The following is a 104921-nucleotide window of genomic DNA, read 5'->3' as shown; positions in this document are numbered from 1 at the left end:
GTGACGTAGAGAACCATTTTACTGAATCTACTACCACCAAAACCACCATTTTGATTGTAGAAACCGGTAGGTCAGTAATAAAATCCATGGACAAGTGTGTCCATGGCCTACTAGGGATAGGTAGCAGAAGAGTACCAGACGGACGGGTATGCGAAACCTTAGAACGCACTCAAATACTACAAGCAGCTACGTGTTCAATCACATCCCAATGCAACCCCGGCCACCAAAAACGACGAGAGAGGAGGTCTGCGGTAGCCTTACCACCTGGATGCCCAGCAAGCACAGAGTTATGATGTTCCTTAATTACTTTGTGGCACAGATTAGATGGTACAAATAACCTTCCTGAAGGCCATTAGACAGGGGCGTCCCTCTGAGCCTCCAACACCTCACCCTCTAGTTCAGGATACAGTGCCGAAAAGACTACCCTTTTCTGTAAAATTGGAGCAGGGTTCTCATGGTCACCACCACCAGGGAAGCTCCGGGACAAAGCATCAGCCTTCATGTTTTTGAACCCTGGATGGAAAGTGACAACAAAATTGAACCTAGTACAAAACAGGGACCATCTGGCTTGCCTAGGGTTGAGACGTTTAACTGACTGGAGATATGACAGGTTCTTATGGTCAGTAATAACAGTAATAGGATGGACAGCCCCCTCCAACCTATGTCGCCATTCTTCGAACGCCATTTTGATCGCCAAAAGTTCCCTATTACCCATGTCATAATTTCTCTCAGCCGAAGATAATTTTTTAGAAAAGAAGGTGCATGGACGCCATTTACCAGGGGATGGACCTTGAGACAACACAGCCCAAACCCCGACATCCGACACATCTGAAGGCGCATGGACGCCATTTACCAGGGGACTGACCCTGAGACAACACAGCCCCAACCCCGACATCCAACTTCCACAATAAAGGGTTGAGAAACATCAAGTTGACTGAGTATAGGTGCAGTGGCAAAATGATTCTTTAAGGAAGGAAAAGCCTGGAGGGAAGCATCCGACCATTTTGAAAAATCAGACACCTTCTTAGTCATGTCAGGAAGAGGTTTCACAATAACAGAGTAATTTTGGATGAATTTCCGGTAAAAATTAGTAAAGCCCAGAAAACGTTGTAGAGCCTTCTGGTTTTAGGGACGTTCCCAATCAAGAACTGCACAGATCTTCTCCGGATTCATCCGAAAACCCGAAGATGACAACTAGCCTAAAAACTGCACCTCCTGAACAGCGAAAACAGTTTATATTCCTGGTAAACAACTACACAAAGTCATTCACATTCAGGTCCGGACCAGGCAAGCATTTTCTGCACCTGCACCTCCTGAACAGCGAAAACACTTTTTTCCAGTTTGGCATAAAGTTTGTTATCCCTTGATATCTGGAGCACCTGCTTAACATGCCCCCAATGAGTCTTTAAATCAGGTGAGTAAGCCAAAATATCATCCAGATAGACCATCACAATCCTGCCCACCAAATGATGGAAAAACCAGACTCTCGAAATGTCCTTCCGGGGTATTGAACGCTGTTTTCCATTCGTCCCCTTCTCTGATTCTAACCTTATTTTAGGCTCCCCTTAAATCCAACTTGGAGAATACCTTAGCTCCTACAATCTGGCAGAACAAATCAGGAATCAGAGGAAGAGGGTATGGCTCATGGATGGTAATTTGATTTAATTCCCGGAAATCTAAACAGGAACGTAGACCACCATCTTTTTTCTTCACAAAGAAGAACTTCAGAAGATGAGGGTCTGATATGTCCCTTCTCCAGACTTTCCGCAATGAAATCCTTCATGGCTTGTCTCTCAGGACCAGAAAGATTATACAGTCTGGACTTCGGTAGTTTAGCTCCAGGGGTTAGGTTAATAGGACAGTCATAAGCACGATGAGGAGGCAAATCCTAACACCCCCTCTCAGAAAAAACGTCTTTAAAACCAAACAGAAAAGCAGGTAATATTTCCGTTGAGACAGTAGCAAGTGAAATATCTAAACAGTTCTCATGGCAGTAATGTCCCCATTCAATAATCTTCCCGGTTTGCCAATCCACCAACGGATTATGTTTAACAAGCCAAGGTATACCCAAGACAATCGGTGTTGGAAGATTGCCCAGGACATAGCAAGGGATTATTTCACAATGAACTGACCCCACCCTCAGTTTTACATTATGTACAACCTGAGTAAATGCTTTTTGTGCAAGTGGCGCCGAGTCCATGGCAAAGATGGAAACAGGTTCAGCTAAAGCACAGCAAGCAAGACCATGAGTTTTCACAAACTCAGTATCAACCATGCTGACTCCGGCTCCACTGTCAAACACAGACATTTTCTTGGTTTTGCTCTCTAGCATCACCTCTGCTGACAGGAAAAAGTGGGAACTGCAGGTTGGTAACAAATGCACCCCTTGTTTATCCAACTCTAGACCAGCAAGAGTTAATCGAGACTCATTTTGTTTAGGAATTGAAGGACAGGTCCCAACAAAATGTCCCTTTTTCCCACAAAAAAAACCTGCGAGAGGTAGAGAGATGTATGATGTAGAGACACCCCCTAACTGCATGGGTTCCTCCACCTCCCCCAGCACTGGCTCAACCCCAGACTGCTCTCCCGGCAGAGGAACACAACACCAACAAGAAGGCCCCGGAGAAGGTGTGTTACGGATCCGGGTGGTGGAACCTCTGTGCTGCGGTGCAAGGAGGGACCAGAGGGGCGTAACTAGGTATCAACTCGGACCGACCAAGGTCGTACGGCGGCTCAATCGACTCCGTGACCAGGGAGGGACCAAGCAGAGGGACCAGGTGCTACTATGGGGACCGACCTTGTATGAGAGCAGGTGACTCCCACGGGTCAGAAGGCAGGGACTGACCGGTACAGCAGATGAGCACGGCAGGCAGGCTGGCGGGTGATCCGGGCAAGCTGGCTGGCAGGCACGGCAGGTAACAGAAAAGCGGTCAGCGACCACCCAAATGATCGTACAACCGGCAGAAACAGGGAGATCCATAATAAAGTCCATAGCAATGTGTTGCCACGGGGCAGCAGGTACTGGAAGAGGCAGGAGACAGCCGGCAGGAAGATGTCTGGGAACCTTGTTGCGGGCACAGGACGAACAGGCCGTGACAAAGTCTACCACATCCTGGCCACCAGTAATGCCGGGTAATGAGCAGGAAGGTCTTCTTCTGGCCAGCATGGCCGGCTAGTTTGGATGAATGACCCCAGTGAAGAACCTTCTTACGATCCGGGACCGCTACAAACGTCTTACCGGGTGGGAGACGAGACAGATCCAAGGGGGCCACATTCATCACTTTGGAGGGATCGATGATATGCATAGGCTCCTCCTCTTGATCGGAAGACAGGAAGGATTGGGACAAGGCATCTGCTTTAACGTTCTTGTCCGCCGGGCGGTAATGTAGGGTAAAGTTAAAGCGGGCGTAGAACAAAGACCACCGGGCCTGACGCGGATTGAGTCTTTGGGCGTTCGGAAGATAAGCCAAGTTTTTGTGGTCAGTATAGATGACCACCGGGTGCAGAGTCCCCTCGAGCAGGTAACGCCACTCCTTCAGCGCCAATTTGATGGCTAGTAGTTCTCGGTCTCCTATGGAGTAGTTGCGCTCAGACGATGAGAAGAGCTTGGAGAAGAAGCCGCAGGTTGCCATTCTCCCGGATGGAGATTTCTGGGTGAGCACCGCTCGGCTCCGGAAGAGGAAGCATCAACCTCCAGAAAGAATTGTTTGCTGTTATCCGGACGGTGCAGCACAGGGGCAGAAGAGAAGGCTTGTTTTAAAGAGAGGAAGGCCTCCTCCACTTCGGACGGCCATTCCTTAGGATTTGCTCCCTTTAGGGTGAGCGCAGAGATGGGAGCAGTCCGGGAAGAGAAATGTGGGATGAAGAGATAATAATAGTTGGCGAAGCCCAGGAATCGCTGAATCGCCTTCAACCCCTCCGGACGGGGCCACTTTAAGACGGCAGAGACCTTCTCGGGGTCCATCCGTAGACCTGTCTTAGTCCGGCTGGCGGGCTGAACTTGTAGTCCGGCTGGCGGGCTGGACTTGTAGTCTGGCGGGCGGGATGGACTTGTAGTCTGGCTAGCAGCGGGACCTGAGGGCTGAAGCAAAGTATCACAGACAAAGCTACAACCTTGCACGGGCACCTCCATATTGGAGGAGGTACTGTACCTTTTATAGGGGAAGTCCTCCGGCCATTGGCCAGGGACTTTTTAGGCACAGGGCCAGGGAAGCTGGGTGCACCAGCAGCAGCTGCAGGGAGGCCAGAAGACGCCGGAGCAGGACCGTGGCGGTAAGGGGGACGGCGTCTCTGCCGGGCAGAAGGCAGAGACGCCGATGCTACAAGGTGGTCTCACCCGTCTACCCCAAAGGCGTCTATCAAGACGTATGGCCAACGACATGGCAGCCTCCAAGGACTGAGGGGTTTTATATACTGCCAAGGCATCTTTCAACCTTTCAGTAAGCCCCTCACAAAATTGACTTCAAAGGGCTGAGTCATTCCATTTGGAATCCATTGCCCATCTACGGAATTCCAAACTGTACGTCTCCACAGACCGATTCCCCTGCTGAAGGCAACTTAGCCTAGAATCAGCCAAGGCGACTCGGTCAGCGTCATCATAGATGAGAGCCAGAGCCCCGGAAAATCTCACCACAGACTGGAGACAAACCGAGTCCTGTGGTAAAGAAAACGCCCACAGTAGAGAGATCACAATTGCTCCTCATTTCCGGAGGAATAATGCCAAAGTTTAAAATACAGTTTGCATGCCTCCTTGAATACAAAAAACTTGACCCTACCTCCTGAAAAATTGTCCAGGAGGGCAACCTTGGGTTCAGGCTGGACAGGCCTACCTGTAGAGACCCCCACATTGGCGACCTATAGCCGCCTATGCCGCTGTTGAACCTAACAACGGAGGTCTTTTACCTCCAGAGACAGGCTGTGCAGCCGCTCTGTGAGCTCTGCAACTGAACCCATACCAAAGGAGAAAGTGAAAAAAAAAGTCAATGCCCAAAAACACACAGAGAAAAGAACAGTGTCAGTTTTTTTTTGTTTGTTTGTTTTTTCTCCTTTTCAAAATGTGCTAGGCCAGCGATAATGTCAGGCAAGGTGTGGGAAAGGGAGCCCAGACTCTAGGGAAAGTACCTTGCCCTGTCATTCCCTGTGCTTTTGCTCAGGCTAGGGAAGGGAGGAGATGAGCACTAGTCGATCTCCACTAAACACTATAGACAACACGGAAGGACAAACAGGGGGAAATTGCTTATCTTTAGATGACTCCAGCCAAATGCGTATGACGCGCCCCCTGGGCCGTGGGGTACCCGGAGTCGGGCCTGTAGATGCTGAGGGTTGTAGTCACCGTGGCGGTGACCCGGTCCGTGACCCAGGTGGTCAATCCAAGGGTAGTAGATGTATATAGGGGTTTTATAATGTCCGACTAGGCCACCTGTGGAATGCGGTCAATAGGAACCGCCGCTGCAGAACAGTCCTCTGAAGCTGGTGGTATAGCAGCTAAGGTAGTGTAACTCCCCACAGGAAGAGTGTAGCTCCAGGGCAGCGAGTGTAGATGATGGTGGTTATGGTGCAGGTAGTCAGTAATGACACGGAGTCAGATAGTGCAGTCCCAGGGTCTTTACTCGTGGCAATTATACAGGCCCCAACGGGAGTACTGGCTAGTAATAAGGGTCCGGTCGGTCTGGGAGTAAGCATAGAGTCCCCCTGGCCAGGTGGAGTTGTAGGCCTGCCGTTCTTACTATACTCTTTGGCTATCCTGATTATAGCTGTGTTGTAGCCCACGTCCCTGAGTGTAACGTGCTGTGCTCACCCGTATGGCTGGCAACTCGGGCCTTGTGGATTCCTCGCTCCTCTGTGGCGGTACTGGTCCCTTTGTGCTGCTGAGCCTCCGGACTTCTGATGGGGCCAGGAGACCTGCAATCCCCTGCCCTGCGGTATCTGCTGCTGGGTTTACAATCCCCACAGCCTCGGACTCCGGTGTCTGGTACTCTGTGTATACTGGCCAGGACAAGCAATCTCCAGCTCCAGTCCCTGGCTCCTTGCTCCTTCGTGTCCACAATTCGACTCCTCACACTAGACTAAACTAACCCCGCCTCCAGATCCAGTTGCAAAGGGGAGGGGTTCCCCTTGCTGGCTCCAGGAAAGTGTTGCATGTATAGTGTTCCTGACCAGGAAACCCCTGCTTGTCTCCAGACATGGCATTACCTCTTTTAAGGGAGCCAATACCACTGTGGCAACCAGACCCTCTGGGGTGCCACATTCCCCCCTAGTTAATTTCAGTACTCCGGGACTGAACATATTTTACAAGGAATGCAACAGGTAACAAATACAATAGCAATAACAAGGTACATTAGAATATTTACAAGCATAATAGTCTTTTACAGGTTACAGTATGATCTGCAACCAGGTGTCCATTCCACGGACCAAGATGTAATTTGAGGGACCCGTCCAAAACCCTCCACGGAGGCCCTGGGGTGGCTGCAGGGCATTGATGATCCAAGTGCTGGACCACGTCTTTGGCCACCTCCAACGGGTTTTTGTTCAGTGGTCTGTCACAAGGGGGCACTTTTACAAGTGCAACTATGTACAAGGGAGAGTTCTTGGTTATTCACTGTCCATAACCTAAAAGTCTTTGGGCCCTTTTCGGGTAACCGGAAAAAAACAGGTTAAATGCACACATATAAAACATTTAAATACGTTTATACTTTAAATTTCTGAAATTTTAAATTCTCCAAAGGGCAGGGGGCTGACCTTTTGTAGCTCTGGTAGATCTACGTAATACACTATCTGTCAGTGCTCTACCCTGGTCCCTTGTGTCTACCCCTGGTGTGGTGGGTTCAGTGTGAACAGCATCACTAGTATTTTGAGGTGACACTGGTAGGTTGGGCAACTTCTTACGGATTCTTTGGCTTACCGCGGGTACGACAGGTTGACTATTAGCAGAATGTTGATTCTCCTGGTCTGCTGATGAGGAAACTTCTGCCGCTGGGGCCAATTGTTCTTCCATCTCTTCTGGGACTTCTGTAGCTTCCTGAGGGGCTGGTTGGAGAAAGGTGAGGACTGGCACAACAATTGCATTGTTCACTTGTGTCCATGACCGGGGAAATTCTCAGAGTACTGTTCTGACCATTTCTTCCACTTCCTTTGTAGGTTGAGGGCTATCTTGGTCTTCTTTAGGGTGTTTCAGTTGCTCGGGACATCTCTTCAAGTGGTCTCTTGAAACTGTTGCTGATGTTTCTCCTCCATCCTTACTAATGAGGCACACCTTGGTGTTATCATGACTCGAGGGTAGGATGGTGTACGGCTCTTCCTCCCACTGGTCATCCAATTTGTGGAGTCGCCTCTTCCTCTTAAGGACTTGCTCTCCAGGTGACAGGGGAACAGCAGGTGCATGTTGATTGTAAGCCTTCTCTTGCCTTTGTCTTTCTTGAGACAGACTTCTTTCAACACTCTCTTGCACTTTGCGGCATTGTTGCTGCTGCTCAGTGTCCCAGTCTGCATCTGGTGAGGCAGTCTCTGGTGTTAGGACTCCCATGTCCAGGTCGATGGGCAGCTTACCAGGTCTTGCTCTCATCAGGTAAGCAGGTGTGCAGTTGGTGGAATTCACTGGGATGTGGTTGTATAAGTCCACCAGGTCTGGCAACTTCTCTGGCCACAGGGTGCGTTCTTCCAGGGGCAACGTCTTCAACAGGTCTATCACCACCTGGTTCATCTTCTCACACAACCCGTTGGTCTGGGGGTCATAAGGCGTTGTCCTGATTTTCTTGCAGTCGTACAGGTTCCAGAAATCCTGGAACACCTCCGCTTCGAAGGCTGGACCTTGGTCAGTTAGCACACGGTCTGGGTAACCATGCGGGCTGCAGAAGTGCTGCTGGAAAGCTCTGGCTGCTGTCTGAGCCGTCTGGTCCTTTACTGGCACTACTACCAGGAACCGGGAGTAGTGGTCTACGATGGTGAGAGCGTAGACATAGCCTGACCTGCTTGGGGCTAGCTTCACGTGGTCCAAGGCTACCAGTTCAAGTGGCTGTTTGGTGATGATGGGCTGCAGGGGAGCCCTCTGGCTGTCACGGTCTTTTCTTCTCAGGTTGCATGGTACGCATTGTCGACACCACCTCTCGATTGCTTTCCTCATGCCAGCCCAGTAGCAGGACTTCCAACTTCTTCCAGCCAAAGTGTCCTGCTCCATCGTGGTACGCTTCCAAGACCGTTGACGCATCCCGCCTCGTTGAGGACCTGGCATCGCTTGCTTCTGACGTCAGCACTCGCTGGGGCTCTTTCCAGGACCTGGCGCTGCGTCAGTGCTTGAGGCGGGGCTTGGGCTTCGCACGCTTCCAGCGGTTACGCCCCTCTTCTTCCCACACGGCGATCCGGAAATGGCGGCCAATGGCGGGAAACAGCGGTAATTGGCGGGAAAACTTCATCACGGTATGCGACACAGTACGTGAAGGCGCACAGTACCCGATGGTAACGGGCACGTAATCCTGCCGACTACGCCAAAAGTTGACGTGCCCCCTGGGCCGTGGGGTACCCGGAGGCGGGCCTGTAGATGCTGGGGGTTGTAGTCACTGTGGCGGTTACACGGTCCATGACCCAGGTGGTCAATCCAAGGGTAGTAGATGTATATAGGGGTTTTATAATGTCCGACTAGGCCACCTGTGGAATGCGGTCAATAGGAACCGCCGCTGCAGAACAGTCCTCTGAAGCTGGTGGTATAGCAGCTAAGGTAGTGTAACTCCCCACAGGAAGAGTGTAGCTCCAGGGCAGCGAGTGTAGATGATGGTGGTTATGGTGCAGGTAGTCAGTAATGACACGAAGTCAGATAGTGCAGTCCCAGGGTCTTTACTCGTGGCAATTATACAGGCCCCAACGGGAGTACTGGCTAGTAATAAGGGTCCGGTCGGTCTGGGAGCAAGCATAGAGTCCCCCTGGCCAGGTGGAGTTGTAGGCCTGCCGTTCTTACTATACTCTTTGGCTATCCTGATTATAGCTGTGTTGTAGCCCACGTCCCTGAGTGTAACGTGCTGTGCTCACCCGTATGGCTGGCAACTCAGGCCTTGTGGATTCCTCGCTGCTCTGTGGCGGTACTGGTCCCTTTGTGCTGCTGAGCCTCCGGGCTTCTGATGGGGCCAGGAGACCTGCAATCTCCTGCCCTGCGGTATCTGCTGCTGGGTTTACAGCCTCGGACTCCGGTGTCCGGTACTCTGTGTATCTAGGCCAGGACGAGCTATCTCCAGCTCCAGTCCCTGGCTCCTTGCTCCTTCGTGTCCACAACTCGACTCCTCACACTAGACTAAACTAACCCCGCCTCCAGATCCAGTTGCCAAGGGGAGGGGTTCCCCTTGCTGGCCTGGAGCAAGGAAAGTGTTGCATGTATAGTGTTCCTGTGGTGCCCAGCTGCGCTTGATACCACAGATCCTAGAAGTGTACGTTAATGGAATCCTCCACAAGAGGCCCCCATAAACATTCACACATCTCCACCTTCCACCTCAGACCAGCAGAGGGAGCCCGTTAGGGATATAAATGTGGAAGGTGGAGCTAGGCAGTTAGTTCCTATAAAGAGTTCCTGCAGTAGAGAAGCCTGAAAGAGGTCTGTCTGCAGTGGAGCTCAGTCTAGTTTAGAGAACTCAGTTGTAGCTCAGTAAGTGAGCCCAAGGTGTGCCGACGCCTGTAAGAGCGGTGAAGAGCGGTAAACTGCCGTTAGTGTGAGTAGCCTAGTGAGGGCCCGAGTGTGGCCGAAGGCGAGTGGAAAGTGAGTAGCAGTGGGGGCAGAGGAGCTTACCCAGCTCACCCCGAAACATATACCGGACACCGGGTCCAAGCTTACCGGGATCTCTACGACCCAGTAAGGCATAACCGGAATCCCTAGAGAACTACAGGTCCCAGGTTCACCAGAGAGCTGATACGTAACATCGCCAGGAGACATATAAGCTGGGAGCGTGCACTCCAAGAGAAGGCCCTACCACAACGTCAGCCGGTGCAGGACAGAGATAAAGTTAGGCCTAGCTTCAGGCAGGTCAGAAACTTACTACGCAAAGGCAAGAAACAGGAGGCCCTGATATGCACCCTTCACCCTACAGTGCTCCGGGATGTGTTTGAATTACCACCAGTAAAAGGTGTCAAAGCAAAGCAAAAGGTGGCTACTTTGAAGAACCTAGAATATAAGACATATTTTCAGTTGTTTCACACTTTTTTGTTAACCGGTTCCCGACCGCCCACTGTAGATAAACGTCCGCGCTGCCTGGGCTCTGTGCAGCGCCGACGTTTAAAAATGGTGGGTGGTCTCGCAGTGCTCAGGACCCCCAGGGTCCTGCAAGCACTGCGATTCCGGTGCAGAGCGTTAGCTCTGACAGGGTACATCATCGGGACCTGATTAGATCAGGTCCCAGTGATGTTAACCCTTTGCTGTCTTCAATATGCTGTGTTCTATAGTGATCGCGGCATATAGGAGACAGCAGGAAGAGAGGGGGTCGTCTTACTTACCTCCGAAGACCTCCGTTTCGTTTGAGGACCTGGGGTTGCTATGGCAGCTGGAGGTCACATGACCGCCTCCAGCTCTGCCATATATGGTGTCCTTCCTGTCTGGCTTCAGCCTGTATGTAGCTGATGCCAGACAGGAAACTGACTGAAACAGTCAGTGAAGATCTCATGTAATGTAATATATGTCTATTACATTACATGAGATCAGTGATCAGAAAAATAAAAATTAATGTCCCATACAGGGACTAAGTAAAAATGTAAAAAAAAGTAAAAAAAAAGTTTTTAAACTATTAAAAAAAAAATCACAAAATAAATAAAAATAAATAAATAAAATATTAAACCAATAAATCCGTATATTATTACAAAACCAAAAAAAGTACACATATTTGGTATCGCCGCGTCCGAAACAACCCGAGCTATAAAACTGTCACACTAATTAACTCCTTCTGTGCACAACGTAATAAAAATAAATAAAAAACGGAGCAAAAAAATATGCTTTTTCATCATATCGCCAAACAAAAAGTGGAAAAAAATGCGATCAAAAAGCAGAATAGAAATAAAAATGGTACCACTGAAAACTTCATCTTGTTCCGCAAAAAAAAGCCGCCATACAGCTCCATCAGCCGAAAAATAAAAAAGTTATAGCCCTCAGAATAAAGCAATGCAAAAAAAACATTTTTTTTTCTATAAAATTGTTTTATTGTGTAAAAGCGCCAAAAAATAAAAAAAATACAGTAAGTGTAGTATCACTGTAAACGTACTGACCCGAAGAATAACGCTGCCTGATCACTTTTACCACACGCAGAACGGCATAAAAAAAACCTCAAAAAACAATTCCTGAAGTGTTTGTTTTTGTTAACTTTACCTCCCAAAAAACGGAATAGAAAGCGATCAAAAAATGTCACGTACCCAAAAATGGTTCCAATAAAAATGTCAACTCGTCCTGCAAAAAACAAGCCGTCACATGACTCCATCGGCCGAAATATGGAAAAATTATAGCTCTCAAAATATGGTGATGCAAAAACTAGATTTTGCAAAAAAAGCGTATTTTAGTGTGTGACAGCTGTCAGTCATAAAAACCCGATATAAATCTGGTATCTCTGTAATCGCACCGACCCGAAGAATAAAGTAATCTAATCAGTTATATCACACTAGGAACGGCATAAAAAATAAATAAAACAAATATTATTCACCTGCTACTGATTTGTTTATTATGTCTCCCAAAGATCCCAGTAAGGCTCTGCTCACATTTATCCTGTGCTCTGCGCTGAGCACTTACACCAGAGTTTCCGTGTAAATCTCTGAAATACGTGATTCAGCCAGAACCCATGATGGAAGATTACCTGTAATGAGGCAGATATAGGCCACTGTGGACGCCGTCTAGCCTGGGATCCCACGGTGTCATTTGTTTTAGGCGTGCATAAAAGTGCGGTTGGCCACAGTTTTGTGCACTTCTGAAAAAAAGGACACCACTAAACAGAGGCCAGACGGAGTCCAGAGTAACTCTGCTGCCTCATTATAGTGAATGGATCCTGCAGGGGTTTCATCTGAATTACATCACTTGGAAATTTAGATGGAAACCCCGATGTAAGTGTTCAGCCTAGAGCGCCGGATAAATGTTACGTAAAATGTTCCCAATAAAAGCTTCAACTCAGTCCTCAAAAAAAGCTAGTCCCCACTCAGGTCCGTCATCTGTTAAAAATATAAGGGACTTCCAAGTTACTGGTAGCAGAAAGGCTCTGGAAAAGCGAAATGGTCCTTGCCCCCCAAAAGAAATTCAGAAAATTTTGTGCTCCCAAATCCAAATGCCTATTCTACAATAATTTGTTCTCCAATTGTCAAATAGCACTCCTTCCCCCTCAAATCTCACCGTATGGCTAAGTGGTACGATACAGCCACATATGGGGTATTAACACTTTTAGAAGAAATTGTGTGACACATTTCGGCACCATTTTTACCCATTGCCCTGTGTGAAAATGTAAAATCTGAGGGTAAAACATTTTTTTGTGGTAAAAATATAATTATGCTTTTTTCACTGCCCAATGGTATAAATTTAAAAATTAAAAAATGCTCACTACTTCCCTAGATGAATTCCTTGAGAGGTGTAGTTTACAAAATGGGGTCACTTGTGGGGGTTTCTGCTGTTTTGGCATGTCAGCGACTCTTCAAATGTGACATGGTGTCTGCTGCCTATCCCAGCCAACATAGCGCTCCTTTCTCTTCCGAACCCTGCCGTACACCAAAGCAGTGGTTTTCCCCCACATATGGGGTATCGGCGTACTCAGGAGAAATTGTACAACAAATTTCATGGTGCAATTTATCCTGTTACCCTTATGATAATGCAAAATTAGGGAATGAAAAACATTTTTTATGGGAAAAATGTGAAAATTTTATTTTTACGGCTCAATATTATAAACTTCTGTGAAGCAGCTGGGGGTGCAAGGTGCTCACCACACATCTAGATAAGTTCCCTAAGGGGTCTAGTTTCCAAAATGGTGGCACTTTTGGGGGGTTACCACTGTTTAGGCACATTAGGGGCTCCCCAAATGTGACATGGCGTCCGCTAATTATTCAAACAAATTTTACATTCAAAAAGTCAAATGGCGCTCCTTCCCTTTCAAACCCTGCCATGTGCCCAAACAGTAATTTGCCTCCACATATGGGGTATCGGCGTGTTCAGGAGAAATTGCACAACAAATTTCATGGTGCAATTTATCCTGTTACCCTTATGATAATACAAAATTAGGGAATGAAAAACATTTTTTGAGGGAAAAATGTGAAAATTTTATTTTTACGGCTCAATATTATAAACTTCTGTGAAGCAGCTGGGGGTGCAAGGTGCTCACCACACATCTAGATAAGTTCCCTAAGGGGTCTAGTTTCCAAAATGGTGGCACTTGTGGGGGGTTACCACTGTTTAGGCACATTAGGGGCTCCCCAAATGTGACATGGCGTCCGCTAATTATTCAAACAAATTTTACATTCAAAAAGTCAAATGGCGCTCCTTCCCTTTCAAACCCTGCCATGTGCCCAAACAGTAATTTGCCTCCACATATGGGGTATCAGCGTGTTCAGGAGAAATTGCATAACAAATTTCATGGTGCAATTTATCCTATTACCCTTATAATAATGCAAAATTAAGGGATGAAAAACGGTTTTGTGGGAAAAATGTGAAAATTTTATTTTTACAGCTCAATATTATAAACTTCTGTGAAGCACCTTGGGGTTCAAGGTGCTCACCACACATCTAGATAAGTTTCCTAAGGGGTCTAGTTTCCAAAATGGTGTCACTTGTGGGGGGTTTCCACTGTTTAGGCACATCAGGAGCTCTCCAAACGCAACATAGCGTCTGCTAATTATTCAGACAAATTTTACATTCAAAAAGTCTAATGGCGCTCCTTCCCTTCCGAACCCTGCCGTGCGCCCAAACAGCGGTTTTCCCCCACATATGGGGTATCAGCACGCTCAAGAGAATTGCACAAAAAAATTTGGGGTCCATTTTTTCATGTTACCCCTGTGAAAATAAAAAAAATTGGGTCTAAAGTAACATTTTTGTGAAAAAAGTTAAATGTTAATTTTTTTCTTCCACATTCCAAAAATTCCTGTGAAGCACCTGAAGGGTTAATAAAGTTCTTGAATGTGGTTTTGAGCACCTTGAGGGGTGCAGTTTTTAGACTGGTGTCACTTTTGGGTATTTTCTGTCATAAAGACCCCTCAAAGTGACTTCAAATATGATGTGGTCCCTAAAAAAATGTTTTTGTAAATTTTGTTGGAAAAATGAGAAATCGCTGGTCAACTTTTAACCCTTATAGCTCCCTAACAAAAAAAATTTTGGTTCCAAAATTGTGCTGATGTAAAGTAGACATGTGGGAAATGTTATTTATTAACTATTTTGTGTGACATATCTCTCTGATTTAAGGGCATGAAAATTCAAAGTTTGAAAATTGCAAAATTTTCAAAATTTTCGCCAAATTTCCAATTTTTTCACAAATAAACGCAAGTGATATCGAAGAAATTTACCACAATCATGAAGTACAATATGTCACGAAAAAACAATCTCTGAATCAGGGGAATACGTTGAAGCGTTCCAGAGTAATTACTTCATAAAGTGACAGTGGTCAGAATTGAAAAAATTGGCCCGGTCACGAAGGCAAAAACAGGCTCTGGCGCGAAGTGGTTAAGTATATAATTCCACATGTGTTAATTCATAGTTTTGATGCCTTCAGTGTGAATGTACAATTTTCATTGTCAAGAAAATACAGAAGAATCTTTAAATGAGAAGGTGTGTCCAAACTTTTGGTCTGTACTGTATAAGGCTCCTTGAACATTGCGTTCTTGTCCACGTTCAGTGGTTTCATCTGGGCTTGAGTCTGAACTCCCTACAAAACGGGATTCGAGTGTATGCGTCGACGGGGGCATAGACGGGGACATATTTGGGCGTACAACAAGCCTACTGCAGGCGGACACTCAGACGCAGTATAGAAAATATATGAAGTGACCCCCGCTCTCCCCCATACAATACAGTAAAAATGTCTGTGTTGCTCATAGCAACCAATCACAGTGCAGCTCTCATTTCTTTTAGTGCTCCTAAAAAATGAAAGCTGCTCTGTGATTGGTTGCTATGGGCCACACAGCCATTTTTACTGCTAGAGAGTCTGATAAACCTCCCCTGCTGTCTTCACTGTCTACCATAATTATCCAGCGTCCACAATCTTCCACCATTAGATTATTATCACCCTGAGGTTTCCTTCAATGTTTGCTGTGGTAACCCCTTCTCTCTCCATGACGCCCACAACAGTCATGGAGAGAATGCAGGCTCAGGAGCTGTGTTATACAGCCGTCACCTGTCTTCAATAGCAACGATCTGAGCAGCATTTAAGCAATCCTCCATGGCACCCGTTTGTCCCCCGGCAACACGATAGTGGGGTGCTATGGGTTGCTATGACAGCTGTGGGCCTTCTGAAGGCCCCCATTGTTGCCATCTGGGTGCTCCAGAGAAGCTCTGCCACACGCTGGGCTTCATAGACTATATACTAAAATACTGTAAAATATTGTGCGAGTGATCAAATGATCGCAGCTGAGAAGAAAAATTTAAAGTGTAAAAATATTAAAGTAAAAACAAACATAAAAATTTACATCCCCCCATCCCTTTTGCCCAACTAAAAAATAACCATATTTGGTATCCGCAAAAGTCCAATCTATGATTATATATGAAACTATTTCGCACATAAGATAAATACTGTAAAAAAAAAAATTAAATGCCAGAATTGTAATTTTTTGGTCACCACAGCTCCTCCAAAAAAATTGCATGGAAAAGTGATCAAAATGCTGTATGTACAACAAAATGGTAGCAATAAAAACCAAGCTCTCCCACCGCTACATGGAAGGAAAAGAACAACGCGTCAGGTCCACAAATTTTTTTTTACTTATTTACTATACGAAGTTCCGATTTTTTTAGCCTCTACGATAATAATAATAATAATAAAAAACTATACAAGTGTGGTATCGTTGTTGTCGTACTGATCTGGAGAATCATGACACTGGGTCATTTTTATTGTACAATGAATGTTGTAAAAACAAAACCCAAAACTAATAACACAAATGCATTTTCACTATGTCTATTTGACGCGCCCAAGGGATGGGGACTCGGCGCCCGGGCCTTGTTGTTGGTTTTGGGGATGCCGCGGTGGCCGGCTCCCGGGCCCGTACCCTGGGGTCACTCTTAAAAAGGAAGAAATTTGGGAAAGGTGTATGGGATAGGAAGAGTTCGTGACGCCACCCGTGGTGTCTGGTGAGGATCACCAGCGCTGCTACAGTCCTCTGAGGCCGGTGATCAGGCAGCTTAGTTGGTGCGGCTCCCCACAGGTGGAGTGGGGCCTCAGGGCAGCGTAGGAGAAGGGATGCAGGATAGAGGGGACCCAGCTGGGTAGGAAGAAGAATAGGCACACTCACAACAGTTCACTTCAGTACCTTTACTGGTGGTGTTTCAGGCACGATCCAGGGCACTGTAGGGTGAAGGGTGCATTTCAGGACTCTCCCCAGTGAGTGGGTGTGGGGCCTCCTGTTTCTTGCCTTTTCCTGATAAGTTTATGACCTGCCTGGAGCTAGGCCTAACTTGGTCTCTGTCTTGCACCTGCTGACCTGGTGGTAGGGCCTTCTGTTGGAGATCACCCTCCCTGGTCTCTTGGGCCTCAGTGACTCCTGACCCTGGTATACCAGTCAGCTTTTGGTGTTCCTGGGACATGTAGTTCGCCAGGGGTTCCGGTTGTTTCTGCTGGTCCTAGAGATCCTTGCAGACGCGGACCCAGTGTCCGGTATATGGTCTTGGGGTGAGCTGACTAAGCTCCTCTGCCCCCTATGTAGCTCGCTTACTCCACTTGCCTTCGGCCGCGCTCGGGGCCCTCGCTAGGCTTCACACGGGCAGTAGGCCTCGCTACTCTTCACCGCTCTTACAGCGTCGGCACGCCTTGGGCTCACTAACCTGAGCTCCCTGAGTCTGGGCTGGACTGCCAACCTCTCTGGCTGCAGCAGACTTTAGACTGCTTACTCCAGGCTGTAGATTCCAGACTTAGACTGTAACTGAACTCCTTACAGACTTCAGACCAGACTGAACTTAAATGCAATTGAACCGAACCATATGGAAGGATACCGTATTAATTACACAGGGTACTCCTACTGAGATGCATAACCTATAGAGATATATGGAGTATAGTCCCCAATAAAAATGTATAGAACAATATTGAATAGTATTTAAAAGGACAAATTTTATTCAGTATAAATATTAAAAGCAATATACTCTTAACAATTTAGTAGGTCACCGGGGATGGAAAACACAAATACAATGCGACAATTCTATATAGGAGTGCACATGAGATCATCTGATAACATTGAAATAGGGGTTGCACTCTGATATAAATGCAACCAGCCACATAAAGGGAACATACATAAATAGTCTACCCAAATGGCAGTATATATAATCAGAAAAGCCCAAGAGATGGCATGGAATCTACAGGTATACAGATTCAGTAACTGTACCAGCCATTCTCATAGATATGTGAGACAGTCATAGTGGTGTCTTCAGCAAATAAGGTGGCTCACCCATGTGCAATGTATACTCCAATGTCGCGTTGGGCTTTTCTGATTATATATACTGCCATTTGGGTAGACTATTTATGTATGTTCCCTTTATGTGGCTGGTTGCATTTATATCAGAGTGCAACCCCTATTTCAGTGTTATCAGATGATCTCATGTGCACTCCTATATAGAATTGTCGCATTGTATTTGTGTTTTCCATCCCCGGTGACCTACTAAATTGTTAAGAGTATATTGTTTTTAATATTTATACTGAATAAAATTTGTCCTTTTAAATACTATTCAATATTGTTCTATACATTTTTATTGGGGACTATACTCCATATATCTTCAGACCAGACTGAACTGCCTAGCTCCACCTTCCCTTTTTATATCCCTAATGGGCTCCCTCTGCTGGTCTGAGGTGGAAGGTGGAGGTGTGTGAATGCTATGAGGGCCTCTTGTGGAGGAATCCGTCCATGCACCCCTCTGGGATCTGTGGCACTAATGCGCAGCAGGGCGCCACATATTCACATAGAATTTTTTCCCATTTTTCAGTATATTATACAGTAGCATAAGGTATTAGAGCTAAAAAACACCTGCGCTAGCTAGTGTGTCATGACCCAAAAAAACCCATCAAAGCAGCAAATGGCGACAACACCCCTGATATGTTGAAATAAGAACTAGATATTAGCATAAATGAATGTTTGGAGTCCTTCTCCTCCTGTCTCAGTTAATAATAATGCTGTTTTATTGGGACTTTGAATAGGAGAACTTTTGGACTGAATAGCTAGCCTATGTATCTGTACTGTGGTATAGCGGTCATCATTGTTTTATGTGTCTTGCCTTCAGTTATATTCAAATATAGTGCTTCATGTACACCATACTGGTTGGTTATATAAGTTTTTTTCCTCTATATACACTATATGCACCAATTTATTAATAGTAGCACAACCAGTCTTGTAGTAGACCTTTACAGGCTGTGTATTCAGCCATCTTGTTTAGAGGAGTCAGAACAGTGAGCAGTGAGTGAGAACTGTCTACAGTGAGAGGAGTGGAGCAGGGCTCTGCAGGAGCTGTGCTCAGGCGGAGGGCCTGAGGAGAGGCCCTGGACTGAAGGAGAAGAAGAGGAGCGGGAAGTGCTCCAGGAACAAGGAAGGGACCCCAGGGGTACGGGCAGTGCTGGAGGCCACCCGTACGCCCGAATATACCAGGAGGTGGAGGGGTCAGGCCACACAAAGGGGACCGGTCCCTCAACTAGCAGAGGGACTTTATGACTCAACTAGAAACCGGAGACTGCAGTATTTCAAGTCCTGCAGCCAACAGTCCATATCATGCTCACCAAGAAGGTAGCTATAGAGGACCCAGGGGACGGAACAGACATCGCCCGACAAGGCCCACAGGTACCGGATTGGGACACTTGGTATGAGGTGCAGGGAGACGGCCAGAGAGAGAGCACACAGAAGGGGGTCCCGCTAAGTACTCCGGAGATATCTGAGAGTGGACTGAACCCCTCCCTGAGTAAGCGCAGCATGGCGAGGGAAGTTACGCTGGTACCTGTAACTTGGACTGCAACAACCGTGAGTAAAGACCCTGAGGACTGCACTTCATTGTCTCTGTGATTATTATCTGTGCCATCAACCCCTGCACTACAACGCCCAGCATCACCTATAACTTCTACACTGCCCTGGAGCTAAGCTCAACCCGTGGAGAGCCACACCAGCTTTGTTGCACGAACATCAGCTCCAGAGGACCTGTTCCACAGCGGCAGCTCCCTTTAGCCGCATACCACAGGTGGCGTCATGAACTTTGTACATAAATCCCCTATAAAATATCCCCTTTTGATTGACCGCCCTGGGTCACGGACCGGGTCACCGCCACTGTGACATCTCCCCTAGCAACGACCAGCCCGGCACCGAGTACCCCACGGCCCAGGGGGTGCGTCAAGGGCAAACAACTTGCCACCCATAGATGTCACTAGCCACAACCAAACCTGCAAGAATTGTCATGAATGTGCCACATTCCGCTGGGCCCTGTGGTACATCTGTGATTAGAAGATTGCAGCGATTAGCTGAACACAGACCCTTTTTAAATCTACATGGCCATTCATGAGTTAACAGGTCTCTTGTGGCATGCAAAGAGTTTAGAGTTCTTAGTGGTCTATTGGCTGTGCTGCTTATTGGAACCACACCCTTCCATTATATAAACCTGTGCCTGGCTTCCCTCCATACAAGCAATAGAATCTTTATTCTGTTCCTGGTTTCACTGGAGAAAGTGTTCTGGAGAGTTGCTCTTGTCGTTGTTAGATTGTTGCATGTGGATTGTTGTGAATGCCTCTACCTTCCCCTTTTTAGCATTCTTTCATGTTGCTTTTCTGCCACTTTACTGTATATCCATTTCCCCTTTGTATTTTATCCAGTGTGTCTGTCTTTTGATTGTGCCTTGGTTTTCCCCTGTCTGTCCAGCCGGTGTTACCCTTTTACTCCTGCCCCTTTCCTCCATGGGGAGAGGGTGGGAGCAGTGTATGATTTCGTAGGAGAACAGAGGTACGAGACCCGGGCATCTCCACCTTCAGGGGTAACCCTGGGGTTAGGAGTAAACTAGGGCTTCCCTAGATTAAGGGCCAGTATAGGGTCCCTTCTCCTCGACTTTCCTACGGTCACAGTGTGACAAGAATATCTTGAGCCACTGCTACCTGTCAGTAGCTAGTCGCCAACGGCTAAAGCATAAGAAACATAGATCTGCAGGAAATTAAGCATTATCTAAAACTTCTATATATGTCTGCCTGTACCTCCCTATAACATGTTTTAAGGAGATCACCAAACACCAGTTAACCCCAAGCACAACTGTGTGCCACCGACAATCATGTGCCAGCAGTTTGTCACCACCTGATGCCACCAACTGCAGCCAAAACACCAATAACATCTTGAACTAGCCGCCATTAACCTTCCTCTAGCTTCACCTATCACACCAGCAGTAACTACTAAGCACCAAAAACACCGCCTAACAACTACCACTAGTACACCACAAAACGCTACATTCCACAAGAGCTTTTATTTAATGCCAATACGTAATTTTATATTTGTACTTGCTTTTTATGATTTCAAAATGATTTTCCCAATATTCTGTATTAATTAATATCAATTTGTCCTTTTGATTAACCCTTACCTGGCACAGCCAGTTTTCACTTTTCTGACCAGGAAAAAAAAATTTCAAGTGTGACACATGTTGTTTTATCTGGTAATATCTCTGGAATGTCACAGTGATTCTGAGATTTTTTTGCTAGTGGTAAATTTAGGTAAATATGAATTGCGTTTAATTTTAAAAATATCTGAAATGTAACGAAAATGTTGAAAAAAAATGCACTTTTTGAATTTTGAATTTTTATAACCTAAAAATACACAGCCACAAAAATTAGTTAATAAAAAGGATGTAACATGTCTGTTTTATTGTTAGGATATTGGAAGGGTTAATAGTTTAGCAGCAATTTTTCATTTTTTCAACAAAATTGAAAAAAAACCTATTTTTTTAGGGACCAATTCATTTTTTAAGTGATTTTTACAGGTGTATGGGTCATAAAACCTCCAAACAATATGCCATTTGAAATATTGCACCCTTCAACAAATGTTGTTTAGCCCCTAATTTTTCATTTTCACAAGGGTAACAGGAGCAAATAGACCAATTTTGTGCAATATTGGCTGAGTACACCGACGCCCCATATCGCGTCAGAAACTATTATTTCGGCATACGGTAAGGCTATATTTGACTTTTTTAAGTGAAAGTTTGGCTGGAATAGATTGCAGGTGCCATGTTGCATTTTCAGAGACCATGAATTGCCAAAACAGCAAAAAAATCAACCAGTTGACCACACTTTAGAAATTACACCCTTCGTGGAATTCATCTAGAAGTTTGAACCCACAAGTGCTTCATAGAATGTTAAAAGGTTTGGCAGCGAAAATGAAAAATTATGATTTTTCCACTAAAATGTTGCTTTCATCCCAAATTTTGTATTTTCATGAGGGTTAGTATAAGTAAATGGACCCCAAAATGTTTTACTCAATTTCTCCTGAATGCGGCAATGCCCCATATGTGGTTGGAAACTATTGGGCACACAACAGGGCAACTTTGGAAGAGCAATTTTGAATGGAATATATTGCTGAGAAGAGGAACAATGGCAGCATCCAAAATCCGCAAAAATCAATTATGCTTATTTAAGTCTTCTTAAAATAACAGTAAGCCATATCAAACATGGAGGACAAAAGGAGAACCATCCAATAACACGTTTTGAGCCATTGTGGGCCTTAGTCGTAATACATTGTTGACTCCATGTCGTATTTGCAGAGTCCATGAAGTTCCAAAACAGCAGAAACCCCCAAAAGTGACCCCATTTTGGCAACTACACACTGTCGGGAATTTCTCCTTGGATGTAGCTGGCATTTTGAACCCACAGGTGATTTACAGAATTTTATAACATTGGGAGGGGAAACTAAAAAATTATTTTTCTACTAAACTGTTGCTTTAACGGTGAATTTTTCATTTTCACAAAGGGTAAAAGGAGAAAAAGGACCCCACAATTAGTAACTCAATCTCTCCTGAGCACCCCATATGTGGTCAGATACTACTGTTCGGGCACATTGCAAAGCTCAGAAGGCAAATACAGATTTTGCTGGAATGGTTTGTAGACGTCATGTCACATTGACAGAGCCGCTGAGTTGACAAAGCAGCGTTCATCCACCTCCCTTCAAAAAAAAAAGTGACCACATTTTACAAAAAACTAATTAATCTAGTGGTGTAATAAGAAAGGTGACACCAAAAGGTGCATCCCAGGATTTTATACCAAGAAGTTAAAAATCAAAATGTTTATCCCTAAATTGTTGCTTTAGCCTCAGAGTTTTCTTTTTTTCAGAAGAGTTGTTAGAGGAAAATTGCCCCACAATTTGTTACACAATTTCTCCCAAATGCTACAATACCCCATATACTGTATGACTGTATAGCACTGTTTGGACATACGGCAGGACTCGGGAGTGAAGGAACGTTAGTTCTGTTTGTTTTTTTTTATTTATTACCAAATATGTGGACTATTTTTGTTTATTTTTGTTTTTGCATAACAAGTGTGACTTTTGTGTCTAAACATTTTTTACGTGATTTTCTCATTTTTTATTTTGTAGGGGTTTTTTTTGTATAATTTTAAAAAAAAATTCTCACTTTATGGGACTGTACAATGAATTGTTTGATCACTGGTCTAATGCCCTGCAATACTTAAGTGAAACATCGCGTCAATGGGGTGAAAGAGGGAGCCTCCTCTTCTCACAACCATCTAAATGCTACAGTCGCTATTGACAGTGGCATATACAGGGTTAAACAGCCAGGGACAGTGCTGCCGGAGCTCGGCTATTGTATTACTCAAGCTCTTATGATCGTGCCCAGCACAAGCTCCATGTGTTTCTGGGTGATAGAATTTTAATCTCTATCCTTTTTAGAGCAGTTATAATAGAAATAATATCTGTTGATGCTGGAACCACTAAATCCTCCGCATAATTTTTTTTTTCAGACCTGAAACCCATAACGAAGAGGATAAAGTTGCAGGGAGAGCAGAGAGAACCCTTCAGCTGCCTCCTGAGAAGAGATAGAGAGACCTAGGGATGCAGCGAGGACCACCAGTGAGCTGCCCCGTAAAAGAGGTGGTGCAAAACTGCAACATCAGTGAGGACACTAATTATACTCCATCACTACTGGAGATGAGTACCCTCGTGTACCTGCTCTCCTAGACCGCTACTTGGGAAGATTCGACCAAAACCTCTGAACGGGTGACAGACTCAGACAGAACCTTTACCCTGCTCGGGTTAGATAAATCAGGAAGACAGTCCTCTCTAACACCACAAATCACCATAAGGAAGAATTCAAGATCCTGGGACCGATTGGAGAGTGTGAACAGAAAGAGAAACTGTTTTATATGAAGTTATTGCACCAGATCGATGCAGGCTTACAGAAAGGCTACCAGCCAGATGAGATCATTGAGGGGGTGGTGAAAGCGATCAGCCCAGGACTGAACCTCCGTAGTATGCTAGAAATGAAGAGTTAATTGACCTTGCAACAGCTGAAGATGATTTTAAAAGGGTACTATAAATAAGAGAGTACTTCAGAATTGTTCCACCAACTCATTAACCTCTCACAGAAAAATAATGAATCACCCCAAAGTTTCTTGTTCAGAGCAATTGAACTGAAGGATAGACTGTTGTTTGCATCCAGAGATATAGAAGCGGAGGAGAAGTTTGATGCTGGACTAGTCCAGAAGAAGTTCTTGAGATCATTGGGAATGGGGTTAATCAGCAAAGACATCAAGTTGCAGTTGAAAAAGTACCTAGAAGATCCTGGCATTCTGGACGAAGTCCTAATTGAAAAAATGAATGAGGCAGCTAGTTTTGAGTCAGAGAGTGAGCAGAAGTTAAAGAAAGTCTCTGCTTCTAAAATCACCAAAATGAGTCAGCTGAAGTTGGAGACCCCCGGTGGCCAGTCCGAAGATCATCATGGAGACCCTCCAGTGCCACCTTAAATCACCAACAAAAGAGAGGACCGCCAGTGCTGACTGGGAGGAAGTAATTGGAGAACTGTGAGCCGAGTTCATTGAGCTGAAAAAGTTGATTAGTTCCAGGCCAGAACCTGTATCCCTCAGACCCAAGAGTGGGTTCCAAAACAGAAGATACCCGGCTTGTGAAGCGTGCCGTTCATCAAATCAGAGTACAGTGTGTGCCCACTATCTAAGATGTGGTGAGAAAAGACATTATGCCAAGGAGTGCCAATGGTCATGGTCATTTGGGTTAAAAGACAGGAGGTTGCCAGTGCGGGGCGACTGGTAATCGTGACACGGAGAAGGCCCCAGAAGCAAATCCAAATCTCACCAAACCCCAGAACGGAGCATGAGGTAAAACGGCTGTGTCAGTAAGTGTTTTTCCGTCTACAACAGCTGCAAGAGAGACAGGGGCGTCAGTTACTTAATGCCCAGTGTGAAGGTCAAACGATGTACTCCTGGGAGGAGGATTCCTCGGTCAGTAAAGATAGCCTCATCAGCCTAATTGATGAAAGGTGCTTCATACAGTGCCAGGTAGACGGACTCCTGGTAAAAGCACTGTGGGGCACAGGAGCCCAAGCGAGCCTTTTAAATGAAGGATGGAGAAGGCGCTACCTGACACATACCTGCCTTTGGTCGCTAAAAGAACTCTTGGGACCAGTGGAACTCCATGGCAAAGCAGTCAGCCAGACCGAAATCCCTTTCATAGGCTGGATGGGAGTGACTTTCCAACTGAGGGCCACGAAGAACAGCAACACTATTGAGCTTTTGGTACCTTTTCTCGCGACCAGTGATCAGAACGTGGCAGAGGATCCTATTCTGGGTTATAATGGAATCAGTGAGGTCATCACGAAACACAAGTCAGGGACGCTGGTGGTGGATGCAATTGCCACATCGCTTGCCATACCCAACGCCGTGGCGGAAAATGTGATTCATAGAGTAAAGAAAGCACAGAGTACAATGGACCTAAAAGAAGTCAAGGTAGGCTGGCGCCCAACCATAATCACTGCAAATCAAATGGTGGGGGTGAGGTGTGGAGTCCGGGTAGAACCGGGAAAAAAAGTCCAGAAAATACTGTTTGTGCCAAAAGACTCCTCAGAACTTCCAGAAGGCCTAGTTCAAGGGGAGACTGTGCTTACGATTCCTACTGGTGGGTTTGCTCGAGTGATAGTACCGGTGATGAATACTACAAAACACGAAATTAGACTATATCCAAAGACTGTGTTAGGTCACATCGAAACCGTTAAAATGGTATATCCAGCCAGTGTGAGACTCGCCCAGAGGTCTACTGTGAATTCAGTCTCCCCACCAAGGAACAGAAGTTACACAGGGGAGGAAATTGTACCACCCACCTCGGGGTCCTGGGATCCCCCAGTATCCCTGGAGCACTTGTGTGCTGCAGATTGAGCGGTAGCAAAACAGATGCTGAGAGAAGAGTGTCATGCATTCTCTAAAGATGACGCTGATATAGGCTATATCCCATCATTGCAGTTGAAAATCAATTTGAAAGACACGATCCCAGTAACCAGAAGTTACATGTCTGTGTCGAAACCATTACACCGTGAAGTGAAAGAGTATTTACAAAACCTAATCAACAGAGGTTGGGTCCAAAAGTCGAAGTCGTCTTATTCTTCTCCTATTATCTGTGTTAGGAAGAAGGACGGTACGTTGAGACTCTGCTGTGATTACCGGGAACTAAACCAAAAGTCAGTACCTGATCGACACCCGATACCTAAGATTCAGGATATGCTGGATAACCTATCAGGAAGCACCTGGTTCTCTGTCCTCGATCAGGGTAAAGCATACCATCAAGGGTTTGTTGAAGAATCCAGTAGACCTTTGACAGCATTCATCACACCGTGGGGGTTATATGAGTGGATCCGCATACCGTTTGGGCTCAGCTCAGCTCCAGCAGAATTCCAGAGGAGCATGGAGACATGTTTAGAAGGATTGAGGGATGATATCTGCCAGCCGTACTTGGATGACAATGTGGTACACAGCAAAACCTTCCGGGAGCATGTTGAACACGTGAGGACCGTATTACAGCGGTATCAACAACACAGAGTTAAGTTGACCCCAAAGAAGTGTGAACTGTTCAAAAGGCAAGTCAGATTTCTAGGGAAAATTGTGTCCAGAGAAGGATATACCATGGACCCAGCAGAAATCGCTCCGGTACTGGCCTTAAAAGAAAAACGGCCCTCTACTGTTGGGGAGTTGAGGCAGATATTAGGATTCCGCTCCAACTATCAGACTTCCGTTCGGAACTTCTCCAGGATTGCCGTCCCACTATACTTCCTCTTGGGGAGGACGACAGAGTTAACAACACCCCGGGAGAAAAAGGAAGAACGCGGGTAGGACCGGGCTTAAAAGAAACAATGCCGTTTTGTCCCAACAGCCCATTCTCTGGACAGCAGACCACCAGGAGGTATTGGAAGAACTAATAGATTACCTGGTACAACCACCCATCTTGGGATATCCTGATTTTAACTTACCATTTGTTTTTCATTATGACGCTTCTCAAGTTGGACTGGGAGCTGCCCTGTATCAGCATCAAGATGGAAAATTGAGAGAGTCATCGGTTACGGTTCTAGAGCGTTGACAGACGTCGAGAAGAATTACCATCTACATTCTGGAAAATTGGAGTTCCTGGCATTTAAATGGGCTATCTATGAACGATTTAGAGATTATCTCTACTACAGCAAAGAGTTTGAGGTATACACTGACAACAACCCTTTGACCTATGTCCTCACTACAGCCAAACTTAATGCAATGGGTCAGAAATGAGTTGCTGAACTAGCTAACTTCAATTTCAGTATCAAGTACAGGCCAGGAAAATGCAATGCGGATGCTGATGGATTGTCGAGAATGCCACTAGAGCCTGAGGAGTTCATGCAAGAATGTTCAGAGGAAGTCAGTCTGTAAGCAATTGAGAGCACTACCCAAGCAGTACAAGCTTATCAAGAGGAAGACATACCATTGTGGTCTCCGTTGACGGTGGAAACCACCATAAAAGCGAGAGAACAAGATCACCCCATGTCCATTCAACAACAACTATCAAACGGAAAAATCCATAGAGCACAAGGGAAAGATCAGATAATTGGTAGAATACTACTTTATGTGGACCAAAATCGGTTTCCAAGTAAACGGGAGAGAGATAATGAGTCACCAGCAGTATCTGTTTTAGTTAAAGAATGGACGAAGCTCTGCCTCAGTGAAGACGGTATCCTGTATCATAAAGGAGGACAAAACCGGCAGTTGGTACTACCCAGAGTATTTCGTAGGTTGGTTTTCAAAGAACTCCATGAAAACATGAGACACCTGGGAGTGGAAAGGACAGCAAACTTGATCCGTGAACGTTTCTTCTGGCCTTACATGCAGAGAGATATTGAGAGGTACGTGACCAGGGAGGGTAGGTGCCTGAAAGATAAACGTCCCAACACATCAACCCGGTCACCTATGGTCAACATCCAAACTACGTATCCGTTTGAGATGGTCTCAATAGACTTTCTACATCTTGAGACGTGCAAGGGTGGTTACAAATACATCTTGGTGGTGATGGACCATTTTACTCGATTTTCTCAAGCATATGCCACCACCTATAAATCGGGTCGAACAGCAGCAGAGAAGATCTTCAATGATTTTGCTTTGAGGTTTGGGTTCCCTATGAGGTTACACCACGACCAAGGAAGAGAATTTGAGAAACAGCTCTTTGCCAAGCTAGGAAAGTACTGTAGAATTTAGAGATCCCACACAACACCCTATCACCCAGAGGGTTATGGACAAGTGGAACGTTTTAAATGGAAAGGAAATGGAAGGAACGGATGGCAGAGGCATACAACATAATGTCCAAAGTGGTTACGCAAGGACAGAACAAGGGTAAGGAGCACTATGATCGGAAATGTTACGGAGCAGAATTGACACAGAGAAGCCGGGTGCTAGTTAAGAACGTACGTGAGAAAGGCGGTCCAGGAAAACTTTGTTCGTACTGGTAAGACAAGATGTATGTGGTCGAAAGGAGGAAAGCCGATGACAGCCCAGTGTATGAAATCCGATTTGAAACGAGAGACAAGAAAACCAGAATAGTCCATCGGAATTTATTACTACCCTGTGATTATCTCCCACCACAAGACTTCCTAGAAGCAGACCGACATCGACTGAGATCGACTAAGAGACCACCACAGATTGAAGCTTCGCTGGTGGATAGTGACCTTGAAAGTTCCGATGAGGAAGAACACACCGTTATATTTCTTGGACCGGCAAGGAGAGGGATGTACCATCCTCAGGAGAATGAACTAAGTCCCGAGGCTCCAGAGTTTGTACCAAGGAGTACAGACGAAGTCCAATTCAGATCTGATGATAAAATACCGATCACTGAAGAGACCAATCGACACTCAGGAGGAGCGGAATTACCAGACCGTGTGGAAACAGGCAATTCAGGAGAAGTACAGGAACTTACAGAGGCAGATCCAAGAGCATCTGAGGAAGCACGGGAAATGAGTGCGGCGGAAGAAACTCCTGTGACCGAAGAACCCGTGGTATCTGAGGAACAACCCACCAGGAGGATGTCGACTCGAGAAGTGAGGAGACCCGTGATGTTGACGTATGAGACACTTGGTGAACCGAGTCAAGTGTCAAGGACTATCGTCTGGTAACAGGTATCTCTGCCTGCGAACCAGGTAAACGCACTTGAGTGGTATTCACCACCGAGTGGCAGTATGGAAGATGTTGCCTGGTGGAAAGACTTGTTTTCATGCTTTGATTTTTCTTAAAAGACTGTGTAGAAACAAAGAACTGTTAAAGCTTAGTTAGAGAGAGCAGGTTGAAGGCGTACAAAAAGCTCCAGCTGAAGAGACGCTGATTGTGTTAATTGTTTATTTCTTACAGGCATCCTACAAGAAAAAGGTCATAGAATAGGTTGTTATAAATGTTTATAAATGTTATGCCAATTTGACCATGTCAATTTGTATATAAAGTTACTCAACTTTCACCACTGTCTCAGAATTAGTCAGATTGACCAATTAAGACGAATGTCGAGGACAACATTCAAAAAGGAGGGAAGAGTGTGACATGCAGAAGTAGTGCTGTTGCTTCAAAAGCATCCAGCAACTATTAGAAATAACACAAGCACAGGAGACAGGAAGTGTTGTGCTTCAGATGCAGCCAGCAACTAGAGGGGTTAACACAGTCACAGGAGACAGGGAGTGTTTTAGCAGAGCCCCAGGGGGATTGTGGGGAACTTGTTATTGTAGTCTGGCTGAAGCCGAAGAGCGAGGTGGTGTGTTATTTGTATCTGACAGAAGGCAACTGAACAGGGTTCAGATCAGGAGAGAAACTAAACACAGGTCGGATAAACTCCCTGAACTAGCAGTGCAGAGTATTATCGGGCAGGAAGATAAGGACTAGAAGGAATTGTGTCACAGGGATCATCTTCCTCATCAAACCCTCCCCCCCTCCATCTCCATGCAGGATAAAGAATGCTGTGCACTATTGAGTCATTGTGAAGGAAAAGCCTGTGGTTGTGTATGCATAGAAGTGTGCAGCTAAGAGATGTAATCTGTGCTGAATTATGCTACTGAAGAGACTGATGTTATTTTGCCTGCTTTAATAGACTGTACTGTAATGAAGATTGTTCCTGTAATATCCCTGAATCGCACTGGCCGTGCTTCAGATTAAATCCCACTGTTAAACTGTTGAAAAAGACTCTTGTCAGATGTGTCTGGTCAGCAATTTAATCTATTGTGTGCCTGAGAGAAGCTGCAACCTATGGTCGCCCTGTGTAACGGTTCCCCCAGGATTCCAACGAATTCATGAAACCGGTCTCGCCCCTATCTGAACCTAGCGGCATGCTTGTAACAATATATGCTAGTCCCAAACATTAACCCCAATGCTCCCTATTGTCGAGTGGAATACAACACTGTTACTCCTAAAGCATGTCCCAATACACATTACACTTAACTTAACTTAATCTTAACAGTACTCATGTCTTCAAGGGGGAACATGGGCAATATGTCCATCTCCTTACATGCACAATGCCTAATTTTAGCTCTCACAGGTCCTGAATTGCCAGAAAGGAAACATTTATTTGATGCACAGCACCTCAACATTTATTGTGCTGTGTCTCCTGTGTTCAGAATCATCCCCAAAGTGGCCCCAATCTCCAGTTTATTTTGCTTGGATAATGTTTGGAAGCCACTTCATGTCCGGAGACACCTAAAGAATTGTGCAGATCCCTTTCAAATGCTAAAATCTAGGTATTTATCTAGGGGTATAATGTGAAAGTTATTTGTTTTGGGACATTTTAAGTAGTCAGAAGACATAAATGGTAAATTAAAAGAAGAGGTGATGAATGTAAAAATGTAATAATCGGCAGAGAAGTGGTAAATACGGAAGCGTTCCTTTATGCAGAGTCCTGGCTAATACCGCACTGATACATCATGTCTTTACATTTATCTCTTTTTTGTGCAGACATAACACTTTTTTTGGGTCTACATTTTCTTTTTGTGGCTGGGACTTCACTTACGACTTCTCCTGGAAGTCCGTTGCAAAGTTCGGAGTTCCGGGGAAAGACCGTTGCAGAATTTTCAGTTTGGGTCCCCAAACTTCGGATAAAGTACCAGAACCGAACTTTGGAATAAAGTTCGGGTAGGATACCAGAACCCATCCCAAACTTCCACAAGTCCGCTCGTTCCTACTTGAAAAGTGTCATCCTGGAATGATTCTGAGGACAACACTTGAAGTAGAACTTTTCCCTACCTCTTCTCCAAAAAAGAAGAAATGTAATTATTGTATATTTTTTTAGGTATTCCAAATAGGTCTACTTGTGGCCGGCTGAATTATACTATCTCATTGGGGTATTTCTGCTTCATCATTGCATTATATGGCTTTAGCATTTTATGGAAAAGACCCCCCTACCAGAAATGTATTATACGCCTGGATGCACGCTCGGGGACAAGAGTGCTGCCGGCATCGTGGATAGATGTCAACGTTTTAACCACCAAACCCTCCGTTGTACAATGCCCTGCTTTCACCAATACACCAGATACATATCGTACCCCTGATGGAATAAGACCAGCCGGTCTCGCTCAACCTTCTAGCTAGTAGTTATAAAGAAGGGACAGTCAGGTGTAATATTTTACCGTCTTTTCCCCACTAACTTTGGAATATTTGTGTGTCTGGCGCATTCACGCAATAGAGGCAGACAAAGCTTGTTTCAAGCGAAAACTGCTTCTGGAAACCCTCTTTTTTTGAGGAGTTTTGGGAATAGTTTTTCTTTTCCGGAAGAGGTTTTGAAGAGTTTTTGTTGCAGCTTTCTAATTTGACAGTACCTAGTTTGCAGAGGTTTCCTTCAGGATCCGTTTCAAATAAGTCACACGCACTTTCTTTTTTTCCACCAGGTGTTTTTCAAAATCTCTTTGGGAAAAAAAAATTGCTCAAGAAACTCTTCATATGAAGAGCAAAGTGGATTTCCCATAGAAATGAATAGGAAGAGTTTTCCAAGCGTTTTGAGGAGTCTTTTTGGAGTGGAAACTCAGCAGAAACTAAGGGCAATCTCTCCAAATCCTCCTCAAAAACATGGAATTTCACGCAAAAAAATATGCACACTCAAATTTTAAATCAGGAGTTCAAAAAATGAAGGTTTTTATGAAAATCTCCTTTTTGAGGGAGGTTTTGGAGGAGTTTTTCTTCTCTTGAAGCAGTTTTGAGTTTTTTTTCTTGAAAGTATTGTTTTGCAGCCTTTTGATTGGGCAGTGCCTAGTTTAGCAAGGTTTCCTTCAGGATCCGCTTCGCAGGAGTGAGGTGCACTTTCTTTTTTTCCCCCAGGTGTTTTTCAAAATCTCTTCAGGAAAAAAAAAATAATTCTCCCAAAACTCCTCCTATGATCAACAAAGTGGATTTGAAGGAGAAATGAATTGTAAATGTTTTCTAAAGAGTTTTTGAAGCTGTTTTTTGAGGAGGATTTTGGAGAGGAGCTGCTTCAAAACTTCTAGGGAAAAAAATCATAGTCTTATGCGTTTTCTGTAATCGATTGTTTGGACATTTGGGAAGACTACCTTCATACATGGATATATCCTACCAGGCAGGGGTCCGACGAGCCATTAGAAATAGCTTTGTCATAATGGTAAAGTTCTAAGAATGCATTTTATTGGGTGATACTCCCATTGCTTAAAACAAACTTTGGCAATAACGTGGTCCGAAAAACATTTTTTCCAGCCCTGTGATGACAGGCCAATAATATTTTTTTTTGCCTCGCCACATTTCAGCTGCCATCATAACTTTTTTTTACATTTTTTCCCTGGCTGTATATTATGTGAGAGAAATTGTTTCATTTTTTTTTCTTTATATAAAACGATCTTTGATTTAGTTTTTTTATTATTTTATACTGCTTATTTTTTTACACTAAATAACCTGCAGAGCTAATTTTTCAAGGTATAATGGTAATTTTATATATATATATATATATATATATATATATATATATATATATATATATACCTAATATTTCTCATTTTTATTGATTTGTTCTGTGATTTATATGTACAATAAAATGTATTTTACTCTAAGTATTTTTTTTATATATATATATATATATTTATTTTTTTTTATTATTATTTTGTATATTTTTATATTTTATATTTATGTGTATTTATTACATAATACATCCCTCAAGAGATAGAAAAATTCCTGCAGTCTCAATTAACTATAGAACTTGGGTGGGTGTAGTTAATTAGGGTAAAACAACTGTTGTCAGACATTGTCTCAGGCGTAGCCTAGACACTAATCCTTCCGCTAGAAGGTTCTTCTGAGTTTATACTGGTATCAGTATTGGAGACAATCATGGCGCCTGTCGCTTCAGCAGTGTTTTTACCTAGTAAAATACACTAGGGCAGATTTAGGAAAAAACTTGGGACCCCCAGAGAATTATAGAATGTTAGAGTTGGAAGAGACCTCCAGGGCATCTGGTCTAACCCCCTGCTCAATGCAGGATTCATTAAACCATCTCAGACAGATGTCTGTCCAGCCTCTGTTTGAAGACTTCCAGTGAAGGAGAACTCGCCACCTCTCGTGGCAGCCTGTTCCATTCATTAATCACCCTAACTGTCAAAAAGTTTTTCTATTATCTAATCTGTATCTTCTCCCTTTCAGTTTCATTCCATTGCCTCTCGTGTTTCCATGTTCAAATGAGAATAAGGATGATCCCTCTACACTGTGACGTTCCCTTCAGATATTTGTAGACAGCTATTAAGTCTCCTCTCAGTCTTCTTTTTTGCAAGCTAAACATTCCCAGATCCTTTAACGATTCCTAGTAGGACATAGTTTGCAGTCCGCTCACCATCCTGGTAGCTCTTCTCTGAACTTGCTCCAGTTTTTTATGTTTTTTTTAAGATGTGGTGCCCAGAACTGGACACAGTATTCCAGATGGGGTCTGACCAAGGAGGAGTAGAGGGGGATAATTACTTCACATGATCTAGACTGTATGCTTCTGTTAATACATGCCAGAACTATGTTTGCCTTTTTTGCTGCTGCATCACACTGTTGACTCCTGTGCAGTTTGTAATCTATTAGTATACCTAAGTCTTTTTCACACGTGCTGTTGCTTAGTTCTATTCCTCCCATTCTGTAGATGTAATTTTAGTTTTTCTTGTCCAGATGTAGAATCTTGCATTTATCCCTGTTAAATACCATTCTATTAGTCACTGTCCATTGTTCAAGCTCAACTAGATCCTTGGCATTAATGGCGCTATATAAATAAATCTAAATCCTTTCTCTTGTCTTCTCTAGCGTTAGACGTCCCTCCTAGCTTTGCATCATCTGCAGATTTGATTAGTTTACCTTCAGTTCCCTTATCTAGATGGTGGTACCCCACTTGAAACAAACACTCCTCCAATTGGATATGCAACCATTTATTACCACTCTTTGAGTACGATCACAGAGCCAGTTATGAATCCACCTAACCTAGAGATCCCAAGAACATGCGCTGGATCCTGAAAGTGGCCACCTTGAATGGAGTAGAGGTGTACATGGTCAACCTTCACTCCATTCATTGTCTATGGAACTCCGCTATTTCCAACAGGGTCCCAGCGGTCAACGCCCAACAATCAGCAGGTTATGCCCTATACTGTGGTTGTGGATAACTTTCCTTTGTGGGAATGCCTCTTTAAGGATTTTCTTCCCACAGTTCAGTCACTACTGTTAGTGCAGGATCAGCGGATTTTGTAATATTTAGGACGCCCCTCCGGGTATTTACATAGTTACTCAGAAGCTGCAGCTCAGCGATCTCCCAGCACCAGGCCCTCTGGGGCGTCAGTGTGATATTAAACTGTTATAACAGTGTAACGTCTTCATGACCCTGCGGATAAGCGCCTCGTGATTAGTTGGCTCTGAGGAGCGTGCGCTGATCGCACAGATTGCCTTCCAGCCGCCCCTGCTAGTGTTCAGGAGAGTTGGTGTAGAGGTTCACAGCTTTATAATAATGTGTGGGAGAGGGGATGGGGGGTTATTATTATTATTATTAGTCCTTTCACATATAATATCCTACACGGTTATGGAAGTACTGTCGCTGTGTTATGGGGGACCTGTCATTGTGTTACGGGGGTACTGTGGCTGCGCTGTTATGGTACTGTTGGTGTGTTATGGGAGTACTGTTGCTATGTTATGGGGGTACTGTGGCTTTGTTATGGAGGTACTGTGCCTGTGCTGTTATGGACCTGTAGCTGTGTTATAGGGCTACTGTTGGTGTGTTATGGGAGTACATAGTTACATAGTTAGTAAAGCCGAATAAAGACTTGCGTCCATCAAGTTCGACCTGTTAGTTCTGTAATTGCTAAAGTTGATCCAGAGGAGGGCAAAAACCCCAAATGATTTGGCCAATCTTCACCTGAGGGAAAATTCCCTCCCGACTCTGAAACCAGCAGTCAGAATAAATCCCTGTATCAACCTACTATTTTATTCTATTTTTAAGTATATGCAGAAATCTGCCTGGTATCTAGAAATGCATCCAGTCCCCGCTTGAACTGGTTTAGTGAATCCGACATTACCGTCTCCTCACTCAGTGAATTCCATATTCTCACTGCTCTTACCGTAAAGAACCCCTTCCTATGCTGGTGCTGAAACCTTTTCTCTTCCAGTCTTAGTGAGTGCCCTCTTGTTACCGTAATATCCCTCCTTTTGAACAAATCCCGGGCAAGATCTCTATACTGTCCCCTAACATATTTGTACACATTTATTATGTCCCCCCTCAACCTTCTCTTTTCCAGGCTGAATAGTCCTAGTTTTGCCAACCTCTCTGGGTATTGCAGTCCCTCCATTCCCTTTATTAATTTTGTTGCCCTCCTTTGTACCTTTTCAAGCTCATTTATATCCTTTCTATATATTGGGGCCCATAACTGAGCACAGTATTCCAAGTGTGGTCTGACCAGTGCTTTGTACAGTGGAAGAACAATGTTCTCCTCCTTTGCAGCTATACCTCTTCTGATACATCCCATTACCCTGTTTGCCCTTACAGCAGCGGCCTGACTTTGGGCACTTCAATTTAGTTTGCTATCAATTAAGATGCCCAAGTCCTTCTCCATCTCTGAATTCCCCAATGATTTCCCATTCAGTGAGTACTGGTGACTTCCATTTTTCCTTCCCATATGTATGACCTTACATTTCTCCTCGTTAAACCTCATTTGCCATTTAATGCTCCACCTACCCAGCTTATCCAAATCCCTCTGTAGGTCTGCACTGTCCTCTTTTGTATTAATTGTTTTACATAACTTTGTGTCATCTGCAAATATTGATATTTTACTATTTATCCCGTTGACTATGTCGTTAATAAAGATAACATTGGGCCTAGTACAGACCCCTGTGGTACCCCACTAGTGACGCTTACCCAATCTGAGTATATTCCATTTATAACCACCCTCTGCCTTCTATCATTTAGCCAGTTAGCTACCCACTTGCAGACATTTTCCCCCAGCCCCATCATTCTCATTTTGTATACCAACCTATTATGTGGCACGCTATCGAACGCTTTTGAGAAGTCGAGATACACGACATCCACTGGTTCCCCCTGATCTACTCGAGAGCTAACCTCCTCGTAGAAGTCAATCAGGTTTGTTTGGCAGGAGCGATTCCTCATGAATCCATGTTGGTTCGGGGTTAATAGATTATTAGCATCAAGATGCTCCGTAATTGCCTCATTAATAAAGCCTTCAAAAATTTTGCCCACAACGGACGTCAGACTCACCGGCCGATAGTTTCCGGCGTCACTTTTCGCTCCCTTTTTGAATATTGGCACTACATTCGCCTGTCGCCAATCAAGTGGTACAGACCCAGTCTCAACAGAGTCCTTAAATATAAGATATAACAGTCTGTCTATCACATTACTTAGTTCCCTTAGTCCCCGTGGGTGTATGCCATCAGGTCCTGGTGATTTGTTTATTTTAATGTTACTGAGGCGTTTCTGTACCCCAGCTTGGGTTAGATTTGTCATACTTAGTGGAGGATTAAGTTTGTCACTTCTCATTTCGCCTGTTAGTTCTTTTTCCTTTGTGAAAGTTGACGAAAAAAATTTATTTAATAGATTAGCTTTATCCTCATCTTTCTCTATGATTTTGCCTTCATCACTTTTTATCGGTTCAATATTATTCGATTTAATCCTTTTACTATTTATATACGTAAAGAACAGTTTGGGATTTGATCTACTTTCCCTAGCAATACGTCTCTCTGTTTCCTCCTTTGCTATTTTTATTTGTTTTGTACTGTTGGTGTGTTATGGGGGTACTGTGGCTGTGCTGTTATGGTTCTGTAGCTGTTTTATGGGGTACTGTTGCTGTTTTATGGAAGTATTGTGGCTATGTTATAGGGGTACTGTGGCTGTGCTGTTATGGTTCTGTAGCTGTGATATGGGGGTACTGTGACTGTGTTATGGGGTACTGTGGCTCTGCTGTTATGGTTCTGTACCTGTGATATGGGGGTATTGTGACTGTGTAATGGGGGTACTGTGGCTCTGCTGTTATGGTTCTGTACCTGTGATATGGAGGTACTATGACTGTATTATGGGGATACTGTGGCTGTGCTGTTATGGTCCTGAAGCTGTGTTATGGGGGTACCGTGGCTGTGCTCCTATGGTTCTGTAGCTGTGTTATTAGGCACTGTGTTTGTGTTATGGCGTAGTGCGGCTGTGCTGTTATGGTTCTGTAGTTGTGATATGGGGGTACTGTGGCGGTGTTATGGGGTAATGCGGCGGTGCTGTTATGGTTCTCTGTGTTATGGAGGTACTGTCACTGTGTTATGGGGGTACTGTGGCTGTGTTATGGGGTAATGCATTTGTGCTGTTATGGTTCTGTAGCTGTGTTATGGAGGTATTGTGGCTGTGTTATGGGAGTACTGTGGCTGTGCTGTTATGGTTCTGTAACTGTGTTATGGATGTACCGTTGCTGTGTTATGGAAGTACTGTCACTGTGTTATGGGGTAATGCAGTTGTGCTGTTATGGTTCTGTAGCTGTGATATGGGGGTACTGTGGCGGTCTTATGGAGTAATGCAGCTGTGCAGTTAAGGTTCTGTAACTGTTATGGAGGTACTGTGGCTGTGTTATGGGGTAATGCAGCTGTGCTGTTATGGTTCTGTAGCTGTGTTATGGAGGTATTGTGGCTGTGTTATGGGAGTACTGTGGCTGTGCTGTTATGGTTCTGTAGCTGTGATATGAGGCTACTACAGTCCCTGCCATCAGTGCATTACTTAGAAGCAATATTAGGAGAGGACCTTGCTCTGACCTTTACACCTGGTGACCCTTTAGTCCGCCATCTTTCCTGTTTGCATGTGATGACAGTTGGGGGTGTGAAAAGTTCATGTCCTGATTTTCGTGCTGTTTTTTCCAGCTTGTTTTTAGGATCTGCGCTCACATCTTCCCTGTGAGCGACCTTGACCTGATTTATGAAGCTGTGAAGGGACCAGCGGTGAAGCTGAGCCGGAGTGTGACAACTTTATGGTGCGGACATATACCCGGTCTTCATATATGAAACATTTAATGGAGGAAATGTCTATAGTAACCATTACACGTGGCCATACAATGATAACCTATACGTCCTTTCATTGGTCCCTCCATGCAGCTGTTTAGTGACTGAGTAATACCACCACACAATGCCTAAATAATATGTCCATTTCATGTAAAAAAAACACCATATAATGAGCACACAACATTGTCATACAAAGCCAAATGTCCGCACTATACAGGTGAACAAATATTACCGCCATGCAATGCCTAAATAATACTTCCATACTGTATCCAAACTACTAATAGATTTTTTTCCCCCCACGATACTGTCATAGTAATAATCTTTTTATTTTTATAGCGCCAACATATTCCGCATCACTTTACAATTCTGACAATTTACAGACATTATGGGCACTGTCCCCATTGGGGCTCACAATCTAGATTCTAGTTTGTCTTTGGAGTGTGGGAGGAAACTGGAGAAGCTTGGCGGAAACCCACGCAAACACGGGGAGAACATACAAACTCCTTGCAGATTGTTCTTGGTGGGATTTGAACCCAGGACCCCAGCACTGCAAGGCTGCTGTGCTAACCACTGAGCCACCGTGCTAACCACTGAGCCACTGTGCTGCCCATTCCATGCAAAGTAATGTTATTGTCCAATTAATACCGCCATGTAATGGCAAATTACAATGGCAGGGCACATCTCCAATAGACTGCACATACATCTCCCATAATACCATCATATAGACAGTGATGTGAAGCTCAAGGGCACCAGCCAACCATGTGGCATTTATAATAATGGGGTCTTCTTATATAGCAGAGGGTCCTTAGGGCCGCACCAAATAGCTGCACCTCCACATATCATGCCCAAATTATTGAAATAATACTTCAATCCTGTGTATTACTGCCATATAGTTCTGCCGTATAGTTATGTACAGTAATACCGCTATATACGGCTATATATTGGTGGTAAAGGGGTTGATTTTACACTGCCTGGTGGTCCGGGGTGAGAACATCAGCTGGTGACTCATTAGGCATCTGATTTGCTGGTGCAAAGGGGTCTCAGGACATGAACGCTGTGTGACCAAAGCCATAGGTACAGCTCAGCAGACAGTATCACACATGATAGGATTAGATACACAGCTCAACAGACAGTATCACACAGGAGAGGATTAGATACCCAGCTCAGCAGACAGTATCACACAGGAGAGGATTAGATACACGGCTCAGCAGACAGTATCACACAGGATAGGATTAGATACCCAGCTCAGCAGACAGTATCACACAGGAGAGGATTAGATACACGGCTCAGCAGACGGTATCACACAGGATAGGATTAGATACACAGCTCAACAGACAGTATCACACAGGAGAGGATTAGATACACGGCTCAGCAGACAGTATCACACAGGATAGGATTAGATACACAGCTCAACAGACAGTATCACACAGGAGAGGATTAGATACACAGCTCAGCAGACAGTATCACACAGGATAGGATTAGCTACACAGCTCAGCAGACAGTATCACACAGGATAGGATTAGATACACAGCTCAACAGACAGTATCACACCAGTATCACACATGATATGATTAGATACACGGCTCAGCAGACAGTATCACACAGGATAGGATTAGATACACAGCTCAGCAGACAGTATCACACAGGATAGGATTAGATACACAGCTCAACAGACAGTATCACACCAGTATCACACATGATATGATTAGATACACAGCTCAGCAGACAGTATCACACAGGAAAGGATTAGATACACGGCTCAGCAGACACTATCACACAGGAGAGGATTAGATGCACAGCTCAGCAGACACTATCACACAGGAGAGGATTAGATGCACGGCTCAGCAGATGGTATCACACAGGAGAGGATTAGATACAGCTCAGCAGACAGTATCACACAGGATAGGATTAGATACACGGCTCAGCAGACAGTATCACACAGGATAGGATTAGATACACAGCTCAACAGACAGTATCACACATGATATGATTAGATACACGGCTCAGCAGACAGTATCACACATGGTAGAATTAGCTACACGGCTCAGCAGACGGTATCACACACAATAGGATTAGATACACAGCTCAGCACTCAGTATCACACATGATGGATTAGATACATGGCTGAGCAGACAGTATCACACATGATATGATTAGATACACGGCTCAGCAGACAGTATCACACATGATAGGATTAGATACACAGCTCAGCAGACAGTATCACAGATAGGATTAGATACTCAGCAGTCAGGTTTAGATACATCAGTTTAGCAGCACATTATAATGAAGGCTTAGATACACTTTTGCACCCATCCCGTGCTGCTGTGACTCATCATGCTGTGCAGATGCAGTAAATCCGTCTCCTCCAGCCTCCGCAATCTCATGTAATCTCTCCTCTAACATCTGTACAGGACTACAATCCCTGCCCTCCCCGCCGGCTGCAGGATGATTTCACATTGCTGCCATTGCTGAGACCTGGGGAACTACAAGTCACAGCAGATATAAAGAGCTCTGATTTAAGTATAAAGGAGACCTCCGCACTCTGTCCCGCAGAGCTGACAATCTATAAGGGTAACAATACAAGACAAGGCAGCAACATTACAATGACCCCTGCAGGGGTTGAGATAGGGGGGCAAGCCGTGACCAGGGCTGGGGAGCAAACTCTGACCCTACACCCCCAGACACAGGAAGCTACAGTGGAACTACAACCCTCAGCAGTCTAAGCAACTTTTTATTTCCTTTATGTAATGATGGAACTACAAGTCCCAGCATATATCTGGCTGTGTGAGAGCTGCCAATCCGTTGCCTATTAAGGTAACACAATATAAGGAGGGGAGCTGTCATCTGCAATGAGCATCACCCCCCACCCCCTGAATTCAGGGAACACCCCCAAATCCCTATCAATGGATGACAGGGCAGGAGCATGAATGTGATTGCATCACTGTGACTGATGATGTCATGAGTGGCGTGTTCAGGAGAGCAGGGGTGGGCGTGATGAGCGTCGGCGGGGGGAGACGTCCAGCATCCCTGTGTGCGGTGGATACGGCTTATGAAAAGCTCGCTTCCTAAATCACTGTGTAATCTTTTGCTGGGAAATTAATTCACTGCACAGCCTCTATAACAGAGGCTTATCCCCCCAGCATGGCCTCCCCTCCCCCGGTGAGGATCACCCCTCATCCCTGCACATCTGCACATCTCTATACTGAGATTTTGGGGTTAAGGATGATGTTGACCCCCGGGGTCGTGTAAAGCCCATATGTCCCCTGCGCTCTGTAATCTCATCCCTGCCTCCAGCTGTCTCTCCATGATTGCTGTCTATTCTATGAGTGATTGACATCCCCGGGAGGGGAAGGGAGGTGAAGGGGGGGCTTTGTTACAATGTTGCATTTCCTAAGAGTCTCGGAACTCTCAGGTCTCCGCTTGCTACTTTGTATCCATGTCGCCTAGCTACGCCTGTTCTCCTCCTACTATTCCCCCTTTTGTCCGTACCCCTTCCCCTATAACTGCTTGTACATATATTCCCGGATCTTGCGCACGAGAGCTGACAATCTAATCCTCTCCTTTGTCGCCTCCTCTCTGGACCCTTCATCCCTCTGCTCCATCCTCTCTCCGCCCTGTTGCTGTCCCTCCTCCCTCTTCTCCTCTGTAGCCTGTGTTCACATACAGCTGCTGCTGCTCGCATCCCCCTTGGGGTGTGTGTGTGTGTGTGTGTGCGCGTGTGTGAGCGTGCTATGTAATGACACACTCCGTCAGACACACAGAGATACTTCTGTCTCCATGGCAGCACTAACTAGAAGGTAAGCCTCTGCCGCTTTGGCTTGGAGCATCTCCCCTTTCGTCCCCCATTTTTCACCCCTCTTCTTCTTCATCATCCCTCCACCCCGGACTCTCTCACCTCCATGAAATATATCATCAGATAATGCACAAGTGCCCCCCAATAACATGGTGGTCCGTCCGTCCTTCAGCCTGGCATATGCCCGTCCATGGCTGTGGTCCCTCCTGTCATCTCATTGTGTCTCCTCATTATTCCGTCTCACTTGTCCTCGGCTCTCTCCCCACATCTGCTTTCTTCCTCCGCGCTCCTTTCATCCCCGCCGTTTCATCTCTTTATTCTGCGCCGTGTCCCTGATTCTCCTTAATATCAGGTCCCTCGTTACTCCCTAATTCGCCCCATAATTGATATTCCGCCGTCATTCCCTCTCTCCCTGTAATTCCAGATTTCTCCATCATTCCTTTTTTTATCATTGCTTCTATTTTTACACACTCCCTGCATTTCCACATATATCCCAAATATCCCAAAGATATCACCCCCATCATTGCTCCCAGGAGAATGTCACATCATTTCTATATAATCCCCGTCTTCCTCTGTATTAAATCAAGTTCCCGCTTCTTCCCATATTTAATGACCACCCCCATCAATATTCCTCTGTCCTTCCCTGTCCATGGTCCTGTACCTGTTGCATTAGTGAACATCCCTTGTATATACCTATCGTTACCTCGTACAACCAGTTACCCTATGTAACCTTAGGGCCGAGCACAATATAGGACCCCTGCCTGACTGTCACCCCATCAACCATTCCTTTTATAACCGATGCCCCATTGTACAGCCTTATCCAGCATGTAACGAGTCTAACGACTGCGTCTCCCTACTATAGCCCTATACAACTTCTGTTCGAGCTATGACATATACCCTCTCCCAATCCCAGTATTTATAACCATTAATGCATATAGCCGTGCTGCTATAATCCCACAATATAAAGCTCCCGTATAGCCTGTCATCCTACCGACTCCCTATAATTTCTCAGCATTATTGCATATACCCTCTGTCATCCTATACTTTATGATCTCTGCCTCTGCGACCCTCCAGTTTTACAGCTACCTTTCTCCCATTATAAAATGTAACCTCTGACCCCAACCATAACCCTACAATATATACCTGCTATATGATCTCCGCTGCCCCACACTTTAATCCTTGTTCCCCTACTAGATCTTTATAGCATTCAAGCTCTGACCCCAACCATAACTCTACAATATGTACCTACCATATAACCTGTCACCGTACAATCCATCATTATAGCATGTAACCTCTGCCATCCCCCAAACCCTAAATACAGACCCGCTCTATACTCTGTCCCTTACTGCAGCCCTAAAGCCTTCCTCTAACTATAAGCCCCCCTTACTATGCCCTTACTGCATATTACTGCCATATAACCTGACATCCTACTGAACCCTACAATCTATAGCATCAGTCTTATGACATCTATGACCCTACGTTACGTGATATAACAACATGTAAAATGTCACAATATAACAATTGTACAGTATATAACCTCCATCATCCACTCTAACCCCACAGTATATAACCTCCATCATCCATCCTAACCCCACAGTATATAACCTCCATAATCCACTGTAACCCCACAGAATATAACATCCATCATCTACCCTAACCCCACAGTATATAACCTCCATCATCCACTCTAACCCCACAGTATATAACCTCCATCATCCACCCTAACCCCACAGCATATAACCTTCAACATCCACCCTAACCCCACAGTATATAACCTCCATCATCTACCCTAACTCCACAGTATATAACCTCCATCATCTACCCTAACCCTACAGCGTATAACCTCCATCATCTACCCTAACCCTACAGCGTATAACCTCCATCATCTACCCTAACACTACAGCGTGTAACCTCCATTTACTCTAAATAACTGGCTGACGAGCAGCCCGCTGACATTGGGCACACAGAGTAATCACCGCACATGTAATTCAGTTACTATAATGTATCAGTATATACTGTTCCTTCTATTCGACAGCCCGTCCCACCTTACCACCCCATGGCCAAGTCTTCTATTACTTTCCACTTTGGTTAGACCAGTACATAAGTGCAGGACCGGGCAACGAAAGAGAACTTGTAATGATGATTTATAGTCTTTGGATCTGGGTAACTCAATATTTGCGGTATTAAATATCCATAACAACCTTCTCTGGCATATCTGCTCCTGCCAAGGAGGAGGAATGATCGCTGCTCGGGTGCAGGATGCCCATTGAGCAATGCCAGATACATTCACACAAATGCAAAACCACAAACCCTAAATCTTATATTTTCAGCCGGCCTGAGACAGATGGGTGCAGGGTGGGTGTGATAGTCCATAAAACACTTGTTACTTTATAGGCAGGAACTCTATAAAATGATTACATGAGATATAATGGATATTAGTACAGTGCGGATGTGGCCGACACCAAAGCCTACTTGCCAAAAGTTGCAGTTCTGCCAGGACAATCCTGCAGTCTGACCCTTAGAAAGGACAGAGATTATGCAAACTCTGCCAAAAGTCAGCATTTTGAAGGCATTCCTCGTTGGTAACTTATGCCCCAATTTTGGGCAATAAAATGTTTGCAAGTTTGCAGTGAAGTAGCACTCTGGAAAATTGAATAACGTACTGGCTCTCATGTAAAGCTTGTGCATACCTCTATCATTTGATGTGCTATTTCGGGTCTGTCTGCCAAGTTGACTCCTTCTTTTGCTCAGATATGGTTTCTCTAAAGCAGACTATGTTTCCCATAATGCATCCTGCTTTGCAGAAGAGGTGGAGTCTCATCACATTGTACTTACACCACTCTGAGTCTATCTAATGGAAACAAGTGTAAGTCTCATTTGATGCAGCTTCTGGTTGTCTATCTGGCTCCTTCTTATGATAGGTTTCTGCCTGTCAGTTTTTGCAAGCAGGAGGCAGAGAGAGATGCTGAAGCTGTAGCAATAAGAGTTAGGGGTGTTGATAACTGCAGATAATTAGTGTATCACTGGCAGAAGTAATGTTTTTAGCTGCATGTGGGAACATCTAGAGGAATAAGTGGAGGGAAGGTAGTGGGGAGGGGACAGGAGGGATCTGATTATGCAATTCTGTAATTCAAAGGAAGTCAGAGACTGACTTCCTCTCTACTCAGAAAAACATGTACTTGACTGGTGGTCACATAACACAAATGCCTAAAATGATGGGTGGAAAATGTATGGATTTCAGTGCATTAGTATGAAACATTACACAGCTAGAGTATTGATGATGAGTTACTAATGTATATGCAGAAAGCATTTCTGGCGTGCTACATTAACCTCAGACAAAACAGAGTGCACGTGCCTTGAGTCCTCCACCACCTTGAGGATCTAGGTGGCCTATACCATTCATGTATTCAATGATCAACATTTTCTAGTCTTCTCAAGGTTATCCCATCCAAACCCAAAAGTGGGTAGAGAGGTAATGTATTTCACTCAATTTTGAAGTCTAATGCTCAGTTTTGAAGTCACTGACTTGGTAGTCTCCATAACTTCCAAAGATTTTAGCTTAGAGGACTATAGAGGAGCATACATGGTCACCTCTTCTATATTTGGCTGTCAGGTGGGTTCAGGGACCGATCCTAGAAATGGAATTGGTCACCTACCAAATTTTTGGCTCTGGATGTTCTTTTAATTGGGTGATTGCAGTTCCTAGAACATAGCTGAAAGTCCAAGGCCTAAGCCTAGTTCAGAGAAGAGCAGTGCTTGTCTCAGTTTTAGTGATCTGTGGAGGTCTCAGCACCCAGACACCCACCAATAAAAACTTCTGACCTGTCAGTTTTCTAAAATATAGTATGCTCTAATCAATTGGGGGTCATATCTCTCTCAGGTAATGTATCTAAAACTGTGTGCAAAGGTTAAAACAAATATATATAAAAGGTAGACAATCATATTTGAGATGGTCCCATTCTTGATGTCTAGTTGACCTCCACCGATACCAAGAATCAAAGGGCTTCATGAAGAGAACATACCCCTTTCGCACCATTACTGAAAATCTGAAACATAAATCTCTGAGCAACGTCCAAGGGGTTTGATCTCTCCATAGAGCACTTTCACTCAATCTTGCTTGGGCGCTTTAGTTTTTCATTTCTTAGTCTTAATGTGCACCATTATTTGTGTCAGAGGGAGAGAGACGGCCAGACGTGCACTATCATGATATTTTTCTCGGTCTTCCCTCAGGAGACGTTCTTCGGGGATTCCACGTCAAGCATTAGAAGTGGTATGAGCTCTCTCACAGAGAGTGACTGCAATTATCACAAGACTGTGTGCGATTCCCAAGACGCTACTGGGAATCAGTGGAGAAAAAAGAGGCGCGCACAAAGTGGAGGAGACTGCACATATCGACAAGAGACGGCAAGGAGTTGGCTTTCGGAAAGCAACCAACACATTTCAAAAAGACTCTCTGCCAAAACTGACTTCCCGTAATGGAGAGTTAATCGACCAAGAGATGGGAAATATAGGGTAGAGCGTTAGTAAAGACTACAGAAGTCAGAGGTGGAAACATAGCTAGAAATCTGCACTAGCGGTGGAGATGTGGGACCTGTAAAGTACTGAAGCGACTAGAAGAGCCTTGGACGGGTGAATAGCGGAAAAAGGGTGTTTGGCAGGGTAGAAATGATTGATGGTTGAAGAGTCCAAGGAACTAGAAAGAGTAAGGTAGAAGAAGACAATTGAGTAGGAAGAAGACCAACCAATGGTCACAGTAAAGTCTGGGTTGTGGGAAAAGTGAGAGTGACCAAGTGTAGGGAGATAAAGGTGGGTTTAGTAAGGGGCTGAAAAGTTTGGCCAAGTCTATGACTAGACAGAAAGAAATTGAAGAGGCAGAGGGACATAAAGGGTTACAGGAGGCTTAAGGAGAAATGTGGAAGACAATGGCAGAGGGTCAAAGCAGAGTGGTAGAGTGGTAGTCGAGGATAGAATTTTTGAAAAGCGGTACACTAATTTTAGTTGGCAGGAGAAAATTTTTGCAATCAAGAAACTCAGTCTACAAAAAAGCAAAAAAAAAGATAAAGCAAAAATTGAAAGCAGCAAAGAGCAAAAATTCAAGAAGAAATCAACAACACAGCGTCAACTTTCGCTCTTAAAATGCCACGAACCCCTGATCAGGATGAGGCCGATGAGTTATATCAAAACAACTCAGTATCATGGCTGGCATGTGGTGCTCTGTCGTTACTTGCAAACGCCTGGAGCATCCTGAGTTTAGCCAGTCGTGGTGGGAGCGGGCAGCGCCCTCGCCCTCTGGAACTGCTCCTTTGCTTGTTGGCAGGAACACATCTACTCATGGCCGCTGTGCCCTTATCATTGTTTTCTGTGGTGCAGCTGAGAAGAAGACATTCTCCGGGTTATGAATGGAACGAGGGATTGTGCAAGGTGTTTGTGTCCACGTATTACACACTAGCACTGTCCACGTGCCTGACTGTGGCCTGCCTCTCTTATCATCGAATGTGGATGGTGCGCTGGCCTGTTAGTTACAGGTTGGGTGGTGCCCGAAGACAGGCATTGCAAGGGGCTCTGGGAATTTGGGCAGCTTCTTTCGTGCTGTCCACATTGCCATCCATTGGGTGGCACGACAATGCCCGCAGGTTCTACACACGTGGTTGCCACTTCCTGGCTAGCCGGATTGGATTGGGTTTTGGGCTGTGCTTCCAGCTTCTACTGTTAGGTGGGGTGGGCACGGGCCTTGGATGTTTAGGAGTGACTATATACCACGCTTGCTGCTGTCCTGCTTCTGGGAACAGGGCAGGGAGCGGAGAAGGTGGCGCAGAAGGAATGCTGGAGGTACCAGCCATCGTAGTGCAGGATGCTCAGGGAAAGAGACGCTCATCATTGGATGGGTCCGAATCACCAAGGACGGCAGCGCAGGTCACTGGACTGGTTGGGGGCATTGTGCTGCTGTATGATGCACTGACTGGGCTACCCATATTGGTGAGACGGGGAAATTGGGTTTAATTTAATTTTATTTTTTTCATTATTTACCAGCAATGTTTTTCCTTTATGCTATAGGATTTCTTTCCTAATCTTTTTTTTGCTTCTCAGTGACCCAGGTAATTCATATCATTCAGAGAATTCAAGAAAAGCTGCGAGTGCTCAGAGTCAGTAGGTAGCCGGTCAGCCAAGTATTTTTGTCAGTCAAAATGGTCTGTAGATATAATCTCTATCGCTAGTCATTCGCCTCTGTTGAATGGTATAGAAATAGGGATTGTAAATCGTCCAGCCCCTAAGCAAAGAATGGCAGGCTCTTCCACAACACAGAAAATGATGCAACTGTGGACAATTATTTTCAATTGTGGGATAGGAGATGCAGGTTAGTTTGGTAGGTGGTTCAGTTATTTAGACTCCCTGCCCCCCAAAATGATGAAATAAGTCCACGTCCTCCAAGAACTCCAAGTCCTTTATCAGTCTACTGGGACCTGCACCAATCACAAGAGTGGTGGTCCTATCCCCTACCCCTCAGTCCACTATCTATGGGACTGACAAAGCCGGCAGAGCGCTGTACCCGGCTATAATCTCCGGCAGTCCCATAGATAGTGGACGACTGCCACTCCATGCAAAGCTGCAAATCAGGACTGTCGTTCTCGTATGCAAGCAGAAGCTGAAAATCCATTCTCAGCAGCAGTTTGTTACAATGTGCACGTCGGTAATTAATCCAAGTCTGTAAATTCAACATGCCAGCAACAAAATCTTTCCTGAACTGCTCCCTAAAGGGAATCTGTCAGCAGGTTTATTCTATGTAAACTGAGAGCAAAAAAAAATGTAGAGGAAGAGAACCTGATTCCAGTGATGTGTCACTTACTAGGCTGTGTTTTTGTTTCAACAAAGTCAGTATTTTATCAGCAGGAGATTATCACTAAAGGACTAGGTGTCTCGTGCCTTCTGGTCCAACAACGCCCCCACCACTGATTGGCAGTTTTCTGCCTATATGTAAATAGAAAGCGACCAATCAGTGGTGTGGGCGGGGTTATACAGAGCTCAGCATTCCGAGCTCTGCTGGATCTGCAGCAGAGAAAACTGTGATTGTATCAAAATGACAGCACGCAGATCAGCAAGTGACACATCACCAGAATCAGGGTCTCTGCCCCTACATTGTGCTGTTCTCAGATTACATAACACAAATCTGCTGACGGATTCCTTTTTATGCAGCTGCGTGAGCAGGATGACATTTATCTCATCTTTATCTTCTTGTGCAGTAGAGGGGCGTTTGGCAGCAGGGTTTGGGTGAGGTGGGACTCCACAGCCCCCGCCGTAGCTACAACCCTGTCTAGCTTTATACAGCCGCTACCTTCTCTCTTGTATTCTCCCTGATAGACACCTACTCACTTCTCCTACACAATCTGCCTTTCCGTTCCTTACTCTCGTCTTCCCACTCACGGCTTCTCTCTCATGGCTGCGCTCGGCTCCTCCACTCTTCATTCCTCTAGTAATGAGCTTACTACTTGTACACGATCCAATAATTCACCTTCCAAATTCATCCTCTTAATTGACGCTTCTCGTTTTAATTATCTCATATTGCTGTGGGATGGATGGGATAGTATTACCGGGTAATGCACAGTGATGGCAGCTAATGGCTGGGGGTCTGGACCGGGCGGGGGTGTAGGCGGCTGCCAAGGGCACCATTGGGGCAGGGGTGCAATTTTTATGCATTAAAAAAGGGGGATACATAGTGAACTGCACATCCATGATCGATGGTCGGTGCACGGAGCGGCCGCAGGGCTTCTGACCCAAACTAAACGTCCTCATAGGTAAGTATAAGACTGGAGTTTGGGTCAGGAGTTCTGCAGCCGGTCCGTATTCAGACCGGGTAACATGGAGGTGTGAATCAAACCGAAGGGGCAGTAAAAATCCCACCTGAAAAACGACATGCAGTTTTGCCGAGGTTTCTGCAGTACATTCGTTTTACCAGTAAAAACGCAGCACAATCACATGTGGTCGCGGTCGTGGTTGTTGATGCACTTTTGCCTGCACCTCAGCCGCCGCATCGAAACACAATGCAGCCTTAGGATACGTGCACACAGCGTATTTTTTTCAGAAAGGTTTCTCTACGAAAAACGCTAACGGTCAAAAAAAAATGAACATATGAATTCCTACGTAAAACAACGTGTTGCTCATATGGGCTCTGTGCTCTCGGCGTATTTTTGGAGCAGAAACTATGTGCACACGGCGTCCTGAAAAAAAGCCCTGGAAAAGCGCCACAAAAAATGGACAAACTGCACAGCAATGTAAAAACGTCTTGCTCTGCACGTGTTCAGTCTTTTGTTACTTCTTTGAACTGCTTCAGTGTTCGGAAACTCTGGAGTGGTTAAAAGGAGAAACGTTCATTCTTCAGATGCCATCTACTCTCTTAATGAAGATATAAAGGAAAAGCCGCCATCGGAACCGCTAAAAGAAAAAAAGACGCTGACTTTAACCTGAAGCGGCTTCACCTGGGAAAACTCCGGATCTAAACAACGTCATCACGTCCAAAAGTGGAAGCTCTCAGAATACTTTTGTCATTTTTGGGCATAAAAGTATTTACATCGAATCTTCTTTCAAAACTCAAAAACTTTAAGTAGTTTCTGCTCCAAAACCTCCTGGCTAAACTCCTTGTCCATCGCCAGGTTCAGTCTTTTGAGCATCTGCCCGGACCTGACCATTCTTTGGGTCCGTGCACACTGAGCAATATTCAGAGGAGAAACTCTCCAAATGCTCCTCAGAAATTCCTCAAGAACTTTCTAAGTTACTTCTCAGTGGCTTCTTGCACACGGTGTCTTTAATCCAACAGCGGACCCACTGGAGTTTTCTTTCACAAATCGGCTTCAGAATAAAGCAGCTCCACCGGTGCTTTTACGCTCCTTTTCGCGGTGGGTCCGCTGCCGACGTCTTTTTTACTATATCTTCTATTAATAGAGTGGGTGGCTTCCAAGCGATAGCCGCCCGGAGAATGAAAAGGTTATTTCTTCTAACCGCTCCAGGGTTTCCAAATCCTGAAGTGGTTAAAAGAAGTAAGAAAAGACTGAACATGTGCACAGCAGAGTCGTTTTTACATTGCTGTCCATTTTTTCAAGTGTGTTTGCGGCACTTTTTTCAGGCGGATGCCGGACAGAATCCACCTGAAAAAGACGTTGTGTGCAAATACGTAGTTTTCACTTCAAAGCCGAAACATTTAAAAGAAGCTCAAAAGACTAAACCTATTGCACTATAGGAACAAGACGACGTTTTTACATAGAAATTAATGTTTATTCCTTAGAGTGTTTTTAAGCATTTTTTGCAAAGATTTCCGTTCCAAAAAATGATGGAAAAAAACCACAACATTGGCATGTGTTCTCATAGTATTTTTGCTGAGTTTTTGGAACAGAAACGCCCAAGTTTTTGAGGCGTTTTGAGTTTAGAAAGTTTCTGCTCCAAAAATTCATCAGAAAGAATTCTTTTAGGTGTGTGTTCACACTGCGCCTTTTTCCGTTTTTCAAGCAGGATATGCTAAAGAAAACTCTTTTTTCCTCTCGAGTTTTGTAAGCCTGAAGCATTTTTTTGTTGTTGTTTCCATCAGCGTTTTTTTTTTAATCTTTGTTTTGCATTTTACAGGCGTTTTCCATTAAGCACTAAAGAAAACCCTAGCAGTTTTTTCATTGGAGACATGAAAAAAAAATGTTCATGCATCTTCCAGTCATTTTTATTAGCCTTCCCACTGACTTGTATTGTCAGAACAAGACACAGTGTGAACACAGCCTCAGGCTATGTGCAAATGAATTTTTGTTTTTTTGCTTTTTCAAAACAGAAAATGAAAGGAAACTCAAAGATTTGGAAGAGGATTTGGAGAGTTTCTGCTCAGTTTCTGCTCCAAAACTCCTCAAAAACCTGTGTGCACTTAGTCTTAGAGTTTTTCTGCCAACTTTTCAGAGCAGAATCTCTCTAAGGCTATGTGTACACAAAGTTTTTCAAGAAATGGAGCAGAAACTGAGCGAAAACTCTCAAAATCCTCCTCCGAATCTTAAAAACTTTGTGTTTCTGCTCAGTTTCTGGTCCGAAAACTCATCGAAAAGACTCCATATGTACATAGCCCAACTCTCAAATCAAAACGTGTGGTTTTAAGGGTATGTAAACATGATGTCTTTTCAACTCAGGCAAACAAACCAAGTTTTTCAAGCAGAAAACACTTTAGGACTCTGGTAGTTTTTCTTCCTAAAGAGTCTTTTGTGTCTTTTTTTTCGGCAGTTTTTTGGCGGGTTTTCCTATGTTTTTTACTGTAATTTTTTGGTCTTTTTTTCACTCCGTTGAATAAAACTATGGGAAAAAAAGTAAAGCACTGAACATTTTACAGCAGAAAACACCAGAAGAATGGAGCGGTCACCTAAGTTAATCGATTGGCGTTTTTAGAAACCTGAAGTGGTTAAAAGACGTTTATAAGCCTGACCATGTGCACTGCGAGTCATTTTTACACGGACATGCAGATGGTCATTCTTTTCAGGCGGTTTTCACAGTGGAATATGACTGAAGAGGATGTTGTGTGCGAATACTCTGATACTATGTGCACTCTGTGTTTTTCAAGCAGAAACTTAGCGAAAAAATTTCCAAACCTCAAAACTCCTCAAAAAACTTTCTGCTTCAAAGCCTCAGCAAAAAAGCTATGTGCATGCGGTGTCTTTTTCAAGTAGATTCCACCTAAAATCTGCTGCATAAAATGAACAAAGCGCAAAATGACAATGCTGTGCACATGCTCCTTCTTACAGGGGACCCTGAAATAGTTAGAGGAAGTGACATACTTATCCTCCTCTGCTCTCTAGACTTGATCGTATGGCATAAAAAGCATCCGCCGGTGGCAGAGCCGCTGCAAAACAACCGCAGAGCCGCTGGTAAAGCCGTTTCAGGAAAATGACTCAGAGGCTGTGGCGGCGTTGAACAGGCACTGTGTGCACAGAGTTTCTGCGCCAAAAACTCAGCAAAAAAACCTCTGTGTGAACATGCCCTTAGAGGTTAAGCCTTTTTTATCTTGCCTTGCAGCACCCGTGTCCCCCTCCCACACACTCACCATTTGCTCTATCTTTACCTGGTCACACCTGCGCCGCGCTCCTCCTTCGCTCTCCCGCCCCGGCTCCTGCTCCTCTTCCCTGGATGCCTCCCTGGTTTATGTCTCTGCTCTTCCTCACGTTAATTATTTTAACAATTAACGTAATAATCTGTTTCACTTAATTAGCGGCGCGGAGGCAGCTGCTGCGAATGGTTAACCCCACGTTTGCCACTTATTAAGTGTCAGCGCTTCCATTACAATCAGAGCCGTTCAGATATTTGACCTCAAAGCCCCTCCTGGGAGTTGTAGTATAATTACAACGGATCGCTGTAGGACGTGCGGCCCTGAGCCTGACATGTGACTGCGATGTTAGCGGAACGCCGGATTATTACTGTGCCGGACGGAAAGTAATTTATGAGCGGAGGTAGGAAATAAATCCACCATATCATGTCCAGAACACATTGCACTATAATACCCGGCGATGGACGTGATGAGAATATTTCGAGGGATTTTATGGGTTTATAAATATGAAGCTTAATCGTTACATAATGAAAAGTTATACAACTTTCCAATAAGGTTTCTGTATCAATTCATTACCGTTTTCAAGATTTCTGCTAGTTGTCATGGAATAGAAGCCATTTGTTTTTTTTTTCAGAGGCTGAAAGCATCGCTCAGGAGAGGGTTTGCTATATTTGTATCCAGTATTGAGCAATCCTCTGTGAGCGAAACAGAAGCTGATACATTGAAGCAAACTCATAGGATAGGTGATTGGTGCTGCTGGCGGATTTAAAGGGATTGTCTATGCATACTCTGACATTGCAGAACAACTAGAGCATGATGGGTATTTCTTACAGTTACTAAGGTACTTGTCCAATGCCAAGCGAGTATTGCACCCGGCCCCGTCACAGGACGTTGGCTGGTTTTCTACCGCCCATTATGCACTAGCGTCTCTCCACACTTGACATCAGATCAGGTTGGACAACCCCTTTAAGAAGTATTAAATCTGTACAAATTTTCAGTTGCTAGGGATAATCAAGAGTGTTTCTATTCACTAACAGCAAGCAGGGGCCTTAAAGGGGTTATCTGGCATTAGGCTACAAGTCTGAAGTTATTCTATGTGACTGCAGACTTGTGAATCCTCACATCTCGCACACTGCACACTGTGAGGATTTTCCGGTGCCGGCGCCATGAGACTGCAAGTATGCGATTTGTATACTCCTGGCCACATTCTGACTAGACGTACATGGCCTCTCTCAAAACACTTGCATTGAGCGAGATTGCACACATCTAGTCGGCATGTGACTTCATGTATGCAAATCTCATACTTGTGGTCACGCACCCGCTGCTTCCGGCACTGCAGAATCCTCACTGCACACAGTGCACGTGATGTGAGGATTGACAAGTCTGCAGTCAGAGTGGCTTCAGACTTGTAGCCTAACGCCGGATAACCCCTTTAAGAGTAGTAAAAACTGAAATACAAAGGATATCAGAAATTTAATGAACCTTTTAGTGCCCAAAGACAAAACTTTATTTACAAAAATTCCTTTAAAGTACACAAAGATATTTTGTTAGTTGGGTCTCAAACCAATAAGTCGATTGCATTGTTTTCTGCAGTTCGGATCTCAGCAATCAGTAGCGATCTATGGAGGAATCCAGCAGCGCGTGTTCACTTTTCCTGCAGTGCCACCACAGGTGAAATGCAGTATTACACGGCCAGCACTGAAATCAATGCACTGTCCATGTAATGTAGGGAGGTGTCGGGTCCTCCAGAGCAAGAAATTCTCCGAAGGAGGATCATTCTATATTAATCCAGAATTTAGTAATAGGGTATTTGGAAATTAATTTCTTAAAGCAGACTCCCCTATAAAATCCATATTTACATATAATGTTAGGTTTTTGTTCTCCCTCCTCTGTATTATTTATTTTGTGGTTTGAGCCTCGTTAGAGGATAATGTTTATTAATTTCCTGCCATAATTCACTTTATAATAATGAAAGAAAACGGTTCTTCATTCGACAGCGCCATTGATTTCCAATATGCAAGAATAGTCAGTATGCATATAAGGCAATGAAAAAAATGCATAATAAAAAAAAGCCCCAAAATTCTGAAGGAAGCAGTGGTGACGTCAATGCTGGGCAGTGCGCTCACCCTTTAAGAACACCCCAGTGCTTGCTCCTGTAGTGGGGGAGCTTTCTGCACTGCTGCTGAGCTCCACCGGCCAGCAGCTACTTCGTGGATGCAACCAGAGGGGCCCCTGCAACGAAGGTCAGATTCCTGCACAGGGATGAAGGGTGGAAATTACAGCACCCATGGGACCGGCTTGCACCAAGACTGTCTGTAGTAGAGATTTTGTAAAAGGAAGGGCCTGTGATTCTCATTGTCCCCGGTGGTCTTTGGTGGTCTTTGGTGCGCTCAGTGTTTGCTTTATTGCCTGGTGGGGGCAGGAGGGTAGGGGCAGTAATATATCCAAGGGGCAGAAAGCAAAAGATGGTAAGAGAGGGGATTGATAGAATTATTGGGGCAGTGTTAGATAACATAACTTGCTGTTTGATGAAAATGTTTTTTTCTATATAATATTATCCCTGGTGTCTTATGGGGATAAGATGTGGGTAATATTTCAAGGAGTCTTATAGATGGAAGGTTAGGAACTATTGCACAGTGTAATAGGCAAGATAATGAGGGAAGGTGGGATTGTTAATGATATCGGGTATCTGAAGGTGACAGGTTAGGTCATTTTCCCTGGTGTCCAGTGGAAAGTCGGGTCTCACCAAATACTATCAGTATTTGGTCAGTATTCGGTCAGTATTTTTTCTCAGGAGTGGGTGATAAATGCAGAATTGGTGACTTGTTTCTATTCTACCTTTTCTCTGATTGTTCCTCACCTGGTTTTGGCTCCCACTCCTGAGAAAAGATACTGACCGAATACTGATAGTGGGGCCGTGGCCTTTGAATAATTTCCCCTGGTGTCCAGTGGGAAATGGGTTAGTAATATCTTCTAAGTCCTGGTTGGGAGGGGTGATTGTGATAATATCCCTGGTGCCAAGTGTACAATGGTAAGGGGGGATTGTTAGGGTTACCTGGTATTTGGAGGGGGCAGGTCCGGTATTATTCCCAGAGTTTGGTGGGAAGATGGCTTTGTGTTTTATCGTTGGTGTCTATTAGACAAGGGTGCAGATAACGTTCCCTGATATCTATAGCACAGTGGAGGTACGTAGCGCGGGTCTGTAAAAATGTCTATTTATTTCAGTACCAACTGTGATCCTCTCCGTATAACACTAAACTCTGGCATCTAGCTCAGTACCACATCGCAGGAAGAGTTGTCATAGGGAAGTCCTTGTTGTAATTTGTGGCTCATATGTACCAGTGCCCTAAAGATTTTAAACTTTATTTTTCATACATTTCTGCCTGACAAACACCTGGAAAATGGATTTATAATGTCAGTTGCCATGGAAATTATTGACATCAAATAAACCCAACGGTTATTGGCTGCAGCAGAAATAACAACTATTGTATGAAGGTCCGAAGGCACATATAATGATGATATCACCTGTATGAGTTGTGCATAATCTTATACATAGGGGGCAGTATTATAGCAGTAATATTCTTATACATAGGGAGCAGTATTATAGTAGTTATATTCTTGTACATAGGAGCAGTATTATAGCAGTTATATTCTTGTACATAGGAGTAGTATTATAGTAGTTATATTCTAATACATAGGGGGCAGTATTATAGTAGTTATATTCTTGTACATAGGAGCAGTATTATAGTAGCTATATTCTTGTACATAGCGGGCAGTATTATAGTAGTTATATTCTTGTACATAGGGGGCAGTATTATAGTTGTTATATTCTTGTACATAGAGGCAGTATTATAGTAGTTATATTCTTGTACATAGGGGCAGTATTATAGTAGTTATATTCTTGTACATAGGAGCAGTATTATAGTAGTTATATTCTTGTACATATGAGCAGTATTATAGTAGCTATATTCTTGTACATAGGAGCAGTATTATAGTAGTTATATTCCTGTACATAGGAGCAGTATTATAGTAGTTATATTCTAGTACATAGGAGCAGTATTATAGTAGTTATATTCTTGTACATAGGGGGCATTATTATAGTAGTTATATTCTTGTACATAGGGGCAGTATTATAGTAGTTATATTCTTGTACATAGGGGGCAGTATTATAGTAGTTATATTCTTGTACATAGGAGCAGTATTATAGTAGTTATATTCTTGTACATAGGAGCAGTATTATAGTAGTTATATTCTTGTACATAGAGGCAGTATTATAGTAGTTATATTCTTGTACATAGAGGCAGTATTATAGTAGTTATATTCTTGTACATAGGGGGCAGTATTATAGTAGTTATATTCTTGTACATAGGGGCAGTATTATAGTAGTTATATTCTTGTATATAGGGGGCAGTATTATAGTAGTTATATTCTTGTACATAGGGGCAGTATTATAGTAGGTATATTCTTGTACATAGGAGCAGTATTATAGTAGTTATATTCCTGTACATAGGGGGCAGTATTATAGTAGTTATATTCTTGTACATTGGGGCAGTATTATAGTAGTTATATTCTTGTACATAGGGGACAGTATTATAGTAGTTATATTCCTGTACATAGGGGGCAGTATTATAGTAGTTATATTCTTGTACATTGGGGCAGTATTATAGTAGTTATATTCTTGTACATAGGGGGCAGTATTATAGTAGTTATATTCCTGTACATAGGAGCAGTATTATAGTAGTTATATTCTTGTACATAGGGGACAGTATTATAGTAGTTATATTCCTGTACATAGGAGCAGTATTATAGTAGGTATATTCTTGTACATAGGAGCAGTATTATAGTAGTTATATTCCTGTACATAGGGGGCAGTATTATAGTAGTTATATTCTTGTACATTGGGGCAGTATTATAGTAGTTATATTCTTGTACATAGGGGACAGTATTATAGTAGTTATATTCCTGTACATAGGAGCAGTATTATAGTAGTTATATTCTTGTACATACGAGCAGTATTATAGTAGTTATATTCTTGTACATAGGAGCAGTATTATAGTAGTTATATTCTTGTACATAGGGGGCAGTATTATAGTAGTTATATTCCTGTACATAGGGGGCAGTATTATAGTAGTTATATTCTTGTACATTGGGGCAGTATTATAGTAGTTATATTCTTGTATATAGGGGGCAGTATTATAGTAGTTATATTCCTCTACATAGGAGCAGTATTATAGTAGTTATATTCTTGTACACAGGGGGCAGTATTATAGTAGTTATATTCTTGTACATAGGGGCAGTATTATAGTAGTTATATTCTTGTACATAGGAGCAGTATTATAGTAGTTATATTCTTGTACATAAGAGCAGTATTATAGTAGTTATATTCTTGTACATAGGAGCAGTATTATAGCAGATATATTCTTGTACATAGTAGCAGTATTATAGTAGTTATATTCTTGTACATAGTAGCAGTATTATAGTAGTTATATTCTTATACATAGGGGCAGTATTATAGTAGTTATATTGTTGTACATAGGAGGCAGTATTATATCAGATATATTCTTGTACATAGGAGCAGTATTATAGCAGATATATTCTTGTACATAGGAGCAGTATTATAGTAGTTATATTCTTGTACATAGGAGCAGTATTATAGTAGTTATATTCTTGTACATAGGAGCAGTATTATAGTAGTTATATTCTTGTACATGGGGGCAGTATTATAGTAGTTATATTCTTGTACATAGGAGCAGTATTATAGTAGTTATATTCCTGTACATAGGGGGCAGTATTATAGTAGTTATATTCTTGTAGATAGGAGCAGTATTATAGTAGTTATATTCCTGTACATAGGGGGCAGTATTATAGTAGTTATATTCTTGTACATAGGAGCAGTATTATAGTAGTTATATTCTTGTACATAGGAGAAGTATTATAGTAGTTATATTCCTGTACATAGGGGGCAGTATTATAGTAGTTATATTCTTGTACATAGGAGCAGTATTACAGTAGTTATATTCCTGTACATAGGGGGCAGTATTATAGTAGTTATATTCTTGTACATAGGAGCAGTATTATAGTAGTTATATTCTTGTACATAGGGGGCAGTATTATAGTAGTTATATTCTTGTACATAGGACCAGTATTATAGTAGTTATATTCCTGTACATAGGAGCAGTATTATAGTATTTATATTATTGTACATAGGGGGCAGTATTATGGCAGTTATATTCTTGTAGATAGCAGCAGTATTATAGTGGTTATATTCTTGTAGATAGGATCAGTATTATAGTAGTTATATTCTTGCACATATGGACCAGTATTATAGCAGTTATATTCTTGCACATGGGCAGTGTTATAGCAGATATATTCTTGCACATATGGAGCAGTATTATAGCAGTTATATTCTTGTACATGGGGCAGTAATATAGTAGTTCTATTCTTGTACATGCGAGCAGTATTATAGTAGTTCTATTCTTGTACATAGGAGCAGTATTATAGTAGTTCTATTCTTGTACATAGGGGGCAGTATTATAGTAGTTATATTCCTGTACATAGGGGGCAGTATTATAGTAGTTATATTCTTGTACATTGGGGCAGTATTATAGTAGTTATATTCTTGTATATAGGGGGCAGTATTATAGTAGTTATATTCCTCTACATAGGAGCAGTATTATAGTTGTTATATTCTTGTACACAGGGGGCGGTATTATAGTAGTTATATTCTTGTACATAGGGGGCAGTATTATAGTAGTTATATTCTTGTACATAGGGGCAGTATTATAGTAGTTATATTCTTGTACATAGGAGCAGTATTATAGTAGTTATATTCTTGTACATAGGAGCAGTATTATAGTAGTTATATTCCTGTACATAGGAGCAGTATTATAGCAGATATATTCTTGTACATAGGAGCAGTATTATAGTAGTTATATTCTTGTACATAGTAGCAGTATTATAGTAGTTATATTCTTATACATAGGGGCAGTATTATAGTAGTTATATTCTTGTACATAGGAGGCAGTATTATATCAGATATATTCTTGTACATAGGAGCAGTATTATAGCAGATATATTCTTGTACATAGGAGCATTATTATAGTAGTTATATTCTTGTACATAGGAGCAGTATTATAGTAGTTATATTCTTGTACATAGGAGCAGTATTATAGTAGTTATATTCTTGCACATGGGGGCAGTATTATAGTAGTTATATTCTTGTACATAGGAGCAGTATTATAGTAGTTATATTCTAGTACATAGGAGCAGTATTATAGTAGTTATATTCTTGTACATAGGGGGCAGTATTATAGTAGTTATATTCTTGTAGATAGGAGCAGTATTATAGTAGTTATAGTCTTGTTCATAGGGGGCAGTATTATAGTAGTTATATTCTTGTACATAGGAGCAGTATTATAGTAGTTATATTCCTGTACATAGTAGCAGTATTATAGTAGTTATATTCTTGTACATAGTAGCAGTATTATAGTAGTTATATTCTTATACATAGGGGCAGTATTATAGTAGTTATATTCTTGTACATAGGAGGCAGTATTATATCAGATATATTTTTGTACATAGGAGCAGTATTATAGCAGATATATTCTTGTACATAGGAGCAGTATTATAGTAGTTATATTCTTGTACATAGGAGCAGTATTATAGTACTTATATTCTTGTACATAGGAGCAGTATTATAGTAGTTATATTCTTGTACATGGGGGCAGTATTATAGTAGTTATATTCTTGTACATAGGAGCAGTATTATAGTAGTTATATTCTTGTACATAGGAGCAGTATTATAGTAGTTATATTCCTGTACATAGGGGGCAGTATTATAGTAGTTATATTCTTGTAAATAGGAGCAGTATTATAGTAGTTATAGTCTTGTTCATAGGGGGCAGTATTATAGTAGTTATATTCTTGTACATAGGAGCAGTATTATAGTAGTTATATTCCTGTACATAGGAGCAGTATTATAGTAGTTATATTATTGTACATAGGGGGCAGTATTATAGCAGTTATATTCTTGTAGATAGCAGCAGTATTATAGTAGTTATATTCTTGTAGATAGGATCAGTATTATAGTAGTTATATTCTTGCACATATGGAGCAGTATTATAGCAGTTATATTCTTGCACATGGGGCACTGTTATAGCAGATATATTCTTGCACATATGGAGCAGTATTATAGCAGTTATATTCTTGTACATGGGGCAGTAATATAGTAGTTCTATTCTTGTACATGCGAGCAGTATTATAGTAGTTCTATTCTTGTACATAGGAGCAGCATTATAGTAGTTATATTCTTGTACATAGGAGCAGTATTATAGTAGTTATACTCTTGTACATGGGGGCAGTATTATAGTAGTTAAATCTTGTACATAGGAGCAGTATTATAGTAGTTATATTCTTGTACATAGGAGCAGTATTATAGTAGTTATATTCCTGTACATAGGGGGCAGTATTATAGTAGTTATATTCTTGTAGATAGGAGCAGTATTATAGTAGTTATAGTCTTGTACATAGGGGGCAGTATTATAGTAGTTATATTCTTGTACATAGGAGCAGTATTATAGTAGTTATATTCCTGTACATAGGAGCAGTATTATAGTAGTTATATTCTTGTACATAGGGGGCAGTATTATAGTAGTTATATTCTTGTAGATAGCAGCAGTATTATAGTAGTTATATTCTTGTAGATAGGATCAGTATTATAGTAGTTATATTCTTGCACGTATGGAGCAGTATTATAGCAGTTATATTCTTGCACATGGGGCAGTGTTATAGCAGTTATATTCTTGCACATATGCAGCAGTACTAAAGCAGTTATATTCTTGTACATGGGGCAGTAATATCGTAGTTCTATTCTTGTACATGCAAGCAGTATTATAGTAGTTCTATTCTTGTACATAGGAGCAGTATTATAGTAGTTATATTCTTGTACATAGGGGGCAGTATTATAGTAGTTATATTCTTGTACATAGGAGCAGTATTATAGTAGTTATATTATTGTACATAGGGGGCAGTATTATAGCAGTAATATTCTTGTACAAAGGAGCAGCATTATAGTAGTTCTATTCTTGTACATAGGAGAAGAATTATAGTAATTATATTCCTGTACATAGGGGCAGTATTATAGTAGTTATATTCTTGTACATAGGGGCAGTATTATAGTAGTTATATTCTTGTACATAGGGGGCAGTATTATAGTAGTTATATTCTTGTACATAGGAGCAGTATTATAGTAATTATATTCCTGTACATAGGGGCAGTATTATAGTAGTTATATTCTTGTACATAGGGGCAGTATCATAGTAGTTATATTCTTGTACATAGGGGGCAGTATTATAGTAGTTATATTCTTGTACACAGGGGGCAGTATTATAGTAGTTATATTCTTGTACATAGGAGCAGTATTATAGTAATTATATTCCTGTACATAGGGGCAGTATTATAGTAGTTATATTCTTTTTCATAGGGGCAGTATTATAGCAGTAATATTCTTGTACAAAGGAGCAGTATTATAGTAGTTATATTCTTGTACATAGGAGGCGATATTATAGTAGTTATATTCTTGTACATAGGGGGCAGTATTATAGTAGTTATATTCTTGTACATAGGGGCAGTATTATAGTAGTTATATTCTTGTACATAGTAGCAGTATTATAGTAGTTATATTCTTGTACATAGTAGCAGTATTATAGTTGTTATATTCCTGTACATAGGGGCAGTATTATAGTAGTTATATTCTTGTAGATAGGAGCAGTATTATAGTAGTTATAGTCTTGTACATAGGGGGCAGTATTATAGTAGTTATATTCTTGTACATAGGAGCAGTATTATAGTAGTTATATTCCTGTACATAGGAGCAGTATTATAGTAGTTATATTCTTGTACATAGGGGGCAGTATTATAGTAGTTATATTCTTGTAGATAGCAGCAGTATTATAGTAGTTATATTCTTGTAGATAGGATCAGTATTATAGTAGTTATATTCTTGCACATATGGAGCAGTATTATAGCAGTTATATTCTTGCACATGGGGCAGTGTTATAGCAGATATATTCTTGCACATATGGAGCAGTATTATAGCAGTTATATTCTTGTACATGGGGCAGTAATATAGTAGTTCTATTCTTGTACATGCGAGCAGTATTATAGTCGCTATATTCTTGTACATAGGAGCAGCATTATAGTAGTTATATTCTTGTACATAGGAGCAGTATTATAGTAGTTATATTTTTGTACATGGGGGCAGTATTATAGTAGTTATATTCTTGTACATAGGAGCAGTATTATAGTAGTTATATTCTTGTACATAGGAGCAGTATTATAGTAGTTATATTCCTGTACATAGGAGGCAGTATTATAGTAGTTATATTCTTGTAGATAGGAGCAGTATTATAGTAGTTATAGTCTTGTACATAGGGGGCAGTATTATAGTAGTTATATTCTTGTACATAGGAGCAATATTATAGTAGTTATATTCCTGTACATAGGAGCAGTATTATAGTAGTTATATTCTTGTACATAGGGGGCAGTATTATAGTAGTTATATTCTTGTAGATAGCAGCAGTATTATAGTAGTTATATTCTTGTAGATAGGATCAGTATTATAGTAGTTATATTCTTGCACATATGGAGCAGTATTATAGCAGTTATATTCTTGCACAAGGGGCAGTGTTATAACAGATATATTCTTGCACATATGGAGCAGTATTAAAGCAGTTATATTCTTGTACATGGGGCAGTAATATCGTAGTTCTATTCTTGTACATGCGAGCAGTATTATAGTAGTTCTATTCTTGTACATAGGAGCAGTATTATAGTAGTTATATTCTTGTACATAGGGGGCAGTATTATAGTAGTTATATTCTTGTACATAGGAGCAGTATTATAGTAGTTATATTATTGTACATATTGGGCAGTATTATAGCAGTAATATTCTTGTACAAAGGAGCAGCATTATAGTAGTTCTATTCTTGTACATAGGAGAAGAATTATAGTAATTATATTCCTGTACATAGGGGCAGTATTATAGTAGTTATATTCTTGTACATAGGGGCAGTATTATAGTAGTTATATTCTTGTACATAGGGGGCAGTATTATAGTAGTTATATTCTTGTACATAGGAGCAGTATTATAGTAATTATATTCCTGTACATAGGGGCAGTATTATAGTAGTTATATTCTTGTACATAGGGGCAGTATCATAGTAGTTATATTCTTGTACATAGGGGGCAGTATTATAGTAGTTATATTCTTGTACACAGGGGGCAGTATTATAGTAGTTATATTCTTGTACATAGGAGCAGTATTATAGTAATTATATTCCTGTACATAGGGGCAGTATTATAGTAGTTATATTCTTGTTCATAGGGGCAGTATTATAGCAGTAATATTCTTGTACAAAGGAGCAGTATTATAGTAGTTATATTCTTGTACATAGGAGGCGATATTATAGTAGTTATATTCTTGTACATAGGGGGCAGTATTATAGTAGTTATATTCTTGTACATAGGGGCAGTATTATAGTAGTTATATTCTTGTACATAGTAGCAGTATTATAGTAGTTATATTCTTGTACATAGTAGCAGTATTATAGTTGTTATATTCCTGTACATAGGGGCAGTATTATACTAGTTATATTCTTGTAGATAGGAGCAGTATTATAGTAGTTATAGTCTTGTACATAGGGGGCAGTATTATAGTAGTTATATTCTTGTACATAGGAGCAGTATTACAGTAGTTATATTCCTGTACATAGGAGCAGTATTATAGTAGTTATATTCTTGTACATAGGGGGCAGTATTATAGTAGTTATATTCTTGTAGATAGCAGCAGTATTATAGTAGTTATATTCTTGTAGATAGGATCAGTATTATAGTAGTTATATTCTTGCACATATGGAGCAGTATTATAGCAGTTATATTCTTGCACATGGGGCAGTGTTATAGCAGATATATTCTTGCACATATGGAGCAGTATTATAGCAGTTATATTCTTGTACATGGGGCAGTAATATAGTAGTTCTATTCTTGTACATGCGAGCAGTATTATAGTCGCTCTATTCTTGTACATAGGAGCAGCATTATAGTAGTTATATTCTTGTACATAGGAGCAGTATTATAGTAGTTATATTCTTGTACATGGGGGCAGTATTATAGTAGTTATATTCTTGTACATAGGAGCAGTATTATAGTAGTTATATTCTTGTACATAGGAGCAGTATTATAGTAGTTATATTCCTGTACATAGGAGGCAGTATTATAGTAGTTATATTCTTGTAGATAGGAGCAGTATTATAGTAGTTATAGTCTTGTACATAGGGGGCAGTATTATAGTAGTTATATTCTTGTACATAGGAGCAATATTAGAGTAGTTATATTCCTGTACATAGGAGCAGTATTATAGTAGTTATATTCTTGTACATAAGGGGCAGTATTATAGTAGTTATATTCTTGTAGATAGCAGCAGTATTATAGTAGTTATATTCTTGTAGATAGGATCAGTATTATAGTAGTTATATTCTTGCACATATGGAGCAGTATTATAGCAGTTATATTCTTGCACATGGGGCAGTGTTATAGCAGATATATTCTTGCACATATGGAGCAGTATTATAGCAGTTATATTCTTGTACATGGGGCAGTAATATAGTAGTTCTATTCTTGTACATGCGAGCAGTATTATAGTAGTTCTATTCTTGTACATAGGAGCAGTATTATAGTAGTTATATTCTTGTACATAGGGGGCAGTATTATAGTAGTTATATTCTTGTACATAGGAGCAGTATTATAGTAGTTATATTATTGTACATAGGGGGCAGTATTATAGCAGTAATATTCTTGTACAAAGGAGCAGCGTTATAGTAGTTCTATTCTTGTACATAGGAGAAGTATTATAGTAATTATATTTCTGTACATAGGGGCAGTATTATAGTAGTTATATTCTTGTACATAGGGGCAGTATTATAGTAGTTATATTCTTGTACATAGGGGCAGTATTATAATAGTTATATTCTTGTACATAGTAGCAGTATTATAGTAGTTATATTCTTGTACATAGTAGCAGTATTATAGTAGTTATATTCTTATACATAGGGGCATTATTATAGTAGTCATATTCTTGTACATAGGAGGCAGTATTATAGCAGATATATTCTTGTACATAGTAGCAGTATTATAGTAGTTATATTCTTGTACATAGGGGGCAGTATTATAGTAGTTATATTCTTGTACATAGGGGCAGTATTATAGTAGCTATATTCTTGTACATAGTAGCAGTATTATAGTAGTTATATTCTTGTACATGGGGGCAGTATTATAGTAGTTATATTCTTGTAGATAGGAGCAGTATTATAGTAGTTATATTCTTGTACATAGGAGCAGTATTATAGTAGTTATATTCTTGTACATACGGGCAGTATTATAGTAGTTATATTCTTGTACATAGGAGGCAGTATTATAGCAGATATATTCTTGTACATAGTAGCAGTATTATAGTAGTTATATTCTTGTACATAGGAGCAGTATTATAGTAGTTATATTCTTGTACATAGGAGCAGTATTATAGTAGTTATATTCTTGTACATAGGAGCAGTATTATAGTAGTTATATTCTTGTACATAGGGAGCAGTATTATAGTAGTTATATTCTTGCACATAGGGAGCAGTATTATAGTAGTTATATTCTTGTACATAGGGGCAGTATTATAGTAGTTATATTCTTGTACATAGGAGCAGTATTATAGTAGTTGTATTCTTGTACATAGGAGCAGTATTATAGTAGTTATATTCTTGTACATAGGAGCAGTATTATAGTAGTTATATTCTTGTACATAGGAGCAGTATTATAGTAGTTATATTCTTGTACATAGGGGCAGTATTATAGTAGTTATATTCTTGTACATAGGAGCAGTATTATAGTAGTTATATTCTTGTACATAGGGGCAGTATTATAGTAGTTATATTCTTGTACATAGGAGGCAGTATTATAGTAGTTATATTCTTGTAGATAGGAGCAGTATTATAGTAGTTATAGTCTTTTACATAGGGGCAGTATTATAGTAGTTATATTCTTGTACATAGGGGCAGTATTATAGCAGTTGTATTCTTGTACATGGGGCAGTGTTATAGTAGTTATATTCTTGCACATATGGAGCAGTATTATAGCAGTTATATTCTTGTACATGGGGCAGTATTATAGTAGTTATATTCTTGTACATAGGGGCTGTATTATAGTAGTTATATTCTTGTACATAGGGGCAGTATTATAGTAGTTATATTCTTGTACATAGGAGCAGTATTATAGTAGTTATATTCTTGTACATAGAGTAGTATTATAGTAGTTATATTCTTGTACATAGGAGCAGTATTATAGTAGTTATATTCTTGCACATAGGAGCAGTATTATAGTATTCATATTCTTGTACATGGGGGCAGTATTATAGTAGTTATATTCTTGTACATGGGGGCAGTATTATAGTAGTTATATTCTTGTACATGGGGGCAGTATTATAGTAGTTATATTCTTGTACATAGGAGCAGTATTATAGTAGTTATATTCTTGTACATAGAGTAGTATTATAGTAGTTATATTCTTGTACATAGGGGCAGTATTATAGTAGTTATATTCTTGTACATGGGGGCAGTATTATAGTAGTTATATTCTTGTACATAGGAGCAGTATTATAGTAGTTATATTCTTGTACATAGGAGCAGTATTATAGCAGTTATACTCTTGTACATAGGGGCAGTATTATAGTAGTTATATTCTTGTACATAGGGCCTGTATTATAGTAGTTATATTCTTGTCTACAGGAGCAGTATTATAGTAGTTATATTCTTGTACATAGTGTGCAGTATTATAGTAGTCATATTCTTGTACATAGGAGCAGTATTATAGTAGTTATATTCTTGTACATAGGGACAGTATTATAGTAGTTATATTCTTGTACATAGGAGCAGTATTATAGTAGTTATATTCTTGTACATAGGAGCAGTATTATAGTAGTTATATACTTGTACATAGGGGGCAGTATTATAGTAGTTACATTCTTGTACAAAGGGGGCTGTATTATAGTAGTTACATTTTTGTACATAGGGGGCAGTATTATAGTAGTTACATTCTTGTACATAGGGGGCAGTATTATAGTAGTTACATTCTTGTACATAGGGGGCAGTATTATAGTAGTTATATTCTTGTACTTAGGAGCAGTATTATATTAGTTATATTCTTGTATATAGGGGCAGTATTATATTAGTTATATTCTTGTACATAGGAGCAGTATTATAGTAGTTATATTCTTGTATATAGGGGCAGTATTATAGTAGTTATATTCTTGTACATAGGAGCAGTATTATAGTAGTTATATTCTTGTACATAGGAGCAGTATTATAGTAGTTATATTCTTGTACATAGGGGCAGTATTATAGTAGTTATATTCTTGTACATAGAGGCAGTATTATAGTAGTTATATTCTTATACATAGGGGCAGTATTATAGTAGTCATATTCTTGTACATAGGGGCAGTATTATAGTAGTTATATTCTTGTACATAGGGGGCAGTATTATAGTAGTTATATTCTTGTACATAGGGGGTGGTATATATCACTAATGATAAAAATATGGACAGTGGCTGATAGTAGCTTTCAGGTGGGGTAATGGTAAGGTTATGTCGTCCTTAAATAAACCTTCCAGAACTTTGCTTTTAGCAGTGACACATTTTTATGAGCATTTCCTTTCTATTATGCGACTTTGTACGTGGATGATATCGGTTCTTAATTGTTTACTTTTTATTCACTGCATAATTCATGAAACATTGTTTTCCATTTCCACATACACAGAAACATCTTAGTTATTGCTTCGTTTATAGACCATGTTACTGATATAAAGTTTGATCATCAGTGACACCTTCAGGTCATAATGTGGAATGACACTTTACCAAGTAAAACGTTCAACCTACTTAACCTAATTACATTTTTTTTAAATATTTTTGTCTATGTTTTCTTGTGTTGCAGGTGGTGAGTTTTGTAAGTCTTCGTTATGATAGCGCCCCTCCATGGATGGTGCTGTGTGTGCTATGGTGTTCAATGGCACAGACTCTTCTACTTCCATCATTTATCTGGTCCTGTGCTCGGTACCGTGCAGACCTACGCACCGTTTGGGAACACTGCGCCTCCATGTTGTCTGACAGTGGGGATGAAGGTGAGAATTGCTGCCGGCACCCCCTTTCTTGTCCTCACCTATACATACCTCAAATAAAGATAAATAGCTGCTTTATCACATACATAAACATCACCGCAAAACCATGCACATACAAAGTAGCGCAATACAGTGTACATAAATAATCCTGCTATAAAAAAATACACTGTGTGCAGAATTATTAGGCAAATGAGTATTTTGATCACATGATACTTTTTATACATGTCGTCCTACTCCAAGCTGCATAGGCTTGAGAGCCAACTACCAATTAAGTAAATCTGGTGATATGCATCTCTGTAATGAGGAGGGGTGTTGACTAATGACATCAACACTAGTGTTGAGCGATACCTTCCGATATCAGGAAATATCGTATCGGATTGGATCGGACCGATACCCAAAAAGTATCGGATATCGCCGATTCCGATACCGGAACCCAATGCAAGTCAATGGGACACAAATATCGGAATGAAAATAAACCCTTTCTTTCCTTGTAGGTTAATTCTACATGAAGGAAAACAACTAAGAATAATGTAGAATGTATTACGCGAAAAGCCGGCAATTCAGCAGCGGCATACACCGGTACCCGACAATTTACAACAGAAAGAATAGAGCTTCACACATAGATTAGATAGATAGAAACATGTCAGTCACATATATAATAAGTACAATGATAGTGTTGGTTACTGTACTTGTCATTTAGTGTAAAGGATTTATTTAAAAAAATAATTGTGTTTTCATGCACTGTCTCTTTAAAAAAGCCGGCCGGCAATTTAGCAGCGGTACCCGACAATTTATAACAGACAGAATAGAGCATCACACATAGATTAGATAGATAGAAACATGTCAGTCACATATATATGAAGTACAGTGATGGTGTTGGTTACTGTACTTGTCATTTAGTGTTAAAATAAAGGATTTATTTAAAAAAAAATTGGCGTGGGGTTCCCCGTAATTTTAGTCTCTAGCGGAGGTTAAGCAGACAGCTGGGGCAGATGTTTGAAGCCTGGGAAGGGGGTAATACCCACGGAGCTTCCCAGGCTACTAATATGAGCCCCCAGCTGAATACCTAGCCTTTACTAGCTATTAAAATGGGGGACCCCCTCAAAAAAATGACATGGGGTCCCCCCTAATTTAATAGCTAGCAAAGGCTAGGCAGACAGCTGGGGGCTGATATTAATAGCCCAGGAAGGGAGCCATGAATATTGGCCCCCTCCCAGGCTAGAAACACCAGCCGTCAGCCGCCCCAGAAATGGCGCATCCATAGGATGCGCCAACTCTGGCACTTAGCCTCGCTCTTCCCACTGCCCTGTAGCGGTGGCAGTGGGGTAATAGGGTTGGGGTTGATGTCAGCTTATAATGCCAGCTGACATCAAGCCCAGGTTAGTAATGTAGAGGCGTCTATAAGACACCCCCATTACTAACCCCATAGTCAAAGTTACAAAAAAACACAAACACCCAGAATAAAGTCCTTTAATTGAAATAAACACATATTCCTTTATTGTTCTAAATTAAACCATACTTACCATCACGCCCATTCCAGCTGAAGCCAACGATCTCCTGCAATAAAAGAAAAATAATAAAGCAACATCATCCTTACCTTTCGATGGTTCCCAGGACAGCTTCAGCTCTGCTACATCGAGATGACAGGCTGGACCGCAGCAGAACGCTGCCATCCAGCCTGTCATCCCGCGGACACTGAGAAGCGCAGGCTTGCTTGCGCTCCTCAGTTTCTCGCTGTGACGGCATCCAGATGAGCCGAGGTCATGTCCAATGAACTCGGCTCACCTCATGCACGTCACTGACAGCGTGGGAAAATTCTCCTGCACTCAGCGCTTCAGCGTGAGAATTTTCCCATGCTGTCAGTGACGTGCATGAGGTGAGCTGAGTTCATTGGACATGACCTCACCTCATTCACGTCACTGACAGCGTGGGAAAATTCTCACGCTGAAGCGCTGAGTGCAGGAGAATTTTCCCACGCTGTCAGTGACGTGCATGAGGTGAGCTCATTCATATACATTGAACTCAGCTGACCTCATGTACGTCACTGACAGCGTGGGAGAATTCTCACGCTGAAGCGCTGAGTGCAGGAGAATTCTTCCACGCTGTCAGTGACGTACATGAGGTGAGCTGAGTTCATTGGACATGACCTCGGCTCATCTTTATACTGTCACAGAGAGACACTGAGGAGTGGAAGCATGCCTGCACTTCTCAGTGTCTGCGGGATGACAGGCTGGATGGCAGCGTTCTGCTGCGGTCCAGCCTGTCATCTCGATGTAGCAGAGCTGAAGCTGTCGTGGGAACCATGGAAAGGTAAGGATGAGGTTGGTTTATTATTTTTCTTTTATTGCAGGAGATCGTTGGCTTCAGCTGGAATGGGCGTGACGGTAAGTATGGTTTAATTTAGAACAATAAAGAATTGTGTGTTTATTTCAATTAAAGGACTTTTTTCTGGGTGTTGTGTTTTTTTAAATACTTTACTAGAAATTCATGGTGGTCATGTCTAATATTGGCGTGACCCCATGAATTTCGGGCTTAGGGCCAGCTGATAATGCCAAGCTGGCCTTAACCCCTTTATTACCCAGTGAGCCACCGCACCAGGGCCCTGGATGAGTTGGGTACAGCGCCAGAAGATGGCGCTTTTATGAACGCGCCATTTTCCGGGGTGGCTGCGGACTGCAATTTGCAGCGGGTGGGGCCCAGAAAGCTTGGGTCTCCCTGCGCTGCAGATTCCATCCCCCAGCTGCCTAGTTGTACCTGGCTGGGCACAAAAATAGGGCGAAGCCCCACGTATTTTTTTTTTAAATTATTTCACGAAATTCATGAAATAATTAAGAAAAAAAGGCCTTCCCTATATTGTTGTGTCCAACCAGGTACAAATAGGCAGCTGGTGGTTGGGCGCAGCCCGTTCCTGCCTGCTGTACCTGGCTGGACGCAAATATAGGGCGAAGCCCCACATCAATTTTTTCTTTATTATTTCATGAATTTCAGCTGAGGGATGGAATCTGCAGCGCAGGGAGGCCCAAGCTTTCTGCCCCCCCCCCCCCGTGCAAATTGCAGTCCGCAGCCACCCCGGAAAATGGCGCGTTCATAGAAGCTGGATGCTGTACCTGGCTGGCATACAAAAATATGGCAAAGCCCACGTCAAAATTTTTGGGAAAAATTAATTAAAAAATAAATAATAATTTAGGGACTGCATCTTTATTAACTCCTCAAATGTCATTTAGTGTTAAAATAAAGGATTTGTTTAAAAAAAAATTGGCGTGGGATCCCCCATAATTTTAGGCTCTAGCGGAGGTTAAGCAGACGGCTGGGGCAGATGTTTGAAGCCTGGGAAGGGGGTAATACCCACGGAGCTTCCCAGGCTACTAATATCAGCCCCCAGCTGAATACCTAGCCTTTACTAGCTATTAAAATGGGGGACCCCCCAAAAAAAATGATGTGGGGTCCCCCCTATTTAATAGCTAGCAAAGGCTAGGCAGACAGCTGGGGGCTGATATTAATAGCCCAGGAAGGGTGCCATGAATATTGGCCCCCTCCCAGGCTAGAAACACCAGCCGTTAGCCGCCCCAGAAATGGCGCATCCATAGGATGCGCCAACTCTGGCACTTAGCCTCGCTCTTCCCACTGCCCTGGTGTGGTGGCAGGGGGTAATAGGGTTGGGGTTCATGTCAGCGCCAGCTGCCATGAAGCCCAGGTTAGTAATGATGGGCGTCTATAAGACACCCCCATTACTAACCTACAAAGTGTTAAAAAGAAAACACACACACACTACACCCAGAAAAAAATAATTTATTTGAAATAAAACACACAATTTTATTTAATTCTTAGTTTACTAAAAAAAAATAGTTACCTGTCCACGTTCCTGCGCTGATCTCCCATGCACAGCTGTCACATCTGGAGATGGTGACAGCTGTGCATGGCTGCTGTAAGCTCACACTGCCGGGAACACGTCCGCTCCCGGCAGCAGGAGCCACTGACTGAGGTCACCGGAGTGCATTCAGTCAGCGCAGCTCCGGAGACCTCCTTTACGGCACTGCTGTACTGTGGGAATTTCTCACGATACAGCAGGGCCGTAAAGGAGCTAAGCGGAGCAGCGCTGCCTGAACTCCGGCGAACCCGCTTATGCAATGACGGGGTTGCTTTACGGCCCCATCATTCTAGCGGCGGCAGCGGTTCAGAGCGGTCACATTCTATGTGGCTGCTCTAAACTGGAGATCATCGTGGGACACTTGTGGACTACTACGGAGGGGTAAGCATAAGGTTGTGGTTTATTATTTTATATTTTATTACAGGAGATCGATGGCTTCGGGGAATTAGGTGTCTAGGTGAGTATAGGTGTAGTTTTTTATTTTTTACTTTATTTTAGGTGGCGATGGGCGGGGACAGGTAATGTATGAACTAATTTATTGTAGGTAACCACTGGCCACCAATGACATGTATTTAAAATTTATTGGGGAAACAGTAGGGCAATTTAAATAGCAGGATCAGGCTGAAGGGAACTACTGCTCCCATCGAGCTGATCCTGCTGGCACGAGTGGACGGGGGACAGACATAGGCCGATGGGAGTAGTAGTGTCACATCGGCCTATGTCTGCCTGCACGCACACACCCGCAGACATCGCACAGACACCGCACACACTCGCAGACATCGCACAGACACCGCACACACCCGCAGACATCGCACAGACACCGCACACACTCGCAGACATCGCACAGACACCGCACACACTCGCAGACATCGCACAGACACCGCACACACTCGCAGACATCGCACAGACACCGCACACACTCGCAGACATCGCACAGACACCGCACACACTCGCAGACATCACACAGACACCGCAGACATACACAGACACCGCGCACACACCGCACACACCCGCAGACATCGCACAGACACCCTGCACACACTCGCAGACACACGCACAGACACCCCGCACACACTCGCAGACAGACGCACAGACACCCACACACACCAATCATGACGGGCTGATGGTCTGGGAGGTGAGGCTGACCTGTGCGGCCGTGGGAAATTTCATGTGAGTTCATGCAATGCAGTCAAGCATGAACTCACATGAACCCTCTGAGGGCACCGCGGCTACTTCAAATGAACAGCAGATCAGCATCACCTGATACCTCAGCTGTTCATTTGAAATAACCGGCGGGAGAGCGCAGCACAGAACGGGAAAGCCGGCGGTGAAGTCTTTTCACTGCCGGCTTCCCCGCCCGGGTCCTTCGCTCCCCGCTCCTTGGTGCTGCGCTCCTCGCCCGGTCCTAACTTACGATCGGGATGTGAGGTGGCCGGGGGAGCGGAGGATCGGGGTGGGAGGCTGCGGGGAAGCAGTATGGGGCTGTGTGATTGTTTAAAAGCCGGCGGCTTTTTACCGCCCACCGGCTTTTAAACGATCAGGAGAATTCTCCCACGCTGGGATGGCATTCTGATGACAGGCTGGATCTCAGCTGAGCGCTGCCATCCAGCTTGTCATACTTCAGAGACACTGCAGAGCGCAGGCATTATGGGAACTTCCGATTCCGGTATTCGATATTGTAAAAGTATCGGAACTCAGTATCAGAATTCCGATACCGCGAATATCGGCCGATACCCGATATTTCAGTATCGGAATGCTCAACACTAATCAACACCCTATATAAGGTGTGCTTAATTATTAGGCAACTTCCTTTCCTTTGGCAAAATGGGTCAGAAGAGAGATTTGAAGGGCTCTGAAAAGTCCAAAATTGTGAGATGTCTTGCAGAGGGATGCAGCAGTCTAGAAATTTCCAAACTTTTGAAGCGTGTTCACCGAACAATCAAGCGTTTCATGGCAAATAGCCAACAGGGTCGCAAGAAGCGTGTTGGCCAAAAAAGGCGCAAAACAACTGCCCATGAATTGAGGAAAATCAAGCGTGAAGCTGCCAAGATGCCATTCACCACCAGTTTTGCCATATTTCACAGCTGCAACGTTACTGGAGTATCAAAAAGCACAAGGTGTGCGATACTCAGGGACATGGCCACGGTAAGGAAGGCCGAAAAACCACCACCTGTGAACAAGAAACATAAGATAAAACGTCAAGAATGGGCCAAGAAATATCTTAAGACTGATTTTTCAAGGTTTTATGGACTGATGAAATGAGAGTGACTCTTGATAGGCCAGATGGATGGGCCAGAGGCTGGATCAGTAAAGGGCAGAGAGCTGCACTCCAACTCAGACGCCAGCAAGGTGGAGGTGGGGTACTGGTATGGGCTGGTATCATCAAAGATGAACTTGTGGGACCTTTTCGGGTTGAGGATGGAGTGAAGCTCAACTCCCAGACCTACTGCCAGTTTCTGGAAGACAACTTCTTCAAGCAGTGGTACAGGAAGAAGTCGGTATCGTTCAAGAAAAACATGATTTTCATGCAGGACAATGCTCCATCACATGCATCCAACTACTCCACAGCGTGTCTGGCCAGAAAAGTTCTAAAAGAAGAAAAAATAATGACATGGCCCCTTTGTTCACTTGATCTGAACCCCATAGAGAACCTGTGGTCCATCATAAAATGTGAGATCTACAGGGAGGGAAAACAGTACACCTCTGGGAACAGTGTCTGGGAGGCTGTGGTGACTGCTGCACACAATGTTGATCAAGTAACTGACAGAATCTATGGATGGAGGCTGCTGAGTGTCATCATAAAGAAAGGTGGCTATATTGATCACTAATTTTTTTGGTTTTTGTTTTTGCATATCAGAGATGTTTATTTCTAAATTTTGTGCACTGATATTGGTTTATCTGGTGAAAATAAACAAGTAAGATGGGATTATATTTGGTTTTTATTAAGTTGCCTAATAATTCTGCACAGTAATAGTTACCTGCACAAACAGATATCCTCCTAAGATAGCCAAATCTAAAAAAAAAACCCACTCCAACTTCCAAAAATATTAAGCTTGGATATTTATGAGTCTTTTGGTTTGATTGAGAACATAGTTGTTGATCAATATTAAAAATAATCCTCTAAAATACAATGACGCGCCCCCTGGGCCGTGGGGTACTCGGTGCCGGTCCGGTCGATACTAGGGGAGATGTCACAGTGGCGGGGACCCGATCCGTGACCCAGGGCGGTCAGTAAAAAGGGGATATTTACAGGGGATTTTATAGTTTTTATGTACAAAGTTTTTGACGCCACCTGTGGTATGCGGCTAAAGGGAGCCGCCGCTGCGGAGCAGGTCCTCTGGAGCTGTTGTTACTGCAGCAGGGATGGTGTGGCTCTCCACAGGTAGAGCTTAGCTCCAGGGCAGTGTAGATGTTATAGGTGATGCTGGGCGTTGTAGTACAGGGGTGATGGCGCGGGTAATAATCACAGAGACAGTGGGGTGCAGTCTTCCGAGTTTACTCACAGTTGATAAGTTCCTCAGGTTACAGGTTCCGGACTACAACCTCCCACGTCGTGCTGCGTTCACCAGGCAGGGGTTCAGCAATCCCTCAGGTAATTCAAGAGTGCCTGACAGGACCCCTTTCTATGTGCCTTCCTCAGTCGTCTTCCTGCGCTGGCTCTCGCCCTCCTGCCCTGCGCCTCACAATCAGTGTCCCAATCCGGTAGCCTCAGGTCTTGTTGGGCAACCTGCAGTCCCCTGGACCCTCTGTGGCCACCTTCTCGGCGATATAGTTGCGGATGTGGCCACTGCACCTTACAAGTACAGCAGCCTCCGGTTCCTAGCTGAGCCTTGTAGTTCTCCACTAGTTTAGGGGCCGGTCCCCTCTGCGGCTCGATCCCTCCACCGCCTGGCAGATTCAGGCATACCGGTGGCCTCCAGCACTTCCCGTACCCCTGTGATCCCTTCTGTTCCTGGAGCCTTTCTGCTGCTCCCTCTCCTCTCTCAGTCCTGGGCCTCTCACTAGGCCCACCTCCCGAGCAGAGCTCCTGCAGAGCCTCTGCTCCTTTCACTTCTCCTCCTTCAACTGACTGGCTTGTCTTTCTAAGATGGCTCCCCTTTTTATACAGCTTCCTTTCATGCTCCCCTAATCTGCTTCCTTCACCCACACCCACTACATGGTTCCCCCTCACTTGGTTCCCCTCCACTCCAGCCAGGGACCAGGGACTGTGCTCTCCCTTAGGAGCAATCTCGCCCTGCCCTACTGAAGTGGACGTGTTGGATGCAGGTGTTAGGGTCCTGGGCAGTACTCCATCCTTACCTGAGAGTGGGATACCACACCTCTGGGTGAGATGCAGTACCTCTGTGGCAACTGAACCCTCAGGGGCGTCACAACTACTTGCCTAATAATTCTGCACACAGTGTATAGGGACATGCCTAAATTAGAAAGCACAATGCAAACAGATATACAGTGCTCAGCATAAATGAGTACACCCCCTTTGAAAAGTAAGATTTAAATCAATTTCTCACTGAACACTAGAGCAATTTCCAAAATTTTGACCTGACTGAGTTTCATAGCACATTTCTTTAACCCATAACATGAAAGTAAGGTTAATAATATAAATTTCATTACAAAATATTCAGTTTTACTCAAATTAGTTGATGCAAAAATGAGTACACCCCACACCAAAAACTACTACATCTAGTATTGTGTATAAGCTCCAGGGACATCACCGAGTCTTCTAGAAATGGAATGAACAAGTTGGTGACATGTTGCAATATCTATCTTTTTCTATTCTTCAAGAACGGTCTCTTTTAGAGCCTGGGTGCTGGATGGAGAGTGATGACAACTTGTCTCCTCAGAATTCCCCATAAGTGTTCGGTTGGGGTTAGATGAGGAGAACTCGGCCACTGAATCACTTTCATCCTTCTCTTCTCCAGAAATGCAGCAGTGGCCTTAGATGGGTGTTTTGGATCATTGTCATGTTGAAGAAGTGCACGTCTACCAAGGGCACAGAGTGATGGCGGCATCTTCTCTTTCATTATAGAGCAGCACATCTGTGAATTCATGATGCCATGAATGACATGTAGCCCCCCGACACCAGCAGCTCATGAGGCCCCACATAAGGTCACTGCCACCACCAGGTCTCACTGTAGGCACCAGGCATTTTTCTTCGGACTCCTCACTTTTACGCAATACAGTTTTGAAACGATCAGTTCCAAAAACATTTATCTTGGTCTCATCACTCTGGAGTATAGAGTCCTAATATCTTCATATTTTTCAGTATAGGCTCTGGCAAATTGTAGGGGATTTTTTTGTGCATTGGCTTTCAAAGAGGCTTCCTTCGTGGACAACACCCATGCATGTCGTTCCTCTGCAGTGTATGCCATATTGTGTCAATGGAAACACTCATCCCGGTTTGGATTTCTACTTCTTTAGCTAACTGCAGGGAACTTCCATGTCGACTTTCTTCCACCCTTCCCACCAGAAGATGCTCCTGCTTAGGTGATAACTTCTGTGGTCGCCTGGACATCTCTGTGAGATGGCTGCAGTTTCATCTTTTCATTACATTCTTGCTCCAGTATTATCTGACAGATAAGTAAATCTTTGCTGACCTTCTTGTAACCTCCACCTTTCTTGTGTAAAGAAATTGATTTCTTTCTCAGATCTTGTGACATTTCTCTTCCATGTTGTGCCATTGCTATCTTGTGACACTTCTTTTCCATGTGGTGCCATTACTGACAGTATGAAATGGGAAGGGGTGTTCTTTGTTAAGTCAAATGCCTTCTAGCCACCTGTGTAATGAAGAAATAGACTTACCTGTGATTGAATTCTTGTTAATTAGAATTTTGTAGACTAATCTTAAGCTTTGTTCCTAAGACTTTCATTGGGGTGTACTCATTTTTGTAACATGGTCTTGAATTAATTTCTTAGGAAAGTTACTTTTTTCGGTGTGCAAAATAACAAATCTTGTTTGCATTCAATGGTCCACAATTGTGGGAGTATTTTGTAGAAGAAAATGTTTATTCTGAAAGGAAACTAAAGGTTTTCTGACATATCTGTTGGGGTGTACTCATATAGATAGACATACATTACACACACATACATACATACACAATTACAGATGACATGCCAGCAGTGAACAGTGAAGAGGAACCATTGTAAGCAGAGCATTGCCTGCCTCTTGTCTGCACACTGCCTCCCTATTCCTCAAGTTACAACACCCTGCAATATGCATTGGCTGTTGTGACTTTCAAGTAAGCAGGTGAGGGAATGGGAAAGCTGGACCTGACCCAGAGGGCCCTGTCTACTTCTCTATTTAATTGCACCCAGGGCAGTTGTGTTGTCAGCTTCCTCTGGAGTCAACCCCTGCATATTTATTTATTTTACTCACTTATATAGCGCCATTAATTCCACAGCGCTTCACAGACAATATCGTCGCTGTACCCATCGGGGCTCACAATCTACATTCCCTATCAGTATGTCTTTGGAGTGAGGGAGGAAACTGGAGAACCCACACAAACACGGGAAGAACATACAAACTCTTTGCAGATGTTGACCTTGGTGGGATTTGAACCCAGGACCCCAGCGCTGCAAAGCTACAGTGCTAACCACTGAGCCACCATGCTGCCCTATTCTATTTCTATTCATATTTTTGGTATGAGTAAATGCTCCATGAGACACAATTCTTCCCACCAGAATCATTGGTTTAAAGCCAGTATTATACCCCAGAGCTGCACTCAAAATTCAGCAGGTCTCAGAGCTGAGCTCTCCCAATATCCCCTGCTTGTTCAGTTCCTCCACAGAGCTTTCTCCCTTGTGTTATAGAAGCCGTGCTTAGCTATTCGAGCCTCTCAATAGATTGCTTACTGTTTCCATTGTGAATGCAGCTCTGGAGTATAAAGAAGTTATAAGCCCTTGAAGCACTTATGCTGCTACTCTTTATTTCACTTGCAGACAGTGGTCGAGATGACTTTGCGGATGGCCGTCTGTGTGAAGTTCGCTTTGATTCCAATGGGGCCGCCATTAAGAGACCTCCACATTACCTGGGAGGGGACCTGAGAGATGGAAAATTTCTTCCTGTAAGGCACGTGCTTCTGCCCACAGACCGGAGCCAGTACCTACAGGTGCATCGACACCAGGTGACGTATGCATATCTCATGGCATCCGCCCGAGGCGGCAACCTCCCAAATAAGAAGAACATTTCCCTGCTTATCAGACCCCAATAACAATTGATGGCCTCACACTGCACCTCCAGAAGCCTCTAATTTCACATAGAATCTATAAGAATAAAATCACATGCCATATTACATATAGCTCCATATAGTTCACATGATACTGCCCTATAGTTCTTATGCAACTCTGGAATTCAATTTCCAAACTTTAACCTACATGATACCATCATATAAGGAGGTAGGGGAGCAGGAGAAGGTTGGAGCTGTTCACACTGGAAATGTAGATGGATCCGTTGCTCTAATTAGAAACCAGTGGGTGCCGTACCTGCTGGTGATTGCAGCCGACAGAGGAAAAAACGAGGGTAATTTCCGGCACAACTAACTGAATAAAAACTGTAAGTATCAAGTTAAAAGTCCATAAAAGTTAAAAACCTCAATACCGTCATATAGTGCCAAGATACAAACAGACATATAAAGGCGACATAATACCAATTTATAGGTAAACTCGCTTCAGGTCGTGTTCCCACCTTGAGTCATTACATTTTTTGTTGCTATGCTTCTGACATTGTGGCCAGTTCTCATCTGTAAGAAATTAGGAAAATACGGAACCTTCTACAATTTTTTTTTGTTTGTTTTATTTGTTTCGTAAATACAATAAGTTCTGGGCCGAATATTTTTTATGAATTTTATCATGGGATTTTTTATAGAAAAAAAAAAAAGTATAAAAAGCCACAAAAAAACAATTGTTTTTTTTTTTCAAACCAGTAAAAATGTACTGATTTATTGATCTCCACTTAGGTTCCTCTGTCCCGGAGGATGTCCCATGATGAAATGGACCTGTTTCCTCCTCGCTCCTCACCACTTTTGCTCAGGTGGTCTTCTTCGGATGATATACGAGGTGGGCCTGGATCTGTACGGGGAGGCAGCCCTACCACCCCTCGAAGAAGTCATGATATACAAGCTTGGGGTCGCCACCAGCTTCCATCTCGAGGAGAAGTTGACGATGGTCTCAGCTCCCTGCATCAGTTCCTGCAGGGAGGAATGGCAGGGCATCCAGTAGTGGGGAGTGGCATCCACAACTCCTTCTTTCGAGATGAAATCACAGCCTTCATCGATGACACTCCTTGTCCTTCACCTCTTGGTACACCCCACAGAGTCCGCTCAATCCCAAGACCTTCTCCACACCCAAGGAAGGGACTGGAGGGAGGAGTGTCTTTGGCAGGCTTGGGCGAGAGACGTCTATCCCTTTGTAGCCCCCCACTTGTTGTAACTGAGAGCCGTAGGTCATCTTTGTCTGAAAGGGGGTGCAAAGTCGGGGCTTCATGAAGACGAGTGTACCGGGTCATTCACATTTACCTCCTTTATATCAGTCAGCCCTGACCTGAAGAAGGGGCTGCACATGGACCCTCCCTATGAATCTGTTGTTCTCAGGCAAATCTGCTGTTTGTGAGAGGGCAAAGGGCTTCATTGGGGGCACAAACTTAACACTGCCTCTATCCCTCAGGCCTCCTATGACGCCACTTTGCCCACCCATAAACACACTACAAACACACTGGAAATATGAGCCAAAAGATGACAAAAAAATAAATTATGATTTGATTATAAATTGTTTGTGTTGTAATCAAGATAGAAAGGTAAAAGGAAAAAACAATGGTACATACAGTTATACCGCCACATAGAAAATGGCAGCGGACTTGGAGGACAAAATTAAAGAGCAATACATGCACAATTCTTGTACTTAGGGGCAGCATTATAGTAGTTATATTCTTGTACATAGGGGCAGTATTATAGTAGATATATTCTTCTACATAGTGGGCAATATTATAGCAGTTATATTCTTGTACATAGGGACAGTATTATAGTAGTTATATTCTTGTACATAGGGGACAGTATTATAGTAGTTATATTCTTGTACGTAGGAGCAGTATTATAGTAGTTATATTCTTGTACATATGAGCAGTATTATAGTCGTTATGTTCTTGTACGTAGGGGCAGTATTATAGTATTTATATTCTTGTACATAGGGGCAGTATTATAGTAGTTATATTCTTGTACGTAGGAGCAGTATTATAGTAGTTATATTCTTGTACATAGGGGCAGTATTATAGTAGTTATATTCTTGTACATAGGGGCAGTATTATAGTAGATATATTCTTGTACATAGGGGCAGTATTATAGTAGTTATGTTCTTGTACGTAGGGGCAGTATTATAGTATTTATATTCTTGTACATAGGGGCAGTATTATAGTAGTTATATTCTTGTACGTAGGAGCAGTATTATAGTAGTTATATTCTTGTACATAGGGGCAGTATTATAGTAGTTATGTTCTTGTACGTAGGGGCAGTATTATAGTATTTATATTCTTGTACATAGGGGCAGTATTATAGTAGTTATATTCTTGTACGTAGGGGCAGTATTATAGTAGTTATATTCTTGTACGTAGGGGCACTATTATAGTAGTTATATTCTTGTACATAGGGGGCAGTAGTATAGTAGTTATATTCTCGTTCATAGGAGCAGTATTATAGTAGTTATATTCTTGTACATAGGAGCAGTATTATAGTAATTATATTCTTATACATAGGGGCAGTATTATAGTATTTATATTCTTGTACATAGGGGCAGTATTATAGTAGTTATATTCTTGTACGTAGGAGCAGTATTATAGTAGTTATATTCTTGTACATAGGGGCAGTATTATAGTAGTTATATTCTTGTACATAGGGGCAGTATTATAGTAGATATATTCTTGTACATAGGGGCAGTATTATAGTAGTTATGTTCTTGTACGTAGGGGCAGTATTATAGTATTTATATTCTTGTACATAGGGGCAGTATTATAGTAGTTATATTCTTGTACGTAGGAGCAGTATTATAGTAGTTATATTCTTGTACATAGGGGCAGTATTATAGTAGTTATGTTCTTGTACGTAGGGGCAGTATTATAGTATTTATATTCTTGTACATAGGGGCAGTATTATAGTAGTTATATTCTTGTACGTAGGGGCAGTATTATAGTAGTTATATTCTTGTACGTAGGGGCACTATTATAGTAGTTATATTCTTGTACATAGGGGGCAGTAGTATAGTAGTTATATTCTCGTTCATAGGAGCAGTATTATAGTAGTTATATTCTTGTACATAGGAGCAGTATTATAGTAATTATATTCTTGTACATAGGGGCAGTATTATAGTAGTTATATTCTTGTACATAGGGGCAGTATTATAGTAGTTATATTCTTGTACATAGGGAGCAGTATTATAGTAGTTATATTCTTGTACATAGGAGCAGTATTATAGTAGTTATATTCTTGTACATAGGGAGCAGTATTATAGTAGTTATATTCCTGTACATAGGACCAGTATTATAGTAGTTATATTATTGTACATAGGGGGCAGTATTATAGTAGTTATATTCTTGTACATAGGGAGCAGTATTATAGTAGTTATGTTCTTGTACATAGGAGCAGTATTATAGTAGTTATATTCTTGTACATAGGGGGCAGTATTATAGTAGTTATGTTCTTGTACGTAGGGGCAGTATTATAGTAGTTATATTCTTGTACATAGGGGGCAGTATTATAGTAGTTATATTCTTGTACATAGGGGCAGTATTATAGTAGTTATATTCTTGTACATAGGGAGCAGTATTATAGTAGTTATATTCTCGTTCATAGGAGCAGTATTATAGTAGTTATATTCTTGTACATAGGAGCAGTATTATAGTAGTTATATTCTTGTACATAGGGGCAGTATTATAGTAGTTATATTCTTGCACATAGGGGCAGTATTATAGTAGTTATATTCTTGTACATAGGGAGCAGTATTATAGTAGTTATATTCTTGTACATAGGAGCAGTATTATAGTAGTTATATTCTTGTACATAGGGAGCAGTTTTATAGTAGTTATATTCCTGTACATAGGACCAGTATTATAGTAGTTATATTATTGTACATAGGGGGCAGTATTATAGTAGTTATATTCTTGTACATAGGGAGCAGTATTATAGTAGTTATGTTCTTGTACATAGGAGCAGTATTATAGTAGTTATATTCTTGTACATAGGGGGCAGTATTATAGTAGTTATGTTCTTGTACGTAGGGGCAGTATTATAGTAGTTATATTCTTGTACATAGGGGGCAGTATTATAGTAGTTATATTCTTGTACATAGGGGCAGTATTATAGTAGTTATATTCTTGTACATAGGGAGCAGTATTATAGTAGTTATATTCCTGTACATAGGACCAGTATTATAGTAGTTATATTATTGTACATAGGGGGCAGTGTTATAGTAGTTATATTCTTGTACATAGGGAGCAGTATTATAGTAGTTATGTTCTTGTACATAGGAGCAGTATTATAGTAGCTATATTCTTGTACATAGGGGGCAGTATTATAGTAGTTATGTTCTTGTACATAGGGGCAGGCAGTATTATAGTAGTTATATTCCTGTACATAGGATCAGTATTATAGTAGTTATATTATTGTACATAGGGGGCAGTATTATAGTAGTTATATTCTTGTACATAGGGAGCAGTATTATAGTAGTTATGTTCTTGTACATAGGAGCAGTATTATAGTAGCTATATTCTTGTACATAGGGGGCAGTATTATAGTAGTTATGTTCTTGTACATAGGGGCAGGCAGTATTATAGTAGTTATATTCCTGTACATAGGACCAGTATTATAGTAGTTATATTATTGTACATAGGGGGCAGTATTATAGTAGTTATATTCTTGGACATAGGGAGCAGTATTATAGTAGTTATGTTCTTGTACATAGGAGCAGTATTATAGTAGTTATATTCTTGTACATAGGGGGCAGTATTATAGTAGTTATATTCTTGTACATAGGGGGCAGTATTATAGTAGTTATGTTCTTGTACGTAGGTGCAGTAATATAGTAGTTATATTCTTGTACATAGGAGCAGTATTATAGTAGTTATATTCTTGTACGTAGGGGCAGTATTATAGTAGTTATATTCTTGTACGTAGGGGCAGTATTATAGTAGTTATATTCTTGTACGTAGGAGCAGTATTATAGTAGTTATATTCTTGTACGTAGGGGCAGTATTATAGTAGTTATATTCTAGTACATAGGGGCAGTATTATAGTAGTTATGTTCTTGTACATAGGGAGCAGTATTATAGTTGTTATATTCTTGTACATAGGGGCAATATTATAGTAGTTATATTCTTGTACATAGGGGCAGTATTATAGTAGTTATATTCTTGTACGTAGGGGCAGTATTATAGTAGTTATATTCTTGTACATAGGGGCAGTATTATAGTAGTTATATTCTTGTACATAGGGGCAGTATTATAGTAGTTATATTCTTGTACATAGGGAGCAGTATTATAGTAGTTATATTCCTGTACATAGGACCAGTATTATAGTAGTTATATTACTGTACATAGGGGGCAGTATTATAGTAGTTATATTCTTGTACATAGGGAGCAGTATTATAGTAGTTATGTTCTTGTACATAGGAGCAGTATTATAGTAGTTATATTCTTGTACATAGGGGGCAGTATTATAGTAGTTATGTTCTTGTACATAGGGGCAGTATTATAGTAGTTATATTCTTGTACATAGGGGGCAGTATTATAGTAGTTATATTCTTGTACATAGGGGCAGTATTATAGTAGTTATATTCTTGTACATAGGGAGCAGTATTATAGTAGTTATATTCTCGTTCATAGGAGCAGTATTATAGTAGTTATATTCTTGTACATAGGAGCAGTATTATAGTAGTTATATTCTTGTACATAGGGGCAGTATTATAGTAGTTATATTCTTGTACATAGGGGCAGTATTATAGTAGTTATATTCTTGTACATAGGGAGCAGTATTATAGTAGTTATATTCTTGTACATAGGAGCAGTATTATAGTAGTTATATTCTTGTACATAGGGAGCAGTATTATAGTAGTTATATTCCTGTACATAGGACCAGTATTATAGTAGTTATATTATTGTACATAGGGGGCAGTATTATAGTAGTTATATTCTTGTACATAGGGAGCAGTATTATAGTAGTTATGTTCTTGTACATAGGAGCAGTATTATAGTAGTTATATTCTTGTACATAGGGGCAGTATTATAGTAGTTATGTTCTTGTACGTAGGGGCAGTATTATAGTAGTTATATTCTTGTACATAGGGGGCAGTATTATAGTAGTTATATTCTTGTACATAGGGGCAGTATTATAGTAGTTATATTCTTGTACATAGGGAGCAGTATTATAGTAGTTATATTCCTGTACATAGGACCAGTATTATAGTAGTTATATTATTGTACATAGGGGGCAGTGTTATAGTAGTTATATTCTTGTACATAGGGAGCAGTATTATAGTAGTTATGTTCTTGTACATAGGAGCAGTATTATAGTAGCTATATTCTTGTACATAGGGGGCAGTATTATAGTAGTTATGTTCTTGTACATAGGGGCAGGCAGTATTATAGTAGTTATATTCCTGTACATAGGACCAGTATTATAGTAGTTATATTATTGTACATAGGGGGCAGTATTATAGTAGTTATATTCTTGTACATAGGGAGCAGTATTATAGTAGTTATGTTCTTGTACATAGGAGCAGTATTATAGTAGCTATATTCTTGTACATAGGGGGCAGTATTATAGTAGTTATGTTCTTGTACATAGGGCAGGCAGTATTATAGTAGTTATATTCCTGTACATAGGACCAGTATTATAGTAGTTATATTATTGTACATAGGGGGCAGTATTATAGTAGTTATATTCTTGGACATAGGGAGCAGTATTATAGTAGTTATGTTCTTGTACATAGGAGCAGTATTATAGTAGTTATATTCTTGTACATAGGGGGCAGTATTATAGTAGTTATATTCTTGTACATAGGGGGCAGTATTATAGTAGTTATGTTCTTGTACGTAGGTGCAGTAATATAGTAGTTATATTCTTGTACATAGGAGCAGTATTATAGTAGTTATATTCTTGTACGTAGGGGCAGTATTATAGTAGTTATATTCTTGTACGTAGGGGCAGTATTATAGTAGTTATATTCTTGTACGTAGGAGCAGTATTATAGTAGTTATATTCTTGTACGTAGGGGCAGTATTATAGTAGTTATATTCTAGTACATAGGGGCAGTATTATAGTAGTTATGTTCTTGTACATAGGGAGCAGTATTATAGTTGTTATATTCTTGTACATAGGGGCAATATTATAGTAGTTATATTCTTGTACATAGGGGCAGTATTATAGTAGTTATATTCTTGTACGTAGGGGCAGTATTATAGTAGTTATATTCTTGTACATAGGGGCAGTATTATAGTAGTTATATTCTTGTACATAGGGGCAGTATTATAGTAGTTATATTCTTGTACGTAGGGGCAGTATTATAGTAGTTATATTCTTGTACGTAGGGGCAGTATTATAGTAGTTATATTCTTGTACGTAGGGGCACTATTATAGTAGTTATATTCTTGTACATAGGGGGCAGTAGTATAGTAGTTATATTCTCGTTCATAGGAGCAGTATTATAGTAGTTATATTCTTGTACATAGGAGCAGTATTATAGTAATTATATTCTTGTACATAGGGGCAGTATTATAGTAGTTATATTCTTGTACATAGGGGCAGTATTATAGTAGTTATATTCTTGTACATAGGGAGCAGTATTATAGTAGTTATATTCTTGTACATAGGAGCAGTATTATAGTAGTTATATTCTTGTACATAGGGAGCAGTATTATAGTAGTTATATTCCTGTACATAGGACCAGTATTATAGTAGTTATATTATTGTACATAGGGGGCAGTATTATAGTAGTTATATTCTTGTACATAGGGAGCAGTATTATAGTAGTTATGTTCTTGTACATAGGAGCAGTATTATAGTAGTTATATTCTAGTACATAGGGGGCAGTATTATAGTAGTTATGTTCTTGTACGTAGGGGCAGTATTATAGTAGTTATATTCTTGTACATAGGGGGCAGTATTATAGTAGTTATATTCTTGTACATAGGGGCAGTATTATAGTAGTTATATTCTTGTACATAGGGAGCAGTATTATAGTAGTTATATTCTCGTTCATAGGAGCAGTATTATAGTAGTTATATTCTTGTACATAGGAGCAGTATTATAGTAGTTATATTCTTGTACATAGGGGCAGTATTATAGTAGTTATATTCTTGTACATAGGGGCAGTATTATAGTAGTTATATTCTTGTACATAGGGAGCAGTATTATAGTAGTTATATTCTTGTACATAGGAGCAGTATTATAGTAGTTATATTCTTGTACATAGGGAGCAGTATTATAGTAGTTATATTCCTGTACATAGGACCAGTATTATAGTAGTTATATTATTGTACATAGGGGGCAGTATTATAGTAGTTATATTCTTGTACATAGGGAGCAGTATTATAGTAGTTATGTTCTTGTACATAGGAGCAGTATTATAGTAGTTATATTCTTGTACATAGGGGGCAGTATTATAGTAGTTATGTTCTTGTACGTAGGGGCAGTATTATAGTAGTTATATTCTTGTACATAGGGGGCAGTATTATAGTAGTTATATTCTTGTACATAGGGGCAGTATTATAGTAGTTATATTCTTGTACATAGGGAGCAGTATTATAGTAGTTATATTCCTGTACATAGGACCAGTATTATAGTAGTTATATTATTGTACATAGGGGGCAGTGTTATAGTAGTTATATTCTTGTACATAGGGAGCAGTATTATAGTAGTTATGTTCTTGTACATAGGAGCAGTATTATAGTAGCTATATTCTTGTACATAGGGGGCAGTATTATAGTAGTTATGTTCTTGTACATAGGGGCAGGCAGTATTATAGTAGTTATATTCCTGTACATAGGACCAGTATTATAGTAGTTATATTATTGTACATAGGGGGCAGTATTATAGTAGTTATATTCTTGTACATAGGGAGCAGTATTATAGTAGTTATGTTCTTGTACATAGGAGCAGTATTATAGTAGCTATATTCTTGTACATAGGGGGCAGTATTATAGTAGTTATGTTCTTGTACATAGGGGCAGGCAGTATTATAGTAGTTATATTCCTGTACATAGGACCAGTATTATAGTAGTTATATTATTGTACATAGGGGGCAGTATTATAGTAGTTATATTCTTGGACATAGGGAGCAGTATTATAGTAGTTATGTTCTTGTACATAGGAGCAGTATTATAGTAGTTATATTCTTGTACATAGGGGGCAGTATTATAGTAGTTATATTCTTGTACATAGGGGGCAGTATTATAGTAGTTATGTTCTTGTACGTAGGTGCAGTAATATAGTAGTTATATTCTTGTACATAGGAGCAGTATTATAGTAGTTATATTCTTGTACGTAGGGGCAGTATTATAGTAGTTATATTCTTGTACGTAGGGGCAGTATTATAGTAGTTATATTCTTGTACGTGGAAGCAGTATTATAGTAGTTATATTCTTGTACGTAGGGGCAGTATTATAGTAGTTATATTCTAGTACATAGGGGCAGTATTATAGTAGTTATGTTCTTGTACATAGGGAGCAGTATTATAGTTGTTATATTCTTGTACATAGGGGCAATATTATAGTAGTTATATTCTTGTACATAGGGGCAGTATTATAGTAGTTATATTCTTGTACGTAGGGGCAGTATTATAGTAGTTATATTCTTGTACATAGGGGCAGTATTATAGTAGTTATATTCTTGTACATAGGGGCAGTATTATAGTAGTTATATTCTTGTACATAGGGAGCAGTATTATAGTAGTTATATTCCTGTACATAGGACCAGTATTATAGTAGTTATATTACTGTACATAGGGGGCAGTATTATAGTAGTTATATTCTTGTACATAGGGAGCAGTATTATAGTAGTTATGTTCTTGTACATAGGAGCAGTATTATAGTAGTTATATTCTTGTACATAGGGGGCAGTATTATAGTAGTTATGTTCTTGTACGTAGGGGCAGTATTATAGTAGTTATATTCTTGTACATAGGGGGCAGTATTATAGTAGTTATATTCTTGTACATAGGGGCAGTATTATAGTAGTTATATTCTTGTACATAGGGAGCAGTATTATAGTAGTTATATTCTCGTTCATAGGAGCAGTATTATAGTAGTTATATTCTTGTACATAGGAGCAGTATTATAGTAGTTATATTCTTGTACATAGGGGCAGTATTATAGTAGTTATATTCTTGTACATAGGGGCAGTATTATAGTAGTTATATTCTTGTACATAGGGAGCAGTATTATAGTAGTTATATTCTTGTACATAGGAGCAGTATTATAGTAGTTATATTCTTGTACATAGGGAGCAGTATTATAGTAGTTATATTCCTGTACATAGAACCAGTATTATAGTAGTTATATTATTGTACATAGGGGGCAGTATTATAGTAGTTATATTCTTGTACATAGGGAGCAGTATTATAGTAGTTATGTTCTTGTACATAGGAGCAGTATTATAGTAGTTATATTCTTGTACATAGGGGCAGTATTATAGTAGTTATGTTCTTGTACGTAGGGGCAGTATTATAGTAGTTATATTCTTGTACATAGGGGGCAGTATTATAGTAGTTATATTCTTGTACATAGGGGCAGTATTATAGTAGTTATATTCTTGTACATAGGGAGCAGTATTATAGTAGTTATATTCCTGTACATAGGACCAGTATTATAGTAGTTATATTATTGTACATAGGGGGCAGTGTTATAGTAGTTATATTCTTGTACATAGGGAGCAGTATTATAGTAGTTATGTTCTTGTACATAGGAGCAGTATTATAGTAGCTATATTCTTGTACATAGGGGGCAGTATTATAGTAGTTATGTTCTTGTACATAGGGGGCAGTATTATAGTAGTTATATTCCTGTACATAGGACCAGTATTATAGTAGTTATATTATTGTACATAGGGGGCAGTATTATAGTAGTTATATTCTTGTACATAGGGAGCAGTATTATAGTAGTTATGTTCTTGTACATAGGAGCAGTATTATAGTAGCTATATTCTTGTACATAGGGGGCAGTATTATAGTAGTTATGTTCTTGTACATAGGGCAGGCAGTATTATAGTAGTTATATTCCTGTACATAGGACCAGTATTATAGTAGTTATATTATTGTACATAGGGGGCAGTATTATAGTAGTTATATTCTTGGACATAGGGAGCAGTATTATAGTAGTTATGTTCTTGTACATAGGAGCAGTATTATAGTAGTTATATTCTTGTACATAGGGGGCAGTATTATAGTAGTTATATTCTTGTACATAGGGGGCAGTATTATAGTAGTTATGTTCTTGTACGTAGGTGCAGTAATATAGTAGTTATATTCTTGTACATAGGAGCAGTATTATAGTAGTTATATTCTTGTACGTAGGGGCAGTATTATAGTAGTTATATTCTTGTACGTAGGGGCAGTATTATAGTAGTTATATTCTTGTACGTAGGAGCAGTATTATAGTAGTTATATTCTTGTACGTAGGGGCAGTATTATAGTAGTTATATTCTAGTACATAGGGGCAGTATTATAGTAGTTATGTTCTTGTACATAGGGAGCAGTATTATAGTTGTTATATTCTTGTACATAGGGGCAATATTATAGTAGTTATATTCTTGTACATAGGGGCAGTATTATAGTAGTTATATTCTTGTACGTAGGGGCAGTATTATAGTAGTTATATTCTTGTACATAGGGGCAGTATTATAGTAGTTATATTCTTGTACATAGGGGCAGTATTATAGTAGTTATATTCTTGTACGTAGGGGCAGTATTATAGTAGTTATATTCTTGTACGTAGGGGCAGTATTATAGTAGTTATATTCTTGTACATAGGGGCAGTATTATAGTAGTTATATTCTTGTACATAGGGGCAGTATTATAGTAGTTATATTCTTGTACGTAGGGGCAGTATTATAGTAGTTATATTCTTGTACATTGGGGCAGTATTATAGTAGTTATATTCTTGTACGTAGGGGCAGTATTATAGTAGTTATATTCTTGTACGTAGGGGCAGTATTATAGTAGTTATATTCTTGTACATAGGAGCAGTATTATAGTAGTTATATTCTTGTACATAGAAGGCAGTATTATAGTAGTTATATTCTTGTACATAGGGGCAGTATTATAGTAGTTATATTCTTGTACGTAGGGGCAGTATTATAGTAGTTATATTCTTGTACATAGGGGCAGTATTATAGTAGTTATGCTCTTGTACATAGGAGGTAGTATAATAGTAGTTATATTCTTGTACATAGAGGTCAGCATTATAGTAGTTATATTTCTCTACATAGGAGCAGTATTATAGTAGTTATATTCTTGTACGTAGGGGCAGTATTATAGTAGTTATATTCGTGTACGTAGGAGCAGTATTATAGTAGTTATATTCTTGTACGTAGGGGCAGTATTATAGTAGTTATATTCTTGTACATAGGGGCAATATTATAGTAGTTATATTCTTGTACATAGGGGCAATATTATAGTAGTTATATTCTTGTACATAGGGGCAGTATTATAGTAGTTATGTTCTTGTACATAGGGAGCAGTATTATAGTAGTCATATTCTTGTACATAGGGGGCAGTATTATAGTAGTTATATTCTTGTACATAAGGGCAATATTATAGTAGTTATATTCTTGTACATAGGGGCAGTATTATAGTAGTTATATTCTTGTACATAGGGGGCAGTATTATAGTAGTTATATTCTTGTACATAGGAGGTAGTATAATAGTAGTTATATTCTTTTACACAGGGGTCAGCATCATAGTAGTTATATTTCTCTACATAGGAGCAGTATTATAGTAGTTATATTCTTGTACGTAAGGGCAGTATTATAGTAGTTATATTCTTGTACATAGGGGCAGTATTATAGTAGTTATATTCTTGTACGTAGGGGCAGTATTATAGTAGTTATATTCTTGTACGTAGGAGCAGTATTATAGTAGTTATATTCTTGTACGTAGGGGCAGTATTATAGTAGTTATGTTCTTGTACATAGGGAGCAGTATTATAGTAGTTATGTTCTTGTACATAGGGAGCAGTATTATAGTAGTTATATTCTTGTACATAGGGGGCAGTATTATAGTAGTTATATTCTTGTACATAGGGGCAATATTATACTAGTTATATTCTTGTACATAGGGGCAGTATTATAGTAGTTATGTTCTTGTACATAGGGAGCAGTATTATAGTAGTTATATTCTTGTACATAGGGGGCAGTATTATAGTAGTTATATTCTTGTACATAGGGGCAATATTATACTAGTTATATTCTTGTACATAGGGGCAGTATTATAGTAGTTATGTTCTTGTACATAGGGGGCATTATTATAGCATTTATAATCTTGTACATAGGGGCAGTATTATAGTAGTTATATTCTTGTACATAGGGGCAGTATTATAGTAGTTATGTTCTTGTACATAGGGGGCATTATTATAGCATTTATAATCTTGTACATAGGGGCAGTATTATAGTAGTTATATTCTTGTACATAGGGGCAGTATTATAGTAGTTATGTTCTTGTACATAGGGGGCATTATTATAGCATTTATAATCTTGTACATAGGGAGCAGTATTATAGTAGTTATATTCTTGTACATATGGGGCAGTATTATAGTAGTTATATTCTTGTACATAGGAGCAGTATTATAGTAGATATATTCTTGTACATAGGGGGCAGTATTATAGTAGTTACAGTGGGGAAAAAAAGTATTTAGTCAGCCACCAATTGTGTAAGTTCTCCCACTTAAAAAGATGAGCGAGGCCTGTAATTGACATCATAGGTCGACCTCAACTATGAGAGACAAAATGAGAAAACAAATCCTGAAAATCACATTGTCTGATTTGGAAAGACATTTTTTTCAAATTTTGGTGGAAAATAAGTATTTGGTCAGTTACAAGCAAGATTTCTGTCTCTCACAGACCTGTAACTTCTTCTTTAAGAGGCTCCTCTGTCCTCCACTCATTACCTGTAGTACTGGCACCTGTTTGAACTTGTTATCAGTATAAAAGACACCTGTCCGCAACCTCAAACAGTCACACTCCAAACTCCACCATGGTGAAGACCAAAGAGCTGTTGAAGGACACCAGAAACAAAAGTGCAGCCCTGCACCAGGCTGGGAAGACTGAATCTGCAATAGGAAAGCAGCTTGGAGTGAAGAAATCAACTGTGGGAGCAATAATTAGAAAATGGAAGACATACAAGACCACTGATAATCTCCCTCGATCTGGGGCTCCACACAAGAACTCACCCCGTGGGGTAAAATGATCTCAAGAACGGTGAGCAAAAATCCCAGAACCACACGGGTGGACCTAGTGAATGACCTGCAGAGAGCTGGGACCAACATTACACAGGCTACCATCGACATCAACACGCTACACCGACAGGAACTCCGATCCTGCAGTGCCAGACGTGTCCCCCTGCTTAAGCCATTACATGTCCGGGCCCGTCTGAAGTTTGCTAGAGAGCATTTGGATGATCCAGAAGAGTATTGGGAGAATGTCATATGGTCAGATGAAACCAAAGTAGAACTGTTTGGTAGAAACACAACTCGTCGTGTTTGGAGGAGAAAGAATGCTGAGTTGCATCCAAAGTACACCATACCCACTGTGAAGCATGGAGGTGGCAACATCATGCTTTGGGGCTGTTTTTCTGCCAAGGGACCAGGATGACTAATCCGTGTGCATGATATAATGAATGGGGCCATGTATCGTGAGATTTCGAGTGCAAACCTCCTTCCATCAGCAAGGGCATTGAAGATGAAACGTGGCTGAGTCTTTCAGCATGACAATGATCCCAAGCACACCACCAGGGCAAAGAAGGAGTGGCTTCGTAAGAAGCATTTCAAGGTCCTGGAGTGGCCTAGCCAGTCTCCAGATCTAAACCCTATAGAAAACCTTTGGAGGAAGTTGAAAGTCCGTGTTGCCCAGTGACAGCCCCAAAACATCACTGCTCTAGAGGAGATCTGCATGGAGGAATGGGCCAACATACCAGCAACAGTGTGTGCCAACCTTGTGAAGACTTACAGAAAACGTTTGACCTCAGTCACTGCCAACAAAGGATATATAACAAAGTATTGAGATGAACTTTTGCAATTGACCAAATACTTATTTTCCACCAAATTTGAAAAAAAAATCATTCCAAATCAGACAATGTGATTTTCAGGATTAGTTTTCTCATTTTGTCTCTCATAGTTGATCATCTACCTATGATGTCAATTACAGGACTCTCTCATCTTTTTAAGTGGGAGAACTTGCACAATTGGTGGCTGACTAAATTCTTTTTTCCCCACTTGTACAGTCATGGCCAAAAGTATTGAGAATGAGACAAATAGTAATTTTTCCAAAGTTTACTGCTTCATTTTTTGTAATGGCAATTTGCATATACTCCTGAATGTCAAAGAGTGATCAGCTTAACAGCAATTACTGTACTTGCAAAGTCAATATTTGCCCAGAAAATGAACTTTAACCCCCAAAACACATTTCAACATCATTGCAGTCCTGCCTTAAAAGTAGCAGCTAACATCGTTTTAGTGATTGATCCTTTAACACAGGTGTGGGTGTTGATGAGGACAGGGCTGGCGATCAATCAGTCATGATTAAGTAAGAATGACATCACTGGACACTTTAAAAGGAGGCTGGTTCTTGGTATCATTGTTTCTCTTCAGTTAACCATGGTTATCTCTAAAGAAACACGTGCAGCCATCATTGCACTGCACAAAAATGGCCTAACAGGGAAGAGTATCGCAGCTACAAAGATTGCACCTCAGTCAACAATCTATCGCATCATCAAGAACTTCAAGGAGAGAGCTTCCATTGTTGTCAAAAAGGCTCCAGGGCGCCCAAGAAAGACCAGCGCGTATCTTAAAACTGTTTCAGCTGCGGGATGGGACTACCAGCAGTGCCGAGCTTGCTCAGGAATGGCAGCAGGCTGGTGTGAGTGCTTCTGCACGCACTGTGAGGCGGAGACTCTTTGAGCAAGGGCTGGTTTCAAGGAGGGCAGCAAAGAAGCCACTTCTCTCCAGAAAAAACATCAGGGACCGACTGATGTTCTGCAAAAGGTACAGGGAGTGGACTGCTGAGGACTGGGGCAAAGTCATTTTCTCTGATGAATCCCCTTTTCGATTGTTTGGGACATCTGGAAAACAGCTTATTCGGAGAAGAAGAGGTGAGCGCTACCACCAGTCTTGTCTCATGCCAACTGTAAAGCATCCTGAAACCATTCATGTGTGGGGTTGCTTCTCAGCCAAGGGAATCGGCTCACTCACAGTCTTGCCTAAAAACACAGCCATGAATAAAGAATGGTACCAGAATGTCCTCCAAGAGCAACTTCTCCCAACCGTCCAAGAGCAGTTTGGCGCCCAACAATGCCTTTTCCAGCATGATGGAGCACCTTGCCATAAAGCAAAGGTGATAACTAAATGGCTCATGGAACAAAACATAGAGATTTTGGGTCCATGGCCTGGAAACTCCCCAGATCTTAATCCCATTGAGAACTTGTGGTCAATCATCAAGAGACGGGTGGACAAAAAAAACCAACAAATTCTGGCAAAATGCAAGCATTGATTATGTAAGAATGGACTGCTATCAGTCAGGATTTGGTCCAAAAGTTGATTGAGAGCATGCCAGGGAGAATTACAGAGGTCTTGAAGAAGAAGGGGCAACACTGCAAATATTGACTTGCTGCATTAACTCATTCTAACTGTCAATATAACCTATTGGTACTCATAATATGATTGCAATTTTATTTCTGTTTGTGATATAAACATCAGACAAACACTAATAAAAACCAGAGGCCAGCAGATCATGTGAAAATATAATTTTGGTGTCATTCTCAAAACTTTTGGCCATGACTGTACATAGGAGCAGTATTATAGTAGTTATATTCTTGTACATAGGGACAGTATTATAGTAGTTATATTCTTGTACATAGGAGCAGTATTATAGTAGATATATTCTTGTACATAGGGGGCAGTATTATAGTAGTTATATTCTTGTACATAGGAGGCAGTATTATAGTAGTTATATTCTTGTACATAGGGGGCAGTATTATAGTAGTTATATTCTTGTACATAGGAACAGTATTATAGTAGTTATATTCTTGTACATAGGGGGCAGTATTATAGTAGTTATATTCTTGTACATAGGGGGCAGTATTATAGTAGTTATATTCTTGTATATAGGAGCAGTATTATATAAGTTATATTCTTGTACATAGGAGCAGCATTATAGTAGTTATATTCTTGTACATAGGGGGCAGTATTATAGTAGTTATATTCTTGTACATAGGGGGCAGTATTATAGTAGTTATATTCATGTACATAGATAGGGGTCAGTATTATAATAGTCATATTCTTGTACATAGGGGCAGTAGTATAGTAGTTATATTCTTGTACATAGGAGCAGCATTATAGTAGTTATATTCTTGTACATAGGGGGCAGTATTATAGTAGTTATATTCTTGTACATAGGGGGCAGTATTATAGTAGTTATATTCGTGTACATAGATAGGGGTCAGCATTATAATAGTTATATTCTTGTACACAGGGGCAGTAGTATAGTGGATTATATTATTGCACATAGGGGCAGTATTATAGTAGTTATATTCTTGTACATAGGGGACAGTATTATAGCAGTTATATTCGTGTACATAGATAGGGGTCAGTATTATAGTAGTTATATTCTTGTACATAGGGGGCAGTATTATAGTGGATTATATTCTTGTACATAGGGGCAGTATTATAGTGGATTATATTCTTGTACATAGGGGCAGTATTATACTGGATTATAATCTTGGACAGAGGGAGCAGTATTATAGTAGTTATATTCTTGTACATAGTAGCAGTATTATAGTAATTATATTCTTGTACATAGGGGGCAATATTATAGTAGTTATATTCTTGTACATAGGAGCAGTATTATAGTAATTATATTCTTGTACATAGGGGCAGTATTATAGTGGATTATATTCTTGTACATAGGGGGCAGTATTATAGTAGTTATATTCTTGTACATAAGGAGCAGTATTATAATAATTATATTCTTGTACATAGGGGCAGTATTATAGTAGTTATATTCTTGTACATAGGAGCAGTATTATAGTAATTATATTCTTGTACATAGGAGCAGTATTATAGCAGTTACATTTTTGTACATAGGGGACAGTATTATAGTAGTTATATTCTTGTACATAGGAGAAGTATTATAGTAGTTATATTCTTGTACATAGGAGCAGTATTATAGTAGTTATATTCTTGTACATTGGAGCAGTATTATAGTAGTTATATTCTTGTACATAGGAGCAGTATTATAGTAGTTATATTCTTGTACATAGGAGCAGTATTATAGCAGTTACATTTTTGTACATAGGGGACAGTATTATAGTAGTTATATTCTTGTACATAGGAGAAGTATTATAGTAGTTATATTCTTGTATATAGGAGCAGTATTACACTAGTTATACTATAGTACAGTTTTGATGGCACAATTACCCAAGGTGAATATCCTGTGATTTTCCTGGGTGAAAATTTGTAGCATACTACAGTACGAGCAAAGTTGAAGATACAGGTGTTTCTCACTAAATTAGAATATCATTAAAAACTTAATTTATTTCAGTTCTTCAATACAAAAAGTGAAATTCCTATATTATATAGAGTCATTACACACAGAGTGATATATTTCAAATGTTTATTTCTGTTAATGTTGATGATTATGGCTTACAGCCAATGAAAGCACAAAAGTCATTATCTCAGTAAATTAGAATACTTTATAAGGCTATGTGCCCATGATGCAGAAATGCTCCGGATTTTTTCCTGAGCGTTTCTGCATCTCCCCTGGCAGAAAAAACGCATGTGGATTGTACTTGTGTTTTTCCTGCCAGGGACATGCGGATGTGAAGCGTTCTTCGCATGCATTTCTGCATGCGGATTGACAAGCGCTTTCCAAGCGATTTTAGCATCACTTGGAAAGTGCTTGACAACTAGGTCACACTATATAAATCCATGTAACCGGCAACCAGCATGGATTTATATAGTGTGACCGTAAAGAAACACTCTCATCCAGACCCGGGTACCATAGAACCTGTGAAAAAAAGAATAAAATAAAAAATAAATATTATACTTACCTTCTGATGGCCCGCAGAGTCTTTATCCGATGCGTCCTGGCTGCCGGCAGATCGCGGTACACTGAAGGACCTGTCGACTTCAGCATCGCATGACCCGTCACATGACTATGATGTCAGCGCAGGTCCTTCAGTCCATCGCGATCTGCTGGCAGCCATGACGGAGCGAAGCAAGACTCCGCGGGCCATCAGAAGGTAAGTATAATATTTATTTTTTATTTTATTCTTTTTTTCACAGGTTCTATGGTACCCGGGTCCGGATGAGAATCTCCCCTGCTCTAGACCAAGGTACCATCCGCACATTAGAACGCATGGAATGTGCATCTACATATGCAGTGATGCGGAATCCATGCGTTCCAATGCTAGTCAATGGCGGCGAAAACGCAGCGCTTCCGCAAAATAATTGGTAGTGCTGCATTTTTTTCCGCAATGATAATCCACAGCGGAAATTTCCGCAGCATGTGCACAGCACATGCGGATTATCATTGGGGAACATGGCAGGCCTTCTACCATGCGTTTTTTAAGCGTTTCTGCTGCGTTTTTGCCGCTGCGGAAACGCTTAAAAAACGCATCGTGGGAACACAGCCTAACAACAGCTTGAAAAATTATTTTAAAATCCGAAATGTTATCCTACTGAAATGTCTGTTCAGTAAATGCCTCAATACTTGGTCGGGCTCTTTTTGCATCAATTACTGCATCAATGCGGCAATGTGGCATGGAGGGATCAGCCTGTGGCATGGAAGCGATCAGCCTGTGGCTGCTGAGGTGTTATGGAAGCCCAGGTGGCTGTGATAGCAGCCTTTAGCTCGTCTGCATTGTTGGGTCTGGGGTCTCTCATCTTCCTCTTGACAATACCCCATAGATTCTCTATAATAGATTCTCTATGGGGTTAAGGTCAGGTGAGTTTGCTGCCAATCATGCACAGTGATACTGTTGTGTGTAAACCAGGTATTGGTACTTTTGGCCGTGTGGACAGGGGCCAAGTCCTGCTGGAGAATGACATTTCCATCTCCAAAAAGCTTGTCGGCAGAGGGAAGCATGAAGTGCTGTAAAATGTCCTGGTAGACGGCTGCGCTGACTTTGGTCTTGATAAAACACAGTGGACCTACACCAGCAGATGACATGGCCCCCAAACCATCACTGATTGTGGAGACTTCACACTAGACCTCCAGCAGCTTGGATTGTGGCCTCTCCACTCTTCCTCCAGACTCTGGGACCTTGTGGAGTGTGTCAATGACTGCCTTCTGGACATCTGTCAAGTCAGCAGTCTTCCCCATGATTGTGGAGCCTACTGAAACAGAATAAGGGACCTTTTTAAAAGCTTAGGAAGCCTTTGTAGGCGTTTTTTGTTAATTATTTTAATTTACAGAGATAATGACTTTTGTGTTTTCATTGGCTGTAAGCCATAATCATCAACATGAACAGAAATAAACACGTGAAATAGATCCCTCTGTGTGTAATGACTCTATAGAATATAGGAGTTTAACTTTTTGTATTGAAGAACTGAAATAAATTAAGTTTTTAATGATATTCTAATTTAGTGAGATGCACCTGAATTTTATCAAATCTCATGGCTACGCTGAATAAAGAAATCTGCAACTTATCAATTCTGGGCTGCAGATTTTACTACAGATATCACCTTTTCCAATGCATATGATACAATATATGGTAAATTCTGATGCAAATCTGCAGCAAAATCCATAGCATGTAATTGATGCAGATTGTGCATGGATTTCTTTTTCATTCTTTGGGTTTCATCAGTGATTTTTCATTGCTGAAAAAAAAAAAAGAAAACTGCAAAGCTTCTCCTATCCATTACGATGTTAGGCCGGGTTCATATGAGATTACGCAAAATTGTGTGGTTTTTTTGTCCAGAAAAAAATGACGTTTTTGCAGTCGTATTGTGCTCCGTATGTCTGGTTTTCATACCTGTATTACATAGATATATCAGTTTTGTCCACCTGTATGTCATAAAGTTATTACATGAACAATTAATAAATAATTAAGGTCCAATACAAATTTTTAAAGGGAACCTGTCATGTCCCAAAGTGCTATTAACCTGCCGATATGGGGTTAACCTGCAGTGCATTTCTGCAGGTTAATAGCATTTTCTGACATGACAGGTTCCCTTTAACTTAATAATTGTAATGTATCCGCAAGAAAAGGGTGATTTTGATCCATGATGATTCCTATCAATAATGGAGATGTCGCCGTGATTTTTTTGCATACCTCAGATGTGTGAACGGCCCCCTAGACTATAATTGGTACAAGTTACTGTATATTTGTGAAAAACACAGATAGGACATGTATATCACTCACTGATGTCTGAATGAGGCCTTAGATGGGTTGGGAACTACAATAGGATAGGCCATCAATATCTGATTGGTGGGGATGGGACACCTGACACTCTCATTGATCGGCGGCAGGCCCGGCGCCAGCACCAGGTGCACCCGGGCAAGTGCCGGGGCCCTGAGCAGGCCTCCGCAGCAGGTCCTGTCTCTTCCGCGGCTGCTGCACTGTGACGTCTCAGGTCAGAGGATGCGGTGACGTCTTTACACCGCGCTCTCTCCTGAGCCGTCATAGTGCAGAGTGGGAAGATGCCGGCGACGCTGGAGTCCGGAGGAGCGGCAGCAGGTGAAGAGTGAGGTGAGTATTTGATTTTTTTTTTTTTTATATGTATGGAGGCATGGGGCATTATATGGGGGGGCATCCTGCATGGGGCATTATATGGGGGGAGTGACATCCTGCATGGGGCATTATATGGGGGGGCATTCTGCATGGGGCATTATATGGGGGAGTGACATCCTGCATTGGGCATTATATGGGGGGGCATCCTGCATGGGGCATTATATGGGGGAGTGACATCCTGCATGGGGCATTTTATGGGGGGGGTGACATTCTGCATGGGGCATTATATGGGGAGAGTGACATCCTGCATGGGGCATTATATGGAGGGGGTGACATCCTGCATGGGGCATTATATGGGGGGAGTGACATCCTGCATGGGGCATTATATGGGGGGGGAGGTGACATCCTGCATGGGGCATTATATGGGGGGGTGGTGACATCCTGCATGTGGCATTATATGGGGGGGGTGACATCCTGCATGAGGCATTATATGGGGGGTGACATCCTGCATGGGGCATTATATGGGGGGAGTCACATCCTGCATGAGGCATTATATAGGGGTGGAGTGACATCCTGCATGGGGCATTATATGGGGGGGAGAGGTGACATCCTGCATGGGGCATTATATGGTTATATGGGGGGGAGAGGTGACATCCTCCATGGGGCATTATATGGGGGGTGGTGACATCCTGCATGTGGCATTATATGGGGGGGGAGTGACATCCTGCATGAGGCATTATATGGGGGGGTGACATCCTGCATGGGGCATTATATGGGGTGAGTCACATCCTGCATGGGGCATTATATGGGGGTGGAGTGACATCCTGCATGGGGCATTATATGGGGAGGAGAGGTGACATCCTGCATGGGGCATTATATGGGGGGGAGGTGACATCCTGCATGGGGCATTATATAGGGGGGGACATCCTGCATGGGGCATTATATGGGGGGGGAGGGGTGACATCCTGCATGGGGCATTATATGGGGGGAGAGGTGACATCCTGCATGGGGCATTATATGGGGGGGAGGTGACATACTGCACGGGTCATTATATGGGGGGGCATCCTGCATGGGGCATTATATGGGAGGGAGAGGTGACATCCTGCATGGGGCATTATATGGGGTGGGAGGTGACATCCTGCATGGGGCATTATATGGGGGGGGACATCCAGCATGGTTCATTATATGAGGGGGAGGAGACATCCTGCATGGGGCATTATATGGGAGGGAGAGGTGACATCCTGCATGGGGCATTATATGGGGGGGTGACATCCTGCATGGGTCATTATATGGGGGGACGGACATCCAGCATGGCGCATTATATGAGGGGGAGGTGACATCCTGCATGGGGCATTATATGGGGGGGGGGAGAGGTGACATCCTGCATGGGGCATAATATTGGAGGTGACATCCTGCATGGGGCATTATATGGGGGGGGGAGGTGACATCCTGCATGGGGCATTATATGGGGGGCGGGTGACATCCTGCATGGGGCATTATATGGGGGGGAGTGACATACTGCATGGCGCATTATATGGGGGGTGGGTGACATCCTGCATGTGGCATTATATGGGTGGTGAGTGACATACTGCATGGGGCATTATATGGGGGGTGGGTGATGTGGCGACCCTGAGGGTTCAGTCGCCACAGGGGTACTGCACCTCCGTTTGAGGTGTGGTATCTCCTCTTCCAGGTAAGGATGGAGCATCTCTCAGGACCCCACTTCACCATTCAACAATATACCACTCCTGTCCTGAAGGGGGCCTAAATGCACCTGGGTGCTGCCCCGGCCCGGGATAGAGGAGATGGGGGGAACCAAAGATAGGGGGAACCATGTAGTGGGTGAGTGTGGAGGACACACTTTTAGGAAACACTTATTCATTCATATTTAATCTACGGCCATCTTGGGTTCAAGTTCTTTGATTGAGGGTCTTCTGTCGGGGTTCAGCAAGAGGCAGTAGCTGGCGGAAGGTTTGTGGTCCTCGTACTCTGGCCTTGAGACGAGGAGCGGGTCAGAGTTAACCACTGTCTCTACCCGGTCTAGGTCCTGACCTAAGAAGGCCTTGGAGGGGAGCGGTGGAGATAGGCTCCACAGGCAAAAGGATCCCAGGGGGATACGGACGGAGCGGAGTCGCCACCTGTATTTGACGCGCCCAGGGGATGGGGATGACTCGGCGCCCGGGCCTTGTTGCCTGGTCTTGGGGATGTTGCGGTATTCGGCTCCCGAGCCCGTACCCTGGGCCTCTCTTTAAAAGGGTGGATAATTATGTGAAAGTTCGTGATGCCACCTGTGGTGTCTGGTGAGGTTCACCAGCGCTGCGGCACCCCACTGAGGCCGGTGTTAAGGCAGCTGGGGTGGAGCTAGGCCTCAGGGCAGCGTGGATGTAGGGATGCAGGACAGGGGGGGGGGGGACCCAGCCAGGTCTGAAGAAGGATAGGCCAACACACAGTTCACTTCAGTACCTTTTACTGATGGAAGTCCAGGCACATTCCGGAGCACTGTAGGGTGAAGGATGCATATCAGGATTCTCCCCAGTGAGCGGGTATAGGGCCTCCTCTTTCTTGCCTTTGTGTAGTAAGTTTCTGACCTGCCTGTAGCTAGGCCTAACTTTGTCTCTGTCCTGCACCAGCTGACTTTGTGGTAGGGCCTTCTCTTGGAGTGCACGCTCCCAGCTTGCGGGGCCTCCGTGACTCCTGGCTCTGGTACGTATCAGCTCTTGGGTGCTCCTGGGATCTGAAGTCTTCCAGGGGTCTCCGGTTGTCTCTACAGGGGGGATATACGGCCCTTTAGACGCGGACCCGGTGTCCGGTATATGTTTTCTGGGGTGAGCTTGTACAGCTCCTCTGCCCCCAATGCTATTCACTCCTCTAGTCTTCGGCCTGCTCGAGGCCCTAACTAGGCTATACACACTAGCGGCAGCTTGCCGCGCTTCACCGCTCTTATGGCGTCGGCACGCTTTGGGCTCACTAACCTGAGCTTCA

At 41.9% G+C, this 104921-nt stretch overlaps 1 protein-coding gene across 1 annotated transcript; it reads left to right on the top strand.

Annotated features, from left to right (window-relative positions):
- Window positions 1–41647: 41647 nt before the first annotated feature.
- GPR162 (G protein-coupled receptor 162) lies at window positions 41648–81875 on the top strand. Its single transcript, XM_073684865.1, has 5 exons — window positions 41648–41902; window positions 46129–47874; window positions 68977–69163; window positions 79965–80149; window positions 80981–81875. The coding sequence occupies exons 2-5, from the start codon at window positions 47035–47037 to the stop codon at window positions 81506–81508; spliced, it is 1740 nt and encodes a 579-aa protein (XP_073540966.1). The 5' UTR covers window positions 41648–41902; window positions 46129–47034; the 3' UTR covers window positions 81509–81875.
- The last annotated feature ends 23046 nt before the right edge of the window (window positions 81876–104921 follow it).

Source organism: Phyllobates terribilis, unplaced genomic scaffold, assembly GCF_046119375.1.
Source record: "Phyllobates terribilis strain yellow unplaced genomic scaffold, ASM4611937v1 Scaffold_5__5_contigs__length_657084704, whole genome shotgun sequence".
Taxonomy (NCBI): Eukaryota; Metazoa; Chordata; class Amphibia; order Anura; family Dendrobatidae; genus Phyllobates; species Phyllobates terribilis.
This window is presented reverse-complemented; position numbering and strand designations above follow the sequence as displayed.

Bases quoted from the DNA above. Each gene is read 5' to 3' on its own strand.
- GPR162 (XM_073684865.1), top strand. From the start codon at position 47,035: ATGCCACGAACCCCTGATCAGGATGAGGCCGATGAGTTATATCAAAAC. The intron at 69,164-79,964 runs GTGAGAATTGCT...TTTCACTTGCAG, and splicing joins GTCTGACAGTGGGGATGAAG to ACAGTGGTCGAGATGACTTT. The intron at 80,150-80,980 runs GTGACGTATGCA...ATCTCCACTTAG, and splicing joins TACAGGTGCATCGACACCAG to GTTCCTCTGTCCCGGAGGAT.